We start from the raw sequence: 125,619 nt of genomic DNA, 5'->3' as shown, positions 1-125,619 counted from the left end.
GCGAACCGAGATGTCATAACAGGCCTCTGTTCTTACACAGTAGGAACAAGCCCAGTGTTTCCCCTTTCCAATTGCACTTGCCACAGCATTCAGTCATCCCATGCTTACATGTCTGTTATTTCACCAGAGCAGAGAGAACCACTGTGAATTTCGGACAGTGTCCTTCAGTGTTAAGTTAAGATCTTGCTCCACATCATTAATCTGCTCTATGAGACAAACTGACAGTCCAGAGCAGTTTTACTTTGTCTGGTTCCTGCAGCTGCACACCAGCAACAACGCTCCTTCCTTTAGCTTTCAGCTCACTCACCTAAAAACCGTCCTGTGTAACAGTGTCTCTGTCAGAATGTGGTCATATGGAAGCTGCTTGTTGGACCCAAACTCCACTGAAGATGTAACGTGACAAGACGGGACGTGACTTGACTCAACTTGACCGGTCTGATGACTTTTTACTTTTACTCCCTACATTTTTAACAATCTGTACTTTCTAATCCTTGGGCTCGTTACTTCAGTTTCGGGGGCATTATTCATTATTTTTATTTTGCATCATGGCTTCTTAATATCAAAAGAGGTTTTAATCTAAATGGACAATAACACAAAAAAGCAGATTCCTTGCTGTACATCTATTGGTGCATATCATGGAAAACATATATCCAGATAAAACAGAGGGAAGAGGGAGACTCAACTGAGGAGATGAGGCACAGTGCATATGTCCATGACAAGTAGTAGCAACATGGAAGAAAGTGAAGAATCAGCTAACGTCAATGATAACGTCCACAGCGTCCACAACAAACAGGGCAACACAAAATTCCTTTTCCCTGGCCTTAATTAAATTAAGAATACTTTTCAAGACATAAATCGTTTCTTGCTTTTACCCCTGTTTGCAGTATGTTGTTTTTATTTGATTTGAACTAGGAGTGGTTTAATTGAAACAGCCATTGAACTATATTAATATTGCATGAGTCTGCACAGATACAGTTGGTAGAAATGGCCCTCAGAGGAGTATTTTTTACTTTGATACCTTGAGTACATTTTAGAGCCTGTACTTTTACACGAGTAAAGAGGTTAAATCAATACATATGCTTTTACTTAAGTCATTTTTGACACAAGTATCTGCACTTCTACTTGAGAAAAGAATGTGAGTACTTCCTTTAACTTGTCTTACTAACCAACTATGTTTAGAGTGTCCTCACAACAAGAAAGACGTGTGTGTGTGTGTGTTTGTGTGTTTGTGACACAAAGTCCTCAAAATCCACAGTTTGTTTCAATGTTCTCCATCTGTGAGCAGCACACTCAAAAATCCACTGTATTTATTCTTTTGTATTTATGTCCTTTATTTTGTCGAAATCTCAGAATAGAGAACACGCCCAACATTGGGGTGGCAGAGACCACATCAGGTTTTTACTTCTGTCCACCAATAACCGTACAAGAACAACAATTCGAGGCTGCAGTGACACAGACTCACCAACACTGAACAGTGAAGAGTAATTAATGTATATTGCCTGCTCCAAAAAGTCTGTATTTCTGCTGAGGCTGCAGATGATAGAGTCAGAATCTGACAGCATGAATCCATGGAGCCAACCTGCCCTATGTCAACAGTCCAGTCTGCTGCTGCTGCTGGTGGTGTGATGATGTGGGGAATGTTTTCTTATTGACTTCGAATGGTTCTTTTCAGCAGGATAATGCCCCAAAGCAAAGCATGTAGCTAGTTAATAGTAACCTGGAGAAAACAGAAATGGAGCAAGGACAGTTCTGTTTTTGTAAAACTGATGAAACGCCAAACCTTGCTTTTACTACCTCGGCTGCATCAGGTAAAACTTCATTTCACTTGTGAGTAAGGTGAAGGCAGTGCAAGAACACCCCTACCTGGAAGAATGACAAAAACAAAAGATCAGAATCTGAAACATTTTCACAAAATACGATGCAAGACTATAAAGGTACAGTGTGTAGAATTTTGTGATATCTAGTGTTGAAATTGCAGGAAGTGTATGTGAGCAAATACATGCATTCTGATTCTGTACAATAAAGTTTGATCAATTAAAGAAATTAGTCATGTCAATATATGTGATCTTGATCTTTGAATTATACACACGTACATATCCACAAGGACAAAGCTTTATGAGATCATAAGACATCACTCACACACAGCCATCAGTGGCAACCTGGCATAAGTATTTATCCCAAGGACACTTAGACATGTAGAATAGGGGAGACTGGGATTGAACTGCTTGAATATACTGACACTACAGATACAAACTGTGATTTGTGAATATGGGATATACAAATAAAGTTTGACTGATTGATTGATACATATTACACAGCCATTCATTTCCATTGGTCATTGTTTACTCTTCACCAAGAGGTGGTCTGGGGCTACTTTCACACTATTTTGAGTTCTAATATGTTTACATCTGGCCTCCACACACACACACAAACTCTGGAGTTTCTGAGCTTTTTGGAAAATAACATTTTGATTTGACTTTGGGGCTGTAGCCAGACTTTTGGAAACAATAACAATCGCCCACATTTGCTTCCTGATAAGTTCTTATCAGTCTCAACCTTATTACCACTAGTGAATGCAAAATGTTTCTAACACTTACTGTCAGTAAGAGTTCCAGTGACCAGGTTCATCAAAAATACCAGCAAACTTAAAAGAAAACTTTTAATTAGGCTTGTTGGTCAGACCCAAATGTTTGTATTTAGTGTACCTAGTGTACATGTTGACCCAGTTGACATCAATAATCAAGGTTAGCTAAAGAAATGTGTTGTCTGGTGGTCTGCGTGAACAAAGTGGTTGGGATGGAGTCAAAGTCACAGCCTGTGTCATCATGTCAGTCCACCCCTGCTTCCATACATGCTGAAGAGAAGCAGGGACGCCTCATTACTACACAAACAGCCATCTGACAGTGTTCCTGAGCAAGCCACCAAATAGCTATGTTCACTGTAACCATGAAGTATTCACTCTCTATATAATACTACATAATGACAAGTGGAAAACATAATTTTAGAAATGTTTTCAAATGGATTAAGCGCAAATAGTGAAATATCACATTGACATAAGTATTCAAGGCACACAGCTAAGGCAGGCACCTAGATATCACAGCTGACAGTGTATATCAGACAGCAAGCCATGAGGTGGAAGGAGCTGCCTGCAGAGCTCAGAGACAGGAATGTATCGAGGCACAGATCTGGGGAAGACCCAAGAGAACAGTGGCCTCAATGAGTCTTCATGGAGCTGGCTGCTGAACCAGACTGATGAATCAGGGGAGGTTCAGAATACACCTTGATAAGACAGGTCACTTTGTAACTGATCCTGTGTGGAGATGAGAGAAACGTCTTTGTTTGACACGGTCATCACAAATGCTGACACAAGTTGTTTCCATCTCATCATCAGCTACCGCACAGCTCTTACTTTATCTGTTTCTGCTTGTGTGTGGTGGAAAAAATGAACCGAATGACTCCAGCATCTTCGCTGATCATCAGATAAGTTTTTGCGTGTAGCTGATCACAACACTGTGTGCTGCCAGCTGTCACTGCTCAGGCTCAACAAATCTGTGGGCTGAGATTGTGTTATGCAGAAATTGGTCATGTGAATTGAATGTTTACACTTTGGTTAAATACCCTCCTCACGCCTTTATGATTCGTTATATTTCAGCATCACTCAGTCTTTTTTCCTGTCTCCAACTCTTTCAAAATGCAGCTGCAAGAGTTATAACTAGGTCAAAAAAGAGGGAACACATTACACCCATTGTCACCTCTCTACACCAGTTGCCTGTCAGATATTCTTGTGTTTTTGTACAACACACTAAATTAACTCACCCTATCCTCCATCTCAGAGCTCCTGTCCCCTTACAACACTGTGAGACCATTGAGATCATCTGTCTGTCCCAAGATCAAGAACTGAAGTCTTTTGGGGACAGGGCCTTCCTTCTCCGTCACTGCCCCAGAACTCTGGAACTCTCTCCCTCACATTATCCAATTCTCCCCCTCAATAGAAGTCATCTGAAAACACATCTTTATTCATTAGCCGTTCAATGTGCCTACATTGTTGTATTATTATTGTAATTCCTGTTATTGGTGATTGTAGTGATAATAGTAACAATGATAATATTTTTTCTTGTTTTTACTTTCACTATTATTTTGTGTTGTAAAGCACAACAATAAAAAGCAGCATACAAATCTTAAACACTGTCTATAAGAGTAGCCTTTTAAAAAACATGTCAGTAATTATGGTCTGTAGATGCTGAATGACAATAAGAGAAGCTGCCATTTACTTCTCACCAAACAGCCAGTCAGTCCCCTTCCACTCAGCTCTGCAGCTCCACTCTGGGTTTTGTGTGCAGCTTCTATGCAGCGCCACTTCTCTCCTCCTCTCTCCGCCATTTCAAACTGCTGCCTGTGGTGTGCTCTGTGATGGAGGAAGAGGTAGAGAGAGGCCAGACAGAACCACAGCTGCAAACAAGAAGCAGCACAACTCCAAGGAAAACCGAGGGAAATCACCGAGTCGGTTGTTTTTCATCTGCAAGTCCTATTAATGGGTGATCAAGCATTAAGAGAATTGTTCACATTAAATGACAATGATGTGCAAAAGTAAATTAAGAGTGCGTCCCTCTGAATCAGGTGTGAATACACTCATTCTTATCCCCTCACCACATGTCTGTCTGTCTCACTCGATTGCTGTCACCAAAAGCATAAATATTACCCCCCCCCGAGAAAAAGGCTGATAACTTGTGTTGCACCACGTGTTAGACAGGAACTCAACTGTCTCAAATCATAACTACACGAAGGCAGCCACCAGTCAAGACACAGAAAACACCATACATGTTTTAATCAATCGACTCATAAGATCAGGAGCAGTGCAGAGCTGCACACATTCAACAAGACACTTCAAGTCTGGACCGAGTGGGGAGAAGCTTGATCTCAGTCTGGTGAGCAGTGACTACTGACTTCCAAAGAAAGTACAGTCAGGGTTTGTCCTAAAACTCGCCAGGTTTGTTGCTTGGTGCTTTTAAAAGAAAGTGGGAAGTCACTAAATCTGTCGACAACTTTGCTAGGTCCACCTGCAAACGCCGCCCTGATGATGTAATAAAAATAGTTTGTGCCAGTTCTTTCTGAAAGAGCCATAGCCAATGGTAAAACTCCAATACGGCTTGCTCAGTCAACTGACATTAACAGACATTTGAATTAAGGCGCGGCTGTGGTTCAGCCAAAATGCAGACAACGGAGGATTATTTCATAAAAGCTGTCATTCAGTGGAGCATTCGAGATGCAGCAAGATAATAGCTAATAATCATGTTCTGTGGTTTTCAAGGGAGCATTTTAAGTGATCTAAACCCATAATTTGAATGATGGTGGACTGGAGAAAAATAAAAGTTAAAAGGAGATGAACCTGGCACTTTATTTTGTTGAGTGAATACAAACATGACACAAGTGGATGCCGCCATTCTGTGTCTGACTTCCCTAAGGCAAGCTAAGAGGACAGTAACTGACCCATCCCACGTTCTACACGTGGAGAACCAGTGACTGCATGCCCTCTGGTAGGAGGCTCGGCGTCTCTCATTGCAGATTCAATAGCTTTAAAGAAATTGCTCAATCAATAAAAGTCAATCAAACTTAGTCAGGGTGGGCACTAGATGGTCTTTTATGCAAGGCATGTTTTACATGTGCACTGTGGTTCAAATGCATAATCTTCATTGTTTATTTATTAAAGCATTTATGTATTCTATGTATGAATTGCTCTTGTTTTATGGCTGCAGTATGGGTGAACAGACCAAGACAAATGACAGTAAAATGAACACTGAATCTTGTATTGATTTAGCACCACTTCATGATTTTTCAAATAGTTCTATTATTGATTGATTAGTATAACATCTGTCCTCTCAAGCTGTCGACTGTTGCCATGAAATTCTGCAGAAATGAAGCGATGATTCATTTTTCACCACAGAACAGAGCAGTGTGTTTCTCTGAGGTGTCAGTGAGTCTGTCCACTGCAAGGCCACTACTGCCCCCTGCTGTCAAGCTGTCAGAGCTACATGAGTTCCTCCTGTGAGTATATCCACAGGTGTGCGTATAACAGTTCACTTCAATGCTCCATGTTGCAGGACTGTATTTATTTATGCCATGCTATAACCATTATACAGTGTTTCACTCACTCACTTGCTCTTCAACACACACCCCTAAGATCAGTGAGGTTCTAATGGAAAGAGAAACAGCTTATAAATGCTCTCTGTTCATTTTGGATGAGCTGAATTGATTATATTCATGTTTATTCAAGCATATAAAGTGTGTAACTGCCAGCAGTAGTGCATTTGCAACCATCCTGCTGATGGCTGGTGACCCCCACTGTAGTTGTTGTTTCCCAAAAATAGAAACATGACAGTGTCAGAAATTCATGAACTTTCTAACACAGAATTACTAATCAGAAGCTGCTGCGTCAATTCTTCCACTCTGCTGTTTGTTATAATGGTTTAAACTATAAGACGTGAATGTGTGTGTGAGAAATGTCAAACACTTGCCTGAATTTGAAGTCTAAACACCACCACAAGAGACTTCATCATAAAGATCATAACTCACCAAATTATGTTTTTTTGATGCTCATAAACAGAATTTCATAAGCCTGGACAGTTTTCTAATGTGGCAATCATTTCATCTCTCACTACACCTATAAAATATAATATATATTAAATATAATATTCATGTCTAGGTAACTGAACAGAAATGTGTAGTTACCTTTCGATTGGACATCGCCGTGCCATGCTTAATGACATCATACAGCAGCAACAGTTGAGCCAGGTCAAACTATTTTGACTCCATGTTGTTTTGTCAGAGCCCTCTGTGTTTGCACCCCTGCTGCACCCTTGCACTGGCTCCATTCAAATGAATGAGAGGGCTGCATATGACCTATAAGTGTTTTCAGACTTGCTGAAATCGGGATAATCTCCCAACTTTCTCCTGAGGGGCCGTGTGTGAGAACGCAAAAGTCTAAGTAACAGATTTAGGAGTTTCTCTGACCAGTCCTCTTGTAAAAACTCATATTAATCCCATATGAGAACACAACAGGACTGCGAGTTCCCCCAGCAGTCTAGACCTATACTAGCGACTATACTAAGGGATGGTTCAGGACTCACCTGATCCAGAACTAAATGGTAAATCGGTTCAGTATCTTGCACAAGGACACTTCGGCATCCTTCTGGTTAGAGGAACACTGCTCTGACCCCTGAGCCAAAGCCACCTATTAACTATATCAAAAAGGAAAGTCTAACCTAAGGAGAAGAACCTGGAAGCTGAAGGTTCTAACCCCCCCTCTACTCTTACAGACTCTTGGAACCACAAGAGAGTCTGTGTTTTGGGAGCGAAGTGAACTATTGGGACAATATGGTTTTACGAGCTCTTTGATATATGAAGGGGCTTGATTGTTAAGGTGGGAAAAACATAGAAACCTCAGAGAGAGCCACATTTGACGGATCCCTCTCCCAGGACGGACAGAAGAGCAATAGTAGAAGCTGAGCGCATCAACAAAATAACAGTATTTACAACATTGGTTAGAGGAAACACAATGTGTGTCAGTACTTCGTCAGTAAGATTCAAGGAACCCCAAACCAAAATCAATTAAAGCCTCAACTGCAAAAAGATCAAAGGTCACCAATCATTTTTATTTAATTAGGTTAGTTGATATTATTTGATTTTATCAGGTTATGTTATTTAATTTTAATTAATTTCATTAGCTTCATTCGTTATTTTATTTGTTTATTTTTATCTATGTGATTTTATTTGGTTAATTTGATTTTCTAAATTGATCAAATTTGATCTCATTAGTTTTTTTTTATTAAATGAACTTAAATTAAATTTAGTCTAGTCTAGTTTAGTTTAGAATCGTTTAGTTGAGTCTAGTCTAGTTGAGTTGAGTTGAGTTGAGTTTGTTGAGTTTGTTGAGTTGAGTTTAGTCTAGTTTAGTTTAGTTTAGTTTGGCAGGCAGCAGTGAAACATCCAGTCCGCTCCTCCTCTACTTCGCTCCTGCTGTTACCTCCAGCTGAATCCCACCCACTTTGCTCCGGCTGATTGACAGCTGCATCAGCCACTCATCGGGCGCAAAGCGTCAGTTTTATGTTCGCTCCAGTTCACCAGCCAATCAGATGAAATGTTCAACAATCGCGACGCCACACGGTCCGTAAAGTCCGCCATGTTGGTGAGGGACAAAACCTCGGCACTGTCCTTTACACTAATGGAGGAAGTCTCGATGTTAAACATAGATGTTCTGTCTCTTTCTGTCCACCAGTGTGTCCTCCTTCAGTTGGAGCTGGTACTCAGTATCAGTTTGACTGTCGATGATAACCCGATCACACAGCTGGGAGGGTGGAAATCACCATGGCTGCTCACCAGCTTCACATTAACACGATTTAAATGTCCGTCCACGCACACGCACGCACAGACACACGCCTCTCCTCATTTCGTTCTCTACCCCCCCCCCCCCCCCCCCCGCTCCTCTGATCTCTTTGCCTCCCTGCCCCCCTCCTTCCTCTCTCACCCATCACTCCCAGTCTCCCTCCGTGCGTCCCTCTCCCTCCCTTTCTCTCTCATCCATCTTTTTCCTCTCCCCCCTCTCTCTGTCGCTCTCTGTTTCTTTGTTACTCTGTTTCCTTCTGTATCCATACACGTTAATGCTTTCATTAAAACTATCAGTGGACAAACAGGGATTGGTTTTTTTTCCCCAGGCTGAAGGTTTTGTTTCTTTAGTTTCTTCTTACTCTTGTTGAGGGTAAGGACAGAGGATGGTGCATCCTTCACAGCCCTATGAGGCAACTGTGATTTGTTAATATGGGCAAATAAAACTTGATTGATTGATTGACACAAACAATCATATACATGTATATATATTTACATAGGTCTACAAGCAGACAGAAAATGTAACTATATATTTTGAGTACTTACCTACAACACCTGACGTAACCATTGATTAGTTGTGGTACTGATGGTAGTTTGTGAAAGTATTGTGGTATTAGCGGCCACAGTTACAATAGAGATAGCAATAGTAAAGTTGTAATAAAAATAACAGCAGCAGTAACAGTAGTAGTGAGCAGCTGTAGTATTACCTGCAGCAGTGTATTGCAGTATAGTAGCAGTAGTTATTGCAGTTGTAATTTCAATTGTACAGCAGAGGGTATGACTTTACTTGAATAGTATTACATTACAGTCCAAAGAAATGCTGATGTTATTTCTTTCAAATTCGTTTTGTTGTTGTCTGTGTATTGCTTGAGTAATTCCACTTTGTGCAGTTTTACTAATATTATTATTAACTTTATTTTTTTTAAAACAGTTACAAAGTGCCATGGGGTTTCTGATGGAAGTATGTACAAATACTCCTAATTTCAGAGGGAAATGTATTTGCTTCATATTGCTAGACCATAAAGATTTGAATAAAGATTTCACTCTAGTGCATTTACTAAGTTTATAATTTTAGACTGACTGAATATGATAATTGGTAGAGCTACTTGACACTATTCAAAGTAGTCAGGCTACAGCTGGACCAGTTACAACATCAAAATTCAGCCTGTAGCTAATGCTTTAGTACATCCAAAATGAGTCATTTTGAATGACTGATTAGCCGATAGAAAACGGAGAACATGTGTGAAGACTGTTCAGTTTATTATGGGATTAAAGCTACACAGCATATGTATTTATGGATTAGTAATACAGGTTGTTTGTGTGAGATTTATAGCATTTTAAGCTGCACATATGTACTTATATTTTTGTGAAGACCATTTTGAGCATATAACCTTACAGATTGAGGGCATATTTGGAAAGTGGGAACATTTTGCTTAGCCTGAACATAGAACCATACCCCACCGTCTATCATTACCGGATGTTACTGTAACCCAAGTTGAATCTAATGTTGCCCTAACCTTTAACCTAAACATAGCCTGAACTTAACCTAATCTTAACCTAAACCTAATCTTACCCTCCCCTAAACTAATTTACCTAAGCCTATAACCATAAAGATTTAAAATTGAGAGAGAGAGAGAGAGAGAGAGAGAGAGAGAGAGATGTCTATTGTTTCCCTCTGGCCAATTGCAGGCTGAATATTTTCAAAGCCATTGGACCAATCAGCGTGTAGGTCCAGACACCTCTCGCCTCCCACTCGTGTATAAAAGCGGCAGCTCTGACTGGTGGACCCGCCGCTGGCAGGACGACGTCTTTTATTTTCCGCCCTCACAGGTTGAAGGACTCTACGTCTGTTCCTTTTTTTTAAATTTCATTTGTACATTTTGTAGTATTTTGACTGGATACCCAGCTCTTCTCACACCGGTAACATGGCGGACAGTAAAGTAGAAAGCAGCGGGGAACTGAGCGCCAAGGTAAGGACAAGAAAAGAAGATAAGGACACAATGCTTTTTTTTTTTTCTCTCCCCCCCCTGCCAACTCTGCCTCCATTTCTAACTGGGTCGGTAATTGATCTATTTTGAGCGGCACCGTTCGGGGCTGACAGAGGAGTCGCGGGTTGTTCCGCGGCAATTGAAAAGCTGACGAACGGGCTGAATTCGGCGTGAAAGTGTGTTTGGCAGCGAGACGTGTGTAGGTGAAGCAGCTGTGAGCGTGGATGAGGAGGAGTGAGGCTGCAGCTCGAAGCCTCGGAACACATTTCAGCATCTGTCATTTGACCAACTACGCTGACCTCTCTCTTAACGATGAATGAATGAAGTCAAATCTCCCCAACTGTGACCCTCCAGCACCGAGGGGCGCCGAATGAATGCAGCCATTTAATGGACTTTGATTATTTAACTCACTGCCGCCCACTCGGTGTTAGGATGCAAAACTGTCGGCTTATCACAAGAGGACAGAAAAAGCGACGGTCCCGTTCAAACAACCGCTGTCCCCCTGTTTACACATCGTCCCCACACCGAAGGTGACTGCTGATTTTCCAGAATGGCTTTTGTGTCCCACGGAGTCGTGCACACGTTAAATTCATTCAAATTGCATCGAGTTGTTGTGTTCGCTGTGTAGTGAGACGACGCAGCTCCCGACTCACACCTACTTAATAAGTACAGTATCCAGATTAGTCCGCCAGGTTGTAACTAATCGGTGACGTGACTGAACAATAATCTGAGTTTATTCATCTCGAGCTCCTCCCGACTGAGCCCCGGTTCACCACCGTGAGCGCGCATGCCAATAACTGCGTGTGTGCGTGTGTGTGTGTGTGTGCGTGTGTGTTTAGTTGTCATTGCGGAGGCATCGTGTGTATCAGCAGGGCTCGGGGTCGCTCATCTTCACCGCGGAGCTCTCTGATCAGACCAGCTCACCTCTACCTGGCGGTCACGGGGAGCGAGCTCCCTGTGGCTGCTCGCAGTGTGGTGCCATGCACAGACAGAGCGCGCTCCGGGAGGAGCGGCTCCACAACAAACTGATGAAGTTACTGTTTCGTGTGTGCGCGCGGCACAGAAGCGCGTGCTCCGCTGCCAGTACTTCAAGCAGCTGGTTGCGCGAGGAGGGGCAGGGTCGTGCGTGTCTCACTGAACTGCGCGTGGAACCGCAGGGGGGGCGCGACGGAAACGGGCTCTGCAAAAAGAGCAGAGGGATGTAGACACAGACAGACAGAGAGACAGACAGAGAGACAGACACAGAGAGACAGACAGGTTGAGTGACAGAGAGACAGACAGACAGGTTGACTGACAGAGAGACAGACAGGTTGACAGACAGACAGATAGAGAGAGACAGACAGACAGGTTGACTGACAGAGAGACAGGTTGACAGACAGACAGATAGAGACAGAAAGACAGGTTGATAGACAGGTTGACAGACAGACAGACAGATAGACAGACAGACAGGTCGACAGACAAACAGGTTGACAAGACAGACAGAGAGACAGACAGACAGACAGACAGGTTGACTGACAGAGAGACAGGTTGACAGACAGACAGGTTGACAAGACAGACAGAGAAACAGACAGGCAGACAGACAGATAGAGAGACAGACAGGCAAACAGACGGACGGAAGTGACAAATGAAAAGAGAAAGCAACACAAAGTGTTCAGTAATGTGTTCGTCCACCACTTGTCCTCTGAACAGTTTCATTTATGTCCACTCTACAAGTCAGTGGAAGTGTATTGGACACTCTCTTGACAGTGGTGGTGGTGGAGGGAGTCCAGCATCCATGCAAAGTCTCCCACAGGTGTACAGTGAGTGAAGGCCACATGAGTCCCATCACTCCCATACTCATCAATCCACTCAGTGACTCCTCCTGCCCACTGTCACGCTGTGTCTCCACTACAGACAGACAGACAGACAGACAGTTAAATACAGTAAGTGTAACTGAGGCCTGTTGTATGTGTAACAAGTGGAGACAGGCATGTGTGGACAGGTCTGATGATGCTGGGTGGATTCCTCAGAAGGAAGTGGTAGGAAGTTATGCTGCCTTACATTACTCTGTCAGAGAGTAGTAAACATGCCCTGGGTGCATATGTACTCTATGAATCTAGTAGTATAATGTTAGAATACTCATGTGTAGTACAGTGTATGATAAGTATAGTGTAATTCAAGTGACTGATCTACTGCAGTTATTTAAGGAAGCTCTTCAGAAGAAAACCATGTATTTGCTTTGGCAGCTGATCTGATTAACAGACAAGAGAATAATCAGCCTCGGTGCTGCTGGGAGTTGTAGTCCTTGCACTGGTGAGCCTGTGGTTTCTCTGCCAGGCTCCGCTCTGACTACATGGCAGCAGTGACAGACAGTGTCAGGTTTCAGGCGGCCAGTAAGAGCTGGGAGGGACTTGGGGAAGGACTCGCCAATAGGAGGGCTGAGCGTCACACTACCACCTGACTGAAAGAGGCAACTAGCAGCCTATGCTGGCAGCCCAGCTCCATGATGGTGAGGAGGGCTGAGGCTGGAAAACTCTGCTGAGAGTTTCCCTCCTTTTCTGCAGGAAAGGCTTTTTCTGGTACCAATCAGAGAGCCTGACTCTGGAGACTGGAGGAGCAAAACAAACCAACTCCTTCTTTGGTGGCTATTGAGGGTCTAATAATTATTAATAACATAGCTATTGCTGTTAATGATAATGTCTTTCATTTGGTTTATTTGGTGTATTACAGCACACTTTTTCAAATGCTGTGCAAACGTCACACGTATTACTAATTATTATCTAATTAATCATCCACATTAAACGATCGTTTAAAAAAAGCAATCAAAATTAAATATTTGGCAGATGGGTTATAATATATTTAGGTTGAAGTGTTTCCTGTTCTACACAGAGGACAAGAAGAGTGCTGTAATAGTTTGACCACAGAGACAGAGTATGAGCCAGTAAAAATATACTACAGCTACGCACAGTTAGAAAAAAAACACTGAGGCATGGAGACATAGTATTTGATGCCCGAAGCTGAACACTCAGTCAAGTTGATCTGAAAATATTATTGTCACACACTGTCAGATTTGGTCACCAGGTCATTTCATGTTGTCCTTTTATTTGTGTCAACTCAACGCCCCATTCATAAAATTGTGTGACATGTGTGTGTCTAAGAATACGTTTGCTCTCAGGAGCTGAAGGAGAAGAAGCAGACCGAAGAGGCCGAGAACGGAGACGATGCTGCTGCCAACGGCAAAGCTGTAAGACAGCTCTTCTCTGCTTGCAGAACACGAATGATCCGTGTCTCTGTGCTGGTGACAATAAACTCTGTCTCACCCTGTCAGGACGAGGAGAACGGCGAGCAGGAGAATGAGGTGGAGGACGACGTGGGAGAAGAGGAGGACGACGAGGACGGTGAGGGTGGGTGTCTTCATACCATGCTGAAGTAACCTGGACAAAAAATGATGGTGTTACCTGCTAGTGAACCACCAACACTATTGTTGTGAGATTGACATTCTGTATGATGGGATGTTTTTTTTGGAGCCAAAGTATTTACTGTACATATAAATATATATTTAAATGAAGTTTTAGAATCTTATTCAATGTGATGATTATTTGTATCTTGTGACACATTAACCATCACCACTGTCTGTGAAAGCAGCTGCATATTTACAACAAGAAAACAAATAACACTTTGACACCGCAGCAGCTCGTCTCACAGTCACATTGTCGGCACTGTGTGGTTGGTATTGGACGGAGCTTCAGAACCGAGGCCTTGTCCAGCCCTGGCCGATGGCCATGTACGTAAAACAGTGCAGCAGTTTATTCACAAAGCATTCACTCTAATTAACACCAACTTCTAATTAATAATTAAAACAACTCAGAGTTCAAGCGTCCTCTCTGTTCCAGGGGAATGTTTCTCAGGACCCTTCAAACAACCAATGGACTCAGGATAAGAACTTCAGTATCACAGTGTATTCTTTTTTTTAACCTCAGACTGTGTGTTGGGTCACATGAGCATGTAAAAGCTTTACTGTTACTGCTGCTGAAACAGAGCTGCACATCTAATGGATCAGGATCAGCGACCTGTGCTCATTTCACCGAATTCCTCATCGATTCAATTGAAGGGTTAGTGGGCCACCTGGTGGCCAGACAGTACAACTGCACAATGTCCTTGAGATCATAACTGGTATCAACATTGTTCCTGTAACTGGGAGTTAAATCTATATTGACTCACTGGTGATGAGGAGATAAATCCTCAACACAAACTTGAGAGAAATTCAAACTGTGAGGACGTTGTAGTAACACACAGCAAACTGAAGACTGAGTTTATCCAGAGTCAATGTGATGATCTGTGTGTGTTCAGGTGATGAGGAGGATGATGAAGATGATGACCTTGATGGACCAACAGGGAAGAGAGCAGCTGAGGATGATGATGATGATGATGAAGAGGTGAGGAAGAGTTGCCATACAACTTTGCATCATTAGCCATAAATAACAAATTGTTATTTTGGATCATCTACAGAACACAAGCTCAAAATACTTCATTAGGATTTTTGTTTGATAGAAAGCAGTTCCTCTGAAAAGAGTGTGAGTGCTGTGCATTATTTGAATTGCAGGGTTGTCACACTGTTTTCTGCTACCATGCTTAATGAGTCAGTGTCTGCACGATACACACGGTGTATAAACAGTACGATATGGGAGCACACTTTTAGTCTGACAACAAAGAAGAGGGGATCAAATGCAACGCTCATGGATATCGGAGCTTTCACCGAAAGTCAGACTCGATATCAATATCAAAATCAATGTGTCCACCAGAGCAGGAGAGCAGAGGTGGTTCAGTCAGTGAACTGTGCATCTGCAACACCAGGTTGCAACAAATAGGTACATTATATATGTAATAGGTAATTTTGATTGTTATTATTAAAATATAAAGAAATATTTTCTGGCGTTCTGTTTGGCAGCTTATACTGTTTTTGTCACAGTAGCAGAGAATTGTTTTCAATCAGTTAATTAATCAGAAATAAATGCAACTTACAGGCTGAATGCAAACATGCTTTACTGTACAAGCTGCTGAAGCTGCAGTGTAACTCAGGGTACACACATCATTGTTTATGATGCACAATACAGTGAATGTACTCACACAAAGTCAGTGACTGATGACCAAGGCATCTTCTAGTCCCGTCATGAAGATATAAATCATCTCTAGTATTGTTTTGTGAAATTAGCATTATACTTAAATGAAATGTTCCTTTGTAAATTCCATTTGTAAATACCTGAAAAGAAAAGACCACAATCAACAGAAAACAGTCAAAACAATTGGAATTCTGAGCTCCACCTTAACACAGCTCAGGCCACATTATAGACAAACCAGCATGTTGGCATTTGTCCAGCTCTGAAGAGGGAGATGAAGGTGTGGTTACCTGTGGTCTCTTTTCCTGAGATGACACGTCTCACCATGTTCTTCCTCGTTTCCAGGACGAAGTTGAAACCAAGAAGCAGAAGACAGATAAGTAGAGTGTGGCCAAGCCCGCGCTGTCTGGACGACGACGCCACCAAGAGGACAGACAGCCAGTTTTCCAGCAAACCTTCAACACCTCAGTCCTCCCTTCTTAACAAGAATACTTTTACAAACAGAATTAGTTTGTATTTTTATTTACATTTTATATTTTTGTAAATACTGTAAGGAGGTTGGCCATTTTGCAACAATGATCTTTCTTGGTATCAAGTGGTGCTTTGAGGACTTTTAGATTCAAACTTATCATCAGCCGTCCACATTCTGCATCAGCCAATCAGAGGCATACACCCTCACCCTCCGCCCCCCCCCCCCCCACCCCAGCTTACTTTTATTACATTAGGGTTCTGCTTAGGGTTCCTTCAGGGTGTGTTGACTTTTAGTGGCATGGGAAAAATAACGGTGACTCTGCACTTCTAAAGAGTGCTGATAGTGTATTACTGGTAGTTTCAGCTGTCCGTCTGTCACCGTCTGTCTGTTATGGCCAGATTTTAATGTTGTTATGTCTGTGCTGTTTTGTTGAACAATAAACAGTCGTTTGATTTTGTTGGTTTGTACCTGTGTTAGTTTATACCTGTCGGAGGTTGTGTACAGTATACCTGCAGTAAAAAAGAACGAGGAGAATCAGTCATCAGTGACTGGAGTGTCAAAATCGGTTTTAACAGCCAGGAAATCATCAAATCTCCTCAATGTCACAGTAATGGATTAAAGCTGGTATCCAGATTTGTTTTTATTATTTTTTTAGATAACTGGTTAATATTTTGTGGTTGAGGATTGTATAACAAAAACTGGCATATTATCTGTTGGAGACTCTCTTCATACTTTTGAAAAAAATATTCAGCTTGTCAGGTTGCACCTGTCCTGGTTGACAGTTTCAATAAAGTTTGTTCCAAACAGTCAGTGCACTGAAGATCCTGTATTTCCCACACAGACTGTATGTAATCATATTTCACAGCATCTCCGCATCCTCTCACACAGCACTCTCCAACACAAGTGTAGGAGTGAGTGATCAGCAGGCTGCAGAGGACTCATCCTGCCTTCACATGGAGAGGAGCTGTTCACTGATCTACACGACAGAACTGTCCTCTTCACCTTCCGCTGCTTAGAAGTTCACTACATAACAATCTGAAGACATTCCCTCAAGCTGATCTTAAGATATCACAATCAAGAAAACCTCTATGAAGCCATGAGACCTTGAGCTTCGGCTACCAAAATCTAATCAATTAATCTTAATCTAATCCTTGAGTCCAAGTGAATGTTTGTACCACATTTAAATAAAATCCCTCACGGCATTCTTAAAATATTGCGTTTAGAGGAAAGGGAAAGACAGGTGAACACCCTGAAAACATAGTGACTCTGGTCACTTGCTGTTACAAGCATGGAGGCAAAAAACAAACGATTCATAAATAGTGACATTCCACAGAAATGAATGTCACTATAGAAGTAGAAGAGCTTTGTCTGATGTGAACAGGCTGTTGGGAAATCAGGTCTCGGTTTAATTTGCTGCCGTGTTTATACACCACAGGTAAGGTCTGTTTATTTTTGTAGATAACAACTCAGGCTGGAAGAAAAGCTGAATCAAAATTCTTTACACCAAATCATATAGAATGATTTTATTGCTGACAGCTCTGTAAGTGCTTTCACCTGCTCATCCTGTGCAGGGTGATGGTGACACTATTTCAGAATCTGGGTTTATTGCCAAGTAGTATTATGCATAAAAGGTATTTGATGTGGCAGGTTTTTGTATAAGCATAAATATAAAATAGGGAAAAGTTGAACAATATTGTGTTTCTTAACTGACAGCTTCTGGGTGGTAATTGTCATGAGTCATAATAGCTTTAGATATGAAGGGAAATATTTACAGTCAAAGAGCATGTAATACATTTTCAGTCAAGTCTAGTGATGGAACGATGTAAGACAAACTATAGAAGAGGTGAAAGTTTGAATTTGTGTCGTGATGGATGAGATCATTTTCTATTGGAGTCTCCTCAGCTCACATTGTGATTGACTTCACAATAATGGAACAAAGACTGGCAGGTTTGGATGTGATCTCTTAGAAAGTTGATACAGTTACTGTCCACAGAGGGGGACAAATCCAAGATAAAGAAGAGCTTGTCAGTAAAGATGTCTCACCACAAAACCATATGATCCGGAGCTACTCCCGAAGCTAACTGGCAACAGTTAGCTGATTGTTAATTAGCTGAGTAAAACATTATAAACATTATTGAAGCTTACAGCTGCTGTTTCATTTTAATGTCCCTGTGCTTGTTAAAGAGTTGCCACTGGTCCATCAACTGTTGCTACTACACTGTTATAAAATTCACACCACTCCTTATAATTCTTAGAACAATTTTATTAGAGAAGTGCTTAGTCATGCTTACTTTTTTGTAACATGGATTGAATTTTATAAAGAGCCTTCAGATTGTTGATTGAAGCAAATTAAAAATCAAAACTGATTGAAATTGATTGAGCTGAGCTCAGGTAGTCATGTAGGTATGCGGCTGCGGAGATACTCCAACACTGAATCCGTTCCTTTGGCCACGATGGCTGCTCTGGGTGTGCGGAAAGGATTCCCCTCCAGACTGAGACACCTGAGGAACAACACAAACTTCAACTCATCAGCCATGTGACATTTTCACTACGATTTGTTGACACAGTTAAATTCCCAGAATGTCTCACTTCATTTACACTTAATTCTAACTCTTTGTGGGTTTTCTGGGAGGAAATGTAAGAAAATATACAAGAGGCAAAAAATACTGAGCGGCACCAGTGTCATTGTCCTCCTGAAGAACAGTGCAGGCAGGTGTTGGTGCTGCAGTGGTCGTGTTCAGACACGTATTAAAAGAAGGTACAGGACAATGTGCTCAGCTGTGCTTCCTACCTGAGGCTGGAGCAGAGGCCCAGTTCAGGGGGGATGTTAAGGAGGTCATTGTTTGACAGATCCAGTGTCGACAGATTAACCAACTTCATCAGGCGACTAGGGTCCACCCCACCCACCTGGTTGTTACCAAGCAACACTGTCTCCAAGGACGCAATCTGATAGAGGACTTCAGGGAAGGACTTGAACCTGTGATCAGTACAAAGACTATGACAAACTGGAGGATACTATATGATGGTATAGAAAAGAAGAATGGCCAGGCTGCTGTGAAATTATTACTACAACGTACTACACAGAAACACGTTTAACAGAACCTACTACTACTTTAGTTATTATGTGCGATTAATAAGAAACATTCATTCCTCTATTCATTTTGTTCCATTTCAAGTTAGTATTAGCCTCTCTTGTGTTGTTTTTCTTTAAAAACATTATTTGTTGTTATTCTATCAGGCACATTTAAAGACACCTTGATGCAAAAGATGATGCATTATTTGCAGCAGCAGTTTGTAGGTAACAGGTGTTTGTGGCTGAATTCTTCTTCCAGTTTATGAGGCAGCAGTATTAATACTCAGGGCGGGCAGTATTTGCAGCCTGCTGTTGTTTCATTTCATGAATACAACTTCCTCCATCAGTGTCTCCTCTTCATCCCTTCATATCTACACAGCAGCATTATCTCAAGGCACTTTTCAGAGTGAGGTCAACACCATATAATATTATCATCATTCCCACAATGAGCGCTTGGTGACAGTGGAGAGGAAACAAATGCTTTTAACCACATTTTTTTACCTTAGCGTACTTACAATCCCATCGAGTTGTTGAGAGGTTTGAAACATTTGGAGCAGTGTGAATTAGGTCCTTAATCATAATTCAGTATTTTACCAAAGAGAAACTACATAAATAACAGCCATGGGCCTGATGAAACAGCATGGAGGATATAACAAAAATGTAAATATAAATATAGAAATAAAGAAAGGTAACTAACTGTGAGAGATGATGGTGCTTTTTGCCCTTTCAAACACACACTCAAAAACTGGTCCTGAAACAGTGAGTTACCTGTTGCAATTGAGGGTAATGGAGCGTAGTTTGGTTAAGTTCTTCATATCAGGTGCTAAATCAGTGAGCTGATTGTTCCTGAAAGCAAAAAGACAAAGATAAATGGAGTGTGCAGCATTTTACTGGTGATTCCAGACAAGTCCTGTCCTCTTCATAAGCACCTTCAGCGAATGCTATCTGACATCGTTGGCTTCCTTGTTTACATCATCACTTTCAGACATTTAATCATGTGATCTCTGCTGATTTGTCAGCTGTACATTCATAATGCCAATCTCTTCACAGGCAGGTTATCTGGTGAATGAGGAGTTCAATGCACACGGTCAACAACAATGCTCAGATAGACAACATCACACCACCATCAGCACAGGAAGAAGTCTGGACTGTTGACACAAGGCAGGTTGGCTCCATGGATCGATGCGGTTCATTTATTTGTTTATTTGACAGGGACAGTGCTCATTAATCAACAGCAAAATGACTAAATGAGCCAGAGGCTAACTGTTGATGACAGATTGTGATTCTATCATCTACAGCCTCAGTAGAAATCCAAATTCATCAGACCAGGATACATTTTTCAGTCTTCAACTGTCCAGTGTTGGTCAGTGTGTGTATGCATAAAGCTGCTTAAACTCTGGAGAGTGAGAGCCTCCGGACTTTTTGCAGAGTGTCTCCTGCCAGCCCCCAAATAAAAAGTCTGCAAAATGACAGAAGGAGCCGATGTGAGGACACAGCAGGAGATCCTCCGCAGGATTCCTAATGAGCGAGTGGGAGGGCTGTTGATGTTTCTGACAATGGACGGACGCAAATATGACACAGACGAATACGTCAAGCGAGCTTTTGGTGATAATGGCCGATGCCTTGTGAAAGGCAAACTCCGGTGAAAGTCCCAATGCTCTAGACATCCTCCAGAGTTCATGTCTGAAAACGACTTCAGGACAGTTCCTAATAAAGTGCCAGAGGAATTCTCCTTAACGAAACTTTCTTGTGATGCTGTCTTGTTATTTTGCAGCCAAATGTTTGATCTCTGCGGATTAAATAATGACCATAATGTCACTTCCACTTCTTACTAATCAACTCTGTGGTTCTCTAAAATCCCATAAAATCAATATCATTCATTTATTATATAGAGTATAAAGTATTCACTATTTACAATGTGACAGCACTTGAGCATTGTTTAAAACATTATTATGCTAACATGCTGTTTAGAGAATATCTCACAAGATATTTAGAATAGATAATCCAAAATAAAGGTTGGCTGGTAACATCGGAATATGAACCTTTCACAGACGTGTCTGCATTTATGTTTGCCATTAAGAAAACTTTTAATTCAGAGAATAAAAAATGCAGAACATATATGATACAGGATGTTGCTATATGATACAAGTTGTATATATGATTTGTATTTGTGTTTTCATAGTTATATATAATAACGTTTATAGTTAAACTGTAATATCAAGTCTCATTTAAATTTTTTTATCATTAGAGTTTGACAACAGCTTAGGAATCATTGCAAATTGTTTATATATATATATGTATATATACCTGAGGTCGATGTGTGTCAGCTGCAGTAACTTGCAGATGTCAGGAGAACAGCAGGTCAGTCTGTTGAAACCCAGATTGATGTCTGACAGTGACGAGTGGAACTCCACCAGCCTGCATACACACACGCACATGGTCATTAGTACATTATTTTACAGCAAACCTGAGATGAACTACACTTCTCATTTAGTCTATGTTAATATTCATATAGAAGACATTTACTATCTTGTTTTATTATGAGAACTATCAATCAATCGATCAACTATCTGTAATTTGAAGAGAATAGATCACCTGTCTCACCACCGACAATACAAAATATGAATAAAAAGGAAAATGAAACATGAGGTTTGTATGAAACGTCATGTAAACCTGTCTGCAGCCATCAAACACAAGTCAGACTAGGCCTGGGTCGATAACAAATTTCGCTGGACAATATATTGTCCCACAAATTATTGCCGATAAACGATATTATTGTCAACATGATAATATATCATAATAATGTACACCATTTCAAATACAATAAACTTTTATTTCTCAGTGTTTTTTTATCATTGTAATTGTAATTTCGAGAACATTTAAATATCCTAAATGAATAAAACAAACGAAAAATAAAATGTCTCAGTCTCTGTTAGCAAAAACTGGACTTGAATAAAAATCACAACCAAAAACAATAAAATAGACCCCGTCTCTGTTCAGAAAAACAGCACTCAAATATAAAACCACACACAACCAAAACAATAAATAAAATGGCTTATCAAGTTCGGTTTGAGGCTGAAATATTCCCACACCGGGGCTGTGGCGTTTGACTTTGCAATCTCTTTCCTCGCGTTGCGCCGCACGACACTCACTTGCTGCACTCTGTGTGTGGAGCTAATGCTAGCGGCCCCGCCTCCCCCCACAGAGACAAAGAGGCTGGATGACTGACAAGAGGGTTCACGCCGTTCATTCCGCAACAAACGCCCCCAGGTGCTGAGACCGAGCACAGAGTGAACCCTCTTGTCATCCAGAGTGCTTGGAGGCGAGAGACGAGGAAAACAAACAGGCATGCACATGGCGATATATCGAGGCCGGAAAAATGATTGAGTTCATTTTAATTTATCGCGCGATTAATTGATTTATTGATTATCGGCCCAGGCCTAAGTCAGACAGAATTCTTAACTCTTGAGCAGTGATTGTTGGTGGAGGCCTGGCTCATCTCGAGCGAGCTCTGTGATCTTCATCATATGTCAGGGATGATGTCAGCACCACTCACGCCGAGTGTCATCATATGCAATTACGTGTGTGGCTGTGTATTTTGTGTACGTACCTGGGAGGTATGGAGGTCAGCTGGTTCTTGCTGAAGTTAACAGTGGCAACACCTTGTTCTGCTGCAGTATCAAACAGCTCATCTGGAATAACAGCTGCCTGCTTCTCACTGAACACACACGCACACACAGAAATATGAAAGTTGTTTCACAGCTACAGTCAATGACTATGAATATCCAATAAAACAACAGGTAAAATAAAACAACGTGTGTTGATCTCTGTGTGACACACATGTCTATCACTGACCTGTATGCCAATACCTTGAGAGTTTTGATGTTATGTACATTGACGATGGCCTGGCTGGGTAACGTCATGGCAGTTTGTCCATCATCTGGTTTCTCAGGCTCCTCTGCAAACACACACAAAAAGAAGCACTTGACTGAGAAAAGTTATAATATTATTGAAATGTACTTGTATTCTTCATAAAGGTGTAATAGCAGGTCAGCTGGTGAATGTATTAACACTTAATTTGAACAGTTCTGGCAATTTCTACAGTGAACTGAGTGAAACCTTAATCTCTGACACAAAAATGTGCAGTTAGAGCTTTTCAGAATTTTAAACCACATCTCACAGCATTGTACAGGTTATGGTTCAGTGGTCGAAACTGTTTCCAGTCAGCACAAAAAAGGAACTTTACCTTTAATTCTTCCCCTTAAATATTTCAGAAGCTCATTGGTTCCTTTCTGTGAGAACAGAAGATGGTAAGCAGTCTGAAAATTCACACGGATGTTTTCACCAGCTGATTTCAAATCAAATCTAATCAATCAAATCAAATTTATTTACACTTTAAACCATTATCGCAAATCATGGGTTAGACTATCTGTACAAAGTGGGCATCCTCTGTCCTTACTCCTCGACTAAAATAAGAAAAAAACGTGATTTTAGAGTTTTACCTTGTAACATGTCACTGAAATGTATAGAAGCATCCTTAAACTTAATAACTACGACATATGGTAACTGTAGAGTTATGTTACAAGGTAAATGTACTGTATTTATATGGTGCTTTTCTTCAGCTCCAGTCCTTACAGTACAATCCACATACTTGATGTGGTTTTTCTATCACACACACTGTAGCACAGGTATTAGGGTTCAGTGTCTTAGCCCGAGGTACCGGGGATTGAACCGTTGACCTTCTGGTAAGGGAATGACCCACTCTACATCCTGAGCCACAGCCTTTATGTTTTCTTCATTTAGAAGAATAAAAGAAATGACCTTGTCCTAGTAGACCGCAGTCTTTACTGGCAAATGTTTTAAGTCGTATTAAATTACTCATCATAGAGGTTATTGTGACACAGTATATTTGTCAACTTCCTTCAGTTTTCCAATTTGATCAGGGTAAATGCTCAGTGTTGGTGTCCTCAGTGTGTCACCTACAGTGAGTAGGTCTCTCCTGATTCCTCGCAGAGGGTTTCCTTCCAGCAGTAACACCGTCAGATTGGGCAGTAAGCTGAGTGATGCTGGAAGACTGACAGAGACAGACACCAAATCACATGAAAGAAGTCTCAGCTGGATTCAACAGTGCTTAAAGGTTCAGTGGGTAAGATTTAGGAGAAATTAAATATAAAATAATCCTAGAGATGTTTTCACTGGTGTGTTTCATCTAAATTGTATGAATTGTAGTTTTCTTTACCATAGAATGATCCTTTTATGTTTAAAAACTTTATATTTACATGGGGGGGGGGGGGGTCCTCTCTGTGGAAGCCACCATGTTTTTGACTGTCGTCCAAACTGGACAAATTAAAACCTATTGAGTTTTCATGACAACTGAAGTTCACCACAGGTTCTCTTTCATGTTTGGAAGCAGAGGGTGAGATGAGGAGTATTCAGCTGCTTCTATTCACCGAACCTTTAAACCGATTAAACTCTATTTAGACCGGGCATTAAAACGTGTCTCGGATCTAGATATTAGCGTGTGTCTCCAGAGTTAATATCTGACCTCTGTCCAGCTGTGAGGTCATAATTTTGATGTGGTGTTGACCAGCTGTTTGCTGTGGGCAAGTTTTATTTGATTACAAATTAGCAAATTGAGCTACAGTGTGCATGCAGGGCAACATGTAATAACAACCAGAAATAGAAAACTTGAAATGACTGTGGTCATAAAATAGGAGAACTTTTGTACACAAACAAACGTGCGCCAGTGGCTCACCTGGTGAAATCTGTCTGAGGTCATAAGGTGAGAATGGAGCAGATAGTGATATATTTGTTTCTCATTGGAGTTTTAAGTTTAACAGATAACAGCCATAGGGGTCATAATGTCTTGACCTACGTGATGATGTCATTGTTGGTGAGGTCGAGGCGTGTGAGCGTGCTCAGTAAGGTGATCTGTTCAGGCAGGGTTTTGATCTTGTTGTCTCTGAGTTCCAGAAGAGAGATGGCTGCCAGGCAGGTCAGCTGATCTGTCTCCAACTGCTCGATCTGATTGTTACCAACATACAACTCCTGCATGCGCGCAAACACACACACACACACACACACACACACACACACACACACACACACACACACACACACACACACACACACACACACACACACACACACACACACAATTATTAGATATTACCTGTAATGTTCTCACTCCAACACTGCTTCAAACTAACCAACATTTTTTGGTGAGAATCACTTTAAAGGTTTCTTCCATCTCTATGACTGTTGACCTCAAACTCAGCACTCACATATTGGTTCATCTGTGTAATCAATAGTACAGCAACTAACTTTATTTGGAACACCATACCAATGATGCGTTCAATCCAAACAAGCTTTCATGTCTCATTTGGTTTGAACGCTAAAATGACAATGTTGGCTCTCGCTCTAGTGACATAAAATGTTTATCCTTCCATTTACTTTTTATGTAATCTCATCCTGTTTGCTTTGGTTACACATATGCAAATGTATCAGTGGAGAACCTTTACCTTCTGGTTCACTTCCAATCTGTGCAGGCAAGAAGATGAATAAAACATTTGATTCCTGTGCCAAGGCAAATTGTAGCATGGCTTTGTGTGGAGTTCAACTTTGGAGAATTGGATCCATTTGCCTATGTGTGACCGTATCCTGGGTAGTTCCTCCCTTTGGTCTCTTTCATGTTGTAGAACGATCCACTTGAAGGTTAGATGTGTTGTTCACTGTGAGAAGCTTCTCTGCTCACCACAGTTGTTAAGAGTGATTATCTGAGTCATTGAAGCCTTTCTGTCAGCTCCAACCGGTCCGACCATTCTCCTCTGACCTCTCTGATTAACATGGAACTGGTGTTCCTTATTCCATTCTGAGTAAAAGCTCTTAAGAATGTTGTGAATGAACATACAATATAGAATAGAATATAGAGTAAATACAGATTACAGAACAATATTTGTGTTTCCTGGATGCATCAAAGGTGTCTGACCAAGTCTGTTTTTGTTTTAATCCCTATGTACCTGTAAATTGTGATGACTGTATTTGTATTTTAATTTTATTATCATCATATCACAGTCAAAGTCACTGAACACTCAAACTTTCCATCCCAATGTTTAATGTGAACTTTAACTTTAACTGCTGCATTATTTCATACATTTCATCGCTGGCATGGTTGGATGACTGTAAAACGGCATGGATAAAGACTTACAGGTGTTCCTAATAAAGTGCTCAGAGTGTGTATATGTCTCCAAGAGCAGAGTGTGTCAAAAACACCACAAATTAATTTTACACTCGAGGAAACTCTAATGTTGCTATGGTTACCTTGAGCGCAGGTGCTGGGAGCTTTGGTAAGAAGCAGAGCTTGTTGTGTCTGAGGTAGAGCTGCTCCAGGGCGAGCATTTCTGATAGGCTGGCAGGGATGTCAGTCAGCTGGTTTTTGCTGCAGTCCAACAGTTTCAAATCTGTCAAATGAAATCAGAAATGATACAGACACTCTCTTTAACGCTTAGATTGCACACGTTTCTCTGCATCAAGCTGCCCTCTCTCTCAGCACGTCTCCCCAAATTCAGAATTGTAAATTGTATGATGTGAAAGCAGTTGGACACTCTTTATTCTTTAAACAGTCAGTTTTGTCAACGTCCTCTCTGAGTCTACGACGACATGTTACAGACACTGAATTCAAGGGAAGAGATCAGGGGGACAGTGAGGTGCAGCCTGGAGGACTCCTTGGCATCAACCTCCTCCAAGCTAGTTCCCTCAAGACTTATTCTAATCAGGTCCTCTACTGTGTCCACATGCAGGGACCCTCTGACATCAGATTTCATCCTCTTCTGTGCTGAGAATACTGTCATATATTATTCTGGAATTGGCTAAATTGGCTTTATTTTTGTTACTTTAAGTACATGGGCTGGGTATCGCCACTGATTTCCGAAATCAATTTGATTCTGAATCAAAATATTTCAGTCTACAATACCAATTTTGCTCGGATATGAAAGACATTTTCAGAGAATTAGAGCTGTAAACCTCTCACTTAGTGCATTATTGAAAATATTAAGGTAGGCCTGTCATGACAAAAAAATGTGTTGGATGATATATTGCCCAAGAAAGTATCGTGATAAATGATTTTATTGTCATTATTTAGAAACTATTTCCAACAACTAAAAAATTATATTAAAGCATAATCTTTCAAGTACACATTTGCAAAGAGCAATGAACTTTCAATTCTTAAGAATATTCAGTCTGACATTCAAATTAGAACGAAAAATATTATAATATCCTCAATAAATTAACCATCAATAAAATAAACCACACACACAACCAACACAATAAATAAATGGAAGCTCTGGCTCTGTAAAGAAAAATTGCTCTTGAATAAATATTAAACATTTGGATCAGGGTACATGTAAGGATGGGATAGTTATGATTTAGATGACAAACTTACAATCATGTATTTAGTAATCAATGGATGGTTTTGGATCATAAATCTGGATCCTCCAGAGTCCTGGCTGCACGCGTCTCATGTTATACTGAGCAAAAAATGTTGACGACTCATTTTTCATTATGTTTAAATGCAACCTATTTAAGTTACTTTATGTACTGATCAGGTCCTAGTAACTTGTGAGTGTTGGTGTTTATTAGTTAAAGTGAGAACAGGTCAGCAGGAGAGTGGAGGAGAACACAGGAAACTCCAGCATGGTACAAACCAACTGCTGCTTCTGCCCCTAAATGGTCGCAATCCGGAGCCTTGTGTAATTTTGGTTAAAAATCAAATGCTGTTTAAATAAGGTTAATTTAATGTAAGTAGTCACGTGACCATAGGTCAGAGCTCATGTATGTAAGCACTGCATTATTGGATAGAGCCTAAAAGGATGCTGGGAGAATACCTATAGTCCTGGAATAACCACATTCTGCACATGGTTCACGAGGCACAAACAGAAAATGTATTTCTTTTGTTTGTGTGAAATATTGACGGACTTTAGAGACTTTCAGAAAACTATGGAGAGATGTATATTTGAAACCTGTGTGCTTTTTTTCTTGTTGTTTTCACAGGGTCTTATGAGGAAAAAAAACTAACTTAAAAAGACTTCATTATGATTCATGGCAAATATTAATTGAAACCTGTGCAGCTACACCATCCATGAGATACTTTACAAAGTTGTAAATTCCAATGAGAATCATTCGAGAAGCTTTCAAACACAGATCTGTTATATCACCTGGACTTACTGCCTCACCAGTACCTTAGACAGGATTCCTTTAATAACAGAGCCCCCTGTCTTCAGTCTGAATCCCACAACTAATTATTTATATCATTTTAAAGCAGCAAAATGTTATTTATGATCAAGGAATTTTTTTTGTCAAATGTAAATGTGTGTTCATGGTATAAACTCACAAGCCGACATTAAGTTTGCTAGTCTTACTTGAGAGCCTGGCCAGACTGTCGGGCAGACAGCTGAGCTTGTTGTTACACAGGTTCAGTTTCTGCAGGCAGGTGAGACGACCCAGGCTGGACGGCAGCTCCTTCAGATGGTTGTTGGAGAGGTCCTGCAACCAATCCCAACAAACAGCACACCTCGGTCAGCCAATCACACAATACAGTGGAAAGAAGAGTCTGATGTAATATCATAATACCATACAAACAGCTTGTGTTAGTTACCAGCTCAGTCAGGTTCTCCAGTTGCCCCAGTTCCTCTGGCAGGTTCTCCAGTAGGTTCTGCTGCATTGTGAGGCAACGGAGGTTCTTCAGAGTACACACTTCAACCAGCAGTGATGTCAGCTGGTTATGACTGGACACACAGGAAACAAACACACATGTGCTTTCAGTTCATATTAAAATTATTAATGTATTATACTGTCATGTGTCCCGTGGTGCCATAACAAAATGCCAGGGGTGCTGCAAGATTTCTTTTTCATAGAAACATTGTTAAATTGCAGAAGAGGGAGGTTATGAAGTACAATTACTTAGTTACTGTACTAAACTACATTTTTCTTTACTTAAGTAGTTGTATTTTCCAGTACTTTGCACTTTTACTCTATGACATATATCAGCAAACATCTGTACTATCTACTCTACACCACAACATATTTTCAATACATTGCATTACTTGTTCCAATGATTTTTTATATTTTAAAAGAAATCAATAACGTCAGGTAAATTGGTTCACTGTTCCAATCTCAAGCGGGCAGGCTACATTAGACCCCTTCTCTTTCAACGAGAGCAGAGTGCCTGCAGTGCGAGCAGAAACAAAAACCAAAATGGATTGATGAATGAAGAAGCCAGAACCAAGGCTCCGCCAAGACTCGCCAAAATGATGACGCCGTCTGTTGCATTAGGGAACAGGATACACTCAGGGGGTGCTTTTACTTTTAATACTTTAAGTATGTTTAGGGTTAGTGGTAATTAAAGTGGTAATTACTTTTACTTAAGTAGAAACATTATTGTTACTTCAGTACGCTATTGCCACTTTATTTGTACTTTTAATAAGTGAAATGTTTGAGCACCTCCTTTACATATTCCTGGTCATTTATTTTTGTAACTGTTCATATAACCACTACAATGATTGGCCTCTTTTGATCTATGAATCTTTTTTTGTGTATACCAACTTTCTAGGTAGTGCTAAATGTATTGTCAACCCATCCGTATCCACATATATACAGTAGCTCATCCGATCACCTTGATGCAGCAGCATAACCTTGGACGTCTTGTCACTGGGCAGTGCTTTGCTCATTCATTGTATCATTAGTACATTAAGTTTTAAAATAGAAAATGTATTCTATGGAAAATCACATCCTTCTCAGTCTGCACTGTCTGTGTCTGTACCTGAGTCTCAGCTGCTGCAGCTCCTGCAGTTCTCCAAGAGCGCTGGGTAAATTGTTCAGCTGGTTGTCATGGAGCTGCCAGAGTAAATAAATGTTTGAGATCAGCTGGAGTTAAAATGTCTCCATCTTTTTTATCAGTATAACTTATGTGTCATATGATGTACAGTATATACTGTATAATGTGTCATAGTAACACTATGTTCATCAGTTCATACAAGTAATACAAGGCAACCAAATTAGATGCTACAGCCAGTTAGTGGCTCAGTAGCTGAGTTGCAGTGTGAGAAAGTTAGAGTTAGATGATGAGTTTGAGCTCTGGCTCATTTCATCCCAGATTAACATTATTACAATAGGAATTTAGTTTCATTGATGGTCTTGATGGAAGCTTAGAGCTGTTTTGGTCCCTTTACGATTTCAAGATAAACCTCATTTAGCAATTTGAATTTTCTGCAGCGCAGTTACAAAACTGTATGAACAATTACATATCTCAAAATAGAAGATTTAAAACACATTTGTTTATTGTTGGCTTCTTGGTGGATTATTTAGGGGACTGAGCTGGTAATACTCACATCCAGTGTAGTGAGTCCAGGCAGAAGTCGGATATCATCAGACAGCTGTGTGAGCTTATTGGATGAGAGCAGAAGTTTGGTGAGGTCAGTCTGTTCCCACCAGCGGTCTGATGCTCCGAAGCCGACGTTCTGCTGCGCCTCTTCTGGTGTGTCAATGTTTAGACGGTACACGTTCTGAGGGACTGAGACAAGTATATATACACACAAACTTTAAGTATTTATTCCAGAGGGAACAGTGAATTGCTTTTTTCATGAACCATTTTAATCTCTACTGACACCTATCAGTATCGAGTGATCAAGTGGACTACAAGACCATTTTCAAAGGACCAGGAGATCCATGGGTGCAAACTCACTAGCACCGGTCAGTCAGGATGACACTGCCCCCATTCACAACTCTGGATAGACGCTTGGCAGAATACAGTTAAGAGGAAATCCATGCAGTAGTGGTCAGCAGATGTAAATGTCCAGAAGCTTACACTAATTATTCATTGTTTATCCCTCATAGAACAGCAGGCTTTATTTTATTACTAAAATGGATCCACTATATACAAGAGGCACTTTCTCTCTTTGGAAGTCATATATTAGGGGATTATAATAAAGACTCAGATCTATTTAATTTACTACCAACATGTGTCTACTATAGTGTCTAACATAAGCTGATGTAAGGAGGGGACATCTAGTGAATTCTTAGACTCAAAAGGATCAAGCCTGTCAGATCTATGGATGTATTATAAAAATCTTATAAAAGTCTTAACATACAGCCATACCTCAGATCACATGGTCTTAAGTCACCTAGGGCAACATTTCTTTTACTGCTTACTGTTTTCAAGAACAAAGCTGCACATGGTTTTTATAGAGCTGAAAAGCTGTGAACTTAGGACTGAAGATTGCGAACAGTCCAGTTGAGTCAATCATTCAAACTTACATGTAAGCAAAACACTTGAACAATTATAAACCGAATCGTGTTTCATTGAACGAAATACATTGATTATAAAACCTTCATTGCAGATAAACCAGGTAGAGTGAACACAAAGTTTCCTCTCTTCACTCTGCACCATAGACTGTTTATAAAAAGTGACAGTATATTGTAGAACTGTTTGAGGAGGACTCATTAGTGAATAATGGAATAATTCTGAAGTAGCTCCAGAGCTTTAACACTGTCCAAGAGAATAGAACATTCCACACAGAAAGGTTTACAATGGGAACTGCACTGGAATATATAGTGGAAGCAACGTTAAAAAAACCATGATCAAAATCAGAAGTTCATGCCTAAACTGTCTCATACAGTAAACACCAGTCTACAATAATGAATGAATGTGTTTTGCTATCTTTGTTTTTCTCTCTTAGCATTAACACATTTCACTCAGCGAAAACTAGATATTTGAATCCATCTCACACAGTAAGATGCTGTAGCAGCTGCTGCAGCAGTGTGAGCTGATAACAGAGGTTGGTAGTTAGGTTAGGTAGGTAGGTAAGTAAGTAGGTAGATGGGTAGATGGCCAGGTGGGTGGCTGGGTAGGTAAGTAGGTAGGTATGTATGTATGTGGTGGGTAGGTAGGTGGCCGGACGGGTGGGTAGGCAGATAGATAAGTAAGTAAGTAGGTAGATAGATAAGTAAGTAGGTAGGTAGATAAGTAGGTAGGTAGGTAGATAAGTAAGTAAGTAGGTAGATAGATAAGTAAGTAGGTAGGTAGATAAGTAGGTAGGTAGGTAGATAAGTAAGTAGGTAGGTAGATAAGTAAGTAGGTAGGTAGGTAGATAAGTAAGTAGGTAGGTAGGTAGATAAGTAAGTAGGTAGGTAGATAGATAAGTAAGTAGGTAGGTATGCATGTATGTAAGTTATGTATATGTATGTATATGGTGGGTAGGTGGGTAGATAAGTAATAAGTAGGTAAGTAAGAAGGTGTGTAGCTGTGTTCGTGTACCTTCAGTGAGCCCTCGGCCGGACAGGTTGAGCTGACCGCTCCCCCTTGCTGCCTTCAGCAGACCGTAGGGGACACTGGGCTCCGGCTCGTCCTTCCTGAAGCCCGCCAGAGAGTCCATGTTGCCCGCTCTTCTGGGTCGAGGCATTGTTGACAACGTGTTCGGAGAAAAACTGACCCGTCCGTTTACCTCCACACCCTAACAGACCTACTTCCGGCCGCCACAGACAACACGACGCTACACTTCCGCCCACAAGCCTTCACATTAAAAGCCTCACATTTATTGATTAAAACCATTGACTGTATATAAAGACTTAAACCAGCACAAAAGTATCTTTAAAATCCATTACCATGCTTTCATACATTCACATACTGAGGAAAACAGATTCTGTGGCTATGTATGGCTATGTATTTCTATTTGTCTATCCATCTGATGGCTTTTATTTAAAAATATTTACTTTAACATGGGGGGTCTTGTGTCTGAGTTTTTCATGGTTTATACAATATGAAAAATAAAAAGGGGACCTTTTTTTGTTTTGATTTAAAATATATATTTTTTACAAAAATGATCCTAAATGTGTTTTATTTATTTAACCTTTATTTAATCAGGATGATTCCTGTTGCAATTTGCTTTTGAAGGGAGTCATGGCCAAGTCAGGAAGCAATACAAAGTTAATCAGAGATACAACATAAGATTACAACTAAGGTGCAAAACAAACCGCACATCCTACAACACCAGTCAAAAACACTGACAGTTGAGGTTGAGAGGCCAAAAGTAAAATGAAGCCCTCAAAGTCAGATCTAGTGTAATGTAATTTGTTATTGCAATTTGTATTGTACTTAAATGAAATTCATTACTTGACTTGTAAGGACACTAATAGCAATAAAATATTCAAAACTTCAAGTGAAATGAAGTTCTGTGTGGTGGTGTGAATTAACACGGCCTAAGTTGGATTATTATATTATCATTTATGGAAACTCACTCCCTCATGAGTATGTAGCATGTAGGCTACTACACTGGAACTCACTGAAACCTGCTGATGAGTCCACATCAGACACAAATAACACACACACACACAGTTTTCTGCAATAACCTCCCTCTGGACTGTGAACTTTGACCGCGGGTAGAGTTAGGCGTGTCTGTGGTGTGTATGCGTAGGTCCAGTCCTGCTGTACTACCTGTATGTTGAGTCAGCTTGGTGTGTTATATTCAGGATGGATGTGTCTTTCCTTGGGCTGTTTGTGCTGCTGTCTGTTGCCGGCTGCTCGGCTGAACAGGGTAAAGCGTTAATTTTTTTCTCATCTTTCCAAATGTAATGATATGGAGTCACAAGTTTATATAAGTCCCATTGTGATTTTCATTAAGGCAAAATTATGTAATTCTATGTTATAACTTTCAATATTGTTTTGTAAATTACAACTTTTCTGCTGAATATTTTGACTTTATGCACACTTTTTTTTTCTTAGTCTTGTAAACTTAGTCTTGTAAAATCTCAGCTCTCTTGGAGCTGAGATTTAATAGCAAAATTTGTGTCCCAAGATGAAGAACTCACCTGTTCATCACAACCTTAAGCTTGTCACATTATCCTATTTTTTGTCTCCATAATGGCTCATTATAACTGAAAATAAATTAAAAAGAAATCTCAGCACAAACAAGCAGATCACATGCTGCAGGATAAAAAAACAGATATGGCAGTGCACTCATCATTGTCATTGGCTATCAGCTACACTAATCAGTTCCCACTTAATTGTACCACAAATCAGTTTTAAAATGAGTCATAGCACTTATCTTACTTTTTATGATTGGACTTTATTAATTTGCCTGGGCACATGCCATGAGCAAAGAAAGTGAGTGGTAAAGAGCAGGTTTAGGCCCCAACACTCTGCAATATTAGATCGTTCCAATATGTCTTTCAGAACATGTGTGTGTGTGTGTGTGTGTGCATTCAGGTGTGCGGCGTGCCATGAAAGCAGCAGCAGGATCCCAGTCAGTGACTCTTCAGCCCTGGCTGGTTGGTCTGTCGGCTGTGGTTGGCTTCCTCTTCATTGTTTTCACCATCCTGATTGTTCGCAGACTACTCAAGAACAGGTCAGTGCACATGCACACACACACACACACACGTTTGTACAGCTATCTCAGTCAGGACATTCATTGGCATAATGCATACCCCAGCCCCTTACCCTAACATCCAAACCAAATGCCTAACCCTAACCCTTAACCTAACCTAAACCTAATTCTAACCCTAGAACCAGGTCTTGACCCCCAAACAGTCCATTTAAGGGGGGTCACAAAGTAAGGACCAACGAAAGTGTCCTCACTTTGGCAAAAATGTCCTCACTCCATAGGTTAACTGGTCCTCACAAAGATAGCTGTACAAACAAACAAACACACACACACACACACACACACAATTCACTTTTCATAACATAACACATGTGGATGCATTTTTTTTAAAGTATATTTTTTGGGCTTTAATGCCTTTAATGGACAGGACAGGTGAAGAGAGACAGGAAGCAGGGGGCAGATAGAGGGGAAATGACATAAAGGGCTGTCTGATGTGGGATTCAAACTGGGGCCCACTGCAGTGAGGACTGTAGCCTCTATACATGGGGGGCTGGCACAACCCACTATGCTAAGGAGAAAAGGAAATATGTTTGCTTTTCAGTGGCTGTACAGAATCTGGTATTAAAATGACAGTGTATCAACCAGAATAGGTTCACACTTATATTTGGTTCACACTTCTGCAGCACCTAACTGCCAGCTCAATGTGACTGTAGCTTCTGATTAACAGTGATGTGTCAAAGACCATGGGACTCATTCAACAACAAACCTCTCCTTAACTTTAACCTGCAGCAAAGCAACTGTCCACAGCAGTTGGGAGTGAATCCTTTACTTAGCTGGTTCACTGATGTCACATATTAATCAACACATAGAGGCATACAACATTCATGTCATGCTTCCTACCTGTTTCAACTTTGTATTTTGGGTCAGGTGATCTATTACTTTACTTAATTAAAAGAACCTACATGAATGTAAACATAGTCCATTATTAGTAATTCCTGCATGAAAAATCCTTCAGAGGTGGAAAGTAATGCCAGTGTTAACTCTTGTTTTGCTTCCAGTGCAAACACATCCTTTCTTCTGCAATTTTTGGATATTAAAATTCTAAGATTTGGAAAATAAAGGCATTCTAGTATGAGCACGCTGAGAAGCAACAGCACAGGTTGCCGCTAATAGCTTGTGGCTTTCAGTGACTACACTTGATCATTTAAATCTGTATTAAAATAAAACCATGTGAGAAGTTTAGAGGGAAGATCATTATTTGGTGGTGTTGTTGACTGACAGACATGCCAGCAGCCAAAAGGATAAGAGACCCCTGATTTCATATTTGTGTGAAAAGCTTGTCACATGTGTGTAAATTCTTCATATTAACAGTAACTTCTAATCAAAACTGTCTTATAAATGTAGTGTAGTAAAAAGTATGATATTTCCTTTGCTTTGATATGTAACAGAGTGGAAGTATGAAGTGGCACAAATTGAAAATCCTCACATAGAGTACAAGCACTTCAATGTGGAAGTGAAGTACAGTACAACTGGAATTCTGATATTAGTGCAGATCCTTCAATCCAATAGAACTCAAACACAAGCAAAGGCCCCAGGTTACAGCCATACAGAGTTGTTCCCAGGCCACTCCTGTGTTATCTTGGCTGTGTGCATAAAGGGTCATGTTGTGTTGGACGGTGAACCTTTGGCCCTGTCCTTAGCAACCAGGCTGTCATTAAGAATATCTCTGTTGTCCGTACTTGGCTCAAATCAGCTTTCCCTCACCCGTTAGTGTCCCTGTTGAAAACACCTCCCACTGTGATGCTGCCACCACCATGCTTCACTGGGGGGATGGTATCATGCAGGTGATAAGCAGTGTGTTGTTAAGTCCTGACATGATGATAAGAAGCCATAAAGTTGCAGTGACGTTAGTCCTTCTGGAAGTTTTTCTCAAAGCATCACTGGAGCTTATAGCCATAGTGAGCATCAGTTACTTAGTCACCTCTCTCACAAAGTCCTTATCCCCTGATAGGTCATTTTGGTTTGGCCAGCTCTATAGGAAGAATCCTGGTTGTTTCAGACTTCATGAATTTAAGAATCACAGAGGCCAATGATCTCTGTGTGACCTTCAATGTGGCAGATGTTTGAAGCCTTCCTCATAATATGTGCCCTCATTCAGTCTTTTACTTTCTTTTTGCTCTGATATGTCAGCTGTGAGACCTTATGTAGACACGTCATTTCAAATCATGCCCAATAAGTTGAATATCCATTATTGTCTTGCATATTTTCCCTCATCACTCCTTGACTATTTCAGATGAAACACGTGAAAAGTAAAACTCTAACCTGTCTCCTTGTTGCTGTCTTGTGTTGCAGGAAGGTGACAGACGGATGGGAATATAACAAGACTTTAGAGCTTGAAGGAGGCAATACTAAACAAACCAGTTTGTGAAAAAATCAAATCAGAGTCACCTGCTCCCCTGTGTCTATCAGTGCTCCTCCCACTGAAGAATAGCACTGTAATGTTGTGAAAACATTGTAATGAATATGCCCAATCATGTTCAGTGAGAGCCATTAGCAATGTCTGGTGTTTTAATTGCATTATATGAAGTGGACTGTGTTGTGTTCATTCCCTCATCTGTCTTTTTTTGTGCTGAAAGTTTTTACTGAAATACCGACAAACAAAAACATACAGAAATACACATTTAAAAAAGCTTCTGTTCCTGTCAACTGTCATAAATGACAACCATCTCAAGGCTTACACCCAAACCGCAGACCATAATCATTTCAATCCATTGTCTAAACCGCAACCTTCTGAGTGAGTGAGCCAGTGCTTTTGGAAAAATGTAACCTATTGACCTCTGCATTGTATCAAACCCAACAGTGTATCCATGCATATAAACTCATGCTGTTCATTTCAAATTTTAGTAGATCTAAAAGTTTCTAAACATTCCCTCTAAGTCAGACTGAATCTTGAGTAAATGTATCAAACGTTGCTAAGGACATTTAGAATATCAGCATTTTTCAGTAATGATGCACACATGACATACATTGACTCTCGTGTTTGAGTCTTTCACTTAGTGAAAGCTGCTGGTCCTGATTCTGTACTGCACATCACATGAATGAGCTGCTCTAGTTTTCTGTCACCACCAGAGGTGCCCATAACACAGATAAACAACAGAGTCTTATCTGCTACCTTTATATCACAGCGCTACAAAGAGCTGTTCAGAAAAGTGACTTATTTAAGGTACATATTAATAAGTGTTATTTTAATTGTTATTGGTTTTGTTGACATTAGTGTATTAGTTCAATCTTGCTCCTGATGTGTCCCTCTTTCCATGATATTAAACCTGGGATCATGAAACATACTGTGATGGACTAATAAAGTTAATCTTAGTTTATTTTTTGTTGTTATCATTTTATTTGTATTTTTTTCTACACATGACTATCTAACCAGGGTTTTTAAAGATAGACAGGTATCTACCACCATACTTGGTGGTAAAGCATTGTCACTTACTCATTTTCTTCATGCAAACTATGACTTTTTGGATTGCCAGCTAAACAAACACCAGCTACCCTCGGAGGTCCAGAGGAGCCCCAAGTTCATTGTGTAGCTGGTTTGAATTTGATCTGTTATTTTTTAAAATATGGATATTTTCAGCACCAAAGCACAATAACCTGACATAATAAGGAGGCTGGCGGTGAGGCCCAGTCTTAGAGGGGTTGCCTGTGTAAACATGAAACTGTGCTACTGTACTCAATGAGCAGCACTGGGCTGAGGTAACAGTCACTATTGCAGGTCATGTGACACCCACTGGCCACCAAATCCCTATTGCTGCACACAATCATTACAAGAAACTGCTGTAAAACATTTTTTTAAAATTCTTTTTATCTCCTTTAAAGGTTCACCAGTTATGAATGCTTGAACACACATCAGTATGATTAGGACTACCCAATATAAAAAACATGTACAGTATGTAATTGATGTCTGCAAAAGTCAGTTTCCTATTCACATCAGCAGCTTGTCCCTCCCTTAATGTTGCATCACAGTGACTTTGAGCGGCTGCACAACCCTAAGAACTATAGTTAGTTGGCTTCATCACCATCATAAAATTAATCCTGAGATAGGTTGACCCAGGAAAGATCCATCTGTTGGATCCTTCATTGTTCAGGCATGGAAAGATGCATCATTCAGCTGTTAGTGAAGGTAGCTTCTGAATGGGACCACCAATATTGTGTGACTTGTGTGTCTAATTGTGTAGAGTCTTGTGTTTTGTTGTTGTGTTATCTTCTTTTCCGACCTGCCAATAAAAAACATTTTTCAAATATGTTCTTTTCTCCTGTCATTTATATATATATATATATTTATTACCTCTTTATACAGTCAAAAATGTATTAACTCCACCAAGGAAATTATGTTTTGTCTTTCAGGAAAATTACTAAAAAATGACTGAACTGATTTCCATGAAATTTGTGAAGGAGTGGGGCACGACCCAAAGAAGAACCTGACACATTTTGTTGTGGACTGGGATTAACTGTTGACAGATGATTTTCTTTGTCACATTGTTTAACATGGTGGGATAGTGTATTCACCTTGACAGAAGTACGCACTTTTCCAGTGCCCTTCTAGTTTTTATTATCATTAAATTAAAAAATAAAAAGGTCGTTGACTTCACAAATGTAAAGTTGAGCTGTACTATATATTACCACACTATATATTATCTCTATCACTTACTTGCTACCTCTTGCTGTAACCTGGGGAGCTGTTTGCAGTGGTCTTGGAGGAGTAAGGCGCTCTTGACTGTACAGGTATTGATGTACAGCCAAGACCATTGGTAGTTTGACATTTTTCCCTTTAAAAATATTTATTTAAAAATGCATAAATGTGCACAAATGTTTGGGGTTCAAAAGTAATTGGAGGGACATGAAGTCCCAAAAAATGATCAAAGACAATATTGTGTAAAATCATTTGCAGTCAGTGTGTAAAGCACTGTATCGCCCACAAAGTTCTCTTTATATCAATGTAATTCAGAATCAGAGTCAGATATACTTCCTCTGCCTTCCCATTTAGTTTCTTGAGCCTCTTGGCTTCAGCTATCCGCAACCTACTTCCCCAGCATACAACAGCACACAGGATATAGCAAAAGCTGCCACAGACTCATAGAAGCTCAGCATCATCCTACAGATGTTGAAGGACCACCACCTCCTCAGGATGTAGAGACAGCTCTGGCCCTTCTTGTTGACATCGTCAGTGTTCTTGGTCTAATCCAGATTATTGTCAACAGACACGACCAGGTACTCGAAAGATTCAACAATGTCCACAGAGAGCCCCTGAATGGTAACAGGGATCACATGTGCCTTGGTCCTGCTCAGATAAAGCTATTTAAATAAAGCAGAGACTTGGCACTTAAATGTCTTATCCAATCTTTTATTTCAAACTGAATGTACAGAGCACAAACTGTCCCAGTATACATTCCTTGACTGCAGTGGGACAAAGTGATATTGGTAAGTACGCTTATACATATGCAGTGTTGTAAAGCTGTCTCAATGTTAACCGTGGTAGATGACCATGATTGATCACTTGGCTGCATAGCTTACAAAGTAGACAAAGACAATCATGGCCAAAACGATCAACAATCTGAATTCCATTTTTACATTACCCAATGAATGAATCCAATTTATTCATACTGAAACCAAATGTATATATGGTAAAGAAATGATTCATAAGTCAATGTCATGTTAAACACACATCATATGATCTCAGCTATTTGATAATATGTTTTTATGCAGGCAGTTTTTATAGAATTGTATGTATGTTGAGAGGGCAGCAGAGTAAAGCAGATTTTGAGACCACAGAGTGGAAAACCGTCATTTCTGCTCTGTGGCTCTGCTCAGGGGTTTGGGTTATGGAGTGTGTATGTGTGTGTGTGTGTATTCTGTCCTGTAATTTTCTCTTTACCTCCTGTTGTTCTTCTGGACCAACACTGTGATTGGCTCAGAGCTCCTGTGTTTAAGCCTGATTGGCTGGATGTTTACACCTCTGAGGGAGGTTAATTGGCAAATTAAATGAGGGGGTGGGAGCCTGGAGTTGACTGAAATACTAATTACAAGACTTGTGTTTATGTACGTGTGTCTGTGTGTGTGTGTGTGTGTGTGTGTGGGGGGGGGGGGGGGGGTTCCACATTGATAACCCTTCAGCAAGTTTCAACCCTCTCCTCTCCTCCAGCTCTAGGTATAATATAAAAATCCACTGAGAAGAACAATGAATAGCAATGCAACCATAAATAATGATGCCAGTTAAAGAGGAGCCTAAAACAGCAGTGAGACATTTGGTTTAGGAGTCTTGACCTTCTCCATAGTGGGCTGTGGTTTTTCTGATCCACAGACCTCAGGCCCTCAGCTGTGAGGCTCTAACTCTGTGGGCTGACATAGACACTAACTTGACCACACTGTCACCACACCCTGAAAAACCATTGGTCCTCTTTGTAAGGGTTCTGTTTTGAGGGTAGTGGCACTGTAAATGGAGTCGATTTACAAATAATTGGGAAGCCAGAGATTACAATTTGAATAGTTATCTAGTCTCATATCAGTATTTTGGACTACATAGTTGGCAGTGCCTTGTAAAACCAATAAAACTATTACAATTATTGTATTATTTTCTGATCTGCCACCAAGGGTTCGATCACCCCTCCTTGTGACAAACATGTTTATTTTTGTTCATTCTGTTTACGTCTCCTTCCTCTATCCATCCAATTGTCATCCAAAAGACGTCCTCAGATTTCCTCCATGTCCTAGATCCGCCTGCTCACCAGTCTCATAATCTCTATCACCAGACTGCCTTGCCCACCTACACCCATTTCGATTATTCCCATTACCCTGCATATTTCCAAACCCCCAAATCACCTCTTATACTAGGCCACACTGGCTGCAGTGCGTAGCCGGAACAGCTGAACCGTGTTTCACACTGGCAATGTGTCTGCTTCAGTTCTGCAGCAGAACTGCTAGTATAACTATTGTATTTCCTTGAACCAAAATCGGATTATGTACTCTAACTAAATGCCAGGACACTACTGTGTGCTGTGCATCTACCGGTCTTGCAATAACAAACAAAACCTTGTTAAAACAAATGAATGGATTCAGTCAAAAGAAACGCTTTTACTTTGAAACTGGTACAAGAAGTGTTGCCAACACTGTCTTATTCTGCTGTGAACTGTGAGCAGTATGCAGAAAAAAATAGGTGAGACCGTAAATCTCTAGAAGAGCAGTGCGGCTTCCGAGGCTGAATCACGGGCAGTGTTGCTGCTCTAATTTGTTAACATGGGCACTGAAATGAAAAGCAAGCGGTTCCACAGCCAGTTTGACAGAAAGTTCTGTGTTCTCTGAATTTCCTTTTGTTATCTGGACTTTCTGTTTTCAAGCCACTCATGATGAAGACTTCTTTTCTCGCCAACCTGCCTGTAACTTGTTCCTAAACCTGCCTGTCACCTCATTTTCTAATGTAGCTACTTTATTGCATCTGTCTGTCTGTTTTTGGGTCTTCCGTGCTTGTGGTCTGAACTTCAGTTATGACAGTATGATGACACCTGAGTCTGAGATGTGATGGACATTTTCCATAAAGAGTCTTCTATCCCTCTGCCAAAAAAGCATGCAGCTCTGACTCTATCTGCAAGAGCACTTTAAAACCTTAGATGAAGATGCCATTGCTGAGTTTGTGGCATCTTAATCATAGCTTGCTTACCAAAGCATGAGCTTTTATAAGTTTGTCTTATAAAAAAGCCACTTCATGAGCAGATGGCGGTAATGCACCTTGACGGTGGTTGCCACCCGCCAATAAATCGAACAAAGTAGAAGATGAAGCCACATGGCATCTGTCTGACTGCATTTAGGTCCTTGCTGCCTCTGTTCCAAACCTCAGTTGTGACAGGTTAAGGATTGGTTAGATTTAGACACAGAATGTACTTGGATAAGTTTCGGGAATGATTGTGGTTTAGGTTAAAATAACTACCTGACCCGTCCACCAACCCTGAGCTCTACAACAGCAATTCACTGCCACTTATTTTTTTCCTGATAGGCAAGAGTCATAATTTATACAGCTGCTAAAGGTCAGTTTAACATAAACATGGTATTAAGGCATTTTTCTTGGGAGGACTGAGTTGGTTATACTGAGCCATAGACTCAAAAATAGAAGGTAGATAAATGGTAGACTAAAAATTGTGCTTTTAATGAATTACAGCGTGGTTGCGGTCAGTCATGACAGGCTGCTCCTACAAAAGCTGGTAGCACAATGTATTTGTTTTTTAGGTTGGAAAGCAAGCAACAATGCTAGTAGCTATACATTTTTAGCTATTGTCTAGTATTAATTATAAATATATATCATGCAAACTAATCTATGGGTGCCAGCTTCTGGTATTAACGGCTCTGATATTTTTAATTCTTATAATGAATAGAAACTTAACTTTTGTAATTAGTTCAATCATTAGTTTAGTTCCTTCAGCAGTTGTCCTCATAAATATTCTAAACCCCAGCAATACTCACAAAGTTCATTGTTAAAAGTTTAAAATAACTGTAACCCACTGGCAACAATTAGTCTCCCTCTTGATAAAGCCAAGTCTGCTCTGATTGGCCAGCTAGCCTACTCTGTTGTGATTGATAAACCACTTCCAGCACATCTACCTACTAATTCCACAAACATCTGTTTGTCTTTCTGTCTGTATGTGGAACTCATATCTTGGGAACCGTTCATCTAATCAGCCCCACACTTGGCATGTCAATTTTAAATGGCCCAAGAAAGTGCAGTACCGAATTTAATGTGGTTAGAACTTATTCTACATCCTCTTTTATTATTTCACCATATTAGACTGACACAGACATTCAGGGGAGTCATGGGAGCTGACCTCAGTCAAGACAACATTATTCATAGAATCCTCTTTAGCAATTAGTTTTCAAAGAAAAAGCACAACATATATTTTGTAACTGCAATGCTGTAAATCTAGCTGAATTATAGAGCTTTTATTTTGAAAAGTTGTGAACTTTTCTGAAGAGAGTGTCAATTGCTTAACAGATTTCTGAAATAGGCTACATGCAATGTATATAAAATATAATAGCAGTTCAGTTAATAATTGTAAGTTATACATAAGCCACCCACATGAACAGCAATAAAGCAAATTCAGTTTCATGTTATGAAAGACATTGACCATAGCATCTTCATTGCAGATAAACCAGGTGGAATGAACACAAAGTTTTCTAACTTCAATCTGCAACATGGACTGTTAGAAAAAGCTCTGCACACAATGTTCAGTACACAAACAATACAATAAGTGCCAGTATACTGTAGAACTGTTGAAGGAGGACTCTCTAATGACAAGGAACGATTCTGAAGTAAGACCCAGCGCATGATCACAGATCAAGCAAAGAGCCCACCGCAAGAAGCACAGCACCAACACAGGAAATCCAACCCTCACCTCTTGCTTATACCTGGCTTTAGTAGGAGGCTTTCTCGATAAACTACAAGGCAAGCATTGTCATGTGACATCATGACATCCAAGAAGCATCAGCTGGACAACTGGTGAGGCGTTTCAGGAGCTTCAGCAGCAGCGTTTTCTGTGGGGGGAGCTCCTTTTACTATGGACATTTCATTTATGTATTTATTTTTTTACTTTGTAGACTTTTTACATGCACAAAAACCCTATATAACACACTAGAGGAAAGGTAAAACCTGAAAAAGCACAATAAGTCTCCATTAAGTTAGTTACTGTTAAACTAACAACATTAGTTTTGATCACACTGAAAAAAAAAATCTCACAATGCTCGTAGTTACCATGGTAGTTCTAAGAGTACTGTCAAATTAACTCAATCAGTGACAGTTCTAGCTTGTTGATATATATATATATATATACATGAAGCCAGGAGGCCATTAGCTTAGCTTCGCATAAAAACAGTGTAATGTGACTCTTGTTGCCAGGCAACCAGCAGAGACACAGCAGATAATGGATAAATGGGAACTGTGGCTTGTTAACAAATAGTTAAACCACGTAATACGATGTAAAACCACACATTGTCATTTTTACTTTTCTGCTTGAGTACATGATAAACAAACAAGGTACAAAGTTACAAAGTAAGCATTTATTAAACTATGGATAGCAGCTCACTGAGCCACTCTTAAAAAGGAATTCAGAATGCTAATTATTCAAAAGTACTAAAGGTAAAGATTGATCTTTAATCTTTAGAGGGATATTTACAGCAGGAATCGGGGATAATCTGAACATGGCTCTCATAAAATAGAAATCTGAAATCTGAATATGGGTTCCTCATGGCACTCTGATTGGTTCTGCGATGGTCCAAAGTCAAAGGAATGCTTGAGGTCCCCTGCAGAACCTTTTTTGTTCAGAGGGTGTGAGGAAAATGGAAAGAGGGAGAGACAGTGAGTAAGAGAAAAAAAAGAGAAAGGTCAATGTCGTTATTTTAAAATGGGCACTGAGTCACAGTGAAGGAACACAGACAGACCAAGTCATGATAGACACAGTTTTGACCTTTCTGGTTTTTTAACCATATATGATAAAAGTCAATAGAAAATAAACATTTTGCATTCAAGTGTATTTAGACAGCTGTTAAGAAGCATTTGATGTGTGTGTGTGTGTGTGTGTGTGCCTACCAGTACCTAATCCGCCTCTTCAAAGTGACGGCCCACTCAGTGGAATCAAGAAAGGGGCGGCAGGCTTGGTGGTTGGTTGGTTGGTTGGTTTTGTTGGTGGCTGGTTGGAGCTTTTTTTGCAGATGGACTGGAAGTTGATTGGGCATTTTTGACTGGGAGCTCCTCCGTAAAGACTGCTGAACTTAGACAGGTGCTGACTGGAGCTGGAGAAACTACAGTGGAATTAGTTCAGGACTCACAGAGAACCAAGGCTAATTTTTATTATTTCAAATAATTCTATTTTACCCCAAGATGATGTGAAGAAATGTTTCAGATGTATATGCTTGGACTATCAGAAGAGACCTTATTAACTGAAGCCCAACATTGTGTGGATTTTTTGCATGATATTTTATCAGCTGTATGAATCTTATACAACAAAAAGACTTGCCTGATTGACCCGAGGCTGTGGAGTGACGTGTTGGATCTGACAGGATGGCCCTGTAGTTCGAGTAAGCTCTGTGTTTGAAACCACTTTGAATGAGTTTTGTGAGTTTCTGAAACTGAACAAATGAACTTTCTGTTCCCTTTGGAGGCAAGACCCACCTCTAAAGTCCATCGTCAGGAACCAGAGCCAAACAACGATAGGGATTTACAGGGACTGGAACTGAACTCAAAAAGGACAGAAACAGATTCTCTCCAACAAACCGGAAAAACTGCCAGCAAATTCTGGGAAAAGCTGTAAAATTCAAAACATCGTATCATTACGAAAATCCTTGGATCCACCACCGATCCTCTGTTCAATCCAAAGCCATGGTGGTTTGACATTTTGACGGTTCCCCTCTGCTTTCATGTCGATGTCAGCTACACCAGGAGGCTGTGGTGAGGCAGACAGCTCGGTGAAATGGCAACTGTGTTATGATGTCACTGCCAAGACGTGGTGGATGGTGAGTCCCCATCAAGGGCCATAAAGTAACCTGGTTCAATGATCTTATATACTTACCATAGAAAAAACATCTATGGTTGTATATATTGTGTATTTTCATTAGATTGCTGACCACGCATTATTGATTGTATGAAATACGGTGTGTGCCTGGGAGAGCAGTACTGATGAGCACACTGAGTATCATCAGCACAGGTTGCAGCTCTTTGTAGCTTTCAGTGACTGTGTGTACGTTTTTCTAATTAGCATTTGCTGGTTACATCCTTCATTTCTTTACTCCCGAAAAGCTGTCGGCTTTCAGTTTCTATCATTTCATTGCTTCTATTAAAGTTAGCATTCTAAACAGCTAGTCCTTGCCCAGCCTCTACCATCCCTCTAGATAGTAATCACGGTGCAGTACAGCCCACCACAGGAAGTTTAGAGAATTTGGCATCAGCTCTTATCCACAAAAGCTCTCCTGACATCTTTGTTGGTGTCTTACGTGTACCGCTTTTTCATCCTGAGTGTCTGTCACATGTTGGAAACATCCTCAACATGAGTGCTTTATCACGATGAATCCTGCAGAGGATCTCCTGCTGTCTTCTCACATGGGCTCCTCTGGACGGAGAATGTGGAGGATCTCTGGAGTTTAGTTCATGTCTGAAAACAGCTAGTTTAAAAAAAAATAATTTTCCCCACTTGTAACATGGAACATACTGTGCATTGCTCTAGCTAAGACCACACACACCCATGTGCGCATGGAGTGTGTGTGTTGAGTGTTGGTTTGACACCTCAGAATCTGACTGATTCTAACCATTAACAATTAAGGAACTGAAGTTCTTTTAGTTCCAGTTCTCCTCCAGTTTCTTTTCTTGTTCCTCTCCACTCTATCATTTTATAAAACAGTCACAAAGCTTTGAAATGACGGAAAATGTTTTCACTCAAGCCCAAACACTTGGCTCACATGGGCTTTAATTTCTGCTTCCGAGAACACATATTCAACTTCAGATTTTCAGTCACACTATACATTTACCACATGTTCTATCTGAAAAAATCTTTATGAAAACAAAGTTTTCTTTTTGTTTAGATTTTTGTACGTCTGGTCAGCATTTTGATGGCAAAACATGGCAACTTACTAATCAAGTTAATCACTAGCCACACACTGATCTTTTTGATTCATCTGCTCACCCTTGGGCTCCTTTTTAGCAGTACTGCAGAATTTGAGATCTCAGCAACACAAAAGCATTGATGAAGTTACTGATTGATATATTGTCTAATGATTTCATAAAATATGAAATAAAGTAAATTAAACTAAAAAAATCTGATTTAGTTACTTTGTCTTTTCAAGCTCTGTGTAGGCCTTGATCATTCCCATTTTGTAAGATTCTGGTAAACAGTGGAACTGTCATTGTGTCTCCAAGGCTCCGATGGATAAGAGATTCTGCTGTCAGTTGTCTGTTCTAGTGCAAAATGAATCGCAGCCTTTCAGAAATAACAATAATAATAGTCAGCGAAAATCTGATGCTGCATCATTTTCAACCGCGTGTGTGTGGGATGGGTGACTTTATTGTTTCACATGTGGCATGATGTGTTTTTATGGCTGTTTGCTGAATTCATGTTATTTTTTCGTGTGTGCAATATGTATAATTATGATGTGTGGAGTGACTATCAACCGGGCTGTGATGCAGTACTGAACTGTGGGGTGTTGTTTACACTGCACAACTCCAACATTGTTACCACAGCAATAACACAAGCTTTAGAGGAAAACAACAGGAACATGTCATTTCTAGTATTTACTTTGTTTCTAAATAATTGAAGTAAGCAGTAGCAAAAACTGTTCAGGATTTTTGTCTCCCTATAATGCCAGTCATGTCCCATTTAAGTTTAAACAACTCACTGGGTGGCAAATGATGTGTAGGAGGGCAGCGGGCAGTGTGATCTTTATAATGAAGGCTGGGGGGGGGGGGGGGGGGGGGGGGGGGGGGGGGGGGGGGGGGGGGTGTCACAGAGAGAGAGAGACAGATACACTGGGAAAGGCTGAGGAATGGAAATCCTGGAAAAACAGCCAGAGAAGCTATTCATTACCGGCATGAAGAAAAAGAAAAGAAACAAACATGACCCATAGAAACTGCTCCATCTAAAATTTAAAGTATCATATAATGACACCACTATTTCAGTTGGTGCTAAAAGAAATTTCTGGAAATTAATATCAGTTTCCTGAAACAAAGATATTGCTTAATCTGTTACATTAAACCAATGATGCAAATCCTTTTTTTATTGATTTCTTATTCATTCTGTTATATCTATTAACTATTACTTTTTTGCCAAAGTAAATAGACTTTTCTAGTTAAAACTGGAGGGGGTGTCAAACATTTCTGCAAGAGTGAATAAAATTGAGCTTGCTAGATGGTCTATTTTCCAGTCCAGACGTTTATGTGAAGTAAGAGAGGATACCAATCCAGCAATATGGCACCTCAGATGAATTCAGCAGTATGTGCTTGTGCTCTTTAAACAACAAGTTAATAAAGCAGGTTGTGACTATAGTCCAAGGCCACACAAATGGGACTGTGGAGATAGTTGTTGATACAGTGCAGATGGATAAATGGTTTTAAAATGGTGGAGTGTGATTTATTTTAAAGGCTTACTGCTGTGACATCAGGTCAGCAGGCTGTTTGCTGGGATTGAGGTGGCTAAAGGCCAGTTCATTATATTTAGTAGAAGTATTTTGGCTGGTGACCAGAGAGCTTCATGGTTAGATAAATATGTTAGAGCAGCGCTGACGTCCAAAAGTAAAATCTGAACATTTGCTCTGAAACCGACAGACCAGTGTGATGACAAACTCCATGGATGACATGATCACGTTTCTTTGTTATTGTTACAGTTATTATGTGGGCAGATGGACCTGAAGTAGCTGAAGTAGCTGGAGTAGCAATATTGTAAGTCAGTACAGGCTGATTTTGACTTTAACAAGTGCAGCAAATGTATTACATTGTGAGGCATTGAGAGACTTGAGTGGAGGACGAATCAATTTGAGCTGGATAAATCTGAGGTGTGTTTACACTGATATCAATGCAGATGAATCACGAGTGTGTTACTTGTGTGAGTGTTTCTTTTTCTTACTGTAGCTGTGCAGTTAATCTGTAAATGTCACAGGGGATCTGAAGATTGGACAGAAGCCATGTGTGCTCAGCCGTCTGACTGTCCTCTGTTAATCGTCTAAACTGTTCCCATTTCTGCAGGGAGGCTTTTTGCTCGCCAAAACTCATTATTTTTGTTTGAAGAGCAACAGAAACACAAGCAGTCTGTTTTAATGTGTGGAAAGTCATGTACAGAGGAGTTGAAGTGTTTGCACAGCTTGTAGGAGAGGAAGTATTCACACCACATATAGTAGAACTACTCCATTAAGTAAAGTCACTGAAAATGTAACTTTGGTAGAGGCAAAGGAGAATTATTAGAAACATGCACACGTATGATTTGGTTAAAACCTTTCAATTATTTTTTAGTATCTATTTAAATATTTCTTTGGCCCAAAGACAAAAGATTTCATTAAAAAAAACAGAAACACAACTTGTTGAAACTTAACTTCGAAAACTAATAATAATTACAATCACATCTAATTTAAGTTTTTACTTTGGAGTAAATTTTGTTCTTTTCTTTTCTATTTTCTCTACAATTGGATTGATGAATCTATAATAGTGCTTCATATTTAGGACTATATACTCATCATATATTTTGTAAACATAAAACATAAATGATCAGTTACCACAAACTATATCTGTCAAATAAATGTAGTGCAGTAAACAGTAAAAATATTTCCCTCTTATCTGAGTCATCTGCTCACCCTTGGACTCCTATTTAGTCATATTGTATTTGAGATCTCAGCATCACAAAAGCATTGATAAAGTTACTGATTATTATATTGTCTAATGACTTCATAAAATATGAATGCAAAGAACCAGATAGAAGGCGAGATAGAGTAAATTACATATGAATAATCTAATTTAAATTAAAAAAACACATTATTATTATTATTATATTATATTATTATTATTATATAATTACTTTGTCTTTATCATTCCCATTCTGACAGATCTGGTAAAGTTGAACTTTCTTTGCATCATTTATAAATAAATACATCTTATAGATTTCTTTTTTCTGTACTATTGGATTGATTCATCTACAGTAGTGCATATTTTATACCTACAGACTCATCATATCTTTAGGTCATAAAAACATAAGTGGTCATCTTACCATAAACTATATCTGTCAAAAGTGCTATAAACAGTAAAATATTTTCCTCTGAAACTTCATTGAGTATAATTTGCATCAATTGAAATTCTCAATTATTGCTTGTTAAATCAAATGTGTACATTACTTGAGTACATATGTATAAGTAATATGTAAATATACAATATGGATATTACTACATTCCTTGCTGATACCCACACATGCTGGAGGACTTTACACGGCCAGAACAATTATAACTTTCACTTGTAAGCCCTTCGGTGAGTAAAGCTCGCAGCTCTGCAGTGCAGGATCCAGAGACATGGTCTTTAACAAAGTCCAGTCTCTCTAAAACTATGGTGCCAGAGTTAAAGGTTGGCTCACTCACAAGTGTGTTAATTGAGACGACTCGTGTAGGAACTATGTGAGGCTCATGTCAGGCCAAATAAAACCATACCCAGCAGTAATAATAATAAAACCATACCCACAAATAAAAGCAAGAGCACTCATGCTCACCAAAAAAGGACCTCTAGTGGTGGTCTGGATAATGACTCTTGTTTGTCAGAGGCTACAGGAGAGACTGAAGTTCATTCATGACCACAGTCTGCCCTCTCCTAACCTAAGCCATAAACACAAGAACATTTCTACACCACAGAGGAGGCACATCATTTGTAGTCATTTGCTTTTTTATGGCACTGTTAATCTTTGCCATCCTGTTGATGGGGCACCATATCAGAAAATGGTGAAATGGTTAAGCTTAAAAAATCTAAAAGGTTACAAAGTGCTTCACAAAAATCCATGGCAAAAAGATGAATGAACTAAAATAAAAGGTATTTAAGTCAGTTCAATTTTAAGGGCCAAATCCTCAATCTATGTCTTTTTTAAAACTTAACTAAACACCTTCCTTCATATGCAGTCAAAAGCTGTCATATTTAAATAAGTACATAAAATGTGCTTGCAATGAAAGTAAGATAAAAAGAATAAAATAATTAAAACAATACAGTAGTACCAGATTTACAAACCGCATGTTGGAAATGCTTTCCCATAAAAATAGGTTTTGAGCAGTGATTTAAAGTGAGTTGGTGTGCCTAATCTCATCAGGCAGGGAGTTCCATAGCCTTGGGGCCCTGACAGAGAAAGCACTTTCACCTTTAGTAGCCAGCCTTGACATAGAGACTGCCAACAGGGACAGGCTGGCTGAGCTCAACTTCACTGAATTGAAGAGTAAAGAGCTGCAAAATGTGGGGGTCAGCCCATATTGAGCTTGAAAGTTATTGAAAGAATCTTAAAATCAATCCTGAATTTGACTGACAGCCAGTGAAGGGATGCAAGGATTGCCGTGATATAAGACCTATGGTTTGTTTTAGTTAAAATATGAGCAGCAGCATTTTAAACAAGCAGCAAACGAGTTACTAAGACTTGACTAATTCAGTATAAATTGTCCATAGTCAATAGTCCAGGCAGGAAAAACACAAAGGCATGTATTAGCTTTTAGATCTGATTTAATTTTGGAAATATTTCGAAGATAGAGGTAGCAGGATTTAATGATTTAATTTAGGTGTGTTTTAAAATTCAGATGGGAACCGAATGTGACACCTACATTTTTAGCTGTTTTTTAGTATTGATGCCAGGGGGCCAAGAAATGATAGGAGTTTGCCTATTACCTGATTGGGACTGAAGATTATTATTTCTTCTCATTATTTTTGTTTGAATTGAACTGACGAAGTTAAGTGACATCAATTCCTTAATGGCATTCTGTTCGGACACTCACACGGCTCACATTGATTTGGGTGCCATTGGCATAGGAATGATATCTCATTAAAATGGCTGATTATGTTTCCTAATATACAGCAAAAATAGGATGGGACCAAGAATAGAACCTTGTGGCACCCCATACATCAGTGGAGCTGAGGATGAGATGTTATTTCTGTTGGAAACAGAAATGTCTCTATCTGAGAGATAAGACTTTAATCATCCACAGGCAATTCCAGTTTTGCCGAAGCACTGCGTTAGTCTATTGATGAGAATGTATTATTGTCACACACAACTAAAAGTTAGGTTAGTACTACCTTTTTAAGAAATTTGAAATGGGCCTATAATTCTGTGGGAGTAATTGGTCAAGAAAATTTCAAGTCTGCAGGACATGTCGTTCTCCTGATTGGAAGAGTAGCAGTGGAAATTCTTTAGTTTTTCTCCAATTATTTAAACTCCTCTCCTTGCTGCAGTGCGCTGGGATGTTAAATATAGTAAACTCCTCATTTCTCAGGTGCTTCACTCAGCCCTCTATTGATGTCGCTGTCCATTACTAAACAAGACAGTGAAATATACAGCAAAGTGCAAGTTTAATAAGGATGTAGCCTCCGTGAACACCAACACTGTGCTGAACTGTAGACCCAGCAGAAAGAGGCTGAGCCCTGTAAGCCTTGTTGATGAGTCTTAAAGCAAATACTGTAATTCCACCAACATCTGCCCTCTGGATGCTCAGAAAGACACAGCTCAGCCTCGCTCCATCTCTCTCCTCTCCAAGAAAGACAGAGAGAACTAAATAAGGAGATGGTCTATTCCTGTGGAGTAAAAGGAAGGGTTTATGAGTTTAATCATCTGAGCCTTGCTGTTTTCTTTTGCGTGCAACTGTTTTTATTTCCAGCATCTGCTCTGAAGTAATGTGTAAGTGCTTTGTGTTATCTAATGCCTGCCCTTTCTGGAGGAGTAGCACTTTTAAATAAGGCATACTTTACAGGTGTTTACTGGAACTGCCGTATCTGATTTATTTCAGTCTGAAATGTGTGTGAGAAAGGTATGTTCTCAATAGTTCCCATAATGCAATGGTTTACTTTTATAAATGTCTTCCACAATTACCTCGGAGTGATAATAAGTGTCTTAGTTTGAAGTTTCATATTATAAATTAAATAACAGCTGTTTGTCTGATGCTTTTATCCAGAGTGTTCCTCCTTACGGATAACGATAAAGATTGAGACATTGTTGCTAAGAGCTAAATCTTTTGAATAAGATAAAGTGTAGGTGATCAGATGAACAAAAAAAGTGCTAGTTATGCTTGTAAGCTGGTTCCACTGTCAACAAACCACAAACAACAGTTTGGACTGTGATTGTCTTGTGTGCAGGGATTTAACAGCAGCTGAAGCTCCTTGATGGAACTCATGGCTGTGAAGGAGTGTAAGCCCGTATGATTGAGTTCAATCCAGACCCTGAAGTCTCTCTTGGCAAATAGTGATTTGAATTTGATTCTTGCAGCCAATGGTAGACAGTGGTCAGTGAGTAGTGAAGTGACATTTGTCGTCTTAGGCTGACTGAAGACCAGACGTGCTACCACGCTCCAGACCATCTGTAAGAGTTTCACTGTGCTTGAAGGGAGGTCCCACAGGAGGGCACTGCAGTAGTCGAGGTCAAGAGCTGGGTGGCATGAATATTTAAATATAGAATCAGCTCCTGAAACTACCCACTGCTGTAAGGAGGAGGGAATGAGGGATGATCTTCCTCAGCTAATGGAACTGCTCATGGCTTTGTAGATGCTCTGTATTTTACTGAGAATGAAAGAACTTGACTCACTACAGTGGGAACTTACAGAACCATTCAGAGGACACTGCTGAGTGGGCCGTGTTGGGTTAGCACGTCAGTGCAGTTCAGACAACTCTACGCTGTGGTCAGAAGTTTTAACATGAAACATATTATATTTTCTTTGCTCCCACCTGTTCCTGTTCAACCTGCAGCCGTGCAGAGCCTGAAACTCTGCTGCTGAAACATCCCATTCTGTCTGCTGACTCCGTGAGTTTATGAACCGCTCTGGGGCAAAGATTGGCGTTCTTTCCTGCTTTGTGTTACTATTATTCTTATTCACAGCACTGCAGCCACTAACTTCAGCGTGTAAGAAGAGCTCCAGGCGCCGAGTGTGTGTGTGTGTGTGTGTGTGAGTGAACATGCAGACCTCCAGGGAGAGTTGCTATGCAGATTGAGGGAGGCTGAGTCAGCAACTGCTCCTCTTTTGTTCTAGGACACACACACACACACACACACACACACACACACACACATAATGCTGCGGAAGGTTGGCGCCACATAAAAAAAATGTCTTCAGCTGAAATTACATTAATTCTTTGTGTGTATATATATATATACATACAAACCTATATAATATAAAGTGGGAAATCTTCTGGGAAAATCTTCTGTCTATGATTTGACATGGGATTGCTAATTAACAGAATAGGTAAACAAAATGCTTAATACTTCTGTTTTTGTTAATCACAAAAAAATTGCATATACATTAGCTTATTTTAATTATCAAGCATATTTTTATATAGTTGATATATTGATGACTATCTCACAGACCCAATGTTGTTACAACCCACAGTCATTTAGTATAGCCTTCACTGATGAATGCATTCTCCTGTGTTCCTGCTGGGAACAACTTTCACTCTTAAAATCTCACCAATAGTGCACATCCTGTCACGCACAATCAACCTGCAATAATCTGTAATAACTCACTATAACAACTGCAAGGAAAAATGTAAAATATAACCAGTGCCACTGCAGAAATGCAAAAGACACTCCTGTCTCACACACACACACACACACACACACATTTGTACCGTTCCTTAGTGAGGGCATTCATTTGCATAACGCATTCCCTATCCCGTTAACCTTACCTTAACCATCCAAAATAAATCTCTGACCCTCGCCCTAAACCAAGTTTTAACCCTCAAACAGCCCATTAAAGGTGGGTCAGAAAGTGAGGACCAGGAAAAATGTCTCAAAATGTCTATACAAGAGCACACACAATACAACAATAATGAAACTCTTGTGCTTTAAACCAGTCCAACCATACTGTACCTTTACCCAGACAAGGCCACAGGCAGAGGCTTCTGCCTATATATTAATATGTTGATGCAATAAGCAACAACTTGGATATTTAGACAATTGAACCCATATAAATGCAATAAGTGTACATTTATTTACATATTGTCAATATTACTTGGTTGTCATTTTCTGCTTCAGCAATGGTAATATGCAATATGCAATAATGCATTTGAAAATGGCAGAAGCCTAAAGTTTGGCCTGCCATGCTGTGTATCAAGTGATTGCTCCTTTGTTTGTTGCATTACTGCCATCTGCTGGCCTAGATTGGTGAAGGTGACGAATGGCCATAAATTAGATTCAATTAGTTGTGTAGAGTGTCAATCAATCTCCACCTCTCTACTATTAAAACACATATATTGATAAAGCATGAGAATTACATAGACATCCACCTTTGCACGTGTGGACTCTTGACTGACAACTCAGGCAGTCACTCATGAATCCCATTGTTTTATTTGTTTTACTTTCTTCCGTGCCATTTTAGTTTCCCTTGTATTTGATGTGTGGATCAGGAGGAAGCCAGTGCTGAGTCAGTGGCCGAGTGATTGCATGGTAGAGACTAGCCTACGCTTGACTCTACATATGTGCATCATAGAAAACAGATACTGGACTTGAAGATAGCGGTCAGTCAATTGAATGAAAGTTGCTCACATTGTGCATGAGCCAAAAAGGTTTCCCTTTCTTGCTTCTGGATTTGTTTCCAAGGTCAGGGAGCACACTGCGCACACGCTATTAGTAAAAGCATGATGGCTATATCTGTGCCAGGCAAGAAATGTTCACTAACGAGTGGCTGCCATATTTATATAGCAAAAACATATCGAGCATCCTCATACACAGAATACAATAATCTAAGAGCAACATGTCCAAAATATCATGTAACATTGCTTTGGGTGACAATGTTAAATAAAATATCTTATCTATATCTTATAGTTATGATGCATTTTCCTCTTTTTGTAATTTTTGTTTTCTAAAGCATTACAGCAGCACTTAAGATTACAAATGAGCAGGGGACTGCTTCCTTTACAGCCAATTTAATCCGGATTTAAACTGTTACAATTCCACATTTTCAGTCATTAAAACTACTGTCATTATAAACACTGGTTGCCTCTGCTGAAATGGCTTGTGCATGCTTTTCATAAAACAAATACGTATTTATTACTCAATCAATAGCTCCCCAAACAATTCTTAATATGGTTCTAGTCCAATGAAACCTATTTTAATTTCTTTTTGAGTGTGAGCATATGTGTTTAAAGAAGTTTGACCTGACGATATATTATAAAAGCTTGTCTAACTTTCTTTGACATTATAAATCCCACAGTTGATTCAAAAAGTGCTATCATTTGTTCACACATGCCCTATAAAAAAATAATAAGTACTTTAATTTTCCAATAGATGATTAAAGATATTTAAAAATTCATTAAATACATAAAATTAATTTAAAATAATTCACAAAATTCACTGCACTATCAACACATTGTCTGTATTTTGCCCATCTGCCCTGCCTCACTAACTGTAATTATTTAAAAGATACTCAGTAGAACTCATACTCAACAGTTATTCGCTATCCCCTTATTACCAAACCATCCATCTTCTTCCACCTCTACTTAAATATTTATCTAAGCTACTCTGTAATTATTTTATTGATATAAGTACTAAATATGTACTCAATAATTACTCTATAATTTGTGGGCTGCATTAAACTGAGAATGTTTCTTCAACGCAAAGGAAAACAGGCTTGTGTGATTTCAGATGGTAAAACGCTTCCACTGAGAGAAAGCTTCGACAGACATGTTAGAAGAAGTTGTACTTGTGAACAGCATTACAGAAGCATGCTTGCAACGACATACAAACATGCTGATGGTGCTGTAGGTTTACCCTGGCTACTATACTAGTTACTATTTGTACGATGGTGTAGGGACAGGTACTGCGGGGGCTGATAGGATTGGTTTTGCAGGTGTGATCATAAACCAAACTTTGGCACAAAATAGAAGAGGCCCCCAAAGCTATAACAAGTCATCTTGATGCTGCTGTTCTGGTGGCCTACACTGATTCTTGTTAGTGTGCCATTATGTCACTCGTGTTCCCACTCCTCATAGACACCACTCCTCATCACTGCTCTGCCACCGCTGTATATGACGTAACTTCTGAGCAGCTTCTCACTCCACTGGCAGAGACTACATTTCTCTTCCCCCCTAGAGATGCCGTAGCTCTGGGACACTATGACAGGTGCTTAACAAGCACACAGGGATGCTGATGTTAGATTTGACGGTAAAAACTGTAGTTTTGTCTCTTTGTTACTTTCAAATATGCTTCAAGTAGCCACTGTAAAGACAGAATAAAAGCATCGACAATGTCAACATCAAAGAATTTACAATAGTTGTGGTGTCTTTATTTAGCTGTGATTAACTCTCCCTACGTTTTTATTAAATGCCGAAAACAGAGTGGTTTAGTGTTTAGTCTGGAACATGTCGATATCTGCTGTTCTTTATTGTTTCTTACTTTACTGTAATATGATGACATAATTGGTCGGTGGTCGGACTGTTGACAGATTTTGATCTGACCCCCTGAAGTTAACCTGTTCTGAAGTAGGTGTAACCTGCAAGAGACCCCCCATCTTTACACCGAAAAGCCAGGATTATGCCTGAAGTTATCTTTCTATCCACACATCCTGCTTTATAGAGCAGGCCTCTGGACCATGGCTTTAGTTTATTTACTCCATAATCATTATCTGACTATGGATACACCCCACATCTACAGACAGTACATTTCAATGATACACAAATTGCATTTGCATAAATCATGAATAATAAAAAAATCCATTGAATATTTAGCATGCAAATTCATTCAAGTCTTATTACCATTTTGTGAGACTGTATCCTCATCTCACTGTATTCATTGGCAAATGTGATTATGAAGATGAGGTTCATAAAACCCTGAGCTGGTTTGATGAAGACTGTGGGATGTGGGTGAAGGCCCTGAAAAAGGCTAGTGTGTGTGAGTGTGTCATTGATACAATGGAGCACACATCAATTCAAGGCTGAGATGAAGCATGTCAGTATTCCCTCCCAACCCTGCGCCAGGATGTGTGGAATGATGCTGTCTCTGCGAATAACTTTTCATTTCTCAGGGGCATCACCACTTCATAGCTATGGGGAGAAAGTGGTGAGCTACAGAATGTCTCTCGACTTGCTTCTTAATGTTGCTTTTTCACCCAATATTCTGCTTGCCCCTCCAACAACACAAGAGCCCAGAGGGCATTTTGGTTCAATTCTACTTGGATAACTTTCCTGTGTGGAAGAATGTCAACAAAGTGAACAGCTTTAATCATGCCACTGGTCCCAAAAGAAATCATGACTCCATATTCCCCTCTCAGTATATTTAGACCATCAGTGACTAAACCAGAGCAACCCAATGCTTTAATAAACTTATTTCCATAAGAAAAAGAAGACTGCAGCTGAATGCCCCTCATCTCACATGTTCTGTTTCAAACATGAAACAGAACATGTGGTAAACTGCAGTTGTCATAGAAACTCAAATGGTGTTTAGTTTGTCCAGTTTGAAAAACATGGTGGCCTCCGTAGAGAGGACCCACTGTAAATACAAAGTATTTAACTCTTACGAGCCCATTCTAAAGCAAGGAAACTCACAATTGGTACAATTTAAATGAAACACCCAAATCCCTTTCACCTACTCTCAAAAAAGAATTATGCTCAAAACAGCGACTTTATGTATAATAATTACATATAAAATTTCCATGTACGTTTTTTTTTTACATAAATTCAATGTAACTTTTAATGAAGTGTTTTCTATCATGCTGAGTTAGTGAAATTAAATAAAAGTGAGAATGATTTGATTATGTAAGTTAAACTTATACATAAATAAATACATTAAAGTCCAGTGTGTAAGATTTTGGTGAAAGGGATCTATAAATAATCCTCATGAGGTAGTTTTCTTTAGCCCAGAAAAGACCCTTTATATTTAAATACTTTATATTTACATCTAGGGGACCCTCTCTATGTACGCCGCCATATTTTTTAACATTAGTCCAGACTGAACAAACTAAACACCTTTTGAGTTTTTATGCCAATTAAAGACAGGTTCTTTTTCATGTTTGGAAGGAGAGGGTGAGGTGAGGGGTGTTCAGCTGCAACATGCAACTTCAACACTAGATATCACAAAATTCTACACGCTGTACCTTTAAACAAACAATTTATTCCATAAGTTATTTGATTTATTCACACTAGCTCGACATGATAGAAAACACTTCATTAATGTGACCCTTCACATTGAACTTCTGTAGTAACTAATTAGTTGTCCTGGGTTTGTTCCCTCGTGGTTGATGCTCTTATTGTTAGTCACTTTGGAAAAAAGCGTCAGCTAAATGTAATGTAATATTATGAAATACAATACACACACACACACACACACACACACACACACACACACACACACACAGAGAGAGAGAGAGAGAGTAGTTTATACAGGTAAACTGGGAGGGGATCTCTGCAACTGTCTCTTTCTCTAAGATAAGAAACCACAACATCACAAAAAGTTATGGGAGTGTGTGTGTGTGTGTGTGTGGGGGGGGGGGGGGACATACATGAGGGGATGAAAGGAGAGAGAGAGCAGGATGGTGCCAACAGTAAAAAAGAGGAGAGAGGTGGAGAGAGAGAGGGGGTTGGGGGTGGAGAGAGAGAGGTGGAGGGTGAACGTAGCACCGCTCTGTTCTGCCGCAGCCTCCCGGGGGGAGGGGGGGTGAGGTGTGGGGGTGGGCGGTGGAGCCCGAAGCCTGACGCGGGACGCTCCTGGTCTCGAGCACCGCGGATTTACTCCAGCTGGCACGCGCACCGTGGCAGAAATGGAAATCCTCCGGAATGATACGGACCGGCAGCGCGAGATGGGCAGCCGTTGAGTTCAGCTCCAGCGGCGGCGGCGGCTCGGCTTGGAAATGGTAGGACACAAATCCCGCTGCGGTAAAGCGGAGTGCCGCTTCCTCGGCGTGTTGCTTGCCTCGTGTTTTACTAAATATAAAAATAAAAAAAGACGCAATGCGAGGAGTTGAGTGAGCGCCGCTAGCTACGCAGCTGAAAGTGGAGCAGAAAGCGGCGGAGGCTCCATCCCTCTAAATGTCAGCGAGTGTGTTTTCACCGTCTGTTAGTTTGTGGAAGCGTCCGAATTCAAATTATAGTCCCATACGCGACGTTTCCCTGTAGGGGAGAATCTGTCATTGAATTCCATTGAAAAACCTGCCAAGTTCCAATTCAACTTGCACATCCACAAATACACACGCCGGCCACAGCTCGACCAGGGAACAGCTCTGAGGTGTCGGGTCCATGTTTGAATTCGGCTCAGGCACCGACCCACCAAACAGCCCGTACTCACTGGAAATCCTAACTTTCTGAATCGGTCTGACCGATCTGCCCATCTGTGTGTCCGTCTCACACACACACACACGCACACACACACACGCACACACAGCACAGGGCGGAAGCCAGCAGCTGGAACCAGCACTAAACTTGATATTTTGTTGACATCACGGTCATTTTAGGAAATCACACATGCGCCGAATATTCCCCGAAGACCATCTAACGTGAGAGGGGTTCATGTCACAGAGCAGATGGAGTGTGAGTGTGAGTCGTGGAGCAAATGGACTCAGTGTGTTGTACAGTATGCTGGGGCTCGGAGCAGCGTTGTCTCCGGGACATATTAACGTTAAACAGCCTTTGTCCCACCGGTAAGTGTGGTGTCCGGCTCCTGGTGCTGCGTGAATCAGCGGGGAACGTGTATTGGCATGTGTGTGTTTATGTGATTGTGTGTGCGTGCGTGCGTGTGTGTGTGTGTGTGAAAGTTGTGGAGTTGAGGGATTTCGTGAAGGCGCGTGCAGCGGCGGGCCCAGCTGCCCCGCTCCCGTTCGTCACGCGGGACGGCGCGAGGCCAACTTGAAGTTCAGCCTCCTTCTCCCCGGTCTGTGTGTGTGTGTGTGTGTGTGCGTGTGTGTTTGTGTGCGCGCGTGTGTGTCTGTTAGTCAGCAGAAAATGGCCGCAGTTAAAGCCAGCGGGCCGAGTTAGGATGACAGGCCGACAGAGGGCCTCCTGTCCCGGCATGCAGCTGGGGCAGAGAGCCGCTACGGAGGCAGAAACCTCCCGTACCCGCAGCGGAACGTCTGAGCTCACGTTGGGAAGCGAGCCACTTGACAACAGCACATACACCACAATCGAGAAGAAAGCAGTCAGATATGAACCCTACCTGCATCTCCACCAGCTACAAGAGGTGACAAAGATTGAATGTGAGAGGAGACTTTATTTCCCCATACTTGCTCTGGACACAGATTACAACACAAAGCTAAATAGAATCGCATTGCTCCACGTTAGACGGTGTGACGGTATTTATTTACTTATGCTGCTTCAGCTCAAGGATCATATGAGTCTTCCCTGATAATAATAAAGTATTTCTGATTCTGTTGAAAGTAGGTAGATATATGTATGGCCCTAACTCTCCTCTCATTTTTAAGATAACACAATCTTCTATTGGATCAGATTGTAAAACTTCATAGGCCAACATGTGATATGTAAATAAAAAGTAAATTGATTACTACGTGCCAGTATTTAAACATCCTTCCATGAGAAGCCAGTGGTGCAGTTATATCTAATGATCAGTTAATAAACTCTGCATTCATCAACATGGTCTAAAAACAGGGTTGCCAAATCAATTTAACCATCCACCGGTGTCTAAAGCAGATACAATCTCACTTCAGTTCATGCTACAGAAAGAGCATGTCAATTATTGACCACAGAGCTTCTGTTAATGGTTCTGTCCCAATTTAACATTGTTACATTAGTGACATATTAGTTTTATATTACAAAACATAATGTGGGCTACTTTATCTAGTAAAATGCACTATAAATTTGAACTCATATAATTCAATTGTAAACATCATTCTATTTATTTTATTGTTCATTGCGTAGGTTTATTCATATTGATATATCTATAGCCTCAGCACTTATTGTAAGTGTCAGATACAAAAAGACAATGCAGTAATGATATTTCATGTTTAAAAAGACAAGTAAAAATAGCACTACAGCATTACAAGTAAAAGTTATATATTGATGATGTAACTTAAATAAAAGTATGCAACATGATCCTACATTTTAGCTGTAATAGTAAAGTGTACTTAAAATATATATATATATAATCTTAAGTATGCAGTTTACAGTATGTGTTGCTAACTTTAGTCAGCTTAGTTGTGAACTAATGTAAAAATAATTTAACATACTGCTCTATTCAATTCAATTCGATTTTATTTGTATAGTGCCAAATCAGTCGTAATATACATTAGCTCAAGGCACTTTGCATAGAAGGTCAAGACCTTAAAATCTTATTTAATATAGAGAAACCCAACAGTTGAGTAATTCAATTCAAAGCAATCCATCAAATCATGTAAGTGGGTGAGATTTTTACATGTAAAAATAACTAACCAATTGTGAAATGTAGCATATGATGGAAATACTAGAAACATACATTTGAGCAAAGTGACCTCTGTATGGGTAGTACTATAAATACTGTATAGCTTACTGTATGTACTGTGTGTATGACCTGTGTGTACTGTGTGTGTATGCATACTGTGTTTACAGTAGGTATAATGTATGTATACTGCATGGATATTGTGTGAGCTGTATTTGTTGTGTATATTGTATGTACATTATGTGTACATACAATGCACCGTATGCATGTTGTATGTGTACTGTGTGCACTGTATGCATGTTGTATGTGTACTGTGTGTACTGTATGCATGTTGTGTGTGTACTGTGTGTACTGTATGCATGTTGTATGTGTACTGTGTGTACTGTATGGATGTTATAAGTGTACTGTGTGCACCGTATGCATTTTGTATGTGTACTGTGTGTACTGTATGCATGTAAGTGTACTGTGTGCACCCTATGCATTTTGTATGTGTACTGTGTGTACTGTATGGATGTTATAAGTGTACTGTGTGTATTGTGTGCATGTTGTATGTGTACTGTGTGCACTGTATGGATGTTATAAGTGTACTGTGTGTATTGTGTGCATGTTGTATGTGCACTGTATGGATGTTATAAGTGTACTGTGTGTATTGTGTGCATGTTGTATGTGTACTGTGTACTTGCAGGTTGAAGGTTGCTGTGTGAACAGTGTGAGTAGCAGCAGAGGCCGGTCAGTGTGTGCTGACAGCAGTGTGCTGGCTGGGAGCTGGTCCTGAGCTGACCTGTAGAGTGTGTTGTGAGGCCGCTGTGCAGAGGGAGCACAGAGCAGCAGCTGCTGCGGCTTTAAGCCCTCCGCCTGGGATGGGCTGAATTCATAACGTCATTTCACTTTTCTCTTTTATTCTTCGCCCCCTCATCACCGTCCCTCTCTAAATGAGACAGCCCCCGTGCTCCGTTACACCTCCGGCCATATTCTCCGAAGAATGATTATTCGGAACTTTCCCTCTGTTTTTCTCCCCGCGAGGCATTTTTACGGGGCCTCAACTTTTCTGGCGTGTCATCATTTCTGGAGTTAACGCGGCGGAGTCATCCGAGGCGACCAGAGCCCGCTCCTCTCTGGATTCTTAAAAAAACTCAGTTACAGCCCAGGAAATGCAGCGTTTTCTCTAACCCGGAGGTAGCACTGCTGAAGTGAACGAGCGGGGGAAGAGCATGCAGAAATCCGCACTAATAAAAAGAAATGACGACGCGATGGAAATGAAGGTGTTCAGCCCAGGGATGTTTATGTTAACACAGAGCCTGGTCTGACGCTGCTCCGCCTCATCAAAATGATGTTTTCTCCTCTGTCCCTCTCTCAGGTAAAACTGCTCAGTCTGTGCTTCTGTTGTTACATTCGCTCCGTCAGGGAAGAGTCCTGCCTGTAGGGAAAGGAAGCCATCATATAGCCCTGTTAACTAATTATCAATGACACTGTGTTGATTCGATAGTGCAAGAAAACATTTTAACGACCTATGTCTTATCTTATCATCTACAATAAGTATGAGCTCATGCTGCTGCCATTGTGCAGAGCGGGGCCGGCAGTAATATGAATCATGGATGAAAATGTGGAGCAGGTAGACAAGGGGTGGAGAGCTGAGTTACACCAACTGCACCAGGCCTGTTGAACTGGGATTTGAATTAACATGTGTGCAATTAACTGTTTGAAAGAACCTGTGTTAGATTTATTCTTTCTGCAGTATGTTAGCCAGCTTGTCTCCTGACAGTAGGCTATGCTGTGTGTATGTGTGCACAGAACATGTGATTGTTAAGATTTAGTCTCTTAACACTAGCGAAAGTTTGAACAAACACAACTATTTGTGCCCATATGCAGATCTAAATCCATTGGGTGTAGATTAAAGGAAGTGAGACAGCTCTTAAAGGTACAGTGTGTAGAATTTAGTGATATCTAGTGTTGAAGTTGCATGTTGCAGCTGAACACCCCTCACCTCACCCTCTCCTTCCAAACATGAAAAATAACCTGTGGTAGACTTCAGTTGTCATAAGTTTGTGTTTAGTTTGTCCAGTCTGGACTAATGTAAAAAACATGGTGGCCTTCGTAAAAACATAGGCCCCCTCGATGTAAATATAAAGTATTTGAATATAAAGGGCCTTTTCTGGGGTAAAGAAAACTACAATGCATACAATATAGATGAAAAGAACTGGTGAGAACATCATGAGGATTATTCTACATTAAATTTCTCTCACTAGATCCCTTTCACCTAAATCTTACACACTGGACCTTTAAGTGAGATATGAGACGAGGTGGAGTACAGAGTGAGGATCGCTTTTCAGCTGGTGCTGGTTTTTGATTGCCACTGCCATTATTCTAATGTAAAGCTGTTCATGTGCATTACCCTCAGCATTTATTCTTAAAGTTGACCAGTATCATGCAAAATAATGGCACCACATTCAAATATTCTGGTTTCCCCAGAACTTAATCTGTAAAATATTACTGCAATTCAACACACTGCTGATGATATGATAGCTTAAGTGCTGCTGGCACTGCTACCTCTCCTTGTAAAATTCTGCTTTTAGCCCTACTATTTCAAAACCTATCCTGCCAGCCTCTGTTATTACTGTTGTTATTACTACATCTTGTGCTACTGTCACTAGTTCTGCTACTACTACTCTTTGTTCTGTTTAAGTTATGCTACGGTGGAAGACATATTTAGCACTGCTTTAACTAATAAATATTTTTGCTACAAAGTTTATTACTAGAACTGTTGCCACAGCCACATCTTTCATTACTACCAGTTGTTCCCAAACCAGGCGTAGGGTTCGGTGGGCTCTCAAGATGATTTCCAGAAATGAAATAAAATTTAACAGTAATAATAAAAGCATATTTTATCCATAATTTTTTACAAAAGATACAAAATAGTAGTTGTCAGATTTTCTTTGTCCCTACATGACCCCTAAGGTTATTCTGACTGTGACTGTTGCAGCAGGACAATGTACAGGACTACAGGAAACATTGAGACATGTGCAAGTTGGGAATTTGTTTTTGCAAACTAGGTCAAATGTTTTTTGTATTCTACAGCCAACTACAGGGATAATGGGGTAACAAGTCTCTGGCACCTTTAATTTGGAGGTCAGAGGATAAAAATCTTGGTCTATGCTATCATTAATACGGCTGCCTCTAACAACAGATCTCCAGATCTATGTAAATGATGTGAGTTGGTTTTGGTAATATGATGAAATGGAGATTGCTCAAGTACAATATCAACTAAAACCAGTCCTGTGATATTAGCTTATCTGTATGACCCAGATTGTAGAGGGGTCCTGTTTTATGTTCTTTATTATTTTTGTTAATTTTGTTCTAATATTGTACACACTAAATCATATTTATTTGAATAACCTGAACACATAACTGCCTGTGTGATCTGTTGTTTACACTGTTCATCATGGCAACTCGGAAGTAATGAGTCACATGAACATGTAACCTTCCTCTTGTGGATATGGCCAATGACCATGTACCTTTGGCTGTAGTTTGGCCACTTCTGTTTGGAGTTGTTCATTTTTATGTGTGGTTTATTGTTGCTACACTATAGCTTGATTAGATTCTCCACAAATCAACCATTCAGTACATTTTACAGAAAACAAAAGTTGTCCAAAACCTATAATTCACTCAGATTTTGTGAAGAAAGCAAAACAATGGTGACTTCGTACCTGGGAAGCAGTCTTACAGTTTGCTTGTCTGTCCATTCCTCGATTATTTATATTCCGGTAAGGATCCACTGATCAAAAGAATCGAAAGGGTTTTTCATAAAAGTTTGTCAGGTTGTAAATATTGCCATACGTTTAAGTGTGGATGTTTATTTTGACAACATTCATGATTTTAGTTCTTGCATAAAGTGACCTAGATATTGTTATTCAAATATGATTTCAAATAGCCATACGCAAACAGATGTAGTTAAGGTTCTGTTATGGTCCCATGCTGAAGAGGCACATTTCAGATACTAGCAGATGTTGATTTTCTTCAGTTCTTCTGTTTTAAACCTCTTGTTTTAAAAAAATTGATATTTTAAATGGTGACATTCCCTCTGTTACTTTTTGCTGTGACGTGGTAGCTCTTTGATTCTGGGCGGCTGTTGTTGATGAGGTAGATTTGACCCCATCCGCATGCTGAAGTGCCCTTGGGCAAGATACTGAACCTTGAATTGCCGTTCTCATAGAAAAAGTGCTGCCCATTGATGCACTGTATGAATGAATGTGTGAATGTGAATGAAAACTGTACTGTCAAGTGCTTTAAATGTCATCTAGACATTTACTTCAACAGGGTAGGTTTACTATTATGATTTTAACTGTTTTAATGATCATTATTTATTATTTTTAAACCATAAGCCAAAAAAAAAGGCATGAAACACACCGTAAACACAGTTAAAGATACAATTTGACTGATTACATTTTGTTTTAAATTTTATGTACAAATATCTTGAAAATAACATTATCATGAAGGATAATCTCATTGTGAAAATCTGCTATTGTGACAGCACTATGTGGGACCATTTTTAAATGGCCTCTGCTTCACTAGGGTCACTTTTTAACAGCGCACTCTTCTAGCCCTCCCAATGCCACTCTGCATTCAGCTCACTTTGCTGCTGTATAGTCTGAGGGGAGATCAACACATAATGCGGCTGGGTTTTGCTGATGTGGAACAAAACTAATTCACTCCAGGCAGTGTAATTACCAGAAAAGACATTTTAATGAAGGACAGATTGAAGCATGCAAGGTATAAAGTAGAAAATGACTTTTCATATGACTGGGATACCTGTGCTGAATTTGTTTTCCATCAAACTATTATACAGTATTTATTCTCCCAGTCATTAAAATCATTAAAATTGTTACACCTACTAAAGCGCCCAAAGTATGATGTGTTTTTGTGTAATTGCCACCCAGTGTTTTGACAGTGGAGTACTTTTAATGTGAAGGAGGGGCAACAGGAAATATTGGTTTAACATTAGTGATTTATTCCCCAGCATCACTCAGCTCCACTAGAACGATGGCCTCTGTAAACGGTCAGACAGAAGGTTCTTACTATACAGGCTGAAGTTTTACACCTCATCTATACTGATAAGTTGCTGAGAAAGAGTGAAAAAATATTAGCAGTGTGTTTCTGCCCTCTAGTGAGCTGCCATTGTCACCAGCTGAAGTGGGTCTGTGTTGTGAGTGTCCAGCATCAGTTTTGCTATTATTTTTAAGCGATGATAAACTGAGTCCAGATGTCTTTCGACAAACAAAATGGGCAGCATGGAGGAGAGAATGAATCTTCTGACTTGTGAGCTACTTTTAGCTCCATGCACACGGGAGTGAAAATTGTAAGATTTTAAAAAGGAATAATTAAAATGAATGAATATTGTGTAATGTATGTCAATCCAGGGCCTCTTTCCATCACTTTGTGCTACAGAAACAAAGCACATTTAGATTTTTACACTAATGCTGATGACAAGTTGACTAAAAATGGTTAGCTTGCAGAAAAAATGCAACTGCTGGCATTCACATGCTGATGCGGAGAGGACAGAAACTTGACTCAAAACACAGTAGAGACACTGAAATGCACAGATATAAATAACATTTTTCTTTGGTTTAGACAATGATTGAGGAAACATGGCTTTTAAAACCAGTTTATTTCCTTCTTTTGTGCAGATTTTCAAGTGTTACTATGTGACATCATCATTTGTTTTTATCTGAAGTTCAGTGAATCATTGAACTCCTGCAAAGTCTTGAGTCAGTTAGTGTACTCTGCTATCAGGGGGAACTAAACAGGAAACCACTGCTATTGAATTTGCTGTCTTCAGCATTATCATGAAAGACCAAGAACTTTATAAAACATTATGCACAAGTAGACAACTCATCCAAATACACTTGTGTATGTGTAATGTATCCTCAGCATCCTCATTTGGAACTTCACATCATTCTTATTTAAGTTTATTTAAGTAACAAGGATGCATAGGAATGTTGAAATGTTTGCAAGTATAAACATGTGGGGGTCCTCTCTGGAGGCAGTGTTTGTCCATACTGGGCTGCTGTAGAAACATGGCAGAGCAACATAATGGCAGACTCTGTGGAAGAGGACCTGTTCCCAATGCACATAGTGATTCTTATTTTCAGCCATAATTATTATTATTAGGAGACACAATTTCCAATTTCTATGAATAATTATCCCTGGATTGTACACACAGGACCTTTAACAATGAAAGGTGTGCACTACAGTTCAGTGACAGATTTTAAGTGGATCATGAACAATGACCTTACTTTTGGTAAGGTGTAGCAGCTCAGTCTAACGCTATGTTTATAGCTTGTTTGTTGTAGCATAATATGTGGTATGCTTTGCTGTAAGTCATAAGATTGATGCATTGTAAAGCAACTTTGGATAGATGGCTCACTGATTGATATATATTCTAATGGCTAATTTTACTCTTGTACTGACACAACTTTGTACAGTCAAATATGTGCAAGTTATTTTTGCTGTAAAATATCATGAATTTCAGATCAAGTTTCAGGTACTGTGGGTCATTAGTGTTGTTAGTTTGTCTTTATTTAATAGTATGAATAATTAACCTTAAACCTTGTGAGGTACCTGGAATTCTAGCACGCAATAATCTATCTTGTCAGACTTCAAGGTACATTATTTGCTTGTGGCCAAACTACAGTGGTTTTGGCCAACCTATGAGGGAGGCACTAGTTGCTGTTATGGACATGCCTTAAGCACTATGACAGTGAATAGCCATTCATAAAAACAACAATGTTGGCATTAAAGAAGTTTGTGTAGTTCCTACATGAGTCCTGTCAAAACAGGAGTGTATTTATTAATTGAAAGAAATAAGTCTTTTCTCACCCTTCTCTCTTTTCAAGATGATGCTGTAGGCAGTTTTGCATAAAACATATACTGTTACATAATGGGATGATTAGTGCATATAAGGACATACAATCCTGTGTCTCTCACACATCCACCTACAATAATAATGCTGTATTTAAACCCCAATATGGCAAGTCTGTCCATGAATGATCACTGTGAGACTGCCAAAGCCTGGCAAAAAGCCACAGTGTGTGCTATTTATTAGGTTAACTGTCCTTTCAAACTGGACCACTCTCCACTTCACCCTCCAGGCCACTAACTCTATTGTAACCTGTGTGTCATGATTGGTTGGGCCTTCTTTGTACTAAAATGTACACCTAAATAATGCTTTTGCCAGACCTGGTTCTGATCTGGCATAAAGATTACCCATGCCATTTTATGAGGCAGAAAGCAAATACTCTGCAATAATTGTGTGAATATGTTGATTGGTGTGGTCCACAATAGCTTTAGCTACATCCTCAATTTGGCACATTGAGGAATGACCATACATTGTCCAAACATAAACTAGGTGTATACTTAGACTTGTTCTTTAATATCTCAGCATAAGGATCTTAGGTGTTTAATGCAAACATGTCCACATGATGTTTGTCTTTCTATACACGTCAGTGGTAAATGGTCTGTATTTATATAGAGCTTTTCTAGTCTTGATCACCATTCAAAGGTTTCATAATACATTTTTTACAGTACACATTCATAGCACTTTCTCTATCACTGTAGTTGGGCAATTTGTGGTTTAGTTTCTTTTTGTCCGAGGATATTTTGTCACAGGGGAGACTTCAACCAACAGCTGATCAATTGTTGAGTGGACGGCCCACACTATCTTCTGAGCCACAGCTGCCCAATGTTGTGAGATGACTCATTGACATAATTCCCCCGAACCACAGTATAATCTTCTGTTCTACCAAGTCTCAAAGATGCTCCACTGGATTCAGATTTGGTGAAGGGGTAGATTTACTTTGTGGCCATTAGAAGATGGTAAATTGTGGACATAGCAAACTCAGATAGTGCTGCCCACAGATGCACTGTGTGAATGAGTGAATGGCAAAAAAACCTTACTGTAAAGCGCTTTGAGTGGTCATCAAGACACACCCCTGGTCTTTTAGTTAGGCCTTTAGGCCTTTTGGGAGTTTGTAACAGGAACACCTTCTTCTGACATTGGCTGTAGAATCCCAGCTCCACTCTGTCGACATTTTACAAATTCACTTCCAAAACTATACAACCAAAGCTTGCTTGATTCTCTAAACATTGCCAAGAAAACCATTCTTGTTAACTGGAAATCATAGACCTCAGTAAATATTAATTATGTGGTCAAAAAGTCTGAGACCACTTCTCCATTTTTGCCCCCCAATATAATAACCTTTTCTGGCGGACCCAAAGTGAAGAACACAAACACAGTAGATAGATGGTTGTAAAAATGTTTATTGCTCATTTGGTTGGAACTAGAGTGGGGTGGGGCAGGTAGTGGAGACCAGAAGGAAGGCAGGCTGTTGGTGATCAGAGTGGAGCTGGTATGCTGAGCCTGGAGCAGATGAGGTTGAAAAAAAAAGGATGACGCTGACCAGCTGGTTCTGTGGTAAAGAAAAAGCAAGTGATAGGTAGGCAGCAAAGCAAGGCACAAAAAACTCACTAGAAGATATACACATTCACTTCAACTAACCTAAAATTCATGTCAGGGGACTGTGAGAAAATTAGGCAATTTCCGCACTGCAAGACCCCAGTTTTAACCACTGCACCACCATGCTACCCTACCATATTTACTGTGAGTGTATGTGTGAATAAGGTCATGTGATCTTTTGTATATGTCAGCCATTCCCAAACTTAAGAATTTGAAAACTAAAAAATGTGTTCGGCCCACCCACACTTTGAATCAAAAGTATATGATCCACAAACAAGACTAGAATCAACTATTTCCATGCATATTATTTATTTCATAGCAAGAATAACTGTATATGAACGTGGGCATAGATAAACAAAAAGTGCAAAAAGTGGATTGTTAAACATATATTCTTGCTGTTTGTACAACACAGCACTTACACGTTACATTTCAATTATCTGATCAATGATATCAGGAAGAAGAAAAACCTATTTGCAGCATAACCAAATGTACTTGATGCGTTTAAAAAACACATAACAAAGTTTTCCCTCAGCTATGATTCCCAGGTAATGATGCGCAATGCGTTCAGGTGTTAATGTGCCGAGCAAATACAATGACACCTGCTATATAGGTCAGATAAAATAAGAATAACGTGGAATTTAAATGTCATTGCTTTGTTTCTTTACCTGTAATAATTACTTTTTTTAAATAAATCATAAATATTTTGTGGTTTAATGCTAACTTACAAATCGGAGACCTTTTTATTTATGTATTTTTCAATTACCTCTCACGGCCCACCTGCAGTGGCTTCATGGCTCACCAGGGGGCTGCGGCCCACACTTTGGGAATGACTAGTATATGTAATTGAGTGAGAATTATAACTGGGACAGAAGAGTACCTGAATAAATGAGAATTGATTCGTTTAAATAAACCCAGTCCAGTTAAAATGTAGTTGAGGTTATCCCCTGACCAGCTAACAGCAGTTAGCAGTTTTCAGCTGTGACCTGATAAATTATTAGATTTATTTTCACATTTTGCAGATAGTTAATTTGCTTCCTAAAAGTACACTGTCATAGATTTAATTAAATAAGTCTCTCTTAACTGTGACTTTTCTATAGTAGTGTCCACTTTATCCTCTGTCAGAAAAAAACACAACAGATATCTGAGATTACTTGCAGCTCTGACCTTAATTGTTAATGGTTACTCCACTATCACAGGGTCTGAACACACTCTTCCTGTCCACATGTGGAAATGCCCCTGGGCAAGAAAATGAACTCACAACTGCTCCTGATGGTCAGGTGCAAGTGTTGTGTGTGAGTGATTGTGTGTAAGAATGGGTGAACGAGAGCAATTGTAAAGTGCATTAAAATTTAGTCAGTAATTGATAATCATTATTTCTTTTGTTCTTCAGGCTCTGAGCTTCAGTACATTGAACTTAAAAGGAGAATCAAAATCAGGCTTTTATCCAGTTTCAAGCCACATTTTTATCATTTGTCTTTTCAGCCCTATTTTAACCAGATGAAGGATTTTAGTCTTTGGACGTCTGGATATCAGATAAGTTATCAGAGAAACAAGCTGAGCGAACATTAGTGACAGCTAGACTAGCAGTCCCACTAAGATACCCTGTGTCCACCAAACAGCTTCAGAGAAACAGACTTTTAATGTGAAGTGTGTTTTATTGTGTGTTTTCATCAATTTTAATCAGAGGGTCTGTTTGCTTTGGGCTAGGGGCTCCAGGTAAAAACCTCCTGAACCATGAACACTGATCGGAGAGGGAGAGGCTGAAAACAACTCTTATGCCTCCAGCTACTTCATGATGTTACCAAACGCTCACTCTTTTGTTATTGATTTGATTTTACAAGAAATTACTTATTGTGTATTTCAAGTTGGTTTGGTCACTGATCATTGTGTGTGTGTGCCACATGTACAATATGTGTTTATATTTAGGTGTATCTGTTCATCTGTCACATAGGATGAGTTCCATCCGTTCATTGAGGCTCTGCTGCCCCAGGTCCGTGCCTTCGCCTACACATGGTTCAACCTCCAGGCCAGGAAAAGGAAGTACTTCAAAAAGCATGAGAAAAGGATGACAAAAGAAGAAGAGAGAGCTGTAAAAGATGAACTGCTGGGAGAGAAAGCAGAGGTGAGATGGATAAGTTGAGTGGTGGATAGTAGAGACAATTATTTTGTCGTAAAAATCAAGTTGCTAAAATTAAATGATGTTAGTATAACAAACTGTAGACATTTTATTTGGAGCCAAACCACAGTTTATAATAGCGTTAGAATTTAAGAACATTTAGATGATACTTACCCTAACTGGTCTGAAAACTATTTTAAATATGCTGTTACATATTATATATACATTACTCAATACATTAATTGACACAACTCTTTTTACAATGTCATTGTGTTCCTAGGTGAAGCAGAAGTGGGCCAGTCGTCTTTTGGCCAAGCTAAGAAAGGACATCAGACCTGAATGCAGAGAAGACTTTGTCCTGTCAGTCACTGGGAAGAAAGCTGCGTGTTGTGTTCTGTCAAACCCTGACCAGAAAGGCAAAATGAGACGCATAGATTGTCTTCGACAAGCTGACAAGGTAAACACAATTCTGTTTAATGGTACATGTTTGTTTATTGTGAATTTATTCAGTTGCAGTGGGGTCAACTCATGCTTCAGACTTTTAAACCCCAAAAGCATGCATCGGCAAGCCAGGATAAGTAAATGATAATGATAATGAAAGAGCGGATGGTCTACAGGCAAATGTCAATTAGGCTCAACAATGTTGTGATGCATTATTTTATTTTATTTTGGGCAGGACAACAGTCTGTATTAGGAGTACATTTTCATATTATTTAAAAAAATAATGAATTAACATCAAACTAATAGGAGCAATATATCGGCAGAGCTACACTTGTCATATAGGTTATTTTCATTTTAATTAAATGTATTTTCAGTGTCACTCACATTCAGTTCAGTTCAAATCACAACATACGGTACATTATCTCAAGGCACTTTACAGAGTGGAGTGGAGATGTTACAGTATTATAGAGAGACAGCCAAGAGTTCCCACAGTTAACAGGCATTTGGAGACAGTGGAGATAAGAAACCACAACTTGTTCAAACTGTCATGTTCTGGAGTTCTCAAACCGATGATTAAAACTTCACACTTCATTGTCCATTCTTCTATAGTCAGAGACCTTTTACCAAGAAACAAAGTTTTCCTAGTTATTGCTCTGTGTTTGGGTGTGCATGCTTACTTCTGTGTGTGTGTGTGTGCATAAAAATCACTTCTGTACAAAGCTGAAGTACCAGTGTGGCAGCCAGAAAGCAGCGAACTTTAACCATTTATTGATGGTGATTAACGCCTGTTTGGACATTTAAAGGTCCAGTGTGTAAGATTTAGGTGAAAGGGATCTATTGGCAGAAAATTAATGTAGAATAATCCTCAAGATGTTTTCACTAGTTTGTTTCATCTAAATTATATGAATTGTAGTTCTCTTTACCCTAGAAAAGACCCTTTATATTTAAATACTTTATATTTACATAGAGGGGACCCTCTCTACGGAGGCCGCCATCTTTTTTACATTACTCCAGACTGGACAAACTAAACACCTTTTGAGTTTTTATGACAACTGAAGCTACCACAGGTTCTTTTTCATGTTTGGAAGGAGAGGGTGAGGTGAGGGGTGTTCAGCTGCAACATGCAAAATGACCAGTCGCTCCTCAGTTTCTATCACATGTTGTTATGCAGCTCAGGCATCATGTAAATGGTTTTCTTATAAAGCACAGACATCAGGTTTCATAAATATCAGGCCACAGTATCATCTGATCAGATTAATATTTATATACAGCATCACATACTATATTATTATGATTATTTTGTAATTTTCATAGTTGCCAGTATATGTGCATTTAGTTAAATATTATTTTTTGTAAACTAATTCTGCACTTTTGGTTGGACCAACTCAGTAATTTTATATTATCATGAGATATTAGGGCAAGGTTTTTATGAAGTTGAGTTTTAGGTTTTTATTTTAAATTGTACCTCAAGACAACGTTCATCCCGATTCCCCATCACAAAGGAATTTTGTTAAAGTGCCCAAGCTACAGGATTATTGTCGGCACTGTTCAACACATTGAACCACAGTAGAGAAGAAAATGATCAAAAGTCAGTCAAATTAGTTGAGGTACTTTACACTGACAACATCAACTCTGGGCTTAAACAGTTCACAAGATGCCAAGGTGAGGGTTAAGCTCTCATTTCATCCTATTATATTCACAGAATTTTATCATTTACTTGTTGAATGGAAACTATCGGAAAACAACTTCAAAATATTCAATTAATTATTTTTTGCACACAAAAGGAATCATCATGCAGTATTTCCACATGGTATATTGTTGCACTACCCTTGGAAAGAATTGTATTCAGTCAATATGTTTGTCTTTTTCAAGGTGTGGAGGTTGGACCTTGTAATGGTGATCCTGTTTAAAGGAATCCCATTGGAAAGCACAGATGGAGAGCGGCTTGTGAAGGGTGGCCAGTGCTCCAATCCAATCCTCTGTGTCCAGCCTCGACACATCTCTGTCTCTGTCAAAGAGCTTGACCTTTACCTCGCTTACTATGTCCAAGAGAGAGGTATGTACCTGCACACACTTCAATGTAAAAAAACCCATAGATTTAAAGTGATGGATTCTAATGTTGCCATTATGCAACCTAGAGAATTAATAAACACACACACCCACACACACACACACAGACTCATCCTGATGTAGGTGTGTAGGCCTGCAAACAAGAGAAACAGGCAAGAAAGCTGTAAAATTCTTTATTTTTCTGTTGGTGTCACGAAAAGATTTAGCAAATTTTGCAAAAAAGTGGTCACATATTTGCAGGAGAGTATGTAATGGTATGTATGGAATAAATCTTTGATAACATAAGATAAACCACATTTTCAATTATAATTGAGTGACAGTAGCATGGTGTCAGCAGTGCCTTAAAACATCGACATTTCTTTCGAATGAATGAGTCAAAAAGTGTGTGTGTGTCAGTTCTGTGAATGCTAATGTGGGCTCTCATTTTATTTTTAGCTGTACTGCTTCTCTGACCAGAGTAACAGTGATGACAGACCTAGATCTGATTTTCTAACCAGGCTAACTGAGGAAGCAGCACATTTGACTGTCTTTCCAATAAGAGAAACTAGTACAAACTGTGTCACATCCGTGAGACAACACAGTGTGATCAATGCATGTACTTCAAATGGAGTTAATGATAAGTAAATTGGTATTGGTGCAAACATGCATTGATATGAAAACCTATTGAGTAAAGACATGCAAAACATGTACAAAAAGTGAAATATTCTTATATAATATATATATTTGGTTTGTGATTTTTTAAATGTAGTGGTTTTTATCTGCTATTGACATAGATGTTTTGTGCGCTGGGCAATCAGTAGGTTTGGGGTTCTTGATTTTAAGGTAGTAAATGGTTTTATGGAAAGGTTTGACTTTGACTTCATACACTGTCTGTATGTTTTGAAAGTTCAGCCATATCAACCTACAGGCACTCTAAGACGTTATAGTTTTAAAATTCTGTTTAAGACAAACATTTTAGTTTTTCATAGTAACACACTTGTTTGTTTTAGGGGCTCGAAAAATCTATTTTACGAATTTAGTAGTGTTGCATTGAATCAAATTAGGGTCAAAAATAATTTGAGTAGAAAATAAATTCACAGGTAAATATAAAATGTGCACGTGTTTATATGTACTGAGAGACAGTGGATCTGTTAAAGATATGTGGTTGCTAACAGACATTATGGGTGTGTCCGAATAGTCACCGAAGCTGTTATACTTTTGTGATACGCTCCAGAACTGATATCAATCTTCAGTCAAGAGTTACAGTGAACAATAAGCCCATTGAACCTAGTTCACAATATTATTTATATTTCAACGTTTCAGTCCTCTGTGTTTTGCTTTTATTTTCCGTATCCATTTTGTTGTTACTTCCTGCCAGTAACACATTGAATGTTTACCATTATTTTTCTCCAACATCATCAATTACAACTAAACCCTCTAGATCACAGTGGAGTCCACGCTGTCATGAGTTTTTCAATTTTCTGCTCTGTGTCTGTACACAGATGATGACAAAACACCTCTTTTTTACAGCGTATTCGTTTTATCTCACCAAGCATAGTTTTGGTTCTGAGATTTTATCACACACTCTCTTTTTGTGCAGTACAAATTTCTCCTGCAGATTTATTGCTTGGTTGAAGAGAGGGCAATTTACAGCTATACATGTTTTAATTATTTACAAGCTCAAAGTCTTTTAAACTCTAATTTGAGTCCTGGTCTACAGACAGATGAGTAAAGAGAGTTTTCATGCTCCACTCCTTGTCTCTCTTAGCCCCTCTATCTATCTCCCACCTGAATGATAAGTTCTTGTGCTCTGCAAAAGGGTCCTCACCACACATGTTGTCAGTGATGGTTAGAGCCAGTCTTCACATGAACAGAGGGATGTAAGAAAAACTTTGTAAAGTTTTTATGCTCATCATTGAGGTGCTGGACTGAGCATGAAGGCTAGGTTTTGACCTGAGGACCTGTGATGACACTGGAGGCATGCAGCTTTGAGAAGACCTTGACAAGGGGTTGGAAGCTCTGATATATAGTTACTCACTATGTTCCCAAAAGTCAACAATGCCTTAAAAGGCAAAAAATACAGAGTTGATAACCTTATTATGATGAATGAATCTACCTTACGTTTTGACATCAGCAAGGTGATACATTAAATTACCCAAAAACTTATTACAATGTTAAGATGCCAGGACATTTATATTTCACTGATCACAACATTATCTAGTATAATTTCTATCTCTTACATTCATGATCGATTTGCCCACATAGAGACTCATCATTACCCTTTTTAAACCCCAAAGTAATACTGGTATTTTTATTCCCTGAAGGAAAAAAAGTAACATAGGAAATAGAAAATATGGGAAATAAAGTATATAAGAATCAAAGTGGCTTCCCCCTAAAATTAAAAATTCACTGCATGGCTTAAAAACATTAGAATAAAAGACATGAGATTATAGAATTATAGAATGAAGGGCATTTGAGGATAGATACTCAACTCTACATGACAGGTAACTGAGAGCAAAACCAAGAGGAAAGGCAGAAGAGCACCTGACTTGAAATTTGGTTTAAGAAAAAAGAGGGTGAACAGAGACTGGAAATTTAGCAGAGAGAAACCTTATAAGAGATTTCAAAGAACTAGTTGGAGAACTGCAGTGGCAGAGAGGGCCAGTGTAAGAGTTGTTCAGACTGCTTCAGAGTTTGACTGAACAACTGTTTCATCACTACTCAATTATTCTGTTTGACTTTCTTTCTCACGGCCTGAGAACGTAATTAACCATCATTAATCAATCAGTGCCACAGTGCTCTCTGCACTCATCATCTGACCACTACCCTACATGTGTGGAGCTGGTTTGGATAAGACATTACCGGTAAACATAATCCATACAGCCACAGTTGAAGTCAAGGTTACTTGACAGGTATCTTGAGTTACAGCCATCTGCATATTAGATTATTCCATATTTTAGCCTGAAGGTGGTGCAAGAAAAAAGTTTATTCAATGATCATTTTGTAACAGATTCATTATTTCTGGAGAAGAAATGTATAGTATAATTTGTAGAATTTTACTGATCAAATTCGTAAATTAAAAGTAAACCAGATTAGCAATGTTAAATATGTGCTGAAGTCGATGGAAAAAAAGTTACCCAGGGTGAGGCGAATTGGGGAGGCAGCACAAGTTTGTGGCAGTCCAGAGGATATATAAATATGCCTATCTGATGTGTTTATTTTTATTTTTTTAGATTTTTTTCTGGACCAAAAATTTGTCCTAACACTTCAGAGGCAAATTTTGATAGAGCATTGCCACTTTAACCGCTGCAGCTTTTCTAACTCACAGATCAATGCAAATGTTGATAAATCATCTCATGTGAGCCAACTCAGCCAATTAAATCTGTGAATTCTGATGAAGATTCTGAGCAGAGTCAATAGACAGACCCAGACAGAAAACAGAGTTTTTAATAAAGACAAACCAGACTCTTATGTTCATTCTTCAGACAGGCAGTTCAAAAACCAGTATGTCTCGTATGTTCTCATACAGTGGCAAGAGTTTGATGTGGCAATGTGAACCAAGAGTACACCATTTCAAAGTAGATTTTAAATCCTGGCAGTAACACGCCAGAGCTCTCTTCTCTGTTCTCAGTGAACAAGACAAGTGGGGGTGGGATATAAAAAGAAAAGAAAGAGCAGCTAAACCTGTTCACTTGTTAGGAAGTGTTGAAATTGTTGGAAAATTACTTAACTGAAATTATTTACAAAAATAATTTATAAATGTATTTAAATGTTTTCTAGAACTAAGCACTGTATAATAAAATACACATTTCTAAAAAGTTGTGAATTTTATTTTTTATTTTTTAAAATTATTATTACTCTTTATGATCCTTCCAGTTCACTGTGAAAACTGATTTGTCAGTTGTTGACAACATAGAAATTGATACATGTAATATTTCAACATACATTGCATAATCGTGATCATAACTTTACTTAGACCTGATGTTTGCATTATGATCTTTGCTGGAGGAACTTTTCTTTATAGAGATATATCCAAATATAGCTGGACCTTTCTGAATTTCAATACGAGGGTCAATGAAAAACCCTTATAAAAACATTGCAATCTGTTTGGGAGCATAGACACCAAATCCCACTGAATTGCCCTAAGTATGATTTACCTTCTCGTGAACCAACATAAAAAAGGAACTGTCTGGAATTTGTTTCCCAACAATGAGGCTTGACAATTGGTCAGAAGGTCACTTAGAGCCATGATTACTTATATCACATTTAGAAAGAGAATGCATTATGATTTCTTGGAAACTACATTTAGTTCTAGCAAGTGGTAGTTGAAGAATTTCAAAAGGAGGTTTTTTAATCATATTCATATTCAGAGCTGCTGTTAGTGAGACAATGGTTATCTGAGATCTTCTGAACTGAGTTCTTCTTTCTCATTGGTCGGTTGAAACCATTTGTATAAATATATTTAATGCAACTTAGAGTGGAGTCCAAAAACCACTGGAAGAAAACACAATGTTCACATCTGGTTTATATATTGTGATGGCAGGAGCTGTAGGAGGCTCATTCACTAACACAATGAGGCGGCAGTTGGTGGAACGTGGAATGGTACACGTCCAACGGCAGTGATGAATGACACCAGTGACACCAGGTCTCCACAGCAGTTAATAAAATATCAACTACTCTGCAGAATAAACTTGATGGACAGCCAGTCTGGGGAACAGAAGAGGTTTCACAGCAGGATCCATGGAGGGCGAGCTGTGACTCACAGAGTCAGAACTGCGGTTTTAATATTGTGGTTGCAGAGACTGTTGTAATTCAGCAACACACCCTCTTAGAGTGCTTGCAAAGGATATGATACTACTTCCTCAACGTCATACTGTTTCTAACTGCAACATCTCAGGTGCTATTACCTTTGGTGCTGATATTCAATGTTTTTCAAGCATGATGAAACCTGAAGGATATTTCAAATGCCATAAATGCTACAAGACTGAAACCTCATCAGTCCATCAAGTACCTTAAAAATGCTACCATTAGAGCCACTATGTGGCGTGAGATGAGTAAACAAATATTAGTTTTTTTTCCTGCCAATTGAAATATTTTAATAGACATACTGCTGACTGTTATCCTACATCACCAAGCTTCAACAACTCTGACCATTTGTCACATGTTTAAATTTGACATGTACATACATGTACATGTGTTGTTTATCCACATAACAAACTTTTGTTGTCGTCAAATAATTTGAACCTGCTAAATGTACACAATTTGGCCACTAGGGGGCACTTTAGTAAAAACTGAAACAAATATGGCTCCACTTTTAAAATGTAAAGCATGACAGTCATATTATGTTTTCAATGTTTTTAATTTATTATTTTTTAATGAGAAATGCATAAAATCCCCAATATAAGACTGTAAATGCTACAGAACTAAATATTTACATAGTAAAGGTAGTTGTAATATTGTTACAGTGTTGCCAGTTACAAAACTATTTTGAATGTTATTTACCATACATTTGCCTCTATTGTGACCAGGGTGATATGAGCTCCATTCCTGCATCAATGATGCAAAAAGGTGAAATATTAAGACTGTGGGACCATCTGCTCATCAAGAAGGCAACAAATGCAGCAATCACATGCATTTTCTGCTGGAAATGCAGATACTCAGGTTAATTGTCAGCATTTAAATAAAGTTAGACTATGCTAAATTGAAAATACATTGGAGACATTTTGGATTGTGTGAGTGACTGAAGGATTGCTATTTTTCACTGGAAGTTATTACATTTTGCTTTATGAAAATATTATGCTTGAAGTGTCATACCATTAGTCAGCCTGATTTGTGACAACTACTTTAATATTCCCTTTTGATGTCTGTGCTGGATAATTCTCTACATTTTAGTTTTTTAAGGTTAAAGATTATTTCAGCTAAAAAAAAAAAGCTGAAACAACTGAAGTCTTCTTGAATACTGCCCAGAAGATATTTAACATCACTGAACCATCAGTTCTGCAAGCATAGTCATACATGTTAACACTTGAACACTTGCATACTTAATTTATGTCTGTGTGCTGTTTCAGTGTTGGAAACCAGTAGAACAAGAACAGAACCCTTACTGTTGATTTAGTCTGTAACCCTTTGCTGCATCCAAATCCAAAATGAAATAAACTCTTAACTGGGACTGAATGCCTATTTTCATTTCTCTATGACCTCAACTAAAGACTTGTGAGAGGTGAAGAAAGTAGGCAGGTGAGATAGAATCCAGAAGATTTTCTTATGGTATAGGACAGTGTGGTGTTTCATTCAGGTGTCTCCTTCAGGATCCCTGTCTGGACCTATCATTTTGACAGAGGTGGATATTTTTGGACACTTGGAAAAAAAGCCTAACACATATTGGAGTATTTTTATTTCTGTGACACATGCTGTAATATAAATAAATATCTTTGTTTTCGTTGTGATGGAATCTTGGTATAGGCAAACTTGTGGGTGGTTTTGTGTCCACATTTCTTCATATCTGTTCTCTGTACTTTTTCAAACTGTTCGTTGAACAGTGCTGTCCACACTGTGATGTTAGCTCCTCTCTGACCTGGAGCATCCACTTTTTGTTAAGGGCTTTTGAATGACTGGACTCAAAAGTGCAGAACACAGGCTCAAGGAGGTTTAAGAAGGTTTAAGAGGTTTAAAGCTTAAAGTGGCAGGTAACAGCTACACAAAGGGTGTGTGGACTGGACTGAATGATTTAGTAAAGACTGGAGAGAAGATCCAGGGTTTTATTCCTGCAGCCAATGGTTGGCAGTTGAGTCATGGTTGTTTGGGAGAATTGCCAAGAGCTTATAGGACAAACTGACAGGCAGGATTCACAAGGTGTTTTGGCATCAGTTTTGTGAGTTGTCTTGTCATCCATCTTAAAATGCAGTCATTGTTGTGTTTCTTCCCCTCAGATGAGTTTGCTAGGTTGAACTAACTTCATCCACAGAGATGAGTGTATTAGCAGTTTGTCTGTGCTTTCACCTCTGTTACTTTTGAATAAGTCAATAGTTTTACAGTACTGTGAATTATGCATAGGCTGTGTATGCACCTCATTTGGTTGTTGAACAAACATCCTAACTGAACACACTGATATATCACGTATGTTCACAGTGTCATCTGAATCTTTTTTCTTAAAGGATATTTTATTTGATCTTTTTCGAGGAGTCTGGCATTTTTGTTCAGCAGACTGTATTCACTTAAAAAGGGATAATGTCGGCCAGCACTCAGTCCTTAGTTGTGTCAACAATGACTGTTTCCTGAGCACCTTATTCTGCCTCTTCCTCCTGTGGGAGACAACCTTAAAACAAAAATAATCAATATCTTTCAAAATGTCAGTACACATAAAAGTATACTTACTGTATTAAACTGACATGTATGTCAGTTATAATCAATTAATTGAGACGTGCAACCTTGAAATTTGTACTCTTAATGCTTAACTGTTGAACATTGCAGATTTGTATGCATCTTTCTCTCAAAGAGAAACCATGGTTTACCACGTGGTCAATAACTACCACCACATCCTCTCTCTCCCTGTCACTCTTTTTCCACACCGACCTGTCTTCCTGCCCCCTTCTAATGATAATAATAAAAACAGGACACCTGGGTAAGCTTTCTGCTGAAATTGAAATCAGCTGTGTTTAAAATGTTCTGCAAAGATTTGAGTGTATTGTGATGTGGTCACAGCAGAAATGCACTGAATTATCCATCATTCTGTTTTGAATGTGAGGAAAGAGCTTTGGGGAGTTAGATTTGGAAAATGTGGTAATTGCATGCAGCAATGAAAAATGATTCACAGTTTTTGTGTGTTTCTCCAAAAGTGTGTGAGGTTTTGACAATGTGACTTTAGTTTTGACCAATTCATGCTTGCAATCAAAAAACACTGTAATCTTGCATCCATAAGGTACATGTGCAAACAAAACACATTTCAGGGTCAACTCCAAAGGGACTCGCATTTGTCTCCCAACAACAAATCTCTGTCACTCAGACTGACCTAAAAACACAAACAGGCAGTATAACTCTATACAGTATATTTATTTGGCATAAACTCTTAACTCTAAGATCCAATTACAACATCAAATCAATCATAACGTCCCCATTTGTGTAGAATAATTAAAAGTGCATAAGATGAAAAACTTTATGCAGTAAAAAACCATTTTCATATTTATATTCAGTGTACTGCACATACACTACTTTTCAAGAGTAGCTACATTTACAGTAAAGAAACACAATGGTGCTAGTCAGCCCTTCATTTGCATTTGCTATCTTGCATTTGGTTCTCATTAATATTGCACCTCATGTCCTCTTTCAGTACTCCTGAGGAGAATCCTTTTACATTGTTGCTCCAGTCCAGTCTTCAGGACAGGATATGGAGATATTCCACCATTTAATGTGTCCAAGAGGGAGCTGCACTTTGTTGCCCAAATGGAGGCTGTGTGTTGAGTTAAAAGCTGCTTTCACACATGCAATGAAACCCTGAACTTTTCTAGAAATGACCTAGAGAATCTGTACGTATGAATGCAAATGTTCAAATCAGCTGAATTAAACCAACTTAACACTGCCAGCTCCACGGTACAAAGTCTTTGTAATGTCTGAGTGACTCAAACCAACCACACAATGCGGAATGCAAACAGTGTGATGACATCATGAGTATGTTATTTGGAAAGGTAACTTTCCAACCACATCCCCAATTTCTCTCGTTGACTATACCAGCCATCTAAAGGTTTGGACTGAGTCTAAGATCTAGCAGGATGTAAGAAATCTAATTGTGTGTCATTTGAAATAATTGTGTGTTATAGTTTTAAAGTAAATGTTTGTGCAGAATTAATTGTAACTTTACATATTTTTAGTGGTCACTGTTGTTTTTGAGACTGAGAAAAGAGTTAAAACTTTTGAAGGATGTGTTCATTGAATAGATTTAGTTTCAAAGCAGTGAAAAGCTATCTGACTCTCCACACAGCTGCTGATCTCCTGACTGTGTGAATAGTTCTGCAAAATGAGAAATGCAAGTTTTGAGAAATGCACATTAGCAATTTTAAAGAAACACTATGAAAATAATAGTGATGTGACACCTTATTGTAATGCTGCCTGGTAATGTTTTGTCGGTCAGTCTGTTCTCAGTGACAAACTGACAAACTCTCACTCTGGATAACTGTAGGAGACCACATGTAAAAACACTGCGACACACCCATTATGCAGTCGTGGAGACATGCTTTTCATTTAGTTCACATATTCTCAATAGACTTACAGCAGACATTGTTTAAGGAACGCAACCAATCCAACATCGTAATCCATTCAAGACACCAGTGAGTCAACCTACTCATGACCTGTTAAACCAATGTGACAGGCTACACCTGCATGACAAGTAAAAAAAAAGAAAGAACCCGCTCTGCCAGGAAAATGTTCTATTAAAATGCTGTGCCCTCTCCCTGCATCAGATGTGTGCATGGACAGAATCTGGAGGATATGAAGAACAGACACTGTCAATGATTCATTCACCAACTTTGTATTTTTCATTCCTAAGCTGCCACTGTCTGCCTCTCCTCTGTTTCTGTTGCCTCTCCTTAACCATTGTCTGCTGTTTTTGACCTGCAGACAATGGTGTGCCTCTACACTTCTGGTTAATTAAATATAATGATTTACAACATCAGTTTAACCTGTATAGCAGTAGCTTTTTTTGTTAAATTAAATTATTGGAAAATTCTGATAATATAGAATATAAATAAAAGAACAATGGGAACAAAACATTAAAAACAAACCGTCAAAAGCACACAATGTTTTGATTCAAAAATATATAATAAATAATGCTGGTAGCTTTATACAGATGAAACACAGTATATGCAAGCACAGGTTATTGAATGAGCAACATCTGTTCAGATGCATGCAATCAGAATCTTTTGCAGTTTGACATGACATGTTGTTTATTCATTCATAATTATATTTTCCAAAAAGTGATTTTTTGGGGGTGCGATCCTTGACTAGAAATATTAGGAAATTTACTTACATTTAAGATTTATGTATCTTCATTGTGTGAAATTTCCATTCATTTGGTTTGCACAGTTGACCTTACAACTCTCCTTTTTTTGCCTTGTGACAAAATGATACATCCACAATGCATTATGGAAATGTCATATCTGGCACAAACATTCACATGGGCTCAGAGATGAACTGACTGGATTTTGGTAATGATTGTATTTTGTTAAAATTGTCCTGATTTGTCTGTCGGTCTGTTTGTCTCTCTCTCTCCAGAGGCAGAGCAGAGCAGCAGTCCCAGTCGCACAGGAGTGGGCTCTGATCAGGAGGACAGCCGAACCACCACCATGGGTACTGTAAAGAAGGAACATTCATACATCTTTTTATTTTAAGTCTGTGTAACCTGATCATGTAAGATGAAGCACTTTGTTAAAAAATGTTTGTAATTTGTAAATCATCAAATTTAACGTTTAAAACATCTGAAAGAGAAGACACATTGTTAACAAGCCAGGTAACACGTCCACAAATTAGTACAATTTATGACCTGTCCTTCTTATCATTATCTGCCTGTCAGTTTTGTATCTTCTGCACAAGAAGCTCTAGTGATAAGACAAACAGTAAGGCTGACACCGGACATCACTGATGAGTACCACATGCTATCATTAGCACTGTACTGGTTTCCTCTAAGGACCAATTTACGTCAACATATGAAGACATTTTGTCCCAATGCATTGTATTGTGCATAATGTGCTAAACGCCTCTTCTGAGAGATCCTTGGCACGATATCGTGTTTCTCACTGCAAAAAAAACTAATGCTGGAAGAATGGATATAAAGAAATAACAAAACAAACAGTGAAACTAAACCATCAAAACACACAAACTGACTAAAAAGAATCCTCATTGCTTCCCACCGGGAAAATATGCCGTATTCAAGCTCAGCTAAAAGCAGGAACCCCCTATATGTCAGAATCTATCTGAGAATCTATGTTCATGCATTAACATGAACCAGCTGTCACTCCTCTAGACTATCGCACGCACACAAGTGTCTTACTGCTGTTGTGTTTCTGCAGATGGTCCAGAGTTCCAGGAGAGTTTTGTGACATCAGGAGTTTTCAGTGTCACTGAGCTGGTCCAGGTGTCAAGAAGTAAGCCCCTTTTCATCAGACGATGCAGCAGACCTGATTTTTGCATCAGAGGTTGAGTCTGAAATCCAAAAACCTAGGGTTAAAAAAAACAAACAAAAACATTTTATACCCCTCAAACAAATGTATTGTCAATTGAAATGTTCATTAAGTCTAACAGTTGTTAAAGTAAAGCTTTATAACTAATAAAGACTTTTTAAATGTGACAAATAAAGGTCAAATAAAGTGTGATCTTAGCTGAGCTTTGCATGTTTGCTAGGTTTGGGTAGAACACACAGGAATCTTAATAATAGAAATAGTAACAACAACAACAAGAATAATAGTAATAATAATAATAATAATAATAATAATAATAATAAATGAAACCAAAAATTCCTGCAAATTTAGTCATGTCTTGTTTTTAATGGCTTGAGTACAGTTTTCAGTGTGCCCTTAACCTTGTGTTTTCTCCCTGTGTGTGCAGCTCCAGTCGTCACAGGAGTCGGACCTAGTTTTTCTGTGGGGGAGCTCCAGGGTCATCTGGCCTATGACCTCAACCAGTCTGTCAACCAGCCTGTTAGTGTCAGACGATCTCTGGCCAGCACCTCATCCAGCGGGTAATCTCACACACATGCATGTACGCAAGCACGCACACACACGACCATATTTCGTAAACTGTTAACTTCAGAGCAGCAGGAAGTGCACAATCTGTCTTGGTAATTGGTTTTTAACCTTAATCACAGTACTAAGCTCAATAAAGCTTATATTAAGACAAGTTTAAATATAAACTCTGAACCTCTGTTCCGATACAAACAGCCTTTGAAGGAAGTCAAAGCAGCCAAAATGTCATAATCTGGCAAAGACGTCTGTGTGTGTCACTATGGACAAAAGCCATAATGTTTTTAAAATGATCAGAGCTGGGTGACAGATCACACTGTTTCTTCTTTCTATGTTTTTATCAAAGGTTCAGTTTATAGAATTTTGTGACATCTAGTGGTGAAGTTGCATGTTGCAGCTGAATACCCCTCACCTCAGCCTCCCCTTCAAAACACAAAAGAGACCCTGTGGTAGGCTGTAGTACTCTTGTGCCTGGTGTTATGATTTATTTTCTGAATCTGTTACCATGACACTTGGACCTTTTATCGATGCACCATCTTATCAAGCTTGACATTTTTTTTTGCAATACTTCAGTATTTTGTTTCACTCAGGTTTTTTTGCACAAAGTGAAAAAGGGCATAAACCATCTGGAGAGAAACGTACATTGTGACTGGCTGGTTACACTCTATAGCCCATTCAATACCCCACAGACATTCTTGAATACCTTAACCAGAAAGCTCAGCCCATACACCAGTGTCATCTCACTTAACCTGCACAATCCTGCCATGTAGTAGTTAGTGTTGCATATACATTTTATAAACACCACAGCTACACCCACAGCCATGATTACGAAGAGCTATAGCTATGCCATGGGTATATTCATGAAAACAGCTACAGAGTATAGAAGTAACTCAACTTAACTACAGCAAAGAGTGCAAAAGTCTCTGGCTGCAGCTGGTCTACAAGAAGGAATGCTTTTAGTGTTGTTTGCACAAGCATTAGTAGTTCAGAAAAAATCTTTCCCTGATTATGTTGCTTTCACTGGCAGTTTAACAGATTTGACATATAGGGGACAGTGTAGTGGTCATGGTTACTGCAGATGTAATCAGGCCTGTGTAAGCAGGTGCAGCTGGAGACTAAATTTATATCAAATTTCACTTACATACTGACATTTTGAAGTTTGACTCCACATTCTTTTTTTGAGACCGATACTCTGGGATATTTTGGCTGCTATTGCATTGGTTTCTTAAAGTGCCCCTTCAAATTCAAACATCTTAGGTTGATCAGTTGTGAAGATATATTTTTGGACAATGATATCTCTCACATCTGTAGGGCACACGTCACTGTTAACTCTCCCTGTAGTAGCTGCTGAATCAAAAAAATTAATCGAAACAAAATTGAAATGTCTGTATATGTGTCTACAGGAGTAAGCGCCATAAGTCTGGCTCTATGGAGGAAGAGGCTGACAGTCCGGGAGGGGAGTATTACCACTCACCTTCCTCTCCTGCCAGCAGCTCTAGGAACTGGACTGATGACATGGAAGGAGGTAACAGAATAAGAACAAGAACAGCAGTGTTAGTCGCGCCCAGAGGAGACAAAAGTAATGTTATCCTTTCAGCTTGCTTTAATATTTGCAGCTTTGTTTACGCTGTGCTAAGCTCTTAAAAAGCAGTGAGTTTAATTATATATTGTATTCATTTATGGCACCACAGATCCATAATCAAGGACCATACCAGTGGTTGGTTGATATACCTGATTTTATCACTAGAATCACTCACACATTCTTTAAAATAAGGAATATTTCTGTTTAACATGATGTAAAACATACTTAACATTATGACTAAGGTAAGTAAAATACCTTACTTTATAGACAGTTTACAATTCAGTCACAATAGACAGATGAATACCATAGACTCCTCTCAGATGTTAGCCCTCTCATCGACAGATATGTCTCTCACACCTCATATTAACCAGTAAACACTGATTAAATGTAGAGATCTGTCTACCAAACGTTCCAGCAATATCCAGCAGGTACCATATCCCAGACATACGACTATGACATCTCCAGCTACTAAAATACTTTAAGTTCAAATCTGTCAAATGCTGTTTCAAATGAGTCACTGACTTCATACAGTATTTAATGCATGCATGAAGTTCTGTTGGCAGCTAAGTTTCCCCAACAAAACTTTGAAACTTTTTCTTAAATATGAGGTTACGGGGCCAGTATTGTTTTATTATGTTATTATTTATATAGTTTTGTAACTGTATCTATGTGTGTATAATCAGATTTGTAAATGTGTGAAAATGAACACTGAGACAGAGTTTCAATTTCCTCCAATATTATTCATTTTTTGTTTGTTTCACCATAATATGCATGCAAAAGACAAATACAACAATATTTTCAGCTACTGTGTGTATTTGTGTTCTAGGTCTGTCTCCTCCAGTGAAGAAGGCAGAGCTGGACAGTCCTTCCCCCCAGGAAGACTCACCAAGACTGGGATCCTTCACTCAGCACCATCGGCCAGTCATAGCAGTTCACAGCGGTCAGTAACCCCCCCCATCTCTTCCTCTCCCACACACACACAAACTCATGCACAGTAACATGTAATGTCAATTCTTGTTTCTTTCTGTCTCTGTCCAGGTCTGTCTCGGAGCATCCAACCCTCCTCGTCTCTTCATTTCCCGTCCTCCTCCTACTTTCCCCATGGAGCAATCCGCTATCCTCCTCACCTGGCACAGGACCCCCTAAAAGACCTAGTAACACTGGCCTGCGACCCTGCCAATCAAACCCCCAGCTCAGTAAGTTCCAAAACTTAAAACTTTGTTCACTGCTACAGCTAGTGTTTCACTGCATAAATCAGCACAATAAATAAAATAAAATAAAATTAACCATGTTGCTTTGCTAAAATAAATAATTAACTAATATTAAAAACTATGACATATTAGTTTTATTAGTGTGAAGTACACAAAATAAATCACTTCACATTCATGGGGCAAAATCTAAAAAACTGAGATGTTCTGCTGTGCAACTACAAGCTAAATTGAATTTCTGGTTGAATCTTAACTCTCTCTTTGACACAATCACATGCAGTGACTCTTGAGGTCACATCAAAATGTCTACATCTGCAGGTTGCAACTGCTGCTGCTACCATCTCTCTATTTTATTTTGGCAGTTTGGCATCTATACAGTCAAATAAAGTTATAACAGCTCCCTCTTGTGACACCTGCTAAAATGTCTGTGCAACTCTCAGTTATGACTTTGTTTTAATATCAGTGGCAGTGATTTTTTTTGTTACACACTGGAGGTGCACATTGGAATGAATGCAATGAATGTGCCACTGCCCGTGGGCTCCTGTTCACACAAGTAATAGCTTTTAGTGAGGGGAAATTGCTTATGAAAGACACTTAGCTTCAGAGACCAAATGTGAGTATGTTAGGTTGTCTGTTTGTTTTTCCAGCTGAACGGCAGCAGCCAGATTAAAGTGCCCGGTCACTACATCTCCTCTCAGATGTTGGCACCTCCTGGACCAGCACCCTCCCTTGGCTCCCCATCCTCCCTCCCCAGGCTGACCCTGCCTGCAGAGTCAAAGGCCACTACCACCTCCTCTGATGGGGGAGCCAACTCCCCGACATCACCCAGTAAGTGTTCCTAATGCTAATATTTACATAAACTCCTGATAGGTTTTAGATCATAATAGAATATTTCATCATCCATGATCCTACAGATGTTTCCTTCCAAAAACAGAAAATGCTGGGATAGAAGTGGAGCAGTCTGTTATCATAAAGCATTTCTTTGCATAAATAATCATGGGGGGTGTTCCAGACTGACAGTGGGCGTATAGTTATTATCATACAGCTAAAGATAATAGGTTTCTCCTTGATCAACCAATCCCATGAAAAGACCCAACCTGTTCCTACTAGCTATCATTGTCTGTACATACACAGCTTGATATAGTTTCCAGTGTCTCCTCCATCCTAGTAGCAGAGACTAGCTGTCATGTTCTCACATTATGAAGACTAAAGCAACAAATTAGTGTTGCTACATCCTGGAATACGTTGTAGTGACATGTACCTGAGAGTAAGTAATCCCTTACATTATCACAGCCTTAAATTTAGTGACAGATTCTTCAATTCAATTTACATCTAGGAGACACTTACATTAGTAAGATGTCACACTAACAGTACTGGGAATTAGAAAAAGATCAAATAAGATGTATCCTATACCTTTAACTGAATCAACTGCAACACAGCATACGTCAGTCATATCCAAATTTCCCTGACAACAACAAAATGACTCATAATCACCTTGGTTTAAGTTGTGACAAACTTTAGGTTGGCATAGATACAGACAGAGAGAGTGTTAGCAGTTCAGTGGAGATGGTATTGGAGGTGGTGGAAGTGGTCTTATCTTAATACTCGCTGTAACATCTGATCAAAAGACCGAAGAGTACAGCAGAGCTGCAGCCCGTAGTGATCTTGTGAGTTCACCGACTGTCAAGTTCAAATTCAAACTTGAAATAAAACAAACAACAACATCCTGCCCTTGCTTCAACAAAGAATTGGAGGTTTTGATAGTGTTTTAAGTGTTTTTTTGTATTTCCACTGTATCTTCAAAACAGGGACATGTGAATATATGTCATTAAAAAGGCAATAAACTGTATCTTATGATTATTATCATGTAGCTTTATTTGACAGTGACTTGCATTTGCAAGCACCATTTGACAATGGAGCCCTATTTCAAGGTCAGCTTAGTAGCTATTCGATTGTACGTTTGGTAATTGAGTGAAGAAAGTGTTTGTGGGACAAGACAATGATGTATGAGGGGGCAAATTATAAAAGGTAGATTTTTTTCACATTGTAAGACCATGAGATGTATGTTTGTTGTCCTGCATATTTGAAGGGTTCCAGTTTGCTTTGTTGACCGATTTCTAGTCTTGATTGATTTAATTCGATTTTTTTAAATATAGACATAAACGTACAGAATTTCTCTTGCATATTATATGTTGTATTGCTGAGAAATACTCTGGCCCTCTTTTATTTTTTTACTTGTGCTACTAAATGAGCAGAGGGCTTAGACATGTTGGTTTGACCCGCTCCATACATAAATGGTGGTCACTGTTGTGTTTCTTGTAGACATACTATTATGTTGTGAGTTCGGAGTTAAATGACTAATCACTATAGAAAGCACTGCAATGAATGAACAGATGCAGAACCTGTGAAATTGGAAACACATTACATTAAGGTTCATCAAGTTTCTGCAGTAGAAATGTGTTAATAGTATCAGTTGTGAGAAATATGTTTAACACTTGGCAAATTTGCCAAATCCACAATCTGGAATACCTCTCAGGTTTATTTGGTAGAAAATGAAACCATCATAGACAAAAAAAAGACAAGAAAAATGTGTCCAATATGAGGTCAGATAAGTGTGGGTTAGATCAGACAGCAGAAATCAGTGATTCAGGAGTTTCAAGAGTTTCATGCTGTTGTCTCTTGTCGCTGTTGTGGACAGATTTTTGTCAAATTTGTTAAATGTGCCTCGTGCAACTTTACAAGTTGAGACATAACAAGACTTATGTTGTTAACACAAACACCTTCAGCATACTCGGCCCCCGGGACCCCCCCTGCCAGCCGCTCCTCCTTTGTTGGAGTCACCCCTCGAGACCCAGGTGGACTCTACCAAGCCCAGGTTAGTATGGTTTATTTGACGCTGTCAAGTTGAGTTTGGAGAGGATTCATCGGACTATAGAAAACTTGGATTGTTGGACCGTTAAGCAAGAAAACAAATAAGTTCCCACCTCATCATGATTGATAAGAGAAATAATGTCCGGTTTGTGGTGCTCAAAACCTTGATTATTATACAACAGCAAACAAATGAAGTTGCATCTGAAATATTGCCCCACCCTTTGTGCTGAAGTCAGATGACTAAATATTATTGTTCCTCATGCATCCTCTTTAGACTTTGTAATCTGCTCAGTTTTCTTTGTCTCCAAAAAGTTTCTGAACTCATCTGTGTGAGAGTTTGATGTTTCTTTTACTGTCTGTGTTCTAAATGCTAAATCTGATGAATAAAATCTAAAAACTATGTGACAATAAAACAGCAGTTGGCACAGACATACATGGCTTATATGTTATGGTACATGGTGATGGTGGGAGGCAGAAACATATGCACAGTATGTGTTGATGAAGAGTAGAGCTTGACCCGTTGTGTTAAGTTTGAATTGTGCCGTTGTTGCTGCATTGCAGTTCCACTGCCCCAGAAACAGCTCCATTAATACTGAGTCAGGACTCCTCTCTCTCTGTCTCTGTGTGTTTCCACAGTTTGTCACAACTAAATGCATTCGGACTAGTAAGGGATATTTTAATGTGATGGGAATCCAGTTGCAGTTTTACTTTATTTATGAAGGTTTTAATAAATGTAATGGAAGGAACCTTGGAGGAAAATAATGGCACAAGTTGCAGACTTACTGAATTTAAATATTTCAGAGAAGCTTCACCTCATTCAAGCCACCAAAAATATGAAAAAAAGTAGCAATGTTTGCAGGTACGCTACATGTCAAACTCAAATCTGTGTCTGTTCGATTTCAGTTTCGGTGCAATGAATCTTGAAGTAAATGCTTGACGAGCATTGACGTGTCATTAACTTGCATCATTCATGTGCTCACCTCACACTTGCATTTTGTATATGTTCACTATTCCCATCTGCAGTGTACTGACAAATGTCTGGTTTGGTCAAAATGCTTTAGATGAGTTCATGCCACTGTCAGATGCTTGGCAGCCTGTTTTCTTTGGTCGTGTATCTTACAGTGAGATGTCACGGCAACGTATATGCACGATAACAAGAGATTCTGTTTTCTGTTTAAACTTTCATAACTTTCATATGATGGCCCTGAAATGAGAATATGTCCAGACAGGCAAATGACTTCAACTTCAAATTGTGATTTTTATTTATTTCCTTCAAGTGATCTGATTAGTGGCTATTTGAATTATTAAGGTATAGATTCAGATAATGGTTCTTAAGAGCACAGGGCACATTCTAAAAACTCGGCAGTTTGTCATGACACCAAGGAGCTTGAAAAACCTGACAGCATTGCAGGCAACCAATATCATTCGAGCAGTCGATGCTGTGAACTGATTCTCTGACTGAACACAGCTGAGCCGGGTACACCTGGGCTCTTTTGTGTGTGAAATAGAATTTGAATCGAAGCTTTAATAATTTACACATGCCTCAGTTGGGATTTTAATAGTTTTTTGAATATAAATATCAGATTCCTTGTTATTATGTAAAATAATTTCAAATTGAAAAAGAAAATTATGCCTCTGACAGCCAGTGACTGGAGACAATTGGTTTTCAGGTTGTCCCATTTTTGTGATTAAGATATCTCAGGAACAAATTTCTCCAAATTTGGTACGAACATTCAGTTGGTCTCATGGATGAATGATTAGAATTTTGAGGTCAAAGATCTCACAAAACAATTTCACTACTCATGAAGGCATTATCTTCACAACACTTCCAGAGACATTTTTCACATTTGGCATAAATGTTCACTTAGACTCACAGATTAACTAATTCTTTTAGGAATATCCTAATTTACTGTGTGTTACCAAAATGTTTTTGGCATGCTAGACAAAGAATAATCCCGATTTGTCTTGTTCTTCTGTGTGACAGAGAAGCAGGTTGAGCTCATACATTTACTACATAAGACAATTTTTTTTCACTGTAATATTTCATTATGTGCTTGTCTCTGTTCCAGTCATGGTATCTGGGCAACTGAGAGAACTCTGGAGGACGGCTGATTGTCGTGGTGGTACTGTCCTGGAGGAAAACAAACAATGTTGTCAAGACATTGCCAAAGGAAAGATATATTCAGCTTTGTAGAAGAATATAACATATGGTCGTACATATATGTAAACATACAGTGAAATATATTTACATATGTGTACGCACCCAGAAGAGACAGCCTGGATGGAAGGAGTATGCTGCTCTCACTCAGCCGTTTTGCAGCCCCAGAATGTACTATGCTCTAAGACACTAAATGGTTCACACAAATGGCCACTGAGGTGAGTTGTGATTTTCTAGAGAAAGCAGTGGATTAAAGCAGATGTCTGGTCGGTCCAGATGAACTGTCGACCAGAATCAGGCCTCAACACATCAGATCCTGACAAGCCTATAACCTAACCGTGTCCCCAGGATGAGGCCTGTTTGCCTGGGATGGATGTCAGCCTTTAACCCTTCAACCTGGTTCTCTACACCGAGTCCAGTGTAAGGCCTCTACCCTGGGACAGACATAGACCTCATCCCCCCTCAACACCCAGAATGCCCCCTCCGCTGCAGGTGCTGCTTATAATATATGCAAATAAGCCTCCCTTATTTTTTGAAACAAATAGCAAGAGAGATCTTGCTGTTAATATGTAAAGTTTCTTTGCACTTTTTGATATGTTATTGATGCGTCTGAAGAAAATTTCGAGTTGAAACAGCGCAGTTTTTTTTCTCTCTTCCCACCAAAAGACAGAGGCTTTGTCTTTTTTATTGACAATCATCAGGCTGAAACCATAAAGTTGCTTTGCGAGGCTTTTGCGAGGCTCATGTTTTTAAGACTGATTGTGCTTTTCTATCATAAAACAATGAGTAATAGTGGAATATAATAGCTATATTCATGCCTCCTCGAACACATCTCACAATGCTACAGCTGGACACCAGTATAGAGTCATCGGTTACACTGGGCCTTTAAAGGACAGAGGCCCAGTGTCCTGAGCAGAGGGCGTCTTTTTACACGAATTTCCTGCTGCTTCCGTCCCTTCAAATGCTGATGACATGACAGTACTTATCCAAGCGGCCAAAGGCACAATGTTTGGAGGACACATGCACCTGCCAGAAGGAAACTGCTCAGCAGAACTGAGAAAAGACAAAGACAAGACTAAAACCAGGATCATGTGGCTGCGCAGCCAACTGTAAAGTGGCTGCAAAACTGTGTTTGAAACTGTAGCACGTGGTGTGTATGTGTGTGTGTGTGTGTGTGTGTGTGTGTGTGTGTGTGTGTGTGTGTGTGTGTGTGTGTGTGTGTGTGTGTGTGTCTCAGTATTTGAATATGGATCCTGCAGTTCCACACTCATCCCTGCTCTGTTTTGTGGAGTTGTGACGATTTGTTTGTGTCTCAGAGAACACACTGACAGGTTTTGTAGTTGTGTGTTGGTAAAGTAGAAGGAGATTTTGATTTGGAGTAAAAGTGTGATGTGGCCTGTTGTCAAGCTGACTGTAGTCTTGAGAAGTCATGTGTATACTGGTTTGAACTGAGCACAAACTCTGGCGGTCACTGTGTCCAGCTCTCGACGACCAGAACTGTGTCGCTCAGCCCCAACACAGCCTGAACAATGTGTGGTGGAGCCGTAGTAGGGTTTGGGCTGGGTTGGAATTCAGGCACGAACAGAAGACATGTTAGCCACAGTGCTAGGTTTGGTTTCAGGTCAAACCTTGATGGTTAACCAACTGCAGTAAGGACCTCAACAGTGTGTAGGTCTTGATTTTCTGGGCCCATAATGCTTTAAAGAGGCAAAGTAATATTATTTTATAGATGGTTTTCCTCAGCTTCATTTAGTCAATAATCCTTTAGTTGCTAAAGATTTTGCAGATAATAGCACACAAACATTATTCTCTGTCTGCATTAATGGTGGCATCTCAAAAACACTACTTCATAGAAGTAGCAAAGAGCAAGATGTCACATTAAGGGGTAGGAACAAAGTAATATCCCAAAGAGAATTTAAAAATATGTCACTATTGATACTTGTATTTAAAATGGAATGCAGACTCCAAACACAATAGTATTAGAACACGTGGAATTTTGCTATTTCGTACAGCATCTCTTTGGAAAAGAAAACACTGAATATAAATATTATTTTCTTTAATTGATGCCATATTTTAATTTCTGAGGCTTTGCAACTATAAAGCAGTTTATTTAACTTTGTTACCTGGGGGTGTATTTAGTTTTAGGACTGGTGTTTCTGTGTTGAGGTGTGATCAGATTTAATGCCAAGCGAATTTTTGCCACACATTATTTACACTGATATGACTGCTGGTGTGTTTCTGCAGGCTGCTTACCCCAGTTCAAACAGTAGGTGAAGAATCAAAACATAACTCTTCCACTGGGCAGAAAGATACCTGTGTGATCGCAAAAACACTTTTGAGGATGCAGTTTGATAAGTTTACACGCTAAACTTTTCCCCTGAGTAAAATTCAGAGTCTATGGTCTGTGCTATTTAAACTGTCAGTGTGCACATGTTCAGACCATCACAGCTCCATAAGAGTGCCAGTGTGTGTGATGGCTCAGGCTCAGACTCAGAACTCATCAGAATTTTTTTTTTTTTCTTCAGAAGACACAGTTTTCGCTCACACAGAGGTGCATCCATAGATTTTGCTGCCTAGAATTTGTATCCTTTTTTTTAATCATTTCCTCATGTGCTAAAATTTGCTTTGCATTCAATCTGAACATATGTCTGCGTCTTTTCCTTTCCCAGGGTTTGGGGTCAAAGTTGACAACGGTCAGTGCCTACTAGGGGTTCAGAGTTTGTAAGGAAGGTGCTGATAGGAGCTGTGGCAGGGCAAGGTTTAAGGTATGGTTATAGCTGGCTTAGAGCTGATGTATACTGCATGGTGCTGCCCTGGTCGCTGTGCTGACCTGAAGAATGCATGGCTCAAACTAATGATACCTCTCCCTCTCAATCCTGCTCTTTCTCCTCCTCGTCCCCTTCCTGGAAGGGTTATCTATTTCTTTGAATTTTAATAATTACCCTGTTGTTAAACTTCTATTTTGCACGATATATCATGGAACCCATTATGTGCCTTGCCTTTAGTTAAAGAACAATAATACATTATGGAAAAATGATCATACTTTTCATGGTACAGCTGGTAGCACTTAAAAAAAAAGCTGCATGTGTGATTGCTTGACATTAATCAATGTAGCAGGTAGACAGTTGTAGGTTTCACAATGGCTGAGAAACTTTAGAGACTTTAGCGTCAGCTCAGTGAAGGCTGTCATTAGCTTCAGCAGACTTTTCCTCTGCCACCATTCAAGACAGCAACTTATTACAGTGTGGCATTTTGGGAAATAACTGTCTGATGATGTACTCAGAGTACCAATGTCTCTTGCTACTGGAGACACAGTGTGGACATATTTAGCTAAACACATCCAAACCTTTACTTAGTTACTCAAGGTCCATTTACCAAAAATATGTATAGTTTTGAACAACATTCATACAGGGAGATCTAAAGCCCTATTCTACTTCCAGGGTGCCACTGCATCAGGAGTTCTGGTCCACACTCAAGATCCAAACACCTGTTATCATTTGAACATGTATACAACTGAACCATCTCAAAGACAGCCGAGCAAACCAAGAAAAGTGAAAAACTGTCTCCAAGGTAAAGAATGAACTGGCCACTTCTGGGTAAAGCTAGAAAAGAACTGTAAATCCCAAAATGTTGCACTGTTCCTTTAAGTTCCTTTTCTCAGTCACAACTTTTGCCATAACCAGGTGCTGATTTCACTCACAGAGCTGATCTGGTTCAGTGGCTCTGCTCTTAAAAACCTGTGCTGTCTTTCTGGTGGGTGTGTGTGTGGACTGAGCTAAATTGACACTGACATCACTCACACAAGTGTTAAGAATGAACTTGATGTGTGTCGTCCCAAAGTGTGGACACATGGCTGTAGTAGGACCTCCTTGGATCTGAAAATGGCACTTTACAGACGTAACAAACATTGGTTCGGAAAGGAAAGTCTGGTGGTAGGACCTGCCTAAATGTTCACAATACAAGCAAAAGCCATTTTCAGAGACTTTGCTCAGTTCTGTCTACGTTTTGTTTTAACAATAAAATACACACAAACACATTTCATAGTATTTATTGCAGGGGAAAGTCTTTAACTATATTGTGAATATTTTGTCAGGAATTTAGCCAATGTGGCCAAGCCACTAAATCTAGTCTATTGGAAACATGTTAAACATGTTAAGGTTTGGACTTGAAGGCTCTGCAGCTCTATGACTGACCATTAGAACACCGTCCATTTGCCTGTATGATGACTCCTACCATGTGACTAATCACGTGACAATTTACTACAAAAGGCAACGAATGAGTTTGAGTTTGATATGGATGCATGCACTTAACACTATTCTTACTCAACTTGGCTTTTATGTTATTTTTAAGTATTTCTTGAGTTGTTATCTTTATGTTGCTTGTAGATTTATAGTTTAAACACAGCAGTGTGTATAAAACATATGTACAACATAGACACATAAAAAGATGTATAGAATGTTTGTTTGTCATGTTTTTGCTTTTTGTTCCAGCTGTCTTAAGACAGTGGGGAAGCCAATAAATATGGGACCCATGAAATGGGTGGGGCTGACAGTAACGTTTAGGGATGATGAATGATGATAGGTGAGAAGTTGAAGTGAGGGTGAGTAGAATGAAGTTTAGTGCACTGAAAGAGTGCGTACCTCTGCCAAGGCTGCACAGTCCTCTAAATGTGTTGCTTCCATAACAGACAGTGTTGATAGTCATAATGATAGGCAACATTTTTGGAATCCCTAAATCCTTACCTGCAATGTTGGAGCTTCATTTCGGAATTAATTGTGCACACTGGGCTATGACCAAGTAAGTGTTTCTTTTTGGAAAATGCCCTTAAATTCTGCAGAATCTGCAGATCATGAGTAGAGTTGAACCAAGTTTAGCTGAATTCCACTAAAATGATTTGTGTTTGTTGGAAACAGTACAGCGTATCAAAGAGCAAAGGAATTACCCAAACAAATATGTTTGAAATTTGGTGAGAATGGAATGAAATGTGGGATAGCTAAAAAGGGTTTTACCAAAGATTTTAAATATGGCTGGTTCAGAAGTGAAAAAAAGAGGCTTTCACCATTTGGTAAAAATTATAGTATAATATGGTCCAGCGTCAGCTCATGGATATTCTGTCAACAACAGTGACTCAAAGTGAAAGGTTCTTTATACATGCCCACATGATACTGGTTGATTCCTCCAGATTTGTAACAGAAATGAACTAAATTGAGTTTATTTTCAGAAAATGTTATTAATCTCTGCAGTCTGTAGTGCATGGTTAAAAACAAGCTGCTTGGCAAAGGGAATTATTCAGAGCTTTATGAAGAGCTACAGCAGCTGGGGCTGAATTTGCTTTTAATACTGACCATGATTATTTACGCTAAAAGCAGCTGGATACATTCACACACACCAGGCCACGTCCTAATTATGGTTTCATGTTTGTCCTCTTTCAGTAAGAGACATTTTTGCTGAATAACATCTTACATAACATGACCAGGATGATAAATTGAAAACTGTCTAATTAACAACACCACGCATGAAGATTGATTGTAATACTCACATGCTGCCCCTTGCAGGAGTATAAAGTTTGTGAAATGTGATGATGAGATAGAGTAGTAACCCATGATGGGCCTGAGTGGTTCACCGAGCTGTGATGTTGCTGCGGTCAGGAGCTGGTTGCCTATTGGCAAATGCACTACAAGAAATGAAAGGGAGAATTTCTGGGCTCACTGACGGAAAAAAAGATATCACTCTGTTAAAACAAGTTAAGTTTTCTAGTTTGGTCGCTCCAGGTGAGATTTAAGGGGGTTGACACAATAACACTAAAACTGCTTCAATATTTTACTGTTCAATTCAATACAAAATTTAAATCTATTGCTGAAAAAATCCATACTTTTAAAGTAAATCACCTCTTTTAAGATGCATGTCAACCACAGAACCTTTCCCCAGGAACAAGGAACCTTTGCAGGAACTCTGTGTGTTCCCACTGCAGGAACTAGATCCTGATTAAGTTGTATTAAGTATATTCCCCTCCCTATGTCCCTGTTTGGTGGGAATTGCAGCACGGAACATTTCTGATTGTTGATATAGTGTGGCACAAATCCTGCATGTTCGTCATTTTATATGGATTCATTGTTGTTGTATACTCTTTTTGTAGCCATCGATTCTTCATGCGTCAGCTGGCTAATTCACCCATCATCTGAGGTATCAAGGTGGAAACACTGGCAACTAGCAGGAACCTTTTATTTCCTTGAAAAACAACGTAGAGGTGATGTGGATTACAGAGTAGATCAGTGGTTATGGGATTGTGTGTCCTCCAGTTGATGACCAAGATTACTGTGCATATTGTACTTTGGGATTCTCATAACAGTTTGCTATTTTCTACCAGAGGCTAAACCAGTAGCCATAAATAATAACTGTTTTACAAACTGTCACCTGAAAGAGTATGTATGCAGTTATTCAGAATTGGAGGCAGTGACTTCAATCATATTTCTGATGTACGGCTCCTGATTTGTCTGATGAAACAGCCCCCTTCATTTTCTGTTTCTGTCCACGTTTTCTCGATAGATTACTAGTAATCTGGTTGTACATCAAAATCCAAACACCCTTCATTAGCCAGCCAAGTGGAAGACTGAAGAGTGGTCTCATTGTGTATGGGGGGTGCAGGCTCAGCTGAAAGTGTTTTAAGATTGGGCGCGTGTGTTTCTCTGCACCATATGAATTCAAAAAAGACTTTTAATCATTATAAGTACAATAACACCACCAAGCACACACTTTTATGTCCAGGTCTTTGTAGTAAGGGAAATACACCACGTAGCTCTCGGTAACCATAGCACTCCTGTTCAAGTAAAAAAGCAGGTCAACATCATACAAACAGAAAAAGAACCAAAAATGATCCAAACAAGCAGTGCCTGTCATTTTACTGCTGGTTTCATTTGACTCATTTTGTATGCTGTGCTTCGCAGTACGTTTTCTATTCGAATGGTTGTGTGACACACTGCAGCTTAGCGGTTAGTACTTAGTATTAAGAACATCACCAGTCCAGACCAGCAATGGGTGCACTGTGCAGGACCTGAGGTCACAAGCCATAAAACAGCATGCAGAGTTGAAGAAGAAACTCTAGAGGAAACCGTTCATGGTTCTTCATTGTAGATTGAAAATTACAAATGCAGCAAAAAATACGGCGATCTTACTTTGCAAAATGGTACAGAAATTGTGAATAGTTACCAAAAACAGAATAAGGAGCAACGTAATGCTAATTGACCTTCAGACATGCCACAGTTGGCACAGGTGTAAGGAATAAAATGATGGCTGGATTCCATTTAGCTGCTTCACACTAGCTCCCTATCATAACTTGGTGCCATTAGGAGCCATTAGTTAGTGGTTTGGCTAGTTGATGACAGAGAGCACACATTTTTCTTTTATTCATACAAAGAACATTGTTGTGTCCTCATCGTGACACCTTTTCTTCTATACGTCTGAAATGTTCCTCAACCCTTCTAGCGGAAGCTTGAGGGACATTGTAGTCATGTGATCTCTGTACTGTCATTTGTTTGCTGAATCGATTTCCATTTCACTTAGTCGTGTTTACCTTTTACCAATACACTAACTTTTCCACTTCTCCTTAATAATTTAAACCATTTTGAATTTCAATGTTTCCACTGGGACTGGATCTTTAGTTAGCAACACAGTCAATATTCTGAGTCTTTTTACAGTTCCCGTTATTGTATTGTAGTCATTTTCACCATCTCCACACTGTCCTTGTGTTGTATGTGACATATTGCGTAAATATTTGCAGTGGACAGTTGAAGCAGTAGAGAACAAAGATGAAATATGTTATCTGAGCTTCTATTTACAATGGTGCATTGAAGAAAACACTATCCGTCAGTTGTGTTTTATTCCTGCACAATGACCTTAATTCTCAATTTCCATCCGTCGTATCATGAACAAATAGACAAGAACATGCATCAAGTAACAAGTTAATATAATCCCCCACATCAGTTGATGGACACACAAACATAAAGATGCAGTGTTTTGTTATTTAGCCTTTTTCTGGATCATTTCAGCAACAAATCGTCATGTACTGGTTCATTAGCATATCTGACACTATTTTATAATCAACTTCACAATCTTTAATTTATTTGGGAGCCATTAGTGGACTATCTATTTATTAGCACTTTCCCGATGCCATCCATCCAAGTTGGGAACTACTAGTAGATTTTCTGTACCTTACAGTTAAGTGTTTCTGCCACTCCTTTATTTTGCCTAAATCTGGAGTCAGTGGGCCCTGTGCATTTGTCAGGGTCTCCGACATGAATAAAGTAAACACTGGATCCACCTTATGGCTGAAAACATTGAGGTTGACAGATTTTGGTCACAGTAAGTTCCCTCTAGATGTTACTTTACTCTGTGGAACAAACCAAGTGCTGTTCTGACCGCTGTTAGCAGAGCAGTAAGTGATTGTGATTGGCAGGTCCATGTTAGTATTGTCAGCAGCTGTGGTGGATCAGGTGTAGCTGAAGGCTGTATGAGGTCTGCTGGATAACTTCAGAGTTTCGTTTTGGGGAGATTTTGGGGAGACGTTTTCATAGAGGGCTCTTTTCTATAAACTATTAATACGACTCTACACTCTTTGCTACTGCAGCTGTTGCCTGAACACCTTCTAACTCCAGTTTGTGTTAATTTTCGCTTTTTCTTACTTGAATTGCAACAAATACATTTGAATTGCTCTTGAAACCCTTCTGTAATTTAGCCTCACAGCAGCTGGAAAACTTTTCTTAGTTACTGAAAATCAGATTTTTTACAGCGACAAGTTTTCCTGTGACAATGATGCCACATGGATTCTTCTCTGAATCTGTGGGTATTTTGCTTCTGCACATTGTTTACTGCACGTGCTGAAGACAGTTTGTAATGAGCGAGAGAGGAACGTTTTGACGCAGTCTCATATTTTAAGTTTTTTTTTTCAGATATTATAGTAAAGGACTGCTTTGCTTGCTTCCAGATATATATCCCTTACATCAGAGAGAGCATAGGCATGAACAGCTTTCATCAGTTATTGCATGACTGCAATCCACACAAACCACAGTCCTCTTCACATAATAGTGTACATCAGGCCATTATATAATCCTTGTACAATCTTCATTCATAATGACGTCATCCAATACCTGAACACAGCAGAAATGTTGGAGCTGAAGCAGAATGGTGTCCCCTCTCATGACTCTATCATGTTTCGTATTGGGACACCTCAGAGTGCATTATCATATGTGAATGGATAGATGGACGAATGGATGGATGGACACCCAAAAGTCATGGAATAATGCACAACTCGGTATTCCGACATAAGAATATAATGATAATCAATGAGGTGGAGGCCCGTTGTCACTCTGATGTTCCACAATGGGAGAGGCAGAGTGCTGACATTATTCTTGGCCTGAGGTACTCACTGTGGAAAGGGCTGCTGATCTGGACTGGATGTAGTTTGTAGCAGCTTTAACAAGAGCTTTAGGTACTTCTTTTCTTTCGGATGTTTTTCAGCTGAAGCAGATATCAACAGTCCACATTTATTTGCATGATGTAAACTGTTCCTATAAGAAACAATTCAGAGAGGGGCAGGAAATGATGTCAACACTGTGGCACATTTATATCTGAAGTCACAGTTTGACAGTTTTCTGTTCAAGGTTGGACTTTAAGTGAGTGGTAGCTGCCTGAACCAATGTTCCTGATCTAATGTTGTTCATCTGCTGTGGGGGATATTAACATCTTTGATAATATGTCATTATAACCATATTTAGCCATTGCTATCAGCAGACGCTGATGAAGTCATTACTGGAAATGAGTATGTTTCCCTATGCAAAAATATACCATTAATAAACAAACTATACCACAACTGAACCAACAGACCTCCTGTTTATTTCTTTCACTTTTGAAACTTGACATCTGCTGATGACACTTTGGACTCAAAGGTCGCATCATTAAGCTTTGAGATAATGGTTTTATCCTTGTCATGACAACTAAGAGTGAGAAATATGTGGAAGTGTTATACAGTAATACTCCAGGTACATACAATAGTATCTATTTGATTGGCCTCCACAGGGTGTTAATGAATGATCCTGTATTTTGCTTTGTGTTTGAAACTCTCTAGCAACTGTACTGTAGTTTGCATGTACAGATACAAGGTCAGGCCAAGCGTCTAAATACCCGTTCTTTTGGTGGTTGGGATTAGGATTCAAAGACATCATACACAAACTTCAGATCGGGGTTAAAGGTCCAGTGTGTAGGGTTTAGGAGGATCTATAATATTTCAAATGATGTTTCCATTTGTGTATTAACCACTTAAGAATCATTGTGCGTATTCAGTTGGTTGCAAAATGCAACTTCACCACTAGATGCCACTTAATCTTGAGGCCTCAGCAGATTTGTCACAACATGTCACTATGTGAATAGGTTAGTGCTACTCTGTCATGTACTTATTAAGATCACATTCAGCCATTCACACACATACAAAAGCATTTGTGCTTATCAGCACTTTACTACTCTCACACAGTCCTGGTTCATCCTTGGGGCAATTTTGGGCTCAGTGTCTTGCCCAAGGACACATTCGGACTGGAGATGTCTGAATGAACACCCTGTTTCTAAGTAATGTCACAGAGAAAAATACTTTTCTGTCAACACAAATGAGACTATAGAGACAAGAAGCATCCCGAGGTCAGTGTAGAGAACAGTGAACTGCAACCCCTGCAGTCTACCACAGGGCCAGCCCTGTGCAGCTTGGTGGCTTAGCGAGCAGTGAGCAGCATTTAGGTTTATGTTTTCCCGATTTTCTTCACTCTTTTGCTGTTCAACCATTTATTATTATTATTATTATTATGACTATTGCATTCACTTTCTAACTATTTCCTGTAATTATGCACTTTATCCTTATCTTCATAAATGTAAGACATGTTGGGCAGATACAGTTTTTGCCTGTATCTGTTTGAACACAACCTTTCAGTTCATTTTCTTCATGCACTCATTGTTTTGTCAGTTCTGATATGAAAACTGCTGACCTAACCCTCCTTTGGGTTTCCCTTTATTATCTTATCAGTTGCCTTTGATTTTAACTCAATGTAACCTGACCTAACAATATGTATTATCATGCATATCTACTCCTGCTGATGCAGCAAAATGCATGAGAATATCTCTCTAAACATGTCAACTTGAGATGACCCTTTCATAGATGTTGCTGGCTTGGTGGTTGGCACAGTCTATAGACCAAGGGTTTAAATCTTCCAGAGTCCTCTGCTGAAGACCATGCATATTAAATGTCATTGTTGAGAGACGTTTCCCATGAAAAATTGACTAATGAATTATATGAGCTCACTCTGTGCTGAATGAGGAGCATATTTCAATCCCAGGAGCAGCACCAACATAACAGAAGTGAGAAGCCTGATCTCCATTTGAGCCGATAAGAATGAAGAAATGATTAAAGCTTTAAATTAAAATATCATCTCCTTCTGTTAATGTCTTTAAAAAAATGTTTTGTTGTTCTTTGCATTAGATATTTTTTTTACCTTAGTTATTTTTGCCTGTGAGTCATTCACACATTCTTTGAGTTAAAATGTATGCCTGCAGGTTTGCACACTCAAATGAATAAAGCATTTAGATATAGGCATTATAAAATGAACTATTATTTATTACACTCACATAACCACTGTCACGTCTGTCTTCATGAAATCGCCTCTGTATTTCCATCTCACTTACGTGTGTGTGTGTTTTGTAGGGACCTCAACGTGTACATGTTGTACTCCCAGTCACTAGGTGGCGCTGTAACGCTTTAACTCTCACCGCCATCCCCCGGATGAAGAAAGAGGATAACTCGTGTTCTGTTTCCAGGCTGATTCATTCGGCGGGTGAAAGGCGCCAAATCCAAAGTGGGAGAAAAACAACAGAACCCTGCTGACCCCGTGTGATGGAGACCACCGCCTCCTTTTAGCTTCACCCGCCCGACGTTAGCGTTAGCTGCCTGACGCCAGCTTCAGCCGCCTAGCATTAGCTTTAGCTGCCTCGCTTCTTTAATGTGCCTTTAACGTGACCCGCTGTCTGTGAGTAAGTAAGTAAAGGACTCAACATGGAGGAGCTCTTCAGCAAAGTGCTGCAAGTGAACGTGAGGTGCAGGGACTGCGAGGAAAGGTAAGAGACGACATGTTTCTACCGCCTCTCAATGGACGCCACAAAACCACAATGCTCGTTTTATTTACCATCACTTCTCATTATCCTTCAAGTGTCATCGATAAGACAATCCTCACACATTTGACCTGACAGTTCACCGCAGTTTGGTCGAACGTGTTGATATTTGAACTTGAACTTGTCCATTTCTAACCACTGGTCACTGATCGGACAGAAAACGTCATAGTGTCAATGAGAAGGAGAAGAAAATATCCTCTAGGCTTTTTTTAAAGCAAGCTATTAATAACAGAAGAAAGGTACAGTGACAAACTGTGACTCCATTGAAGATAAAGTTTCCTGATCAAAACATACTCACCCCTCGTGAGAACAGTTGATTTCATGGGACATGTTTTAAAAGTTCAATTAACAGTAACCTGGGCTTTTAAAATAATACTTGAATACAAAATAAGGAAGTGAAGAAAGAGGAAGAGTAAATCTTTTTCTGACGTAAGTATTTAGACTTTTATTTGTATCATATACAAACTATGATTTGTGTCCCTACACTTTTTCACACAGTTAGGAATCTTCCTAATCAAAATAGACCACAGCCTGAAATTGAACCCACAATATAAACATCTATAATCTTGTATAATGATACAGGGCAAAATAACCATGATACAAAATGCACTGATGTCCCTGCTGGGCTGTCATTACAATTACTGGAACAAAATCATATATACAGCAGTGTGACATGTGACTGTTATGCTGGTTAGCTGGGGTGGATAATAACCCAGAGACAAGATGAAATTGGATTATATACAAACACAGACAGAACCAAATAATCCAAGATATGAATTTGATAGTTGAACCAAAAATGATAATTCACTCATTATCCACTCAGCACTTTTCCGATGGAGAGGTGGGTGAAGGGTTTGAGTCCACAAAACCCTGAGGCTCCAAAAGCGTTTTGTGGACTCAAACACTTCACCCACCCCTCCATCTGCATAGTGTTGAGTAGAAATTGAATTTTCATGTTTGGGTGAACTATCCCTTTGTTGGTCGAGGTCTAAACCAAACTGTAGATTTGGTCTGATTGTTACCTCCCTACTCATGATGCATGTTGCAACATTAAAGGTTGACAAATGGGAGATGACAGTGTGTCACTTGTGACAGATCAATTTAGTTGTGCGTACGAGTTGTAATGTAAACCTTGGCAAAAGATAATATTGTTAGTGATTTGCACTCGTTGTATAAAGTCCTGTGTCCATTGGTCTGATCTTGTGATGTCCATTCATAATTATATAATGTAAAACAGATTGTAGTAGTGGGAGATGAATATCACATTTATTTTGAATGTAAGGAAAATGAATTATAGAGAAAAGTATCTGCCAAATTATTATAAAATGTACAGTGGGTGCTGTTTTGCAGAACATAATTTCTTTGTTGTCATATTATTGTTGTCTTACAGTCTTATTTTATTCATTCATTTATTTAGTGGCCAATACCATCAATCACCTTAGCACAATCAAGGTTAGGGAAGTTAAAATGGGGGGTTGGGTGGTAGTGGCAATGACTGCATACCATACGTACTGTTTCAAGAGGTTTAAATGTTTAATTTTGCAGGAAAGCAAATATTCGTGTCATCATCAATCTTCAGTTGACAACAAGTCCAGTGCACAAACGGGTGAGTAGGATTTTTGTGTAAATAATCTAAATGAAGACAGGAAGTCTTCCTGGTGACTAACCTGTTGCTCTTGTTTATAGGATCTTCTAGTAAGACTAACAGATGATCTAGATCCATATTTTCTCTTCAACCTCTCTATATCAGAAGAAGATTTCCAGAGGTAAAGATTTACTCGTATAAGCTCAGTGTTTGAATTAAGGATGTTGTGAACAACTTTCACTGATGTTTTTTTCTATGTCATTGTCGGAGTAGTTTGAAAGTCCAGCAGGGGCTGCTGATCGACTTTGCATCATTTCCTCAGAAGTTTATTGACCTGCTAAATCTATGCTATTCTGAGCAAGGGTCAGACAATCCAAGGTACGATGAACATGTAATGCACATGGTTTTTCATCTTAAATTTAATCTGGTGGTTGGAAATATATTAGAGACACCTTTCAATATACTTCATTAAAACAACAGACCCTTTTTTGTTTATCATGTTTTTCCACAGGTTTCTCCTGCACTTGTCATGTCAGTCTTCAGTGCTTGAAGGCCCAGCTAACTTCAGTGTGGTAGAGACAAATGCATTCAAACACCTGAATCACTTGTCTTTACGCCTTGTTCAAGGCTCCGACAAGGAGATTAAGGACTATCTGGCAGTGTGTCTCTCATCTCTGAAGGTTTGCTCATTCAACATAATGTATCATCATAATACTGTCTGGCTTTTTGGATTGTAAAACTCAGTTTGAAGTTGTGTTTGTTTCATCAAAAGAAATGCTATTACTTTGGTATTTGTATGGTATGAATAGGGGAGAACATCTCATGAAATTGGAATATCAACCTTCACATGGATATTTAAGGAAGATGTAGACTTGAACTATATAAAATAAAAGTTCAATTATCACATCAAAGCTAGAATTTGTTGCTGTGTCTCAAATCACATACTTTCACATTTGCTATTTTGAGTGAATTCAAAATAACGAAAATTAAGTTTACTGTGGGTATCCTGATGGTCCATTCAGTCCAAAAATCAGTTAATAATGTTGACCTAGTGAAAGGTGAGTGGCCACCAACGTAGTTGGCAGTGTGGGTGTCCCCACATGTGTTTTCCCCATGTGATGATAATAAAGCCATGTCACCCAAATCTTTCAGTTAGAGAACCAGGCCCTGGATGCAAAGCTTAAGAAGACTGAAGACGATCTGTCCAGACAGCTGAGCTATGCTCAACAGGTATGCTGTCATTGAATGTGGTGTTTAAATACTTCTGTTGGTTGTAGCACTGTCACAATGGTAACTCTAGCTTTCCTCAGGGTCTAAATCAACAAATCATAATTGAGCTGAGATATCCAAATAGGTGACTTGTTTGTATAAAGTTCTAGATTTGGTGCAATAATAATGGCATAATCGAGAAGATGTTGACTGTATTCGATTTTGACTTCATACCAGTCTGCTCTTCTTTTCAAAATCCCACAAAAATCCAACACGTTCTCATTTCTTGCTGCTTTGGTTACTTATCATGCTTGGACACAAAGTTCAGTACTTTCATCACTGCCATTTAGTTTTCACTATCATGAAATTAGAAACATGGTAAAAGGTAAAAACCAAGCACTAGTTATCCTAACATGTCTGTATTTCCCTCATAGACTCTAACTGAGAAGACAAAAGAGTTGGACAAACTGCGTTCTGAGTGGACAGGTCAGAGCAGCTCTCTGTCCAGCCGTCATTCTCAGGAGTTACAGTTGGAGCGAGAGAAGGCTGTAGAGGTAAGGTCCCTTTTATTTTTCTGAGGCTGGCTCCACAACAGACGTAATCTAAAAGTACACTGTAAAACATCACATAGGGATTTAACTAAATCCATAAATATGTTGACTAGTTTGCATTTTTGGAAAGAAGCCATTTATTTGGAATATACAAATCTGATTATTGGCACAGCTGGGGATGACAGGGTTCTTAGACACTTTGAATTATCTGGTATTTGTTCTTGATATATTTCAGTTGCAAAGTAGGCTTCAGCAGCAGATTGAGCATCTCCGTCAGGACTTGGAGAGCACTCACAAGAAGAGTAGCCAGCAGCTTCATAGCAAAGTGACAGAGCTAGAGGCCTCCTGCAGAGAGCTGACGGAGAGGAAATACAAGAACGAGTCTTCCATCAGAGACCTGAAGATTAAACTAGTCGGTGCAGAGGAGGTAAGTGAACAAGGGGTCCAGATGAGGGGTGACTTGGCACAAAATACTTGTTTACTCGTTGCTCATGTTGCAGATTACATGAGAGGTGGTGCTGCAGGCAGAGTCAACACGTAACATCTTAATTCCATTACAGAGATCACATGTTTACAGCACATTGACACCAAAATCTCTCAAGGCATCATTGGCATCTTCTATGTGAATAGCACCGCTCTTTCATCCGGAGATTTTTTTTTTTTTTTTTTTTTTTTTTTTTGAATCTCCATGTTAGACACATCAACACACCCACTCATCCTGGATATCCGACATTGACAATCACATCCGCTTCATAATTGGGTCTTATCAGTAATGAGCAGTCTGTCCCTTTTTTGTCTATTGTTTATAGTTCTGGACTGTATCAATCGATCTTTATGTTAAGCCTGGATAGGATTGGGATCATCACTGGTTCATCACTTGTTTAATGCAAACATTATGCCTTTTGGAGTTTAAAACAGGGATGTCTGCAGGCCACAACCAGCATTTAAGATGATAAGAAGGTGTCATGAGCCTCAAATAGGTGCTAAAGTACTGACTTGGAACACAAATATTCACGAACAGAGTAAATGGTAATGGGACTAAGGTGGATCCTTGAAGAACACGTTTATCAACCATTGGAGGATTTATTTAAAATTATTAGCAACTAGAAGAGAGCACATACCTTCGCCGAGGCTGATTGGCCGATTTATTGCCGTATTGCCCATTAAGATCAGATACATAGACCAAGAAAAATATATATATATTCTTTTATCAGAAAAGTGATGTAACTACAACAAGTTTCTCAAAAATGTATACACAATCTAATTAAGCCTAGAATATACATGTCCACTGTGGCTGATATATGGACCAAATGTATTAAATGTGCAAAGTGAGCACAGGTCAGTGGCAAAGTGGTACATCCGGGACTAAGAAAAAAGAGTAGCATGACATTTTCAGAATTTTAGCATCGACTTGATAGCAAAGCATTGGTTCTCTTGACATCCCTATGTCTGTTACAGTGTTTATTTGACTTGGTATTACGTGTATTTCCTCTGTAGGAGTGCCAGCGCTCAAAGCAGCAGGTTCTGTCTCTGAGGAGGGAGAACAGCACTTTGGATACAGAGGTCCACGAGAAAGAGCGTTTGGTGAACCAGCTACAGATGAGAGTGGCTGTTCTGGACCAGGAGATCAAAGATAAGGATCAGCTGATGCGCCGCACAAAAGAGGTGCTGGAAGCCACTCAGCAGCAGAAGGTAAGAAATGCTTTTCCCAGCCTCTGTCATTACCCAGAAACCCATAACACATTATAATATCTCCTTATCCTATTGCAGACACACAACCTACTACTATCACAACACCTGAGAACCTTTAATTCCAGGTCTGAAAGTTCAGATACATGTCACCTCCAGTTAGAATTTGGTTTAAACTTGTTCAAAACTGTTCACTATTAGTAAAATAAAACCTGCATGTGTGTGCCTTCATGTAAATGAGCATTGACCCTGACTGCAGAGGAGAAGGAGAAGGGAAACACAGTGAGGCAGAGATATCCATTCAGAAGCACTGAAATTCTATTAACGATAATATTACCTTATTATCAACCATTAAATATTGGCTACTAAAATATATTCAAAGCCAAACATTATATATTTTATTCCTCTATGGCATAGAGCGCCATTGTTGTTCAAAAACAAGTAAACTGCCCCTCAACTGCACAAAATCATTAGTGCACTTAAAATGAATTCATCCACAGCTGAAAATGGTCCCATACGAAGTCACCATTTCTTCCTGTTTCTATTCCCAGGAATCAGTAGAAGAAAATGCTGAAAGTAAAGAACTTCAGATTAAAAAACTTGAAGCAACGGTGAAATCCCTGTCTGAGGAGCTGATAAAGGTTTGTGAGGCTGCATGCAGCGTGCTGGTGTAATGTAACTCCAAAACTGACCACATGATGGGATCATTTATTAACCCTTTATGACAAACATTACAATCTTAGACCAACAGACTGTGGTGTTCCTGTGTCTTTATTTATTTTATTTTTATTTTTATCCAGGCGAATGGTATCATTAAGAAGCTGCAGGGGGAGGTTCGAGGCCTAGTTGGGAAAATAAAAGTCAAAAACACTGTGACTGTGTCACAGGAGAAGGTCCTGCAGGACACATCTGAGAAACTTCAGAATGTGGAGAAGGATCTACAGAGCGCTCAGCAGCAGATCATCACCAAGGACGAGCAGGTGTGTCTTCAAATCATGAAACGGAATTTTAATTGCAGATGTCATCAATTGCTTTTCGATTAGCAAACATATCCATTCATTTTTCACCAGTCACTATTCAAATTCTTAATACAAACAAATCATCTGTTGATATAGAGTTAGGTAAAAGTCAGATTTTATTTATTTAGCCCTGTATCACACATTTGCCTCTTGGGGCTGAGCAAATTGTACAGAACACCTTTAACCAGGGAGGGGCTACCATGAAACCTTGATGGATTTTTTGACCAGTGTGGTGGGATTTCTACTTGTCCTCCTGCTGGCCAGTCCGACTATGACGGATTGGTCTTTGGGTTTTTGAGAGAGTGAGTGAGAGAGGGGCTTAGTGAATCAAGCAAAACAGAGATTTTTTATAACATGAGAACATTTTCAGTTCATAATGAATCTGGTGGGAAAAATTAGTCCGACTCGTCTAGTCTGACTAAAGTTACACTGAATACATAGCAGGAAAAAAAACCTTACAATACTTACACATCTATCCTGTGTTCAACTTTGAAGAAAATCGGAAACCAAGAGAGATTTATCTTCATGATGGCACCTCCCATCTTTTTATTTATTCATCACTATACTGTAAGTTCTCCCCCTGCATAGAAGAACTTGTTTCCATGTTGCCTTACACATAAGCTTTCCTGTTAAAGTCTTCAACTTATTTAACTCACAAACATGAACACATATCATGTCCTGCACCTTTGCTACCACCACACATTCACCTTGGAAAATGGTGAATTATTCCAGTGAATTTGATACCAATATTATATGTATTTTGCAGGTGTCAAAATTGAAGGAGCAGTTGGAGATGACGGTACAGAAGCTAAATGAAAGCAGAGAAGTGTTGAAAACTAATGAGAATGGTAAGGATGCTTGTGTCCCTCATTTTAACCGACCAATTGTCTTGCACTCACAACAATCTCTCTATTTAAACTTCTTTTTTTACAACACAAATCAAACTTCTGCTTTGAATAACAATTGTCTGACAATAACAAGTTTCCCACAATCATCCACACGTGCCACTGATGTGTCCATTAGTCTAAAACATTGTGGCTGATCTCAGAGGATGAACAGAAAATTCAATTCCTCCAGGATTCTGAATAATATATAAGCTACCTTCAGCAGTTTATAGGGACATCTCCCAGATGAAGTAGTTTCCATGACCTGCTCATCACATTGCGATTTATAGCGTCATGGACATAGTTATAATACTTAAATAAACAGATCTATTTACATAATAAAAACTGATCCTAATAAATGCATTTTCCATTTTCCAAATGAATCTATGTATGGACTATAACACTATTTCATTAGATCATATTTTAATGGTCAGTAAAAAGAGGAATTATATAAAGAATGTACAAATATAATAAAACATTATTACGAGTTCAAATTAAAGAGAGATTTAAAAACAACTATCAAAAAGTACATCATTAAAAATGACTGAATGGGATTTCGAAATTAAAGTGAAATCAGAAGGAGAAAACATTTTTTTTTTTTAAACTTTTTTTGTTTAGTTATCATTGAAGTGAAACACTGTAGGTGTTGTTTTAGGTAGTAAATAGGATTTAAGATAAACTTTTGTAAAGATATCTGATATTTGGGGATGAATATAAATAAAATGAGCAGGAAAAAACAAGGCTGTCATTGTTTCATTTTATATTAAATAAGCTGCAGAGCCAAAACAGCTTAAATGTGTTGCTGCCTAAATTATAATTGAAATTGTTAAAGTAATAGCAATGTTCACGTTGTACTACTTACTAAATAAAAACAGAAAAGACTCCACCATCAATTCTTAATGCTACATTTGAACTGTGGAGAATTAAACTGACTTTTAACTAACTTGTCACATCACTCCAGACCTTTCACATACATGATGTACAGTCTTATCTAATGTTTTCTTTATTATTATATTAGATTTATTAGGTTATTTTTCTCCTTTTTACTTCTTCTTTCTGGCCAATGAAATAGTTATTAAGTCTGTTATACTTATTCATGGATTGTACGTGAAATGGTTGAAACTGTTACTGTGACAAAAATAAGAATAAATGATGTTTTCTTGTCACCAAACCGAATAGACAGTTTGATGAGGGGACTCAGATCATTACATTAGAATGCCATGCCAGTTTTGCTTTACTCTAATCTCTGTATCATTTCTCTTTCTCCACAGTTATAAATTGGCTTAACAAGCAGCTGAATGAAAAGCAGCTGTTCAGAAGTCCACAGCCTCCAGAATGTGTGGGCAATCCTTCAGTTTTATCCACAACCACTGGACTAAGGGTAGGACATATTAGCTGTGTCGGGCCAAACTGAGTAATACACTCTTTGTTGCCATTATCCTTTCCACTTGCTCACAGTTTTAAGCATACAATCACCATGTAATCACACATATAAAATACAACTGTTCTCAAACATATCTTGATATATTAGTGATGTTTTACATTTGTATTAGGTTTGTAGCCTCATGCCTCACTCTTTAACTCTGAAACCAATTAAAGGCATCATTGTATTTTTTTTCAGGCTCAGTTTTATCCTCAAACAGTCAAACCTGCTGTATCTCCTGGGGTGTCGGCGGACGTCACCCCCGCTGAACAGCGAGCATTGCAGCCAGCCAGCAGACAGATGTGAGTTTGAATGATCGATCTTTCAGACCAAGAGCTGGTTATGTGTTAAAGCACATATGTTTTCTCTTCAGTGGTGACTACCCAGGTCTGGATTCTAAGTACTTTGAGAGGAGAGATGACAGCATCCCGATCTATGGTCTGTCCTCTAATCTGCTTCACAGAGGTAAAACTCATAATCTATTCACCTTCTATGTTAAGTACCTTGAGATAATGTATATTTTGATTTGGTGCTATACAAATAAAATTGAATTGAATTAGAGTACTGCCTTGACTGTAAGCTACAGAATATTCAGTCTAAAGATTAAATACTGGTTTCTGGTGACTGATTTCTAATGTCAGTATTAATTGTGTTAGGCCAGTGATGCTGGTACAAGATATATAGTCTGTTCATGATGCTCACTGTGTCAGGTAGGTGATTATTGAATTATTGATTCTCACCACGACATAAAAGACAAGCACCCTAATAACAGTTTGCTGTCTTTACGACATATGGAAATATATGGAAAAGACTTCCAGTGACAAAAATGTAAACAAGCTCGGCATCCTGAGTGGTGTCTATGATACAACCTCTACTCTCTTTCGTAGTTCCATCATCAGTCCTCTTTCACTTCGCCATGTTAGCATCCATGCAGTTTCAAACTTGGGAGTTTTATGGAAAATTAATCAGATAATTGAAATTAATTTCTTTAAATGTTTATTTTCAGAGTTCGCTCAGCAAACAAAGCCTCCTGTAGCTTCTGCTTACTTCTCTGCCTGAAGCAGGAACTGCTAGATTCAAGGACAGAAAGACTTTCAACTCAAGGTGGAAAGCAAAACCATAAAATGGTTTTCTTCAGCTGTTTTACAGAACTTTTACTTACCTGCTGTGCTTCACTAACTTGTTTTTGGGTGGCTGTTGTTGATGTTTTAATTTATTTGCCGATGAATCTACTTGTCTGTCTTCTCATTTGTGGTTAAGATAAATGCTGTTAAGACCGGTAGATTCCAATGATCGTGGAGAATGTATTTATCTACAAATGTCTTCTTTCGCATTCACAGCATTGTTTGCCATATTTAAGTATTTATTTTATCTGTTTCTTTAGTATTTCTGTTATATAAAGTGTAATAAACAGATTTCCATCCTAATTGATATTTACAGTTATTTCATTGATTAATGTAATCTCTCTTTAAACTATCAAATTTACAAAATATGTGAAGTGGAAATATTGGTGGTGTTCAATGTTTACCATCTCATTGCTGTGTCATCTAACTCTTCATTTGAAGAAGTGTTAGCAAAAGTGTTAGCAATATAACAACTTAAACTATTGGAACTATTCGCCATTTAATGCTGATTTTATCTTGTTTAATTCGTCATTAATTATTTTGTGGGTCAATATGTAACAATTAGCCAAAAGTCAAATTCATACTCCAAAAAAATAGAATGCAGCATATTACCAGAAAGTTGAAGTATCTGCCCTATCATAAATGAATGAAATGCCCTCTTTGGCCCTCCCCCTCCTCTATACCTTAGTGGGACTGGCCATCGGGCACACCAGGATAAGTCCATGTTAAAGAATGAACTTTTTTTCTCTTTTTTATTTTCTGACCCTTTTAGCCATGTGTGCTTGGCCGATGACTGGCCTACACTTCAACCCTCATCTTGAGCTAAGTTTGAGGGAGGTTATTGTCAATCCTTGATTTAATTTCTCAGGGTTTGCCTTCCTCAGTGATTTTTTTTTTTGTGTGTATATTTTGTGTTTGTGTATCTGAATCTATTTCGTTGTTACATAATTTTCTAAAAAAAAACAAAACAAATGATCCTACAGGTTTACGGAGCGACTGGCTGAAGGGGTAGAGCATTTGTCCTCAAACTAGAATATCAGCTGCTCAAAATCCAGCTCATGCCGAAGTGTCCTAACCCCAAGATGCTGAAACCCCCCCCAAAAAACATAAATGTTGAATGCACTAATTGTACATTACATTTAGCTGAAGCTTTTATCCTAAGTGACTTACAATAAGTGCATCAACCATGAGGGAACAAACCCAGAACGGACGACTTACTGCTGTCCTGAAGTCAATGGGGAGCTTGTTGCACCATTTAGGAACCTGGACAACAAACAGTCGTGATTTTGTTGAGTGGTTAGCTCACAGCGAACCGATTGGCAGAGCGGAGTGGATGGGCTCGGGGGTAAGGTTAAAGACCAGTCGAGCTGCTGCAGTGATCGGATAGCACTAGCGGGTAGACCAGCCAGGAGGGAGTTGCAGTAGTCTAGGTGTGAGATGACCAGAGCCTGGTCTAATTGTAAGTTGCTTTGGATAAAAGCGTCGACTAAATGTAATGTTGTTTATGTAATCTAACTATGTAGGACTAAGTGGTGGTTATTGTATCCTGTTGTAGTGATTCATACCCCACACTCTGTATAAATCTCTTAATAACTGAGACGTTCTGAGTCATGTTCTACAAAATGAGGCAGCTCGTTGACAGAAGTTTGAATGACAGACATGACACTTTATTGTATGTGTGCTGTTAGGACCATTTTTGTGTGCATTAGAGACTCCGAGAAGTCTTCTGAACAGTGCCTGTCAATGATTGTTGTGCTTGTGTTTCAGGACTGCTCTGGTTTTGCGTCATGGCGTGGTTCAGGTAGAGGCTTGGGACAAATGGGGTGGATAGCTGGGTCACTGTTGGGCAAGACTCCATTGCAGGGATTGATAAAGAAGGGGCGCACTTTTGCTGGCATAACTGGGTCGACACCGAATGGAGGTCCATGAGATTGAACTTGAACAGGGGGTGAGGTTCCTCCACCGCCAGCATGGGGTGGGGGCCCTCGAATATCATCATGAGCATGGGGTGGGGGCCCTCGAATATCATCATGAGCATGGGGTGGGGGCCCTCGTCTATCATGAGCATGGGGTGGGGGCCCTCTTCGAATAAAGGGATGATCATCATCTCGGTCAGGGTGGCCAACAGGATCAGGAGGAGGCATTGGATGAGACCGTCTACAATGGGGCTCCTGCTCACCTGGGCCGAGAGCAGTAGTGTTCTGTTCAGAAGAACAGACAAAGAGTGAGTTGAAGTGTATATAGCTATGAATAACGTCAGATATCTGGTTCTGGAGTATTACTAGACACACCACAGGTTTGGGGGAACATTCATGTTTAGAATATAGACTCACCACTGGGGTATAATAATCACATTCAACAGACTGAAGTCCAGCTCCATTTGTATAAGATGAACGGCAGGTAGCATAATGCTTTTAAGAGAAGAGAGAGAGACAGTGAGAGCGAGTGGGACACAGAAACACAGAACGAGAGACATACTGATATTATATTTGAAAACAAGGCACTGCCTGTAGCTCTGATTTTAGACTTTCATATTACTGTGGGGATCATCGACATGGTTACTATTTGATTTTGAACATAAAATATATATGTTGGGAAAAACAATTTGTCAATAAATAATAAACAGATTTTCAAGGAGAAATATAAAATAAGAAATGATGTTCGAAAAGAAGTAAGGACAAGATACAATGCTTGTCTAGCCCTACCCCTAATTTATGTCAATACACCAATAATTCAATTCATCACATACTACTGCTACTATAACTGCTAATGTTATTCCTACTAATAATAAAAAAATAGCACCAACTCTTCGAAGTGCTTCACAAACTTAAATAAAACACACTAAAACAATGAGAAAAAACAATAATTACATGACATCTAAACTCTAGTGACTGTGGGTGATCAGCAGTTTCAGAAATACTCAAACTCTAGGTAAAAATATCAGAAACACTTTGCATACTTCGCTATTTTGAGTTCGTTCATTTGAGTAATATTGTTGTTAATTGTCAGATTTAATAATGAAAGATTCTACAGTTTTAGCAGAGACAAAAGACATAGACCCGATGATCACAACTCTTTAACCGATCAGACTTTAGATTGAGTTAGAGGTACAGTGTGTGATATCTAGTGTTGCATGTTGCAGCTGAACACCCCTCACCTCACCCTCTCCTTCCAAACATGAAAAAGAACCTGTGGTAGACTTTAATTGTTATAAAAACTCAAAAGGTGTTTAGTTTGTCCAGACTGGACTAATGTAAAAAACATGGCGGCCTCTGTAGAGAGGACCCCCTCGATGTAAATATAAAGTATTTAAATATAAAGAACCTTTTCTGGGCTAAAGAAAACTACAATTCATACACTTTAGATGAAATGAACTAGTGAAAGTTCCCTTTCACCTAAATCTTACACACTGGACCCACCCAATTAACATAATAAATACGAAAATGAAAGTAGAAATGAATAAATAAATCAATGTAGGAATACAGACTCAGATCACAAACTGTATCTGTTTTGTCATGCTCATGTTATTTTTGCCCTTCATATGCTCTCAGTATGTATGTTTTAATATTTTTCAATTAAATACAATTTCCGGTAAGTCCACTGCTCTGATAAGTATATCATGTACATAGTGTTCTACATGTGAGTGTACTGACAGTACTGGCAGATTGAGACACGGTTATTGAGGACCTCATGAAGTGCATCGTCAATTGCATGAACTGTTTTGAATGGGCAGTTGTGAAGATTGCATCTCTAACATACTTCACCCTCACATAAACTGTGATCCCATCAATGACATTACATCCTTAAGATCTCCTTGTGTCTTGTGTTTAAAGTCTACATGAAAGTCTGCTCACATATTCTGATCTCTTATCAGTTCAGTACACATCGTCCCAAAACCTCTGTATGAAAGAGTTCTACTTACGGCTCTGTCAGGGCAGAGGGGCTCGCATGCTTCAGGGACAATTCTGGATCCCATTGGGCAATGACTCTCCACAATTACAAACTCAGCAGCGTAGAACATCCCCTGTGACGGTATGTACTGAGGGAGGAGAAGGTCAGAGTAAATCAGGGACATGTGCAGGGTTTAAAGGGATACACACTGCTGTGTGATATAGTCAAATTTGGAATGGCACTTGTCAATGAGGGAAAAAGTGGATTTTCTGGTCAGTGGTTAGGGTTTGATTAAGGTTGGGGATTAGGGATTGGTAAGTAGAGTCTGTGCGTGCGTTTGTGCAAATTCTTTGTACCCCACTCAACACTCGTCCCACTTCCTTCAGGACGTAGTAGTGCATGTTGGTGTTGTTCATGTTGACTTTTTGCACAGCTTTTCTAACAGAGTTGACACCCTCGAGGCTGGAGAGTGATATCAGCGAGGGACAGTCAGGGCACATCCCTATCATCTCCCCTACATACACACACAGAATTCTTTTTGTGAATCAACCTGCTTACTTAGGAGTGTTGATATCACGTGTTTGTGAGGTGAATTGTGATGATAACTGTAACACAAAATTGCTTCACAGTGAGAAAGTGTATGTGTTTTTATATACACTCACATAATAAATAAATACTATGATAAATACTTACTAATAATACAATAAATAAATATCAGTACAGAGCTAAAAAGTTGTGACTTTTCATTCTGATTTCAGCTTCAATCAAAACATAGTGGAGATTGGCACTTAATGCAAAAAACAAACAAACAGTGGGGAACTGTTCTATCTGGTGCTGGGTTGGGATACAATTAAGAAGAGAAGCCCACCTTTTCGCGTGTCACAGTTGTATCTGTTGACATCAGCTTTGCCAGATTTTACTGTCATCATGACAGTGCAGTTTGCCTTCACTATCTGCAGAGAAACAGAGACAGTGAACTGCACATACTGCAAAGCAAGATCCTGGAGAAAAGATGAAAGTAACGTAGGTTTAATAATGGGGAACTAGTTTAAATAAATAGTTGTTTAGCATTTACAGTTTCAGAATCATAACGGGTTTCACAGTCCTCGAAGTGTTTGGGGATGACAGTGGGACACTTTGTCTCCAGAAGGTCCAAGTGTAACTCAATGGTACATCCGTCATCAACCTGGAAATAACAGAGAGGAAATCACTCTTTTTCATGTCCCCGCAGAACTAACAGTCTTGTTTTTGCCACGCAGACATTGTGGCCAATGGAATATAATCAAGAAAATATGCAGACAACATCTTAATGTCCAAAAACACATTGTTCCCCAGTCCTCCTTATGGACTGCCACACACGTTTTACTCACTCCATTCCTGCAGGTAGGGCTACAGTGTACAATTAATAAGTAATTGCATATCTTATTTGGAATGTAACATTAGAATCTACAATGTGGAAGTAAAAAGACAATATTACAGTCTGAGTTGATTTGCAATTAAATCTAAATAATAAACATTTTCACAGGACTACAACCTAAAGTCAAATTAAACGATAATAGTTCTCCTATTCTGGTTGCAATACCATCTCCATTTTGTTCCCTTTGATCCCACTGAGCCGGAACTTGTAGCCATGGATGTGGTGCTCGTTGATGTCATGCAGTGCCAGACGTGCTGCTGCAGCACTGTTATCCTCATTGCACGTCACCGGCTCCAAAGCTGGAGCAGCGCTGCAGAGCAGCACCGCTGAGACCAGCAGCACCAGGACATGTAATGCCTTCATGGTGCAGAGGGGAGAGATACCACTGACGGCTGCAGCCGGGCATGTTATATAGACTTGGACAGGTTAACAAGAGCCAGTGGGAGGCAGAGAGAGTGGCAAACAGGAGGAGGGATGAGGGGGAGGGAGATAGGAGACAGAAGAAGTGTAGCATGAGGACAAGAACACAGCGCTGCCAAAGTCCAAGAACAAACAGAGACTTTAACCTGAGCAGCACAGCTTGTTTTGGAACCCTGTCAGTCTCTACAGCTTTTTGCTGCCACTATACCAGCACTTCAACTTAATAAGATGCACTCACAGCTTCATAACTTTTCATGTTGCACTTGTACTACAGTACATACTGGAAGAGCACTTCTACACCCAGTGATTGTCATGTTGGCTGGGACACTGTCGAGCTGCCACAGCATACACAGGGCAGACGATGTTTGGAGTAGCCACTTGACAGGGAGGAGTAAAAAGTTGCCATTGTTGTCATTTTCGTGTTTGACCCTGTCAGCCTCACATAACAGGAACTTACCACCTGCTCAGGTCCCTCGTTGAACCATAGAACAGTTTTTTCCTAGTCTTATCAACAAGGCCCAGAACCCACCCTGACACTCTTTCACACTCCACCTCTGCCTCCATATGTCACATTGACACTGCATTAACTACTCTATGCGTTACATTAACGCTCAGCTACATACTTATATTGGAAATACTCTGCATAGTGCGAACACTTGCACATTGTACCTACTCAGCTGTACTGCTCTTCCTATTTTTCCTTTTCTACCTTCAAAAACATACTGTGTACATATTTTTTTTATTTATATTGTTAAATTTTAATACTTGATTTTTTGTTGTTGTTGTTGTTGTTATATTTAGAGATGTCTGACATGCACCAACAACATCAAAACAAATTCCATGTAAGTGTAAACTTACTTGGTAATAAAAGCTTTTCTGATTCTGATTCTGATTCTGATATCATTCTATGAACCACTAAGCCACAAAAAATGACCTACTGTTGAGCAGTGGAGCATTTCTTGGACTGAACAGTCAAATTAGCTCGATCGAGACACTGTAGTGTCTTTGAGATGCTCATTCTGCCATGTGAGGCTACAGATGATAATATCCTCAGCTGATAGGACTCGGAGGCTGTATAACAGTGAATAATAACCCTGAGGAGTTCTGAGGGTGGTCTGTCCTCAGCAGCTAAGGGGCACCTGCCCAAAGCCTTTATACCAGTTTTCATGCTGATGCACACATTCATACATTTAACATTTATTGACACACTGACGAAGGATCTTTGAGGATGCCGTGTTTACCAAGGAGGTCCACCCACTAAGAACAACTGCTGGCTATTGATCTCTAGGGACAGACCCAAATACATTTGACCGTTTTCTGTGCTTTGGTGCAGAAACCAGTCAGATGAAAGCTGCCTGTTGTTTACTGAGCATTAATTACTCATCACAGAACTCTGCATCACCACCATGACCACTATTCAACTATTTACATCAATATGTTTCCCTAGTGCATTTTTGTTCAAAAGAAACACTATATTTTTGCAATGGACACTTTAATTTCTGCCATATGTGGGGAACAGCTGTGGCTAAGGGGTAGAACGTTCGTCCTCCAACCAGAAGGTTGGCAGTTTGATCCCAGTCTTCCCTATCTGCATGCCGAAGTGTCCTTGGGCAAGATGCTGAACCCAGAATTGCTCCTCATAGAAAACAAAAGGGCTGCATATAGATACACTGTATGAATGTGTGTATGTGAATGTGCACTGTAAAGTGCTTTGAGTGGTCATCAAGAAAAGCACTATATAAATACAAACAATTTACCATTGCTGATTGAACGTCACTTTATAGCAGAAAGACATCGGGAAGTCAGGTGAGTTGATATGAAGAGTGATGGAGAAGAGCTCATGTTCACATTCAGTTTCCATTTGCAGTTTGGTTGAGTTTCTTCATCAAGGAGGTCATGTTCTGTACGATTGTGTATAATACTGGACGATAAACAATTCATTCAAAGCAGCATTAAGGGGACTGACATTCATGACGGTGTGAAATTTGGTGCAGATCCAAATTAAATTCTGGATTTAGTAAATTCAAATCTGGTTTTAAAAGGGGACTGTTGTAATAATTAAAACTGTTAACTTATAATTCTTAGTAACTTTTATCATTATTGTAATTTGCTTTTAGCATTTACTATAGAAACTACACTTGTAATACAACTGTAAAATGTATCCATTCATTTAAATTTAAGGGTGAACTATAACCTTCATTCATCCACACATCTGGGTAACAGCTAATGTTGCAGGCTCATGAACTTAAAAAGCTAAGCCATGATTTATGTATCATACAGAGAAACTTCATTCAATCAGTCAAATTCAATCCAATTTGATTTGTATAGCCCATATTCACAAATCACAATTTGTCTCATACAGGGCTTTAACAAGGTGTGACATCCTCTGTCCTTAGCCATCAACAAGAGTAAGGAAAAAGTAAAAAAAACCTTTTAACAGAGACAAAAAATAACGTAGAAACCTCTTAGAGAGCCACATGTGAGGGATCCCTCTCCCAGGACGGACAGAAGTGTAATAGGTGCCACGTGTAATGGAGAACGTCAGAAAAACAAGAGTAATTACAGCATTGGCTAGAGTGAATAGTTTGTAGCATGATGGAAGGTAAATGAATTGAGGAGTTATTGTCAGTAATGGTATTTATAATGGTAAGTATCTGAGGAGACATATTGTCTATCAAGCAGTCTTGTTGTAATCATAGTCCACAATCGGCTGCCACCACGATCAGGATACACCAGTATAATCCATCATCCTGATCCATTGCCGCCATCATGACCCACCATCAGCTGCCACCTTAATCGTGGTCCACCACTACGATCAGATGCCAGCACAATACAGGATCCGCCATTATGATCACGATCTCTGATTCGCAATCCACCATCATAATCCATAATGTGACCGCAGTTGCGGCCCTGGATCTGCGAGCAATTAGTCACAGGGACTCCAGGGAAGAAGTCAAGTCAATAACATGTATTGATGTGATATTAAGTTATTTGATGTGATAAGGAGGGAGAAGAGGAAAGAGAAACTCCATGTGTCATGTGTCCCTCGACATTCTAAACCTATAGCAGCATAACTAAGAGCAGATCT

At 39.3% G+C, this 125,619-nt stretch overlaps 6 protein-coding genes across 15 annotated transcripts; 4 read left to right on the top strand and 2 right to left on the bottom strand.

Annotated features, from left to right (window-relative positions):
- The first annotated feature begins 10,096 nt into the window (after positions 1-10,096).
- Positions 10,097-16,745, top strand: ptmaa (prothymosin alpha a). 2 transcript variants are annotated; one of them, XM_020080451.2, is made up of 5 exons: positions 10,097-10,349; positions 13,522-13,590; positions 13,675-13,750; positions 14,697-14,782; positions 15,809-16,745. In XM_020080451.2, exons 1-5 carry the CDS (start codon positions 10,305-10,307, stop codon positions 15,845-15,847), a joined length of 315 nt encoding a protein of 104 aa, XP_019936010.1. In that variant the 5' UTR covers positions 10,097-10,304; the 3' UTR covers positions 15,848-16,745. The 2 variants fall into 2 exon arrangements, with proteins under 2 accessions (XP_019936010.1, XP_019936011.1); XM_020080452.2 differs by having other exon boundaries at positions 10,113-10,349; positions 13,675-13,744.
- Positions 16,746-18,183: 1,438 nt separating this feature from the next.
- lrrc40 (leucine rich repeat containing 40) lies at positions 18,184-32,556 on the bottom strand. The gene is made up of 15 exons (XM_020080501.2): positions 32,318-32,556; positions 30,393-30,574; positions 29,825-29,898; positions 28,661-28,790; positions 28,425-28,548; positions 26,329-26,468; positions 24,884-25,056; positions 23,992-24,082; positions 23,255-23,300; positions 22,864-22,966; positions 22,619-22,726; positions 21,316-21,426; positions 19,777-19,854; positions 18,727-18,912; positions 18,184-18,436 (listed from the first exon to the last, which is right to left on the bottom strand). Exons 1-15 carry the CDS (start codon positions 32,460-32,462, stop codon positions 18,331-18,333), a joined length of 1,797 nt encoding a protein of 598 aa, XP_019936060.2. The 5' UTR covers positions 32,463-32,556; the 3' UTR covers positions 18,184-18,330.
- A 913-nt stretch (positions 32,557-33,469) lies between these two features.
- LOC109625565 (uncharacterized) lies at positions 33,470-37,277 on the top strand. The gene is made up of 3 exons (XM_020080832.2): positions 33,470-33,593; positions 34,265-34,403; positions 36,732-37,277. Exons 1-3 carry the CDS (start codon positions 33,530-33,532, stop codon positions 36,805-36,807), a joined length of 279 nt encoding a protein of 92 aa, XP_019936391.1. The 5' UTR covers positions 33,470-33,529; the 3' UTR covers positions 36,808-37,277.
- An 8,401-nt stretch (positions 37,278-45,678) lies between these two features.
- Positions 45,679-104,988, top strand: nfic (nuclear factor I/C). 9 transcript variants are annotated; one of them, XM_069522595.1, is made up of 13 exons: positions 59,725-59,948; positions 72,919-73,089; positions 73,364-73,540; positions 75,397-75,580; positions 85,837-85,911; positions 86,631-86,705; positions 87,166-87,298; positions 88,703-88,824; positions 89,708-89,821; positions 89,920-90,077; positions 90,737-90,917; positions 92,876-92,964; positions 95,030-104,988. In XM_069522595.1, the coding sequence occupies exons 1-13, from the start codon at positions 59,946-59,948 to the stop codon at positions 95,048-95,050; spliced, it is 1,503 nt and encodes a 500-aa protein (XP_069378696.1). In that variant the 5' UTR covers positions 59,725-59,945; the 3' UTR covers positions 95,051-104,988. The 9 variants fall into 9 exon arrangements, with proteins under 9 accessions (XP_069378692.1, XP_069378696.1, XP_069378695.1 ...); XM_069522589.1 differs by lacking the exon at positions 59,725-59,948 and adding an exon at positions 60,977-61,267; XM_069522593.1 differs by lacking the exon at positions 59,725-59,948 and adding an exon at positions 63,269-63,815.
- A 1,940-nt stretch (positions 104,989-106,928) lies between these two features.
- Positions 106,929-117,106, top strand: sass6 (SAS-6 centriolar assembly protein). The gene is made up of 16 exons (XM_020080505.2): positions 106,929-107,265; positions 108,865-108,925; positions 109,006-109,085; positions 109,178-109,282; positions 109,416-109,584; positions 110,057-110,134; positions 110,548-110,667; positions 110,900-111,091; positions 112,162-112,356; positions 112,905-112,994; positions 113,154-113,333; positions 114,139-114,220; positions 115,528-115,637; positions 115,878-115,981; positions 116,053-116,144; positions 116,686-117,106. Exons 1-16 carry the CDS (start codon positions 107,204-107,206, stop codon positions 116,736-116,738), a joined length of 1,773 nt encoding a protein of 590 aa, XP_019936064.2. The 5' UTR covers positions 106,929-107,203; the 3' UTR covers positions 116,739-117,106.
- Positions 117,107-118,444: 1,338 nt separating this feature from the next.
- Positions 118,445-122,547, bottom strand: ahsg1 (alpha-2-HS-glycoprotein 1). The gene is made up of 7 exons (XM_020080552.2): positions 122,277-122,547; positions 121,770-121,880; positions 121,563-121,647; positions 121,051-121,208; positions 120,726-120,842; positions 119,137-119,214; positions 118,445-119,004 (listed from the first exon to the last, which is right to left on the bottom strand). Exons 1-7 carry the CDS (start codon positions 122,472-122,474, stop codon positions 118,567-118,569), a joined length of 1,185 nt encoding a protein of 394 aa, XP_019936111.2. The 5' UTR covers positions 122,475-122,547; the 3' UTR covers positions 118,445-118,566.
- Positions 122,548-125,619: the final 3,072 nt, after the last annotated feature.

The sequence above is a fragment of the Paralichthys olivaceus genome, chromosome 3 (genome assembly GCF_024713975.1).
Source record: "Paralichthys olivaceus isolate ysfri-2021 chromosome 3, ASM2471397v2, whole genome shotgun sequence".
Classification (NCBI taxonomy): Eukaryota; Metazoa; Chordata; class Actinopteri; order Pleuronectiformes; family Paralichthyidae; genus Paralichthys; species Paralichthys olivaceus.
Note: the sequence above shows the minus strand (reverse complement) of the source record. Positions and strands in the feature narration are given on the sequence as shown.

What these genes read in the sequence shown, in the direction of transcription:
- lrrc40 (XM_020080501.2), bottom strand. Translation starts at nt 32,462, where the DNA reads ATGCCTCGACCCAGAAGAGCGGGCAACATGGACTCTCTGGCGGGCTTC. An exon ending in CTGGACTCACTACACTGGAT is followed by an intron (nt 29,899 to 30,392) that starts GTGAGTATTACC and finishes TTACTCTGGCAG; the next exon opens with CTCCATGACAACCAGCTGAA. An exon ending in ATTACCCTCAATTGCAACAG is followed by an intron (nt 18,913 to 19,776) that starts GTAACTCACTGT and finishes TACTGATCACAG; the next exon opens with GTTCAAGTCCTTCCCTGAAG.
- ahsg1 (XM_020080552.2), bottom strand. Translation starts at nt 122,474, where the DNA reads ATGAAGGCATTACATGTCCTGGTGCTGCTGGTCTCAGCGGTGCTGCTC. An exon ending in AAGGGAACAAAATGGAGATG is followed by an intron (nt 121,881 to 122,276) that starts GTATTGCAACCA and finishes TGTTATTTCCAG; the next exon opens with GTTGATGACGGATGTACCAT. An exon ending in GTGATTATTATACCCCAGTG is followed by an intron (nt 119,005 to 119,136) that starts GTGAGTCTATAT and finishes TCTTCTGAACAG; the next exon opens with AACACTACTGCTCTCGGCCC.
- nfic (XM_069522588.1), top strand. Translation starts at nt 61,067, where the DNA reads ATGACAGGCCGACAGAGGGCCTCCTGTCCCGGCATGCAGCTGGGGCAG. An exon ending in CCAATCAAACCCCCAGCTCA is followed by an intron (nt 90,078 to 90,736) that starts GTAAGTTCCAAA and finishes TTGTTTTTCCAG; the next exon opens with CTGAACGGCAGCAGCCAGAT. An exon ending in CAACTCCCCGACATCACCCA is followed by an intron (nt 90,918 to 95,029) that starts GTAAGTGTTCCT and finishes TCTCTGTTCCAG; the next exon opens with TCATGGTATCTGGGCAACTG.
- ptmaa (XM_020080451.2), top strand. Translation starts at nt 10,305, where the DNA reads ATGGCGGACAGTAAAGTAGAAAGCAGCGGGGAACTGAGCGCCAAG. An exon ending in GGACGACGAGGACGGTGAGG is followed by an intron (nt 13,751 to 14,696) that starts GTGGGTGTCTTC and finishes GTGTGTGTTCAG; the next exon opens with GTGATGAGGAGGATGATGAA. An exon ending in ATGATGATGATGATGAAGAG is followed by an intron (nt 14,783 to 15,808) that starts GTGAGGAAGAGT and finishes CCTCGTTTCCAG; the next exon opens with GACGAAGTTGAAACCAAGAA.
- LOC109625565 (XM_020080832.2), top strand. Translation starts at nt 33,530, where the DNA reads ATGGATGTGTCTTTCCTTGGGCTGTTTGTGCTGCTGTCTGTTGCCGGC. An exon ending in CGGCTGCTCGGCTGAACAGG is followed by an intron (nt 33,594 to 34,264) that starts GTAAAGCGTTAA and finishes GTGTGCATTCAG; the next exon opens with GTGTGCGGCGTGCCATGAAA. An exon ending in CGCAGACTACTCAAGAACAG is followed by an intron (nt 34,404 to 36,731) that starts GTCAGTGCACAT and finishes CTTGTGTTGCAG; the next exon opens with GAAGGTGACAGACGGATGGG.
- sass6 (XM_020080505.2), top strand. Translation starts at nt 107,204, where the DNA reads ATGGAGGAGCTCTTCAGCAAAGTGCTGCAAGTGAACGTGAGGTGCAGG. An exon ending in AAGCCACTCAGCAGCAGAAG is followed by an intron (nt 112,357 to 112,904) that starts GTAAGAAATGCT and finishes TTCTATTCCCAG; the next exon opens with GAATCAGTAGAAGAAAATGC. An exon ending in TGTCTGAGGAGCTGATAAAG is followed by an intron (nt 112,995 to 113,153) that starts GTTTGTGAGGCT and finishes ATTTTTATCCAG; the next exon opens with GCGAATGGTATCATTAAGAA.